Source organism: Lutra lutra, chromosome 7 (genome assembly GCF_902655055.1).
Source record: "Lutra lutra chromosome 7, mLutLut1.2, whole genome shotgun sequence".
Classification (NCBI taxonomy): Eukaryota; Metazoa; Chordata; class Mammalia; order Carnivora; family Mustelidae; genus Lutra; species Lutra lutra.
The window spans coordinates 6,396,223-6,536,164 of record NC_062284.1 but is presented as its reverse complement, the minus strand read 5'-3'; the positions used below and the strand labels follow the sequence as shown (position 1 = coordinate 6,536,164).

Sequence of the window (139,942 nt, the reverse complement as noted above, 5' to 3'; positions counted from 1 at the left end):
GACAAGGTTACAGTACTGAACAAAGCAAAACCTGCATGGAGCTTGCATTATGTTGGTGTGGGGGGAGGGGAGAGCAGAAGGAGAATGGGGAAGATGGAATGAATAAAGAAGGAGCAGAGCAGTATGGAGATGTAGCTAGGAGCCAGATCAGTTAGGTCCTGTAGCTATGATAAGAACGTGTGCCTTCACCTTGAGAAAGGGAAAGCTGTTACAAGATTTTGAACAGAAAAGTGACAGGACCTGGATTTGTTTTTGACTCACCCTGGCTGCCCTGTGGATAATAAGGTGAGAAAAGGAAACAGAAAAATTAGTTGGGAAAATATTGCAATAGCCCAAGTGAGAAATGATGGTGGCTTGGACTGGGCTGGGAGTGTGGAGGTGGTAGAAGACAGTCAGAAGCTGGATGTATTTTAACAGTAGAGCTCATGGGATCTGCCAACACACTGGATGCTGAATGTGAAAGGAGGGCAGAAAAGAAGCATAATTCACGGGCATAGATGGCTGCCACATTCAGGGTATTATGTCCAACTCCAAAAATAGCCAATGGGAGAAGAGGTTATCTCTTGTATTTCTCCCTTAAGGGCTAGGAAACCTTCCCAGAAACCACCCAGCAGAATTCTCCTCATGTCTCCTGGCCAGAAAGATGTCACATACCTGTGGCTAAACTAATCACTGCTAAGGGGACTTAAAGGGTCTCGGATGAGTGGTTCTCAAAATGTAATCCTGGAATCCTTTAAATAAGATCAAAACTATTTTCATAATAATACCAGGACTCCGTTTGCCTTGTTCATGCTCATTCTCTCAGGAGTGTACAATGGAGTTTTCCAGAAACTGCATCATAGTTGAGGATGCCATTGCTCTGACAGTGCATGGAATGTATACTGTGTATTCTTGTGTTTTCTAGAATTTTCTAAGGAAAGTAAGCATATGGCATAAATTTATGCATTTTCTTTTCTTTTTTTTTTTTAAGATTTTATTTATTTATTTGACAGAGAGATCACAAGCAGGCAGAGAGGCAGGCAGAGAGAGAGGAGGAAGCAGGCTCCCCGCTGAGCAGAGAGCCCGATGCGGGGCTCGATCCCAGGACTCTGAGATCATGACCTGAGCCGAAGGCAGCGGCTTAACCCACTGAGCCACCCAGGCGCCCCAAATTTATGCATTTTCTGAGGTTAACTTGGTCTGTTCTCAGTACTTCCAGTGTGTTTTTATTAGCTACATTCAGTTATACTTGCTATAATTTTTAACTTCATTATCATCCAACAAACGATCATTCTGAAATCCCAAAGCTTTCCTTGCACCTACAGAGAAACAGAAGAAGTAAAATTTGTTGTCTTTTCTTGAAATACTATTTGTTAAATATTCAAAAACTTCTGTAAATTTAAAATTTTTCTCTATAGCTCTTATTTTAGAACAGTTTTATTTTATTCTGAAATAAAAGATATTTTACTTATAATATATGTGTTCTTACTTTCAAGAATGGATTTTTTAAACAAATATTTATTTATTTATTTATTTTTATTTTATTTATTTATTTATTTTTAATTTTTTATAAACATATAATATATATATATTTTTAAAGATTTTATTTGACAGAGAGAGAGAGATCACAAATAGGCAGAGAGAGAGAGAGGGAAGCAGGCTCCCTGCTGAGCAGAGAGCCCCATGTGGGGCTTGATCCCAGGACCCTGAGATCATGACCTGAGCTGAAGGCAGAGGCTTTAACCCACTGAGCCACCCAGGCACCCCACATATAATATATTTTTATCCCCAGGGGTACAGGTCTGTGAATCGCCAGGTTTACACACTTCACAGCACTCACCGTAGCACATACCCTCCCTAATGTCCATAATCCACCCCCCTCTCACAACCCCCCTCCCCCCAGCAACCCTCAGTTTGTTTTGTGAGATTAAGAGTCACTTATGGTTTGTCTCCCTCCCAATCCCATCTTGTTTCCTTTACTCTTCTCCTACCCCCTTAACCCCCCATGTTGCATCTCCTCTCCCTCATATCAGGGAGATCATATGATAGTTGTCTTTCTCCGATTGACTTATTTTGCTAAGCATGATACCCTCTAGTTCCATCCACGTCGTCGCAAATGGCAAGATTTCATTTCTTTTGATGGCTGCATAGTATTCCATTGTGTATATATACCACATCTTCTTTATCCATCAAGAATGGATCTTTAGCTTAAAAGAGGAATACTTAGAAGACTCGTTTTCTCAACCCACTAGAGCACTACCGAAAGCTAGAGATCCTGACAAAGAGGAAAGTGACATGTCCGAGCATTTGCAGACTCGTAGATAGGAGAAATCAACTCCAAAGAAAGTGGGAGAAACTGTAAATAAGAAGCAAAACTATGGGGGTGCCTGGGTGGCTCAGTGGGTGAAAGCCTCTGCCTTTGGCTCAGGTCATGATCCCAGGGTCCTGGGATCGAGCCCCGCATTGGGCTCTCTGCTCATCAGGGAGGCTGCTTCTTCCTCTCTCTCTGTCTCTGCCTGCCTCTCTGCCTGCTTGTGATCTCTGTCAAATAAATAAATAAATAAATAAATAAATAAAATCTTTAAAAAAAAAAAAAGCAAAACTATGATGAAAGCAATCTCCCCCCAACTTGACAGAAATTATCTACTGTCCTTATTGCGCCTTATACAACAGAACATTTCTGAATAGCTTTATGGTGCCCACGGCCAGGACTAGGGAAGGCACATGAGGCACCCAGGGTGCAAATTCTCAGGAGGCACCCACTCTCCAGGCCCTGCAGGGAACATCCCCTTAAGTCCTATACCCTAGGCACTTGCTTACCTCACCCTTGCCCCAGCCCCAGTGGGCTGTTTAAGTTGTGGTACCATTTTAAGACCAGAGTCAAAAGAAAAAAACTGTAAATTTTAAAATTTTAAATGTAGACATTATGAGCTCTTAAAAAGTCAAACATTTGTTATAGCTCTTCAAACCAGAAAAGAGCTACGAGGAGCATCTTACAGAGTAGGTCATCAAACTGCATTAACAGAAAGATTCATTAAGCCTTATCCAGCTGACGCCGCTGGAGCCAGCCACTGAATGAGAAGTCAGTAAAAGAAACAACACTTCCCCGACGCAAGATTTAGCGGCAACGTGAAGACCGAGTTGATTGCTCGTTGGCGGATGCATGAATGTCTAGGTGTGGCTGGAGGGCTGTTTCGCTCATAGCTGGCCAGGATCAGCACTAACTAGTCGTTGACGATCTTTGATGTGAACGCTTGGCCATAAACGCACGCGGTACAGAAGTATTCGAAGTGTTGAAGAACTTTTTTGAACCTTACGGCTTGTCCTGGAACCACCATGTTGGCCTTTGCGTGGATGATACAAAAGCAGGTGTGGATGAAACCACTAAGATCTTAGCGCCCAGACAGGAGCAAACCGTACCTGCAGCCGCCATGGGCTTTGCTGCCGTGCACTGCCCATTAAGAGGAAAGATGACAGCGCCAGTTTCACTTTACGATGGGCTTGATGAAGCAATAAGACCTACTGATTTGGTAAATCTTAAGACTTATGTGTGTCTTTTTTTTTTTTTTAGCATGACTTCTTAATGTCCTACACAATGAAATGAAAAGCACACATAAAGCATAAAAACCTCAAGTATGTCTGATGCACCAAAGAACACGGTTATCTAGAGAAAAAGCACTGGGGTGGTTCTTTCTGTTGCAGACTGAGCTAGACATTTTTTTTTTTTCAGAGAACATTATTTTCACTTGAAAGAACAACTGGCAAATGATAGTTGTTTAGACCTGGGTGTTTGGCAAAAATGTTTCTCGAAAATGAACAAAGGGAGCCTGTCATTTCAAGGAAAACAATGGGCAGTGTCTGTGGTCAATCATTAAATCCAAGCTTTCAGACAAAAATTAGGGATTTGGGGAAACATGAACTTGGCAGCTTCCCAATAAAGACTTTTTGGTGGCGATGGTGATCAATGTGATTTTTTTTTTTTTTGATGTTGTAGAACAAAATGTGTCACCATCTAGAAGATACGCATACACAGTGAGCTACGTTTTCCAAATGATCATGGGTGGGTTGAAGGTCCAACAAAAGAGCAACACACACCAACAGATTTTATTGTAACGGGGCATGAAATGTTTATTGATCTCATTTCAGATATCTCATTGTACCTAACCTTTAAAAAAATTACCTCTTGTGGGGTTTTGGTGTAATATCACAGAAAAATATCCCCAGTTATCTGAAAGAGCTATTAAAATACTCATTTAAAAGAAGTTTTCCCCTAGCTTCATTGAGGTAGGATTTCCAAATAAAAATTATATAATTTAGGTTGTATAACATGATATTTTGATATAGGTATACACTGGGGAATGATTACCAAAATCAAGCTAATTACCATATCCATCAGCTCACACAGCTCTTCTGTGTGTGCGGGCGTCCATGTGGTAAGAACTCTTGAGACCGACTCTCTTCGCAAGTTTTAGCTCTACAGTGCATAAATACTCTCTTTTACAACTAGATACTCCCACAGAATATTCTTGTGTTAAAAAATACTCATTTCTGGGACGCCTGGGTGGCTCAGTTGGTTAAGCGGCTGCCTTCGGCTCAGGTCATGATCCCAGCGTCCTGGGATCGAGTCCCGCATCGGGCTCCTTGCTCAGCGGGGAGCCTGCTTCTCCCTCTGCCTCTGCCTGCCACTGTCTGCCTGTGCTCGTGCTCGCTCTCTCTCTAACAAATAAATAAATAAAAAATCTTTAAAAAAAAATACTCATTTCTCAGAAAGACAATTATCATATGATCTCCCTATATGAGGAAGTTGAGGGGGGGTTCTGGGGGGTAGGAAAAGAATAATGAATAAATGAAACAAGATGGGATCAGGAGGGAGGAAAACCATAAGAGACTCTTAATCTCACAGAACAAACTGAGGTTTGCTGGGGGGAGGCGGGGGAGGGAGAGGGTGGTGGGGTTATGGACATTGGGGAAAGTATGTGCTGTGAAGTGTGTAAACCTGGCGATTCACAGACCTGCACCCCTGGGGCTAATAATACATTATATGTTAATAAAATATAAAAAATTATTAAAAAATACTCATTTCTCATAAAAAATGTGATTTGTGCTAACATGTGCTGTGTCTACTGTTGTTATTTTTTGAGGAATTAATTAAAAAATTTTTAATTGTCAAGATTCATTTCCGATATGGTAATATTGATCCATATGACACATAAGCAAAAGCTCTTTAGGGAGCCTCCATTTTTAAATGTCCTGAAAAGAAAACTTAAGAATGGATTGCTTAAGTCCGATCAGGATTCACCCTTTGGGATTTAAGGCAGGGGGTGCAGCTGCCCCCAAAATCCATGGTTGTGTCCATGGGAAAGGGACCTGAAAACCTTCAAGGTTCTGTGAGGAAGGTGGGTGGGTTTGGCGGGTGACCAAGCGGTCTGCTCCAGTGGCTGCTAAGTGAATCCTGACCTGGACCAGGGGCTCCTGGGACAACTCTGGCCAGCAGCGGCTTCGTGGAGCCCAGTACATGCTGTGGCCGACCGTTGGAGTGAGAGACAGGGAACCTTTCTCCTGAAGGACAAGGAGGCTTTGTGAGGCGTGTGGCTTCTGCTCTGCAGTGCTCCACGACCTCTTCTGCAAATGGGCAGCCCACTGGATGTTGAGGCCCTTCTCTGTGCAGAGCAACTATTTTGGCTCTCCTCATGACACCCTGCCATCCCATTTTCCACCCTATTTGCAAAGTGAAAAGCCACAGCCAACAATTTTGTCCTCCTGACTCAGCACACAACTGTATCACTCACCTACTCAAAACTGAAAAATCCAAAGTGTGTCACCTAAAGCCCAAACTTTTAACACGTGCTTAAAGATGGCCACGCTGTGGCCCCAGCCTGTCTTTCCAGACTTCTGGAATAAGCTTAACTTGGTGGTTAAGAGTGAGACCTTGGGAGCCTGGCTGTCAGTTTTCAAGACCCAGTCCCATTGACCACTTACCAACCAGTGAGTGTTTAACAACTAGCCCTCGGGGTGGACTTGACACCCTGATTTGTAGCATCTGTCAATTTCCATGGTATTACTACTTCTACTCTGACCAACTTCAGGCTACCCATGTGACATCACTAAATCTAGAGCTGGCAAGAGATGCTCCTAATTTGCCCTCAAGCCTGTCTAGCTATGGCATTGTTGTAAGGATCAAATTGTGCAGTATAATGATTCTAAAATACTAGCATGCCTCCAAGTCATCTGGAGAGTTCGTGGAAACACACGTAGCTGGGCCCCACTCCCAGAGTTTTGGACGCAGTGTCTGGACAGGGCTTTCGGATTTGCATTTCTAGTAACTTCCCAGGTGATGACATTTGGAGAACCACTAGTATAGTGACTGTAACAGACTGAGCTCTGTGGGTCTCATGGAGATGTCTCATACATGTCAGGCTTCAGGTGCAGGATACAGCCCCATGTTCCCCGCACCATGGCCACACAGCCTCTCCCTTCCCCTAACCCCACGCAATGCCTTCATGTCTCTGTCCTTTGCTTCCCCTTCTCCCTGCACCTAAATGGCTCTCTCTCCACACCACCCATCCTTCCCATTGAAATCTGAATTTCTTAGTCACTGCCTCTAAACTCAAGCCCTCCTTGAATCTTCTATGGAGGAATAACTGTTCCTAGAGTCTTCTCTCTTTTTCCACTCTTCAGGGTTTGCCTCCTATGGGAATGATTGCCTCAACGAGCTCATCTCTCCCACTCAATTTCAAGTTCCTGGTGTGCAGAATACTGTCATATCCATCCTCGTCACCCTAGCCCCACACCTCATATGTAGAAGGAACTCCCATCAGTGGGAATTATTTTTGAACTTGTTTTCCTGTACACAGGCTTCTCCCCAGCAAAGGAAATGTTCTGTTCAGGGATGTATGACCCGTCCCCAAGCTGCAGGCTTCTTTGTGTTTGCCAGGTTTGCACCAAGGGTGCTCCCAGGTACCTTCTGCTATTAAATTAAGATACATATGTAGAAAACATAGTAATCGAATAGAAATACTATGAAGTCTAGGGAAAACAAAAAGTTCTGTAAGAAAATATATGACTACACCACATGGCTCAGCTATGAAGAATATTTCCATAGTCATGGCCATGCTGTATACAGACTCGTCCAAAATTTTGATGTAACTCTATTGGGACGATGAAGGGAACAAAAGGTGTGCCCAGACTGGAAGGTGGTGGTGAAAGGAAATGAAATCCTCATTTCCAACACAAGAAGTCAATAGATGATGCTTAAAAATTTTAAGCCAAGAAGTACATGCATATTATTTAGGTATATGAAGACAAATTCCAAAGGAAAAATATAAAAGACTTCAAGTGGTTGCCTCAGGAGAGCAAAAAAAAAAAAAAAAAAAAAGGAGAAGGACAGATTCTAATTGGGCAAAAGAATAATAAGCCTCAAGAATAATGCATCTTTAAACTGCATTAATAGACAAACACATGCACACATCTGCAAACAAAAACAAAACTAAATGTTTTATCAAAGAACAAGGAGGAACAAATAGCAAAGCTACAGTAATCAGAACACTGTGCTGCTGTCATAAAGACAGACATATAGACCAATGGAATTGAATTAAGAGCCCAGACACAAACCCTTGAAGAGATGGTCAAATGAGTTTCAACTAGGGTGTTAAGATCATTCAATGGAAAAAGGTTAGTCTCTTTAAAAAATGGTATTGGGAAAACTGGATATCCATGTGCAAAAGAATGAAGACAGACCCCATGCCATATCAAAATGCATCAGAAACCTAAAACTATAAAACATGTAGAAGAAACATAGGAGAAAAAGTGTCATGACGCTGGATTTGGCAAGGATTTCCTGGATATGACACCAAAGGCATGGGTGACAAAAGTGAAAATAGACAAATTAGTTGACATCAAAATGTAGAATGTCTGTGTTCCCAAGGGCACCATAAACAGAGCAAAAGATGACCTAGGTAACAGGAGAAAATATTTGTAAATCATGTACTGATCAGGGGTTAATAATCCAAAATATAGGGGCACCTGGGCGGCTCAGTTGGTTAAGCATCTGCCTTCGGCTCAGGTCATGATCCCGGGGCCTGGGATCAAGCCCCACGTCAGGCTTCCTGCTCAATGAGGAGGCTGCTTCTCCCTCTGCCTCCTCCCCACCCCCTGCTTGTGCTCATGCTCTCTCTTTCTCAAATTAATAAAATCTTTAAAAAAAAATAATCCAGCATATAAAAAGAACTCTTAAAATTCAACTACCAAAACCAAATAACCCAATAGTTAAAAATGGGTGAAGAATTAAAGTACACATCTCTATAGCATGGAGGACAAGGGGAGATGGAGAGGAGAAGGGAGTTGAGGGAAATTGGAAGGGGAGGTAAACCATGAGAGACTATGGACTCTGAAAAACGATCTGAGAATTTTGAAGGGGTGGGGGGTGGGAGGTTGGGGGCACCAGGTGGTGGGTATTGTAGAGGGCACGGATTGCATGGAGCACTGGGTGTGGTGCAAAAATAATGAATACTGTTATGCTGAAAAAATAAAAAAATTAAAAAAAAAGTACACATCTCTTCAAAGAAGATATTCAAATGGCAGACAAGCATAAGAAAAGATGCTTAACCTCACTGATCATTAGGAAAATGCAAATCTAAACCACAAGGAGATGTGAGATCTCAAAGAGATATCTGCACACCCATGTCCATTAGCAGCATTATTCCCAATAGTCAAGAGGTAGAAGCAGCTCAGTGTCCTTCAGTGAATGAGCAGAGAAGCAAATGCGGTAGGTACGTACTATGGAATATTACTCAGCCTTCAAAAGGAAGGAAATCCTGTTATGTACTACCACATGGATGAATCCTGTTCAGTAAAATAAGCCAGTCACAAAAAGACAAATACTGTAGTCCTTCACTTCTATGAGGTATGTAGAGACTCGAACTCATGGAAACAGAAAGCAGAATGGTGGTTACCAGGGGGTGTGGGAGAGGGGGACAGGGAATGGTTGTCTAATGAAGTATACAGTTTCAATTTTGCAACATAAAAAATGTCTGGAAACTGGTTGCATGACAACATAAATATAATTAACATGACTGAACTGTGTTCTGAGAAAATTTCAACCACTTAAGGTTGATTTTATTTTTTGCATTTTTTGCCCCAATTATTTATTTAGAAGATTTTATTTATTTGTTTGTGAGAGAGACAGAGCACAACCAGGACAGAGGGAGAGGGAGTGGGAGAAGCAGACTCCCCTGCTGAGCAGGGAGCCAAATGTGGGGCTTGATCCCAGGACTCTGGGATCATGACCTGAGCTGAAGGCAGACGCTTAACTGACTGAGTCATCCAGGGGCCCACCATTTTTTTTTTTAAAGATTTTTATTTATTTATTTGACAGAGATCACAAGTAGGCAGAGAGGCAGGCAGAAAGAGAGGAGGAAGCAGGCCCCCTGCCGAGCAGAGAGCCTGATGCGGAACTCGATCCCAGGACCCTGAGATCATGACCTGAGCCGAAGGCAGAGGCTTAACCCACTGAGCCACCCAGGCACCCCCCATTTTCCTTTTAAAAAGAAGGCAATGAACAGGCTCTCCTAAGCCACTGCCAGCACCCCTGCCTGCCGCAGCCTGTCATCCCCAACCCAAGAAATCATGGCAGCATGCTGACAGGGGAAAACACAGAGCCAAACAACTCATGTGCCCTCCGTACCCTGTTCCCTGATCCAAGCGAGTATATTTTGTACCCAAAAGGTGATCTTAGAACCAAACACCGAAGGAGTGTCAGTCTAGCCTGGAGTAGAAATTTAAAGATCGGTAGTATCTCTAACATTTTAACCGGAAAGGCAACAGGAGGGGGCATGTTTTGTCCAGGGAGGCAAATCTATCAAGGGCCACAGTGTGCTGCAGGGGTTTCTGGACTATTCTAGAGATTCTGGACTATTCTAGAGAACCACAAATAGCCCCCCCCCCGCTTCCAGAACGGTGAGGCTCTGGCCCAGGCCAGGAAGAAAATCAAGCAGAACTGAGCTTGGAGAATGGCCCTGGGGCCTGAGTACCCTGCCTGTTCGGCTGGGTTTGCACCCTGAGAACAAGCAGGCTCATGTTCCCAGAAGCACTGATCAGGTGGGGAGGACAGGGAAGGAAGGCCAAATGGCTTCAGGTGTGGCGTGAATTTGGACCCGAAGGATGGTCCATTCTACTAGGAGAATAACCCAGACGGCAAACAAACAGGGCGGGGTGGAGTGAGACCAAGTTATGGGGACAGCTCAGCGGTCACAGAACTCCACCGGAGCCAAGAGAGCTGCCTCCTCTCTGCACCTCCAGAAACCAAAACTTTCCACTAGGGACAGCGATTGGAGACAGCACGACGTGGCCGTCCCAAGACAAAGCCAGAAAGTCCCCGTAAGGAACATGACCTGCAGTCTTAACCCCAAGGAGGAGCCTCATGTTTGGACATTAACCAGCATGAAGATGTAGCCAGGCCTCAGGGTGTCCTTGGAGGACAAAGAGAGGACCCCCCCCCAGGTCCCCAAACTGCAGCACTCCCAGGGGCCCCCAGACCACCAGATTCACCCACTCTTCCCACAGGGTTCTGTTGCCCTCTATCTGCATCCCACACATGGGGCTGCACAGGCCTGAGCTCATCACTGCCTTTACCAAACCTGGTTTCCTCCGAGCCTAGTAGAAGGGTCAGTCGTGCTATGGCTAATGGACACATGAATGAAAAAGACAGGATGTACCACTGTTCTCAGACCAAGAGTCAATAGCTCTTAGCTCCTCGTCAAGCTTTTTTTCTGGGGCCTTCTTCCATATCTCCTAAATCAGGACCTTTATTTATTATTTTTAAAATATTTTATTTATTTATTTGACAGACAGAGATCACAAGGAGGCAGAGAGGCAGGCAGGGAGAGAGGAGGAAGCAGGCTCCCCGCTGAGCAGAGAGCCCGATGTGGGGCTCGATCCCAGGACCCTGAGATCATGACCTGAGCTGAAGGCAGCGGCTTAACCCACTGAGCCACTCCGGCACCCTCCATGTTGATTTCTAACAGAGATGCCAAGGTAATTCAACGAGGAAAATTAATCTTTTCAACAAATGGGGCTAGAAAGCTGAATATCAGTAAGAAAAAAATAAATAAATAACCTTAACTCTTAACTCATACCACACATACAAACCAGGCCTCAATATAAACATTAAAATGATAGAATTTCTAGAGGAAAACAGGAGAACCAGTTTTGTGACCTTGATAAGCAGAGATTTCTTAGGTGGGACACAAAGGACAGTACATATAAAGAGGGAACAATTGGAAAACTGGGCCTTCTCAAAATTAAAGATTTCAGCTCTTTGAATTTCACTGTTAAAGAAACGAAAGGGAAAGCCACAGACCGGGAGGAGAATGTTTGCAATAATTACATTAAACAAAGGACTCATATCCAGAATATATAAAAGCTCAGAAAGAAATTGAGCAATCCCCCTACACACATGGTGGGCAAAAGATGTGAACAGCCTTCTCAAAAAGAGGATACACAGGGACGCCTGGGTGGCTCAGTTGGTTAAGCAACTGCCTTCGGCTCAGGTCATGATCCCAGCGTCCTGGGATCGAGTCCCGCATCAGGCTCCTTGCTTGGCGGGGAGCCTGCTTCTCCCTCTGCCTCTGCCTGCCATTCTGTCTGCCTGTGCTTGCTCTCTCTCCCTCTCTCTCTCTGACAAATAAATAAATAAAATCTTAAAAAAAAAAAAAAGAGGATACACAGATGGCCAATAAACCCACCCAAAAATGCTCAGGTGGTAGTCATTAATGCAAAATTAAAGCCACACTGAGGTACCTCCTAGATTCACTTAAATAACTCAAGTTTAGAAGACTGACAATGCACACATTCTAAAATCAGAATGACAGATGGAAAGCCTGGGTGGTGCAGTCAGCTGGGCGTCTGGCTCTTGGTCCTGGCTCAGGTCATGATCTCAGGGTCATGAGATCGAGCCCCATAGCAGGCTCTGTGGGGCTCTGTGCTCAGCACAGAATCTTCTGGAGACTCTCTCTGCCCTTCCCTGCACACACCCCCACCAGAGCGTATGCTTTCTCTCTCTCTCTCTCTCAAATAAATAAATCTTTAAAATAAAATAAAATACAATATAATTGGAATGACAGAGACCAGCAACCCATCTGTGCAAAGATGGTGTGCAAATCTGAGAAACAGTCCACATTTTTAAATGACAAGACACCTTTGGCAGGAATTGTAAAAGAACATTCAAAGGCTTAATTTGGTTTTTAACACTTAAAAGTCAAGAAAATGAAGATGGAAGATTTCTGTAAGTCTACAACCATACATTTGACTAAACACACTGGACACTGTCATGTGGCTCATATTTAGATATTTCTAAAAATCAAACCGCTTGTTATATCTTCTGATCTTTCACTAATATTACAGTATCCTCTTTGTGTATCAACTATCATGAACTTTTTAACTTTTCCTTTGGGGGAAAAAAAGGAACATTTTTCTAAGAACATTTCTTTATATGTAAATATCTTTTCAATTACTCTGTGTGTGTGTGTGTGTGTGTGTACATTTATATACATACAACACAGATTTGAACTATGTGCTTCCACTTACACACGGACTTTTTTCAATAAATACAGTACAGTATTATAAGTATATTTTCTCTTATGATTTTTCTTAATAATGTTTACTTTCTCTAGCTTACTTTAAGAATATAGTATGTAATATACTCATACAAAATAAGTGTTAATCGACTGTTTGTGCTATGGATAAAGCTTTCAGTCAAGAGTGGGCTATTAGTGGGGCACCCGGGTGGCTTAGTGGGTTAAAGTCTCTGCTTTCGGCTCAGGTCATGATCTCAGGGTCCTGGGATCGAGTCCTGAATCAGGCTCTCTGCTCAGCGGGGAGCCTGCTTCCTCCTCTCTCTCTGCCTGCCTCTCTGCCTATGTGTAATCTCTGTCTGTCAAACAAATAAATAAAATCTTAAAAAAAAAAAAAAAAGAGCGGGCTATTAGTAAAGTTTCTGGAGAATCAAAATTATATGCAGGTTTTCAACCACACAGAGGGGATGGTGGTCAGCGCCCCTAACCCCAGCATTGTTCAAGAGTCCACTGTCTATATAAATCTATTATATATCATATCTTTCAATTAAAGTGGAATTGCATATTTCTATTTTTTATATATGCACATTATAAATGTATTATATATAATAAATAAAAGACTGACAGAATCAAGTGTTGGTGAGGATGTGAAGCAACTGGAACTCTCATACATTGCTCTTGGAAAGTCAAAACAGGTCAACCACTTTGGAAAAGTATTCCAGAATTTCTTATTAAATGGAACATACACATATAATTCAACAATTCCACTCCTTGATATTTATCCAAGAGAAAAATAAAATGTATTGTATATGCATACAAAGTTATTCATAACAGCTTTCCTCAAGTAGCCTGAATCTAGGGACAATTAAATTCTCATCAGTAGCTGAAATGAAGAAATAAATATCATATATCTATACATTGAACTACACCTCAGTGATATAAAAACATGAACTACGGATACAAACAACATGAAGGAAGATTAAAATCAGGCTGAGCAAAAGAAATCAGGCAAAGACAATTAGACACGACAGCAATCGTTTCCTAGGGCTGCTGTAACAAGTAATCCCAACCTTGGTTAAAACAACAGAACTTTAGGGGCACCTGGGTGGCTGAGTCATTAGACATCTGCCTTGGGCTCAGGTCATGATCCTAGGAGTCCCAGGATCAAGCTTGGAGTAGAGCCCTGCATTGGGCTCCCTGCTTAGCGGGAAGCCTGTTTCTCCCTCTCCCACTCCCCCTGCTTGTGTTCTCAATCTCTCTCTGTAAAATAAATAAATAAAATATTTAAACAAGAACAACAACAACAGAAATTTATTCTCTCAGAGTTTTGGGTACTAGAATTCCAAAGTCAAGGTGTCCCCAGCAGGGTTGCCTTCTGCAGGCTCCAGGGGAGGATCCATTCCTTGCCTCTTTCAGCTTCTGGTAACTGCTACTATTTCTTGGCTTAGGGTCACCTCACTCCAATCTCTGAGCCCATTTTACACCCCATTTTCCCTCTGTGTGTGTGGTGTTGGGTCTCCCTCTATTTCTCTCTTATAAGGACACTTGTGATGGCATTTAGGGCTCACGTAGATAATCCAGAATTATCTCCTCATCTCAAAGTCCTCAACTGAACCCCATCGGCAGAGACACTTTTTCCAAATAAGGTAACATTTACAGGTCACAGGGATTAGGACGTCCTATCTTTGGGGCACCATTCAGTCTACCACATGAAATGATTCCATTTATATGAAATTCTAAAAGGAATAAAAATAATCCATGGTAACAAAAAGAAATGGTTGTCTGGAGCCAAGGGGAGTGATGAATTGACGGCAGAGGGGCCTGAAGGAACATTCTAGTGTGAAGGAAATACTACACGCCATGATGGAGATGGTTGTGACATGGCTGTGTACATTTATCAAGACTCATCACACTTGAGTCATCAATGGTTACATTTCGTGATACATGAATTTGCCTTAGCAAAATGAATTTTATAAAAGAAAGCAGAAAAGGGTAGACTTGGGGGACCAATCTTGGCTAGTCACATTTGGCAAGCTTGGGGTGCCTTTGAAACCAACAGACCAGGTGCCTGGAAGGCTGGTGACCCGGAACCCCAGTGGGTTTCCCATTGGGGAAATAGCACTCTGGAAGTCAGGGAAAGGACCTACATCATCCTGCTGCCTTCCCTTTGACTACTCAGATACCTGATAGCCAGGCACTGAGCTGGGGATGCCCTGCGGTGAAGTCCTGTCCACAGTGAGATCAAGGTGTTGGGACAGACACCCATAACTAACTCCAGCACAGGCAGGTATGACAAAAATCAGTAGCCACAGAATCACCAAAGAAGATGAATTTTGATCCTAGATCAAGATAAAACTCTGTGCACAGGGTAACTTGTGAGCTTGGTCCTAACAAGGGACAGGATTTTGACATATAGAAATATTAATGCCAGTGTCTTCCTGCTCGTGTCCCCTGAGTGTACTCTGGGTCCTCTGTGCCACCCTCCCCACCCTGCATGCCAGGCTCACTCACGATGACCTCTCCAGACATTCTGTTCTGCCTCCTATCTTTTGCCCAAGCTGGGTAATGTGCCAGTCATGCCAACCCCCTCTCTGGATTCTTCATCAACAGATCCCCAGCAACAGGACGTGGCCTTCGAGAAGGCATCCCGGGAAGGCCCCTGCTGTGGAGAACAAACCTGCTTGTCCCTTCTCTTGACTGTTCTATCCCTAGGTTCCAGGTTCAGGCCTTCACATTCCAAGGGCTCTACCTCTTTGACCTGACTCCTTGGTCACTTGCTGTACCTGCTCAAACTCTGGTTTCTCACGGAGCCTTTACTTGATTTCCCATGGTCCCTGACCTACATAGCAGAGGGTCTCCATGGATGGTGAGCTCTTCTCCTATGACCTGGCTTTTGATACCTACCTTCACGCCCTCATCCCTGACCCTTTCTAGGCCTCCATCCCTCAACTCCTAGAATGGACTTGGACCAAGGCCTCAGGGCCTCTCTGGACCCCAAAATAAGCAAGTTCAAGTGTCTCAGACCCCATTCTCAGCTCAATCTCCAGATTTGATCCTGTGTGCTTACCTAAAGAAAGCAGCTTAGAACCTCTCAGCCTATATTGTCCCCATCTCCCAATAAGCCAGGAAGCGTCTCCCCTATCCTTCCTGCTTTGCTAAGCGAGGAAGGGCAGGCTTCCCTGAGCCAGGTCCAAGCCACAAGTGGAAAATCTGAACCCAGTGGGCTCCAGGCATGCCTCCCTACATCCTTGCTCTCACCACATGAGATGCTCCATTCTCTGCTTGTACCATCTTTATGGAGTGAGCAGGGGTCCCACAATAGGAAGTGTGTAGCCTGTGGGGCCACGACCAACTCCAGTGATGCCTCCACGAGCTCTGTGGCCTCTAAGGGCAGATCCCAGGAGACAAAGAGTGAAGCCATGGGGCCTTCTGGGAAGCTCACAAGAGGAGACTTCACCCAGGCAAGCACCATGAACCCACACCTTGGATCAGAGACTTGGACCCAGAACATGTCTAAAGTGGGAGCTTTGCATCCTGAATACCCTGGTGAGGAACAGATGTAGGGACGAAGCTGCCCTCCTCTCTTTCTAGAAGAGTAGGCCTAGACCTTGGGCAAAGTGGACACCAAATGGGGTTCCACCCAATGTCCAAGACCTCCATCGACATTTGACAGATTGTTCTGGCAATGGGTACCCAGTCGGGACCCCCAGTGCATCATTACCCCCCCCCACCTGCCCTGGGAAGCATCCCAACCCCTAAGGAGGGTATCCCAGGGACTAAAATAGCCCAGTGGAACCCAAACCTTTATCACTGAGAGACTGGCTGGGCATAGTAATATTGCTGCTCACAATAGACCAGCCTTTCATCCTCCTGACACATAGGATTATACGCCCCCTCCCACTTCAGTTGGATGGGGTCACATGGCAAGTTCTAGCCAGTGAAATGTAACCAGAAGCAACATGTGTCAACACTGGGTTAGAGCACTCAGTTGCTAATACGTGATGCTCCAGAGCTCTCTCTCCCCTCTGCCATGGCAACCAGCTCCAGACGCTGGCTGCTCCGCCGGCTTGCCCTGGAGGGATGACAAAGATGACCAGGTGGTGGATATGAGCGTGGGTGAGAATTGCAGCTTTGTTATTTCAAATAACAAATAATGGGGGTTGGGGGTGAGGTGAGTGTTGTTACTGCAACATAACCCAGCCCATACTAACTGACACAGGGGTCAAAGGCCAACTGCACTGCTCACAATCAATATCCCTCACTCCCAGTGACCCACACAGCCTTGATTCCCAATCACCCACTTTGAACTTTGGGTCCAGGCCACCAGCTCAGCCCTAACACAATCCAAGGGTAAGGATGCCAGAGTTGTCCACCCTGAAGATTCTGAAGCGATCTTTTATCAGCAACCAAGATGTGAGTGCTTCAGGATCTGGTGGATTCCAGTGCAGGGTTAGGGTGGGGGTTGGGCGGCTGCAGGTGGCAAAGCTCCAGGCCTCAGCCAAACGCCAGAAGCTGAACCATGACGTGCGAACGTGACGTCTGGTGTGAGACTCTGAAGCTCCAACCTTGACCAAACAGACTTTTCCTACTCCCTGACTTCTTTTTGGCCAAAGAGCGCTCCCACCTGGGGTCCCACCCTGATGACTTCACTGGGCACCACCTTCAGCCTCACATCCCAGTGAGGCCTCGTGGTACTTCTGTTCTCCCATCCGTTTCAGAGTCTGATGACTAAGACCATCTCCCATGGGAGATGCAGCTTCTAGCCTCATGGCTTTGCTTCTTACCCTTGCTGGCTCAAGCCTCAGGCCTTGGCTTGGCCTGTCACGCCTTTCTCTCTCATCATTTAAATAGCTCCAACCCACCATCCCTGGGAAGGCCTCCTGACTGAGAGAGGCTGCCTGGTCAGGACTGGGGCCTCACCCTACCCACCCCTGATTCATATTCCTGATTATGCCCCTGACTCTGTGTCTTTACTATCTTATAAAATCCAATTTTACCCTTGCCATCTAGCGGATGAGGTAGGGGATAAAAGAATGTTTATGAACCTCGGCAATGAGCTAGTTGTTCTTTACTCGCTCCTTCATTCAAGCAGGATGGTGAGAGGTTAGAGGCAGAGGCTCTGAAATGTCACTCTCTGGCATCTAGTCTGCTCTACCATTCACTAGCTGTGTGATTTAGGGCATGGTGCTTGACCTCTCTGGGCCTGTTTCTTCTCTTTTTCTTTTTTCTTTTCTTTTCTTACTTTCTTTCCTTCCCTTTTCCTTTTCCCTTTCCTTTCCCTTTTCTTTCATAAAACAGGAATATTTCTGGCTACTAAATGAGTAGACAGAAAGTGCTCAGAACAATGTCTAACACAGAGCGCTCCATGCACGTGAGTTGCCGTGACTCACTTATACAGTATCTAAATGAGGCAGACACAGGAGATACAGAGGAGAACAAAATAGACCTATTAGTTCATTCCACAAATATTGACCGAGAAGCCGCACACGCCCCACACTGTGGCCGGAGCCGGGGATGTGTGTCTCCACCCTCGCGAGGCTCACAGTCCAGTAAGAGAGGCTAGCAGACACCACGCAAGGCAACAACGGATCAAAGCACACGCCAGCAAGCCGTGGTCTGGGCTAATAAGGGAGGGCCCGAGGGAGGCAGAGAAGCCGGGGTGGTCAACAAGGGGCTCCCTGATACTGAAAGTACAATCCAGAGAGGAGATGGGGCCAGGATGTAAGGGAGCCCCGTGAGGGTGAGGGGGTGATGTGGGAGAGGCAGGCCCAGGTCATTCAGGCTTTCCTGGCCATGGCGCCCGGACCCACCAGAAGCCACAGGACGGTTATGGGCAGAGAAGCAGCAGGATCCCAGGATCCTTCCTCTTTCTCTGGGGGAATACTGCAGTTCCTCTTGTACAGCGGAGGGGCCTGAAGCTCGTGGACACGTCGTTGGTAGATGATGCAGCTAGAACTAGAGAAGGTCGCCTAAGCAACCCCCACCCCGCCCAGGGAACGGGTCAATTCACCCCTTCAACCCTGTCGCATACGGCAGGGGCCAACTGCACAAGGAACACCTTGCTACCTCCCAAAGCCCTTCGCTTGCTCCTGGGGTCGTGGTGCCTGTCTTGCTCTAGACTCCCACCACACCCGGGGCTCTGCCATATACAACTGGGTGTCTCGTGCTGGTTTTCATGCCAGTGGCTTCTGGAAATGAACTGCCTCCCCGCACTTCTTCCCCGCCACTTTTTCCATCCCCCACAACCACGCCAATAACCTCAAGTCAACGTGTTTCTCCCTGGGACACACAGTTAAACACACAACCACAGAGGTGTGCCTCGAGCCCAGAATGGAGGGGCCCAAGTTGCCAGGGATGACAAGTCCCCCGAGAATCCAGCTTGAAGCTCCCCTGAGAGACACCCCTCCCCAAAATAGGCAGAGAGGGTCAGGAACACCCATGCAAACAGCTGATCCACAAAACCCCCACTGTGCCCACGACTTTCCCCACCTCGGCCTTTTCTATTTTTATCAGGGGAGTGAGAGGGGGTTGCCAGGTGGGGCCATGCTGCTGTTTATGTCTGAAATTTGAAAAGATGCACAGTGTACTCCGGAGAAGGTGTTTGCAGTTAAAGGAATTTCGGAGGAGAATTTCAAACCCAGCAGGGTGAATAGGTGCCTTGTGTTCTGGCTTTTGACTCTGGAAAAGCCACGTTTCCAACCAAGGCGTGCAGAGGGGCCAGGGGTGGGGAGAGAAACACACGGGTGTGAGATGTGGGCAGACGGAGGGACTCGGCTCACCTGGGCACAGGGAACAACTGATTTTCAAGCTGAAGGTCTTGGGGGAAGCCCTTCTACCCTCTCCAGGGAAATTTCTGTTTATTTGCCCCCCTAATTAATTCATAGCCTTTCCTGGCCCTCTTACCCTTCCCTGGTTAACCCCACTCAGAATCTATCCTCTACCTCGTCTTCATCAGTGAGTTCTACTCGGTATTGATTCATATATTCCTATTTGTTTGTCAAGGCTCAAAATCGCTCTAATTTGTCAATTTCCTGTTTCCTGGTTAAATCATAAGTGTCCCTTTGGTAGCTGTATAGCTGCTTTTTCTTTTCTTTTTTCTTTCTTTCTTTTTTTTTTTTTTTTTGGACACACACACAGCTTAAGACCTGATCGAATGCTTAACTCTGGAGGCACAACACTGGGACTCAGTGGCCCTAATTCACCAACATGTGGAAAATGGGAGGACAGAGATAACAATAAAATGACACCTCCCCCCTGACACACATACAAGCCGAATGAAGTTCATCCTCTTTTCTCTTCTTCATCCTTCAAAGATTAAGCTGGCTCTGACAGAGCTCTGCAGAGAACTTCTAACCCAAACTAGACAGAGCCCTTACAAAGCCAGGGATCCCCAGAAAGTGTGGGGGTGCTTTTGGGGGACTGGACTTCTGACTTGATCTGAAACCAAAGGTGGGCCCAGTGCATGAGACCTGGGCAGTGTGCATAAGAGGATCAGAGCTGTTTGTCTCATTTATTTGTGCGTAGGGATAAATGCCAAAAAGCAGTAACCTTGTTTGTGGCCCCAGCTGCAAAAAAAAAAAAAAAAAAAAAAGCAATGGTTTTTAAAATTCATTAGCCATAAAGTCCTAACAGGCACAGGATGAAATTGACATGGAGCTAGACCCTAGCTCTGCCTACGGTTCACAAAAATTCATCGCTTGACCCTTGTCTGTATTTCTGTTTCTCTAGAACCCCCTTATAGGCACCACTTTCCCTGGAGTGTGTCGGGGCTCTGGCATTCCCTCTCTACATGTCTGGGGCTGTGTCTGTTTTTCTCGGTATCCTTGCCTTTCTATCCAACAATCTCTCGTCCTCCATCTTTTCTGCGCTCCTCTCTCCCTTAATTGGTTACAGTATGCAATTAAAGTCTATTTTAGTATTTATTGGGTAGAATTCAATGTTCCCTACTTTTCCATGTGTGGACTCTCCTCGGGCTGAGCTTTTTCCCAAGTCCCAGGCTCACAATTCTCTCAGCCTGCTGGCCACTTCCCCTGAACGTCCCTCCAACTCTGAACACAGTACTCTCTACCCTAGCACTTGCTGTCTTTCTCCCCAAACCAACTCCTCTTCCTGACCTCCCTGTTGCCGTCACATGGACTCCCCATCTCCCAGGCAAGGCGGGTTCAAAAGTTGGAGGCTTTTCTTGCTTCTCTCTCTCTCCTCCAAGATCCAGCGTCTGATTTTTCCTTTCAAACGTCCCTCCTTGTGCATTCCCACTGCTCTCCCCATCGCATGATCCCACCACTCAGAGATGCTTTTTGCTGATCCTTCAACATTTTGATACACACCATATATCAATGCTTACGTTAGTCATCATCTGATCTGATGTAAAAATCCAGAAATTTGGCTTCTCAAGGAAAACAACAAAAGTACCCGCACTTCCCCCATTGCCAATACTAATACCAATGCTAATACTAATACCAATGCTAATACTAATACTATGTGATCCAGCAACAACGAGCTGAATTCCTGAATGGTGACCTTTAGTTGGAGCAAGGTAGTGACTGTCCCTTTGGATGAGGCATATGCTCTCCAGGTTGCTTCCAGCTTGAACAAAAGAAGCCAGAGACAACGGTGTATTCATAGGATAATAACATTTCTTTCTTTCTTTCTTTTTTCTTTTTTTGATAATAACATTTCTATCAAGTTTAAGGATAGACAAAACTGATCTGTCAGTAAAGTCAGAAAAGTGGTCTCCCTGGGGTGCGCCATCTAGAAGGGGCACCAGGGAAACTTCTAGGGAGCTGGAAATTTCTGCATCTTGATTGTATTGTGAGTATAATGGTGTTGGTATATGCTAAAAATTCCTTGAGTTGTACACTTAAGATGCACTTTATTCTATGTAAATTACATATCAAAAGAAAGGAAGGGAAGGAGGAAAAAAAAAGTAGGTACAATGCCTACCTTAGTACCCGGCACATAGTAGGTGCTCAATAAACAGTTACTATTAAAAGTTTTTTGTTTTAAGTCTGAGAGCTCTGAAGCCAGGTGGCCTGGCTGAGATGCCTGGTTCTTTTCAGCAACTACATGAACTAAGGCAGCTTGCCAAGCCTCCCTGCCCTCAGTTTCTTCATCAGTGAGATGGACGGAGTTCATGAGACTTCGCAAGGTTATTGTGAGGTTTAAAGATTTTTTATTTATTTATTTGACAGAGAGAGATCACAAGTAGGCAGAGAGGCAGGCAGAGAGAGAGAGGAGGAAGCAGGCTCCCTGCTGAGCAGAGAGCCCGATGCGGGACTCAACCCCAGGACCCTGAGATCATGACCTGAGCCGAAGGCAGCGGCTTAACCCACTGAGCCACCCAGGCGCCCCTCATTGTGAGGTTTAATGAAGCACCCCGCACAGGGCCTGGCACATAGTAAGAGCTCAATATGTGTTGCTCTACAGTAAAGGGAAGGGTTACCACTTGTACGAAGATGTCATGTAAGTGAATATACCAGTCAATCCAGAACATAAATACTGCATGTTCCCATGTATACGAAGCACCTAGAGTAGTTACATTCATAGAGGCAGAGTTGAGTGGTGGCTGCCAGAGGCTCAGGGGACAGGGGGCCAGGGAGTTAACGTTTCATGGGTACGGAATTTCAGTCTGGGGAGATGAGAAAGCTCTGGAGACCAAGGGTGGTGATGTTTGTACAACACTGTGAATGTGCTTAATGCCACTGAACTGGACGCTTCAAATGGTGAAAATGATCAATTCTGTAATGTATGTTTTACCACAATAACAAAGAAAGAGAAGGAGAGGAAGGAAGGAAGGAAGGAAGGAAGGAAGGAAGGAAGGAAGGAAGGGAGGGAAGGAGGGAGGAAGAAAGGGAAGGGAAGAAGGAAGTGAAGGGAGAGGAAAGAAGGGAAGGGGAGAAGGAAGGAAGGAAGGCAGGCGAGGCTGTGCTAGCCCATGAAGGAAATGACATTTCATTTTTTTGAACTTAAGATTTTGAGACTAGACCGAGCACCCTCCAGCATTTTGATAATTCTTGTTTTTTAATGACTATTTCAAAACTGAATGCCAACAAGTCAATGTCCTAAGAATAAAAGATTACCTAATTAAATACTGCTTTTACCTCCCTTACACATTCTGTGTGTTCTCCCCTTAAAGGAATACACATTAAGAAACCAAACAGATCAATAGCAACTGCTAAAATGTCAAGATAACCCTTCCCCAGGGCTTTAGTATCAAATAAGGGCCAAGTGTTATGGGGAGAAGCCATGCCTGTGTTTTAACAGACAATCTTCGAGCTACGGAGATGCTCTCTGTACCTCTCACATTTCATCTTCAGTGTGTGCAGGCTACCATAGTTGCACATCCGGAAAGTACGCGTTTTGTATCCCTGCTGGAATGCACAAAACATCTGGGACAAAAATTTTCAGACTGACCCAATGTTTATCACTGAATGAAAATAAAAGCATCAAGCCCAATGTGACAAGGGCTGGGCAGTCAGTTCCTAAAATATTCCAATGGCAGGAATAAGGGAAAGAGCAGAGAAAAGCCATGTCAGGTGTGGGAGGCAGTCCCTTAGGATTCAGGGTTGGGGACAGAGAAAGTGGGCAAGTTCCCAGGGGCCTTGGGGGCTGAAGCTGCCAGGGGAAGGATCCTTCTACTCTTTTCTTACCCCAGACCTGCTTGGAAAGTACTGTTTTAGATGATGATGGTGGTGATGATGATGACGGTGACGATCCTTTACAGTAATATGGTCACACACACCCCCGCCCCCATGTCATTCCCTGCGTCTTCTCAATGATAAAAACACTAGTGAGTCATGAGTAAAATGCTTGCCATAATTTCCTCTGTTATAAATGGCAGGGGTTTTACTGAAAATAGAAACTGCTATAAATTCAGGTGGGGGGGAAGAGGGAAAAATCAAACTGAATCTACAAGAAATGAGAGTTTCCTTAAACATGCCCTTCAATTTCTATGTCTTAAGTGACACAGCACTTTCCCGTCACTGTACGTCATTATTCCACACAGACCTGTGGGGATTCGTGTTTCATTAACTTACCCCATGTTCTTAATTATTAGAACATTTCCCTCTGAGTTTGTCACTTGCATGGCATCAAAGTAATAAAACAGCACTTTTCAAATGTTCCACTAATTCTCAGAAGACCACTCCCCCTCTCGGTTCGGCAATAAGAATACTTTTCCATATCATACTTCTATGGCCCTTTGCTTCCAGGAAGGATCGCAACCTTTCTACACACATGACATACAGTATTTATTATTGGCGCGCTCCGAGGAAGTGAGTTTTCCAGCTTCCTTTATGAACCCAGAGAGCAGCCCATACTTGCTCGGGAACATCAGATTGTAGAGGGGAGGAAAGGGAAGAAAATTCATCATCTTGAGCCAGATCACTCACTAGGCACTGACTGACATCTCTTATTCTAATTCTACAGTTCCATACAATCCCGTTCCACAGATGAGAAAACCGAGACCCAGAGAGGTTAAGAAACTTGCCCACCTTTCTTGCGCCAGAACCGGGATTCATCTCCAAGGCTCCTGAAGACACAGGGGACCTCCTCTTCCACTCAGTTTTGTTGCTTGAGAGAGACAGGAAGCCCTTTCATGAAAATGATCTGATGCTTTTTGACTGTCCACAAGTTTCAAGATCAACCAGAAGTGTGACATAGCCCAGCAACGCAACAATCTTTGACTGTACCAAGAAGAATGGGATGCTGAAGGCTGTCCTGCAGAAACTGGGACAGATGTGTCGTCCCAGAGAGCAGGATAGGCTGCTTGCTTGTACAGGGGTATCCAAAGGATGCCTCAGAGGAAATCTGCAAATTGGGACTCAGCAAGTGTCGTACATGGTGCCCCACTAAGGGACAGAAACATGCACTTGTGGTGCTACAGTTAGGTGAACTGGGGGACTGGCCATCCTCTAAGAGCCATTTGAATGGCACTTGGAAGCCAACCTCCAAGATGCTTCCCAGCAATCCCCATCCCCTGGTCCCATGTGACCAAGAGAATATGGCAGACGTGACAGTGTGTGCCTTCCAAAGCTAGGACATCAGAGCACTGCAGCTCCCACTCAGCCCCCTGTATCACTTGCTGTGGCAGAAGCCAGCTGCCATCCATGTCATGAGGTGACTCCCCTGGCAGGCGAGATGAACAGGAGCTGAGGCCACTGGCCAGCAGCCATCTTAGACCTGGATTGTCTAAGCCCCAGTCAAGCCTTCAGCTGACACCTGACTGCAACCCCATGAGATAACCTAAGGCAGAATGACTGGCCATGCTTCTCCCAAATTCCTGACCCACAAAACCCATGGACGATATTAGCCACCAAGGCTTGGGGCAATGCATGACGCAGCCATTGTCATTGGAATATGGAGCCATGACATCCTGTCCTGCTCCAGAACTCAGCCCCAGGATAAGTGAAGACACGAAAGTGGGACATTGGTCAGCTTTGCAGAAAGTCCTCTGCCAAGAATGATAGAGTGAAGTCCCACACTTGGATTAGAAGACATTGGGCCCTTTCAATACTTGTGGAAAGGAGATCTGAGTTGGCTACAGACTCAGACTGAGCCCTGATGAGGCTGCAGAAAAGCACATAAAGGAAGGCTGCATTAACAGAAGCATAGTACCTCATTGAAGGAGGTGAGCTCCTGCCCTGGGCTGAGTACCCTAATAGGACTGTGTTTAGGTCTGAATCACTCTACACGGGACAAAGGCAGTCCAGACACGCTAGGGGAAGATTGGTGGGAGCAGGTAGCTTCCACTGATGGAGAAAGATGAGGAAGGACATAGCGAAGTGGGGATTCCCGGTTCCTAAAGGAGAAAAGGGGGAGGGCGAGAGCAAGGCAACCCCCGATCTTAAATGCAAAAACATCTGCCATGTGGAAGGAGGTCTGGGGGACAAGGCCAGGAGGTAGAAATGGGCCTGTTCTGTTCACTGCTGAATCCATAGTATGGGAACCAGTAGGCATTTCTATGACATCTGAGAGCTGCCTAAGTATTAGAACCACGTGAAAATGGGAGGCAGACTCAGAAGGGAGTCAAATCCACGGGCGTGTTCACACAGAGCGTATATCCCAGTTAGGGAGGACGTGGTCTTCAATGTTCCCTAAGACCCTTTCCCAGCTCGGAGACCCTTATTCTGTGATTTCGTGACTGGATGAGTGGCACCTGCTGAATGAGGCCAACACAGGGGTTCTTAAACTTCCGAAGGCATATGATAATAAAGGGGATCTTATTAAAACACAGCTTCTGAGTCAGAAGGTCTGCAGCAGCCCTGAGACTTTGCACTGTGAGTGAGCGCCTAGCTGACGCTGCTAGTCTTATAGACCACACTGGGAGCAGCAAGAGGTTAAAGGTCGCCCGTGACAGCAGATAGGGTCAGGCAGCCTGGAAAAGGCATTAAGTATTTGAGCAGAGGAGGGATGACCAGCATCAGAAGTTACTGCACAAGGAAGAGCCCTGAACAGGGGAGGGTCCCTATGCCACCAAGGGCTATCGGACACTAACATCCTTTGATCTCCTGAATGTGGTCTTTACATTGTCCACTTCCTAATCATCCTGGGTTTTCTGCAGCCTGAAGGTGCAGTAGTGTGAAGTCATGCCAACCTGCACTCATTCACTACCTGGGTGGCCTGTGAGTCTCAGTTTCTTAGTGTGTAAAATGGGAACAATGTTCTACCTGCAAGGTTGTTGTATTGAACAGTGTCTGGCGTGTAAAAATGCCCATTATATGTTTCTTAGCCTCATTACAAAACTAGATGATCAATAAGCATTTGTTCCCTTCACTACAAAGATTAATTACCTAATATTCGTCCTGGAATTGAATTGCCCTTCGCTAACCCCATATGTCCTGGGATGTAAGTCAGATATGACCCTGTCTTACAGATGAGGGTGTGATGTGTTCTCACCTAGAGCATCAAGCAAATACTGGCATGAGTACCATGACTCCTGTTGGAATTCTAAGGATTCCTTTTTTCTAGAAGAGTCATTTCCCCCGATCCAGGCACTGGGGCCAGTAACTAGTAAGATTTCATCCCACTTCCTTGTCTGAGGGACAAAATGCTGTTTCCCCCTGAGGGGCTCTGGTCACCATCATGTCAGAAGTGCCCAAGGTGCTCCGTAACTTGGAGACCTGACCAGGAGAAACCAACAGACTCAGGTAGAACAACAGTGAAGCCAAGAACTGCCCACCAGTGGAACACCTCAGCCACAGCTCCTGGGCACCAGTGGGTGGAGTGGGAACCATGCCCTCCCCCGGCTTCACTGCCCAGTGCAGAGAACAGGCAGGAGAACGTCCTGGGCCAGGGCCAGTCCTGCCCCCTAGCAGAGATGGCCAGCAAAACACCCACACAATTCCAGAGTTGTCACCCCTGGGAAACGGAGCCACTTCCATGCCTTTTAATCAAGAAAAAGCTTAGTCTATTATCTCTGTAATGGGCAGCCCACAGAGACCCGGCTTCTCGCTCTTTCTCATTCAGCCCATGCCCAGTGAGGACGTCAAGCCGCTTCTACCACACTGACCCGGGCCACTAAATCTTAGCATCAAGCCCGGCCAGCTTCCTCCATAAGGACCCTGAAGACCACCAACCAGCCCGAGTCCCCCCAAAACTGCTGTAGCTAAGCCAGCAGCCTGTGTAGCAGAGCGATCATGACTTTGGGCTTGAATTCCGACCCTGCCTTAAATAGGTAACTCCCTCACTCTCTGAGCCTCCGTTTTCACATCTTTGGGGTGTGGGGAGAATCCTAATATTTACCTCATTGGGCTTTTGGGGAAATTAAGTGAGATATTAATGTATGTTAAGCAACCAGCTCACAGAAGGTGTTCAAACGCTGTTGGTTCTCTTATTCTTTCAACTGGGAAAAATATTATTAAGGAGGGTGGTCTCTGGAGCTCCAGAAGTCCTGGAGAATTCCTGCTTCGTTCGAGATATGTCCTTGGCCTCTCCGGGACTTTGAAGACCCTCAGCCTTTTGCCCTGAGGCTGGCTCCCCGTCCCCAGCACGCCTCCCCGCGGCCCCTTAAAACCTCCTCTCTTCCCGTCTTCCCTGCCATCCCGGCGCACCCCATCCCCAAAAACTTTCAGCCAGTTCCTCCCGAGGGTCCTTCCAAACCGTGGCCCGGGAGCAGGGGGCGCGCCGTGCCCTCTCACTTCCCGCCCGGCGTCGGCCGCACACCCCGAGCGGGGCGCCGGGGAGCCCCGTCCGGCCACCGCAGGCGCGGGTACCGGTGCGGACGCGGATGCCCGCGCGGATGCAAGCGCGGGTCACGGCGCGGGTGCCGGCCCAGCCCTCCGGGGCCCCTCGGACTGCGGAGCCGCCGACCGCATTGCAGCCCTTCCCGTGCCGCTGCCTCCCGCGGGCCCAGGGGCTGCCGGCTCCTCTCGAGCCCTGCGCCCCGGGCGGCTTCCCCCGCGGCGCGCCGGTCCGGAGCCGGGGTCCAGCGCGCTCCAGACGCCTCCGCCCTCCCCTCCCCCGCCGGCCGCCCCTCGGGTCCCCCGGGGGTGGGGTTTCCCTCCGCGTCCCCCCCTCCCCCGCCCGCCCCTATGTATGTGTCACCACGCGCCATGCCCGCCCGCCCGCCCGCCCGCCCACCTACCTCCCCTCCGCTCGAGAGGGGCTCGCAGAGCTGAGGACGCGCCCGCGCCGCTCCAGGTCTCTCCCTCCGCGCGCTCGCCGGCCGGCATCTGACGCGGGCGCCAGGGGCTCCGGGCACCTTGCAGTGGCCCTTGCCTCGGCCAGCAGGGACTCCGCAACACAGCCGCTGCCGCCGCGGCCGCCGCCTGAGGGGACCTGCGGACAGGACGCCCGCGGCAGGAGGGGTGCGCGGCGCGCGCGCAGAGCGTCTCCCCCGCGGCGCCGCCAGCCCCGGGCCTCCCGGCCCCGCGAGCCCCCCGGCCGCCTCGCCGGCTGTGTGGCACTGAAGTTCTTGCGAAGGGCGTCCAACTCTTCAAGGTAACTGTCCCCTTCCCTCCGGGGAGAGGCTCTCCCGGGGTCCCCCGGCCGCCGGCCGCTCCGCGCACAGGGGCTGCGCCGCCTCAGTGTCCCCTGCGGGGGGAGGCGTGCGCTGCGGCTTCCCGACCGCCGCGTCCGCCCGCGGAGTTGAGCAAACTTTCGGGCTGTTGCGGACGCAGCGTGCATGGGGCGAAGGAACACGTGACGAGGGGCTGTTGTCTGCTGGTCCCCCGAAATTAAGGAACAGAGAACAGGGGGGCTTTTACTCCGGACTCCCGTGTGTTTGCAAGTCCTAGGGTCTGAAGCGCGCTTCGGTGGACAGACGAGCGGCTTTGGAGTCGGGGGAAATGTGGGTTCAGATCCCCTGGGCTACCCTTGAGCTGGAGGAGTTGCTTCATGGTTCCGAGCCTTGGCCTGGGCTGTCGGTGGGAAGGAGGAGGCCCTTGGGCAGGGTGGCTGGGCATGGGCAGTGTATCGGGTACAGGGCAGGTGCCCAAGCAGGGGCTGAGAGAACCCGCTAGTCCCACTTCCTTGGCCACTTGGCTTACTCCAGGAGCGCAGGGATGGGGGAAAGCTGGGGAAAGGGGGGAACTGGCAGAACCCAGGACAGGGCCACTGAGCTGCCAGCGAGGGAGACGAACTCAGACCGGGCCACTAGGCAGGAGCATCTCTCAAGGAAGAGGAGGGGAAATGAGGACACATGACCAGGGACAGCTTTGCCGTCTCTGGGTTCCTCTGCAGTGGAAGCCCACGATAGTGGAGTCTTTCAAACCCCAGGTTTGGGTGGTTGGTTGTCCGCGTTTACCGAATCTGCATTCTAAGCCAGAGCAAACTGTGGGGTGAGGGTGGGAGGGGCTTGTCTCCTGTTGGAAGACTCCAACCCAAACTTTTCCATCATTCCACTCCTTGCAGTCGTGAGCAGGGTTCTGATAGGATTCTTGTAGGGTCTCACCGCTAAGGAGCCCCAGGTCCCAGCATTTTGCTTGGTGTGTACATTCCAATTCTGTCGGGAGTGGGCTGCCAGGAGGAAAGGAAGGAGGATGCAAAGCTGAATGGGTTAGTGTGGTGTTTCAGGTCCCGGACACTGCAGTGAGTGGGTATCTGTCAGTTTGGGGGAACCCTGGACCTTGGAAAGATATTCAAAAGAAAGTGAATCCAGAAAGGTGTGATGACTTTCTAGAGGTCACACCTGACTTAGGGGAAGGGCAGGGCTAGAATCAGGATTTTCTGAGGCTCTAGTCGGTTGCTTGTCCTGATTTAAGAATCCAGAAGTCTGGGCTCCGGTCCTGGTTCCTTCCTTGCCTCTGGGTTGCCAAGGGGAAGTTCGTCTGTACCCCTGGGCAGAGCGGGTTGGGGGGGCTTGGAAGATCTGTGTAGGAGCGCTGGACTGTCCATCACTGAACCTGGAAGAGACTGCCCAAGAATAGAAGGGCAATCAGGGAGAAAACCTGAAGGAGGAGGTGCCTCTACACCCAGAAGCAAGGGTCCCTCCAATTTCAAAAGTTTCGGAAGAAGGAATTATGAAAAGGAAGAAAATATCTCTCAGGGAAATGCTGGAATTTTTTGGGTTACATCAAGTTGGGTTTAAATGAGATGCATGTATGTGCAATTTCTAGCGTGTCCCTGGGTCCCTCCATTCATTCTCCAGTAACTACTGAGCGCCACCTAGTAACTCTGCACCCAGTGCTGGCCATTGCTGGTCCTCCATAAAACAGTTGCTGTGGTTAAGCAATCAAGTACTCCAGAACTGATATCATTTATTATTATTATCACTAATTTTAATTCTAAGTAGATATTTTTCTTTTCCTAGAATTTTCTATGAAAATCATACTTAAATTGGGAGTCTTTATAATTTGAAAGCCTTTTTTTCAATATAGGAGTAAAAAGGGGCGCCTGGGTGGCTCTGTCGTTAAGCATCTGCCTTCAGCTCAGGTCATGATCTCAGGGTCCTGGGATCGAGCCCTGCATCTGGCTCCCTGCTCGGCGGAAAGCCTGCTTCTCCCTCACCCACTCCCCCTGCTTTAGTTCCCTCTCTCACTGTCTCTCTCTCTCTCTGTCAAATAAAAGCGAATAAATTTTTTAAAAGTTATGGGAGTAAAGAATCCATGAGGGGGAGATGATAGAAGTATTATTACGTATCTTCAGGGAGTCTCTGTGAGCTTGAGTGGTGGAACTGTGTGCTGTTGGAACCACTGACTCCAGGCCCCTTCTCACACCCACACACAGGCTTTGCCCCTGCTCCCCATCTCCCACACACCCACATGCCAGGCAGCCTCACCCCTGCATGCCGAGTGGGGGGTCCTCCATCCCCACATGCCCAGAACAGATGTCCAACTCCCCAGTTGGAGAGGGAGCTCCAAGAGAGCCCTGACTCCTGGGATGGTAGGGGAGAGCCGCGGGGGTCGGGGGGAGCCTGCCCAGCAGGGCAGACCTGGGTTCGAATCCCAACTCAGCCACTTACTGGTGGCATGATTTTGAAGAGGGCCTTGTCTCGCTCTCAGCAGGCACCAGAAACCTTAATTCCTCTCCTCTAGCGGCTTTTAGGCCCCCTTGGGGTCACAAACTGTAAGTTCAGGAGAGTATTAGTTGAGAATATTCTGTAGTAGTAGAAGACTGTGTGTCCCAACTTTTCATGTGGATCTTTTTCATGCTGGCTCCTAGAACCCAGTCCCTTCCAAGCCCCTTCTTGTTGGGCCCGAGAAGGGCCTCAGGTGAGACAGGTGAGGCCCATGGGCCCCTGCTCGGAGCCTCGCTCTTACTCTGTCTCTGCTCCAGCAGACACATCTAGCACTGAGTATCTCCATCCGCAGGTTGTAAAACCGATTTAGGGGGGTGTAATGACATAGGAAAGAGTAATTTCATAGTGTCTCCCATGTAATAAAGGTAAATACTGTTTCCAGAAACTTCTATTTCTGTTTTATATTTGGCAATCCTAAATAAGTGTCGATGTGATTATAATACATAGATATATACACAATATATACAAATTTGATGTTTATAGGATGAATTTCCTACTGCGGGCTGCAGTCAAAAAAGTTTGAAAGACACTGATCCTGATAATGTTTTTGTCTCTGAGAAATTCCTGCCTCGTGGTTCCAGCTGGCAGGCGCTGGGACCTCCTTGCTGCCCCTATGCTAACACCTGGACTGGACCTATAAAGGTCTCTGTAGAAGCCAGGGGTGGAGCGGGGTGGGGGGAGTAGTGAAAGGCAAGTTCAAGGAAGAGGACCCAGACACAGACAGAGAGGAAGCAATGAGGCCTGATTGCGAGTGGAGCAGGAGGGGTGACAGGGCCAATGGGGGCCCCCCCCGGGAAAGGGAGTCTATGGGTGGATACATCTTTTTTTAAAGATTTTATTTATTTATTTTTAAAGAGCGAGAGAGCGTGTGCGCGTGTGTGTGAGTGAGCAGGGGAGAAGCCGAGGGAGAGGGACAAGCAAACTCTGCTGGGCGTGGAGCCTCACTCAGGACTTGATTCCAGGACCCCGAGATCATGACCTGAGCTGAAATCAAGAGTCAAACGTCCAACCCACTGAGCCACCCAGGCACCCCTATGGGAGGGGGAACATCTTAAAATAGGAGCCCTCCTCTTCTGCTGTCACCAGGTGGGCCTCTTGGCCATGCTGGGGGCCTTGATGGGAGCATCAGTCCTGCCCTCCTTCCTCGAGAAAGCTCTGTTCTATGGAGTGAAAGGGGGCTGTGGCATCTCCCCCGGCTGCTTTTCTTCCCCCAGACCAGATAGGACACCCCCATCCCTGAGAGGAGGCCTGCGCCCCTGGGCGTGGTTGGAAATGGAGTCAACATTGCAGGGGAGGAGCAGCTGTTGGGGGGGTGGTGCAGGGCAGGGGCAGGGTTAGAGAGTGGGAGTGAGGCAGAGGGAGGACCAGAGATGGGGAATTTGGAGGGAGAACGGGAAAACGGTTCCTTTTTTCAAAAGTTGAATCCAGGGCAAGAGCGGAAACCATGGAGTTTACTTTTAAAAAACTCAGAGCCTCCTTGTAAGCGGCTGTGTGTGTGTGTGTGTGTGTGTGTGTGTGTGTGCGTGTGCGCGCGCGCGCGCGCGCGCACACACACACGCTAGGAGGGAGGGCCCTGCGGGCTGGCCTGGGCTGGTGAGAGGCGACTTTTCTCCCTCTCAATGGCCTTACAGTGTATCCTAAAGAAGCTTTTTGTTAAGCTCATGAATAGGTGGGTTTGGGGTGTGCGATGCTAGCCATCACGATCTGGATATTTGGTTACCTTTGAGGTTACGTGTTTTCCCTTCTAAGACACACACCCAAAAAAGTAGCCTCCTCTCCTGCATCAGGTCGCTTTTGGGGATGGGAGGGCTTGTTCGTCTCTGTGTGATGGATTTAGCTTGAGGAGCAAGGGTCCAAAGAAGAAACTGAGAACCCGGACAGAGGTGTAATGTCCAGCCTGGCGGACAACCCCTCCTCAGCCCCCAGACTCTGGGCCTCTGAGCTGGAACATCGTGGTTCCCAGATCATGGATGTCCAGGACCTTTGGGGCCTGTGATGACCCTCCTGTAAGACATCACAAGGGGAATGGAGGCCCAGAAGGGGGAAAGTGCTTGCCCCAGGCTAGCCCACAGCAGACCAGTGAGGATCTGGATGGAAACCTAGGCCTTCAGGCCCTCACCCTGAAATATACCATATCCATGGAAAGCATTCATTTATTCTTCCTGCTGTACCACTTGCTACATGTTACAGGCACTGCACTAGGTGTGGGTAAACAATTAGCTCTTCCTGCCCTCCGGCTGCTCTTGGTCTATTGAGGAGGACGGGCTATAATCAACTTGACCCTGACCCCACACTCCTATAAAGCAGTGGCTCTCAACTGGGGAGTTCTTTTGCTCTCCGGAGACCATTTGGCCTTATGTGGGGAGATTTTTTTGTTGTCGCCATGGGGAGGGGGTGACAGTACTAGTGTCTAGTGGGTAGAGACCAGGGATGCTGTAACCATCTGAAAATGCCCAGGACCGCATATTCCTCCTACCAGTAGAGAATGATCCAGCCCAAAATGTCAATAATGCCAAGATAGAGAAGTCCTGCTCCAGACCTCCATTTAGCTATGGCTCCAAAGAATGCTCTGTGCACCAGCAAGAAGATTGGGGATGGGAGGGCAAGATGGGAGGGTTTGGCAGGTGGTGAAGAGCAGGCAACAAAAGAAAACAAGAAGCCAGGCCCCCGTGGTAAAGCAGAAAGAACGTGGACTTTGGCAGCCCCGTCGTAGGTTGAAATCCCAGCTGTGTGCCCTTGGGCAAGTCACTTACCCTCTCTGAGCCTCACTTTCCACATCTGTGAAATGAGGCTTCTCTGATGGTTGAGGGGGTTCAAGACAAAGCGAATAAGGGACCTGGCACCAAGTAGACCTACAATAAAATAGCAACTGCTCTTATTGTCTTGGAGGCTTTTCGAGGTCCCACTCTGGAAAATCACATCAGCAGGTGTGGACGTGGGATAGCGAGACCAAAGAAGATTGCTGTTCAGGGCACGATTGCCACAGTAGTGCGTTCTGGTTGGGGGGTGGCATGTGGGTCAGCACCTCCCCACACCCCACACAGCTCCCAGCAAGGGGGAGGGGGTGTGCTCCAAGGAGGACGCATTCTACAGTCTGGGCAGTGGGAGAAGCTGGGCTTGCAGCAACTTGAACTGGGCACTGCCTGGCTGCATGACGTGGGTATATCGCTTTGCCTCCCTGAGACTCGGTTTTCTTCTCTGTAAAATGGGCATCCTAAGGCCTGTCTTCACAGAGCAAGATCCAGGGAGAAGTTACTTCTGGGAAGGTGCCTTGTGGGGATGGGGGGAGCACCTATGAGGCCTAAGCAGGCATCTTTCGTATCTGGTGTGTGCTACACCTAACCCAGGGCCTGGCACACGTAGGCAGGCCGAATGAATGAATGAACAGACCTTCACACTCTAAGTTCCTTTCAATGCTTGACAAGAAGAGCGCCAATACTCAGATGGGCGGTCCTCCACTTGGCCACGCCTCCATCCCAAGCCAGCCGGATGAAGCCCGGCCCTGTAGTTCTCCGTGGGCTCAGGTCACAGCGCTGACAGCAGCGCCCTCTAGAGGGTACTGCAGTCATAGCATCTGAGTTGTGCTAACCGGGAGGAGGGAGCCCCCCTGGGAACTGGAGGTGTGGGTGAGACACCAGAAGGGAGAAAGCCCAAGCTGCCAAGAAGAGGACCCAGTCCGGATCAGGAACGTGGATACTTATCTCAGTGCAGGGCCCATCCATTTTCCCACCTGAACAGCAAGGCCTTTGCTTGACCACACGGAGTTGAACTTAGAATATATTAAGGCCTCCTTGAAAGTCACTAGCCATAGGGGTGGATTCGAGAATTGCCACGCTTCCCTGAGCATCTGCTTTTCAGAGTCATGAAGCATTAAATCAGAAAGGGACGCAGGGGACTGAATCACCCGCCTCCTTCATTATACAGATGAGGCACCTGAGCCCCAGAGAGGGGTTCAGGCTGTTCTCAGCAGAGCCATAGATCCCATCAGGGATGTTGGGGCGCCTCCCTGCACATCACATGTCACATTCAAGCCAGTAAAAGGAGGCGCCTGATCACAGAAACACTGTGCCATCATCCCATAAGAACCCAACTGTGGACAGACCTCCTCCTGGGGCCACCCACTGTCTACTCTAGGGCACCTTCTGACTCTGTGCCTCTAGGGTCTTTGCTGGTTCCCAGGATGCTTGGAGGAAGAAAGCCCTTATAAGAGAAATGTCCAGGGCAATGCGGAGCCCAGCCTCCCCTCTCCTTCAGAACCCCTGGGCTTTCTTATCCCAGCCTCCCCCCTTGGTCATAGGGAGGGGGTTTTCCCCAACCAAACCTGGACCTTGGCCTGACCTTCCCCTTCACGGGCTCCCTTCTTCCCCATCCCCCGAACCACCCTCACTCTGACCTCTTATCAAGCTGGCTCAGGGGAACACCTGGATTTTAGGATGACTCGGGAATGTAATGGACGTTTGTCAGCTTGACAAGACACTGGAAAAGGGACCCAGACGCCATCATCAGAAGTAGACTCTGTCCCTAGAATTGAAAGCATTGGAGGAGCTTTGGGAAAACAAGTATGCCTAAATCCTAATGCACCTGCAGAGATTCTGTTTGGGGGGCAGGGTAGGAATTTGTGCTTTTCAAACACACTCAAGGTGATCCCAATGCAGCCCAGCTTCTGAACTCCTAGTGTAAAGCCCCAAACAGTTCTCTGGGTGCCTTCAGTTCTAAGCCACTTTCTGTGGGACCCCTGTTGGGGTCACGTGCCCTCCCCTCCCTGCAGGCAGAACTACAGCCTCTGCCCTCGGTTTGCCCTTTAGGAGAATGAGGAGGTCACAGCCTGCTTCTCTGTCTCCTCCCTCCTGCCTGAGACAGGGGCCCTGCTTCCTTAGCATAGTTGTCCTTAACCCTGGATCAAAGTACATTTGTCCCTGAAGGATGAAGGCAGACCAGGGTTCCCAGAAGTGGGTTCCCCAGAACATTTGTTTCAGGGATGGTCAAAGGACATTTCATGTAAGGGGCCTCATCCCCGAGGGTCAAACAGAACAGAATGCACCCCTGTTCTGCAGGAATTCTCCAGATGCTGATGGACGTTGGAAATCTCCGAGAGTTTCTTACACTGAATTTTCCAGGGAGCTTTTCTTTTCTAGAGCGGATGGAGGGTCTGTAGAGATGCTGATCTAAGCAATCAGCCAGCTCTGATCCTGCGGCAGGAATGAGGCAGCTGCACCAGGGCCCAAGGGGCAGCCCGGGGACAGGGGAGCGCTTCAAAACCTAAATCGCAAACAGGGTCACTGATCCAGCAGGCCCTCTCCACCCCCATAGCCAGGATGGCCCCTCCCTCCCCTTTCCTGCCTGCCACCTTCTCTTTAAAGGTTGACCATGCAGGATGCTTGTTTTAGATCCATTGTTTCAGGACTGAAAAGCATGGGAGGGAGATGGCGCACTCGGTGTGGTCCACTGGGGGATGGGGATGGGAGCCCCCCTCCCCACCTTGGACCAGAGGCCTAACCCGGTGTGCTCTACTGGCCGTGCGGCTGCAGGGGGCGCCAGGGTCCGGACTATTTCTATGAATGACCCCTGCTCCTGGAGCTGAGCAAGGAAGAGCGGTGTCTGCATGCTTGCCTCTGTCCCCTGTCCTCGTCATTACACCCACGAGTGTCATCCGCACCCCACCTGCCCACAGTTCCTCCAGGGGGTGCTTCTTCGCCCTTCTCTGGGCCGTTAATTCCCCTTAAAGTAGCCTCATTCTGTGATTCTCCCTTCCTAAGCCCAGCCTGCAGGGGCTTCCGCTGATCTTGTTTTGTGAATGTTTTTAGCAGAGAGGGTCCCCCTGGTGTGGGGGGATCTGATTGCATAAGTTGTCTCCACACCCTGTCCTGAGAGAGGAGAGTGCTGTAGGGCTGGCTTGGAGGTGGAATGAGCTTTATTAACCATGGGAAGACCTAGCACAAGCTTAGACCCTCACTTCCTACTGCGTCCCCTGCCCACCTGATCCCTCCCATCCACGCTTCCACCTAGGAGCCCCAGCTGCTATCTCAATGCCTTAGGGGCTCCAGGGGTCCCCACAGGGGTCAGCAAAACTCACATATGCCAAATAAGGCTCCCACAACGTTCTGTGGCTGGAAAACTGTAACTCGTCCAGCTCCCGCCTTCGTAACTGCAAGTACAGCATAGGTGACAGACGCTTAGAAGCTTATGGAAATCTTTCAAGTTCTTGCACATCACTTCTCAGCCCTCTGGGCATGGCAGAGGCTCTCAGACCTTTTACCCTTGGAAGACAACCCAGTTCTCCTCCTTGGCCCACAGGCCTTCAGGAGCCGGTTTCCCCTCCCTCCTCGGCATCTCAATTCACCTTCCCCTCACCCACCACCCTCCAGCATCTTCCACTTGATTCCCACCTGAGGACCTTTGCCCTCCTGGTCTCTTCTGCCTGAAGCTCTTCCCGCTTGGCTTTGCAAAGTTGGCTCATTCAGGTCCAAATGTCACCTCCTCCAGGAAGCCTTTCTTGACCACCCAATTTAAAGAAGATAGACATGCCCACGCCCATGTCCCAGCAGTCCTGTGTTGCACTCTTTGTTGCTTGCCGCTGTCTAAAGAGTGCTGGTTGGTTGGTTTCCTTGGTGGTTGTCTGACTCCCCCTGCCCTACCTAGCCCCCACCAAATCAAAATTGCATGGGACAGGTGCCCATCACACAGATGATCTGTCTTGATCTTCTTCTATCTCCAACACCTAGAAAATACTCAACACATGGCAGGTACTCAGTAAAAGTGCTAACCTGACAAATGACTTTAAGCCAGTACTTTTCGAACTGTCTCCAGGGAGTCTGTGGCTGTTGTCTGTGATGCCCCACAGAAGCCATAGAGGTAAGTAGAGAGGGACAGTGATTTTAGGAGTCCCCCCAAGTCAGATTCTATCAGAACAACTGCACTTTTGTGTCTTTTGAAAGCCACTGATATGGGGCTTTCTACTCTTGTCAGAGATCAGAAAACTGGGCCCTAGAAAGGAATACATCTGCTAGAATGAGCAAAAAAAAAAAAAAGAGGGGGAAAGCATGAGAAAGGCAAACCAAGAAACAAACTCTTTTTTTTTTTTAAAGATTTTATTTATTTATTTGACAGAGAGACAGTGAGAAAGAGCATAAGAGAGGAGAAGTTCAGAGGGAGAAGCAGACTCCCAATGGAGCAGGGAACCCAATGTGGGGCTCGATCCCAGGACTCTAGGATCATGACCTGAGCTGAAGGCAGTTGCCTAACCAACTGAGCCACCCAGGCACCCAAGAAACAAACTCTTAACTGTAGAGAACAGACTGCTGGCGAGCAGGGGAGAGGTGGGAGCAGGGATGGGGACATCGGGGTTGGGATGAAGGAGGGCATTTGTCGTGATGAGCACCAAGGGTCGTATGGAAGACTTGAATCACTATATTGTGCACCTGAGACTAATATAAGACTATGTTCACCATCCTGGAATTAAAATAAAATTTAAAAAAAGAACATGTGTGGCCTAAGGGTCTGGCAGGAGATGTTGTCAGAGCTGGAACTAGGACCCAACTCCCACTGAACTGGGCCATTGTCTAAAAACAGCCCCCCCCTTTCCCGGCCCCCTCAGCAGCCCCATCTCACCCTGGCCATGGCTCGGGGACTCTGCAGTGTCAGAACAGCCACCACCTGAGCCAGCTCGGGCTCTGCCACCAAGGGGACCCAGCTGAGGAGAGACATGGCCGCTCTCCATACGCCAGTACCCTCTTCGCAGTTTCCCTTAGTAGTTCATGATGACTCGAGCATCAAGGGGGAGCAGCTGCTTTTAGGAATTAATTTGTATTTTTAGGTTCTACCACCTTTGGAGCCTCAAGTTCTATCATTGGGCTACCCAGCATGGACAGTGAGCCTTCTGTCATCTTGTTTCCTTTACCTTGTTCAAGCTGTGGGGTCCTGGCACTCCCTATGGCCTGGAGGAAGGGGGTCAGACACTGGGGTTAGGACAGAGAACAAGAGGGGGTTTCCCAGCCTTCATGACTCTGCAGACCTCAGCAGGCAACCCTTCTCCGCCTTCCCCATCCACACTGAACAGCATCTCCCCTCCAGCTTGCCTGTGTGCCTGTCGTCTCAGATTCTCCCGTTGGGGACCTCCCTGGAGCCTGGGACCCTATTCTGTCTCTCTTTTGTGATGGAGGGGCCAGCCCACAGTCGGTCAATGTTTTATTCCCAGCCCCCTTCCTGATGTCACTGTAGCGTTCAGACTCACAAAAGGATCCATCAGGCCATTGTCCCACAGGAGGGGGAGTCAGGTGGATGGGCTCCAATTCTCTAGCCGTATAACCTTGTCTGAGTTGATTAGTCTTGCATGCCTCAGTTTCCATATCTGTAAATCAGGTATAACGTCTCTGACCTCATGAGTTTGTGGATACCCTCAGGTGTTGAAGTTAAAATAACATCGCTAAACCAAGCTACCTGGCACGGAGCAAATGCCCTCCAAGCAGTAACTACTGTTAATCATGAATATTCCCGGGTATTCCTGGGATCTGAGAACCTGACCTTTTGCAGAGATGGGTTGGGTGGTCACGTGACTACCTCTGCTTGCCCAGCCTGCCATTCCTCACTGCTTTCCTGAGCACTGAGGCTCTTAAGGCAGCCCTGCAAGCTTGGAGCCCAGAGCGAAGCGGGGAACCCAACAAGAGCCTTATGCTTTGTGCCACCTGGAAGCTAGCCATGGAACAGGGCAGGTCCCCTGGCAGGCCTGACAGCAGGTGGCTCAGCAAGACCTGTTGTACCAAGCGCCCCCCCAACACTGTGTAATCCCAGGGGGTTCCATTCCGTTCCCTTCCATGTGTAGACTGCCCCCTGCGGCGGTACAGGGCACAGCTGATTGCGGCTTTACCCATCAGCCCTCATTCCCTCAGCCACCCCTTGGGTCTGCACCACAGCTACAAAGGATGGACCAGCAAGAAATTCCTCTTCAGATGTTCTAACTGCTACCAACTTAGCTGTGCTTTCAGGAGGCGGCCTGGGGAGGGGGAGCTGGTGCTGGACTCGGAGCTTCCTCCACACACCTGTTCCATGTCCTGTTCCATGCCCTGTCCTCCCCTTCTGGGACTGGGGAGCCAGGAAGTTTAACTGTCCCAAGAGAACTTTCCATGGTTCTGAGCTAGCAAAGGCAGCTGAACTGCCTGAGTTGTGTCTCTGTTGAAATGTCAGCGTTTCTTGGTCCTACCTGGACTCTAGGAGAAAAGATGCTCTGAGTCCAGACGGGACCAGAAACCTCAAAGAAAAGTTCACTTCTGGGTTTTCGTTATCAAAAGACAGTTTCCAGACCAGGATCTGGGCTGTTTCTTCCTTCTCCTGGCTCCCTAGAAAAACAGAGAGCCACTGTCATCAATCAGTGAGAGTGGAAGGGGAGATGGAAGGGCCTGATGAGGCATGAGGGTCAAGGAGCCAAACCAAGGAAGTCACAAAGATTGGGTTCAAAGGGCAGATGAGAAAGATCTAGAAAAATCCATCAAGAACAATCCCAGGGCACCTGGCTAGCTCAGTTGGTAGAGTCTGCGGCCCTTAATCTCAGGTTGTGAGTTTGAGCCCCACATTGGGTGTAGAGATTACTTAAAAATAAAATCCAAACAAAACAAAACAAAACAGGGGGGGCGCCTGGGTGGCTCAGTCCGTTAAGTGTCTGCCTTCGGCTCAGGTCATGATCCCAGGGTCCCGGGATCAAGCCCCGCATCAGGGTACCTGCTCGTCGGGAAGCTTGCTTCTCCCTCTCCCACTGCTTGTGTCCCCTCTCTCGCTGTGTCTCTCTGTGTCAAACAAGTAAAATCTTAAAAAAAAAAAAAAAAAACAATCCCAAAGCAGGATACGTCTCCACTAAGAAAAAAAAAAGGCAGGAGAGATTTAGACTAGACATGAGAAATAAAGGAATCTCTAAAGAAATCTCAGTCATCCTGAGGTTGACGACCAAGTAAGGTAGGGCAGTCTCCTTTTTTATAAGTGGTTTTAGTTGTAGTCGTAATAGAATAGAAAGTTACCTATTGTATTGGTTTCCCCAGGGCTGCCGTAACAAAGCACCGCGAAGGGGGAGCTTAAAATGACAGAAATGTATCACCTCACAGTTCTGGAGTCTAGAAGTCCAAAATCAAGGTCTCTTCAGGGCCACGCTCCCTCTGAAACCTGTAGGAGAGAACCCATCCTTGCCTCTTCCTGGCTACTGGTAATGGCCTTCAGTTTGTGGTGTTCCTGGGCCAAGAGCTGTCTCACTCTGATCTCTGCCTCTGAATAATGTTTTCCGTGCATGCCTGGGTCTTCACACCTGTTCACACTTCTTATGAAGACACCAGTCATACTGGAATAAGGGTCCATCCCAATGACCTCACCTTGACTTGATCACATCTGCAAAGACCCTGTTTCCAGATAAGGTCATATTCACAGGTCCTGGGGGTTAGGGCTTCAGCATATCTTTTTTGGGGGGTGGGGAACTCAGTTCAACCAATGACACCCTTCATTGACTTGTTGCCATATTTTGGACTCATGCTTTGTCTCTGAGACGTACAGGGAGTTTATCAAGTTAGATAAATGATGTGTTCTCTGATGGGTCAGTGCTTTTATGCTAACCAGAGACTGGGCATGTTGAGTAGAAAGGATATAAACGTTTTCTCATGACCCAAAGCAGCAAGAAGTTTGAAGTAGGTCTAATATCCCCATTCTGTATATGGTGAAACAGAGGCATGGCTGGTAAGTGATAGGGCCAGGGCTCAAACTCAAACAGAGGCATGGTTGGTAAGTGATAGGGCCAGGGCTCAAATCGTCTGATTCCGAAGTTCATGGTTTCTTGGCCAGTTCATGCCCAAAGAGAAGGTGAATTTCTCAGATTGGACCCAGACATGTAATGTAAGAAAGAGAAGCAAAGGGGCTTATCTTTCAGTCTGGGGCCCATCCATGGGTGTGAGTCTACAGATCTGCTCATTCTGGCATTCCATACCTATGAACCTCATGGGGGTTCCTTGGCTCACAGTCTCCAGGACCACCTTTAGGAGAGAGTCATGAACTGGGAAGACCTTGGGCCCAGAGTCTGTTGAACACTTAACTGCGACAGAAGAAAATTCTGACTGTCAGTGCATTCCCAAGAATTTTATAGTACACAGAGAACTTTCTCCTCTCCTCTACCCCAGCCCCAGGCCCTCCCCCTCCCCCACCACACCCTTCCTCCACTGGCTAGCACCTTGGTCACTGGGGAGTTCATTGTCCTGAATGTAGATTTTTTTTTAAAGGATATAAAATTTCATTTTATTTTTGGAAACACTTTTTCTTTGAAACACGTTTTACCATCACAGAAAGTTGAGGGACTATAAACACTAGACATGGAAAAATAAAAATCTACTGTAAACCTAACACCCAGAGATAACCAGAGTTAAATTTATGTACATCCTTCGGGTCTTTCCCCCCATGAATAGATACACCCAAAAATGGAATGGAGTTGCATTGCACGTAACATTTTGCCGTTTGCTTTTTGTGTGAACGTGTTTCCAAGTCAGGACGCAGTTTTCCATAATTAGAATATCCCACATGCCAGGCTCTCTATGGGACACAGCAGGGAAAACACAAGGAGGAGAGAAGTCTGCCCTGTCCTCGAGGAGAGCCCACAGTCCAGGTAGGAGAAAGTAGGAAGCAGAGAGCCCCAGGGCCTCATCCTAGCACAGCTGCTGTCTGCGTAGCTGTGGGTGAATTTTCCCATCCAGGAAGATGGGCCCAGCTGCTCCCACCAAGCTCAGATAGGTCTGGGGTCTGAGGCTGAGTTACGGTGCAGGGGTAGTTACCGAGAGAGAGCACCCTTCAGCAAGAAAGTCTGCAGGCACTCTCCCACCCAATGTATCTGTGCCCCAGCAAGCCCGAGACGAGAGACACAAATTTGCTGCTCCCAGAATCAGCCTTGGGTCCCTTGTTCCTCTCATGGTGTGAGCATCTTGAAGAGCCAAGCCTGTTTCTAGTTTTAATGTAAGTATAGCTCCAAAAACATGGCCCTTCTAACAGGCCCACTAATTCGTCTGCTGCTCAGATAAATAACCCAAAATTGGAAAAAGGACCATTGTGTTTGATTCATTTAGGGGGAGTGTGAGGGGCCCCAACATGGCGCCTTCTTGGGAATTTTCAAGGGAAATGTTGATCATATCTGGTTTCTGCCTTGTGTGGTTTTAGATCCCAACCCCGGGAAGATGCAAGCATTCCTGGATGCCAAAGGCAGTGTGGTGCCCGGCAGGGTCCTGAGTGCGGGAAGGCCTCCTTGACCATAGAGAGCACTCCAGAAAAAAAAAAAAGGGGGACCTGTCTAAATGGAATAGTGCATAAAGATCTCTACATACTGGCACAGATAGGGATATTGATTTTCCTCCTCAAAGGGAAAGGCTGTAGTCAAATTCGTAGAGACAGAAAGTGGAATGGTGGTTGCCAGGAGCTGGGGGAGAGGAAAACGGGAGTTGTCTTCCAAGGGGTACAAAGTTTCAGCTTGGCAGACGGTGATGATGGCGGCAGAGTCATGTGACATATGAACGTACCTCATGTTACAGAACTGTAAGAAATATGAACTTAAAAATAGTGAAGATGGTAAACTTTGTGGAGCGCCTGGGTGGCTCAGTAGGTAAAGCATCTGACTCTTGATCTCAGCTCAGGTCTCCATCTCTGGGTCATGAGTTCAAGCCCCCCATGGTGCTCCACGTTGGGAGCTACTAAAAAAAAAAAAAAAAAGATGGTAACTTTTGTGTTAGGCGTATTTTACCCCGATTCTTTTTAAAATAATTTAAAACAACAACCACGCAAAAGGAAAGGTGGGTTTCTTGTGAGGACCATGTCCTTGGAGAAACACTGGCAGGGAGGAGCCCGGAGGCCTGGAGGCAGAGGATGGCGGGAGTCCTTCGAAGGTGCTTTCTGGAAGGCGGCTGTGCTGGCATCCTGTTGGGAGACTATTAGGCCCCATAATCCTGACAGCTGTGCAGGGCAGAGTGGCACAGCCAGAGAAGGCTGGCTGAGCACTGGGTACATGCTGGAGACAGCTGGAAGGGGAGGAGACAGGGGGAGCAGCATAAGGTCATGCCCGGGCTCATGACTCTTGGCCAACTCTTCTGGAGCAAGCTGAGAGTCAGAGGGGGTCTGTGAGGGGCTCAGAGAGCAAGCTCTTCAGGGTTTTCAGCCTTGTTCTACAGCCCCAAGGTGGCTGGGTGCTCTGATCCAACTCTAAAGCTTAGCCCCATCCATGGGAAAACTCCTTTTGTAGGAGGAACTCGGCAAATGTCTGTGAACGAAAGCCATGCTTTAAGGCTGGGTCTGTACATGGTCAAAGGCCTTTGAACAATGAGAACGGACTCCTGACAGGCTCCGCCCTCTGCACCAAACCCCATTGCTAGCATATATGTGCGAAGCAGAGAACAGGTTAGGAGTCAGGGGGACCTGGGTTTGAATCCTGACCCTGCCACTCCCTGGCTGTGGGATTTGAGGGAAGTCATTGACTTGCTCTAAGCCTCTGTCTCCAGGACCCCCTCTCCGGATGATTGTGAGCATTGAATGAGACAACACCTTTGTTCAGACTGCTGTCGGGCACCATGCTGGCTTGGGGTCAGCTTTCAATACAGGGTCATTTTTAGAGGATGTAGTTGTCGGTGCTCAGGTACACAGGAGACCCAAGGAAGGACGAGCCCAGTGCCCACAGTGGGCACCATCTCCTTGCGGAGACAGACGAATGCTGCAGGCCACGTGTGATCCTGCTCTCATGGAGGAGGGTGAACTTGGTCACAGTGGGGTCCTGGTGATACTTCCCAGAGGTGGGGGCCAGCGACAGCTAGAGAAGCTTCGGTTTCCTTCTGAAACACACCTCAGATCAGGACATTCCTGAACACACACACCTCCCCCCACCCTCCCCAGAGCCTCCCCATCACCTGCAGAAGGTGTAAGTGACTCACTAGCCTAATTACAGGGGTTCTTCAGAATCTGGCCCCCTGGCCCCACCTTGTTTGTAACTTCATTTAATCCTACACCAGTTGGATGTACTCCTTTCTTCATACCTTTGCTCATGTGATCCTTCCCTCCTCGAAGGCCCTTTCCCTCTCCCTTTGGGTCCCTGTCTGTCTATTAAGGCTCAGCTCAAATGTTACCTTTTCCTCAGAGCACTCCCAGGCCTCCCAAACGGAGTGATTTCTGCATCTTCTCAGCTCCCAGAATTCTCTCAACCAGAGAGACCTTTCCTCTTGGATTGTAGGATTTATTCATACATCTTATCTCCCATCCCACACAGTGAGCCCTGGGGGCGGATACGCATGGGTCCATCCCTCCATCCTCCTCAGCACCCACTACAGAGTTTGACAGAGGAAAGGAGGGAAGGAGGAAAGCCAAAAATGGCTGGAACTTTTCCAGAGGAAAGGCAAATAATTATTCCTTCCACATGAGAGCTGAAAAAGAATCCTCTGCTTTTCAGAGCTCATGCTATAAGAAAGGGAAAGGAGTATGCGTGAAGGATGGCCATGAGGTGAAGGTGTGACTCTTGATCTCAGAGCTGTGAGTTCGAGTGCTGTGTTGGGTGCAGACATTACTTTAAAAATCTTAAAGAAAAAGAAAAAAGTGAATGAGGTTTTTTTTTCTCCAGTAATCCATTTTCTCACTTACTCTTGACTAGACCCCGGGACTAAATTTACAGAACCCGAGCGTCTGCCCCAGGGAGACAGTGGCCCCCTGTTTCCCATCAGCCACAAGCCAGGCACCTGGCCATCTGCCTGCCCAGGGACTCAGCTGTCACCCCAAACACCTGATGGCCCTTTCTGACAAGCAGACCTTTCCACCAGGACTATCGGCTTCCAGACACCTCTACCAAAGATCATTTTGTAAACCTGGGCTCCATTCTCAGCTGGGGAGGCCACCGAGGCGTCACACTGGACCCTCTAGCCCCTTCCCAAACCCCGGCAGGAAGGCGTTCTCCGTTCTGCCAGGTTGGCGGTGAGCACCGAGTGGAGGGAACTCAGCTCTTGGCCCAGGATCCCTGCCCCAGAAAAGGAGCTTGTGCCTGATGGAAAGTTTGGGCTGAAGGACACTCCCTTCCAAAATCCCAGGTTCGATATTTACACATCGTCTGAAATTAATGCAGAGAAAACCTCTAAGTGCCCAGCTGGAAGGGAAGTCTGAGAGCAGGAAGGGGTGGGTCCCAAGTCCTAGGGTTTTTTCCACAGAGAGAACGGGGCAAAGCTAAAAGTCCCTGAGTGTCCGGGAACCATTAATCGTACCATGTACGCCTCCACTTTAAGCTGGTTTTACTGGGAATTTGCAATGGCGAGTGGAGAGAGGAGGGCATAATGGGGAAAGGTTGGTGGTGTTGAGCTGAATTTTTCCCTCCAGTGCTGCCCCCCTCCCTTTGGGGCCATGATGGCTGCAGGCACCCAGCCTTTAGGAAGCAAGACCGATGGCCAACCTTTCTTCTCAGCTCCCAGACTCAGCCTCCCCCCCAGCCTCTTGTAAATGCAGCCTTCATCAGATGCCAGCATGGCTCCAAGTTCTGTTTTGTCCTTGGATCTTTGGAGTCCCTTCCCCCTCCATACATGGCCCTTCTGCCCTACTCCTGGTCCTCTCCTAGCAGGAGAAGAACATGAATAAGTGTTTCCATGGGCAATGTATGAATATTTCCATGGATTACAGGAATGCTCCCAGCTCCCCTGACAGCCCCTGCTCCCAGTTACCCTTTCTCTGAGGGCTTCTCATGGTCTCCAAGGCTGAGGAGGCAGGAATATCTTGAAATCAGGTGACATCCAACAGTTATGATCAGCCTTAAGCTCACCACTCCTTGCATTCCCAAACTTAATCCAGAAGGGACATTGCCCATGTATTAAGAACCGTCCATCCACATAGTTGATGAACATTTTTTATTTACCTGCTGTGTGCCAGGCGCTGTTCTAGGCACTGGAAACAGGCCAGTGAGCAAAAGAGAGGAAAGTCTCTGCCCTCACGGGGCGTATATTCTGGGAGGGGGAACAGATCATCAACACACAGGAAAGGACGATAATTTCCAATAATAATATAAATAAACAATATCAGGGAGGCACCAGGTGAGGGTGAAGGAACAGGGTGGTCAGGGAAAGGACCTTTGGACTGAGCCTGGAATGTTGCAAGATGGCCAGCTAGGGAGAGATACACAAGTGTATCTTGTGTATACCAGATACCAAAAGGCTCTTAGAAGGAAACAAGTTGGGGCACCTGGGTGGCTCAGTGGGTTGAGCCTCTGCCTTCAGCTCGGGTCGTGGTCTCAGGGTCCTGGGATCAAGCCCCGAATCGGGCTCTCTGTTCAGCAGCGAGCCTGCTCCCCACCCCCCACCCCGCTCTGCCTACTTGTGATCTCTTGTGATCTATCTCTGTTAAAAAAAAAAAAAAAGGAAACAAGTTTTTGTGCTTAAGGGGCAGCTAGAATATGGCTGGAAATGGAAGTAGGAGACGTGGTGTAAGCAGGAACGGGGGCAGATCAAGTAGGGCCTTGCAGGCCATGGGAGAGGTGGGCTGGCTTTCACTCCAAGAACCCTGTGCTCTCGTGAAATACACAGGCCAAGCTTCACCTTTGCTTCAGCTCTCCCTTCTGATTGAAGCTTTCAGTGGGATAGAAGCTCCCTTTCTCCCCACTCCTCCTGCCAGCTCCCCCAACAGGATCAGACTACCTAGGGGACATAGAAACTTCTGTTTTGTGATTTGGAAGGAACAAGAAGAAGTTTAGAACATGGTTCCCTGCCTCTCCTCTTAACTGGAAAGAAGCCATTTCCAGAAGCCTCACCCAGGGATTTTCTGGCCAGAGATGGCAAAAAATTTGCCCAGCTTCACCCAAATAACAAGTTGTGGGTCAAAGGTATGAATTCAGGTTGTATTTTTAAGGTTTTCATCTTCTCCCATACTGCATTTTTTCCCGGAAAACTGGAGCAGAGACCACTTCAGGGAATTGCCCAGAGCCTGCGTTCACAGTGGACCCCAGAGAGCAAAGGAAGAACAGCCTATCTCTCGTCACAACGGATCCAAGTCAAGCAGTTATCAGCTAAAAGTCCCTAGCAAGGACATTTATCAGTGGGTGAAGGAAATCAAGGCAGAAAGGCCAGAGAGGAAAAAAGTGGTTGTCTTCTACAGTATTGTATGTCCTCCATGCCCTGACCAGGGTCTGCTCCTTCCAGTTCTCTGCTCTGCTCAGCCCCCACCTCCATAGGCAGGGCCTTCCCCTTCCCACCACGCAGGCCTTCAGCAAACCCAGGCCTGCTTTTTTTTTTTTTTTTTCTTTTCTTTTTTTAAACTGTGGAACCCATAAAACCTAGACCCTGGCTGGGACGCTGGGATGGTGAGGTTGGCCACAGACTGGCATTGGCAGAAACAGCTCCTTGGGCTGATTTCTGAAGCTGAGTTCAGAAAGGGCTTTCTTCACTTAGCTTCCCCCTCCCTGCAATCAGGAGCATGAGAAGCAGCAAGGAGCTGGCCAGCGCTTCCAGCGGCCAAAGGTGAGGGTGGGACATTAGAAAGGTCCAGAAGACCCAGCTCAGGGGAGGGCTCTACTGGCCCTTCTGCGGAGCTCGCTAATGGGAATCCAGACACTCCTGAGCAAGTGAATTCATGTTTTTGTAGGTACCGGCTGAGACAGGAGCCATTCAATCAGGTGTGGCTTGCTTAGAGCTTTTTAAAAACCCACCCTGAAAATCCCTGGAAGGAAGTTAGCAAGGACTACCATAACCCTGCTGAGCAGAAGTGGACTTGTGTAGCGGCCATCGCTTTCCCTCAGGCACCTGCCCTGACAGATTTGGGGGAGGAGCCGCTATGCTGGGCTACAGGAGCTAGTTCTCCTTGGGTTTCTGGGAGCACCAGCAAAGCCAGGACTCAGGATACCTGCAGGGCTCCTCCCTACCAATGGAAGGTCCAGGAGTGGGAACTCTCTCAGTTGGGAACTCACACCCACCCCCAGAGTGGACCCCGCATTAGTGATTGTCAAGAGTTCCAGATGCTTCAGTGACAACAGAACAAATAACAAAAGAGGAATAAGGAAATCAAAGATGTGGAAAAAGACACAGAGAATAAGGAATAGGAGGAAGAGGGAGAGAGGAGAAAATACAAAAAGAATCTTCGCATTCACAAAAAAAATACCTTCACAAGGGGCGAAGCCTGTGCTGTGATTCCAGCTTACAGATGGAAAAACTGAGGGCTTCCATGAGTTCCCCAGTGAGTTAGAACAGAGCTAGGACTGGAATCAGCTGCCTGGCTTTCCCTTTCCATACCATCCCACCATTAATTAGCAGCTGCACTTGGGGTCACTCTGGCTAGATGTGTACTTGGTATGGGATCGCTGTCCTATTCTCTATGCTGGTCTTGAAATCCCAATCTTAGGTGCATATGTCAACACCATGCCACACGAGGTAGGACGGGTCTTGTCTGTGAACGACAAGAAAAGAGGCACTATTGTGAGATTAACCCACAGATAAGTGATCTGCTGGGGGCCAGGGGCTGGGGGAATGGATGGCTTCGGTCCTTTTAAATCTCTCCCCAGGACTGAAGTCACGGACACAGAGCCACTTAGTTACTGACTAATCCTACTGGTCAACCAGTCTACCAAATTCAGGCATCCACTGGTTCACCAGTAAGTAGGAATCGAATACCATTTTTTGTTGTCCCCAGCGTTGCATGAGTTAATGTGGAGGGAATTCTTTTTTTTTTTAACATAAGCTTTGACTTTCAGCCTTAAGGAGGTCACAGTGTACATGGTGAGGCAGAGCTAGCATACGTAGGAGAAAACCTAGGTGCTAACTTGGCTGTAGCAGCAGTCCTAGTCCGGGGAGGCGAACCAGCCTGGTTCTTTGTTTAGCGTTAGATGCCTCCAGTAGTGTGCTGGTAAGCCCACTCCCAAAAAGGCAGGGAAAGCCAAAAGCTGTCATTTGTGGTGTTCCCTCATTTTCCGTGCTAGAGATAGTCCCATGACCAATTTCAATCTCCCAGTGTGCCATCGTTGAACACCAAGTTGGAAAGAGATATGGGAAGTTATCTCTGCCCAGCCAATGCGGCCTAGCCTTGGCGTCCCGCTGGTTCTCCCTGGGACCCCAGGAAGGGAAGTCCCTACTTGTCTCATCCCTGGGCTGCACACGGGTTGTGACCTTCCCAAAGCCACAGGCTGTACCAGCGTGCTGACATGAAGGAACACGGCCAAGTACATCACCAGCGATGTAGCTGAGATTTATTGATTGCAAAACGGGAGTGTTCTATCCCACAACTGTGGGCTCAACCAATGTGAGCCTCCAGCGTCCCTTCTCCTCCGACAGAGGCCTGGGGTACTCGGGCCTCCCTTTGTTCATTCATTCATTCAGCAGATATTTCCTGCATGACCTCTCTCTGTGCTGGGCACTCTGCGGAGGGCTGTGGAGACTTTGAGGCACAAGACAGACTCGTAGAGCTGACAACAGGGGACGATGATGACCGGGTCCCTAGAACTGGGTCCTTGTCCTGGCTCCACCTCCAACTTACTGTGTGGCCTTGAGCAAGTCACTTAACCTCTCTGGGTCTTAGTTTCGTCACCTGTAAACTGAAGGAGTTGAACTTGCCATTCGCTGATGTCTCTTCCAGCTCTGGCTTTCTGTAGCTCCAGGAAGGGAGGCGAGGTCTGGAGGGCACAGGAGGAAGATTTGAAGGAACGGGCAGGTCTGTGGGAGAACAGAAGACGGGAAAGCAGAGGGAACCCCTGGAGATCTGGCATGAGTCCCTTGAAAGAGGAGTGGACATGTTCAGTGTGGTCCCTGAGGGAGGAGTTCAGGGGTGGAAATTATAATGGGGGCGGGTCATTGGACCCCAGCTTCAGCCACGACATGAGCCACCTTGTGAAGGAGTGGGCCTCTCCTATTCAGTTAGAGACAAAAAGACCACCTGTCTTGGCCATGTGGACAGGATCCCTGGCAGGGAGGTCATGGCTATAAACCCCAGCCACTGGCCCCTCTTCCGGTCAGCTCACCCAGTCCTGCCACCAAGAGACATCAGGGGGAGAGTGGTGTTGATGGCTGCCTGCTGAGCGCCACACCTCCAAGCCAGGGACACAGTTTCCGCCCCAGATAGGAGAGCCGGACTGGTATATTATCTCACTTGGTCTTGAAACAGCCATGGGGTTGGGTCCTGGGGTATTAAAGTAGTAGGTGGCCAAGCCAGGACTGGGCCTAGAAGTCTCCATTCTAGAGAGGGGGGTCTCAGGTCTGGGGGTCTCCATTGGATGTCCTGGAAGAGGGCTTCAAGGCAAGGGGGTGAGCTGCCCATCCGGTCTCTTAATTTGGTGGAGTAAAGGCTTAGGCCCTGGCTGGGTTGGCAACCATGAGGCAGAGTCTAGCTGATGAGAAGGTGGAGGTTTGCCCTATCTCCAGCTATGGGGCACGCACACGTGAGTGTGTGCACGTACACACACACACACACACCCCTTCAGCTCAGTTCAAAAACACTACTAAGCTTACTTCCCCCTGTCAGGTCTCCTAGTTCTTCTCTCCTGAGAAAGCCAGTTCCTTGGTGACCCACCCAGCCACACACAGAACCCCCTCAGCCCCCACCCTCCCATCATGCTCCCCCAAACTCCTCGTTTCACTTCAATCCAGACACCCCAATCCCCTTCCTCTGCCCCAGCCCCGTCCCCTCACCACCACCTCGCTGTGCTTCCCGTGGAGAAAGGCCTCCCTGTTGACAGGCTGGCAGAGTCCATCTCCTTCCATAAAAGACTCAGTGAGTCCTGGAGACACTTGGAAGCTGGACAGAATGGTATTTCTCCCTATTTTCTTTACAGCTGAGAAAACACAAACACAAGAGCATATTTATTGCAATGTTTCTATCCCAAAGTTTGTCTTAAAAAAAGAAGAAGAAATAAAATTAGTTTCTCTGTCCAGTCCACCTCTACCCCAAGCCCCTGCCCTTTCCATTCCTGGTGGAGGCCAGGGAGAAAAACAGAGCGGGCCCCAGCCCCACAGAGAGGCACTGCCTCTGGGACAATGGCGGGCTTGTTCATGGAGTTTGGGAAGAAACACGCCTCCAAAAACATACACAGAAATTCCCAGTGGAGGGTGTTCTGAGGGAAGAACAGGCGGGCCCTGTGTCTGGACACCATATCCCGGAGGCTCTCGGTAGAGAGGAGCTTGCAAGTCTAGCTCCCTCCCCAGACAGGAGGGGACACCTTACCCTTCTAGCCTCTGGGGGACAATTTCCCACAACTGGTCACACTGGGCCTGAAAAGGAGTGCCACATGTGAGTGGCCCTACACTGAGCCAGGACCTGGAACCCCAGAGAAGGAAGGCAGCATCGAAGGAGAAACATCTCTGAGGAGAAGCAAGGGACTGCTTGTTAGGTCTCTGGGATTTTCCAGGTGTCCTATGGTGAGAGGGAAACATGCCTCACGCACTCATCTCTGTCCCCTGAGCGGGGGCCTACACAGTCTTTCCATCTCTCAGGTGACAAACGTATGTGGCATGAATGACAGTGATGGAAAGAAAGGTCACTCAAAACAACTGGCTGGGTCAACCCAGAGTCCTGAGCCCTACCTGCCCCTCCCCCAAGCATTCCTGGGAGGGGAGCCCAGGAGCTGCCCTCCCCCCAGCTGATGGTGACTGAGCCAACAGTGACACCTACTGGGCCATCAGACTCTGACACAGTGGGGAACCCAGGGGTGCTGTCCCAGCCTCCCCAAAGCTCCATGCTTGTCTTTGTTCCAGGTCCTCCATCCCTTCCACCTCCCTCCCCCCACCCCACAAGGAGCATCTGTGACGCAGATACTTCTTAAACCAAGATGAAATGCTCCCAGACTGGAGAGGAGGGGAGGACAGGTGCCAGTGCTGGTCCCACCAACAGAGCAACTCAGGAAACATCATGAGGCACCTGTCATGGGGTGCCAGCCACGGGGTCTGCCACGGGACTGCACACTCTCTAGCTGGTGGTGCTCCGTCTTGGCCACACATTAGAACCTTCTAAGGAGCTTTTAAAATGCCTCAAGACCAGGCTGAAGCCCATGTGATTTCCATATACAGCCAAGGTTGACGACCACTGTTCTGGTTGATCTCTTGTAAGTTTAATGGGGTCTTTTTGGGGTCTACCTGCACTGACCCACTTGGAGTCAGGGGCCCAGCTATGCAGGAGAGGCCTTTATTTTGTGGTTGTCATGTATTTGTATACTTGGCATGACAGTTTTACTGCAGATAACAATAAGGAAGGCTTTTCTGATTCCCAGGAAGTCATTGTTTGAGCCAGTAGGAGGGATCTGGGGGTCCTGGGCTCTCACTGCTCTCCTCCATGATTAATCTGCCCATCCCAAAGCTTCCTCAAGGGCTCCCTGTTTGGGAGTCCTTCCCCTGGCTTGACCCAGGCCCCTGTGAATTGTGTTCCAAAGCTCGGGCTTTCTTTATCCTAAAAACACACAAGATTCCCAAATTAGAAGTTGGGGGCAGGCCTGTATTCCATCAAGGAGGTTGGCTAACTGATTTCATTTCTCTGGGCCTGGGGGATTATAACAGACTTCGCCAAAGAGACAGAATCAATTGGATGTGTGCATCTATAGAGAAAGGAATTGATGTAAGGAATTGGCTCACATGATTCTGGAGGTACCAGGTAAGCCGGAGGCCCAATAAAGCCAGGGTATAGTTCCAGCCTGAGTCTGAAGACTCGAGACCCAGGGAGAACCAATGTTTCAGTGAAAATCTGAAGGCAGTTTGAAGATCATCTGGCAGGAGGAATGGGCTCTCTCCTGGGAGCGGTTCAGTGTTTGTTTGTTTGTTTGTTTAAAAATTCACGCCTTCCACTGATTAGACGAGGCCCACCCACATTATCAAGGCAACCTGCTTTACTTAGTCTACCAACTTAAATGTTCACCTCATCCAAAAACACCCTCACAGATGCACCCAAAATGATGTCTGAACAAATATCTGAGCAGCCCAGGGTCCAGTCAAGTCGACATGACAACAACCATCACAGGGATCCTTCTGACACAGCCTTTACAGGTCAGAAGGTGGGAAATGCCCTAGAAGAGACAGGAGGAGGTTTCCAGCGTCGCACGTGTCATCAAACGGAGACATCCGTGGGGGCTTTACGAAGAGAGGATTCTTGGAGGAGATACCCCTCGAACCACACGCAGCCACCTTATCTTGATGGGATGTCAGATCTCTACCCGTGGAATTGTCACCTTGTGTCCTGTGCCACGTGACCCCCAATCTCACCATATCTGAACCTCCAACTAACCCCTCCGCCTCCCTTCTTCCAGGTGAACTATGACCACTTTACTCCTGGTGTTTGTGACTCTGAGAGTCATCACAGCCGTCAGCTCCCTAGAAGCTTCAGGTAAGGACACCCCCGCGTGTGCCTCGCGCATCCAGCCAGCCGCAGAAGACTGGATTCCGGTACTGGGTCGCGAACTGAGTGCTGCTGCTCCCAGGGATATAATCGCCCCCTTCCGGGCCTTTTCCCGGCCCTGACTGCCCCTTCCCTATGGAAGGCAAGCCTAGCTGCGCGGAGAGCGCGCCCGTGCGCCTGAACGCACGCACGCACGCACGCACGCACGCGCATGCGCCCAGGAGCCCTGGCGCTGGTCGCTCCGGGCCGTCCTCGCAGATGGGCAACCGAGAGGGAGAGCTCTTGACGGGTGTCCATCTTCCCATCTCTTCTCTGTGGCTCTTACCCTAAACCACCACACGCTGAGCTTGGGGTTGGGGCGGGATTATAAATAAGCCAAAAGAGGAAAAGCTGCCAAGGGAGGATCCTCTAGAACATCAAAGAAGAGAAAATTCCTTGAGAAGCAAAAAGAAGTCCCCAACACATCACGCAGGTCTTTGTTTTTCTCGGCAAGCCGTCCTCGGGAAGACCCCGCGGGGTCTTTCGCATATGGCAGGCACGAGGTGGGTTTCTGATCATGGAGCCCTCAACCAAGTGAACAAATTGTCCACTGACTGCAGGACAGGTTTGCCCCAAAGTGAGCTGTATCTCCCTTAGACCTAGGCAAGAGAGGCCCCTGCTCTGGGCCATGCACTTTAGGGCTTCCCTCCGGCCCTCCTCCAGCCCCAGTGCTCCTTAAAGGATGAGGGGTCTGTAGGGACATGTCCATCCCGATCTAGGCTCTCTCCCTTTAGACCACACTCTGGATACCCAGCATGCCCCAAATTCCCTACCCAAGTGGACCCAAGCCACTTCCAGGACCCATCCTCCAAGAGGGAGTACCATGCTCTTGGTGAGAGCCGTCCCAGGCCTGAGGGAGAGGTCAAGGGGTGGCTGTTTGTGTGCGGTGTGGACAGAGCTGGGGTGTGAGGGCTGGGATAAGCGCAGACCCCTCACGGTGCAGAGAACTGGCAAAGAAGGCGGCCTCCTGATTGGCCACCAGAGCCCAGTGCAAAACGCTGGGGAATCCAAGAATTCTAAATTAGAATCTGGCTTTTCATTTTGAAAGGTATCATTGTCAAATAAGAAGATAGAGCATATTTTATTTAACAATCTGTGGACTTGATTTATAACTTTTAAATATTTATACATAGGATATATGGGTCTCCATCTGTACTCTCGCTCGGGGACCCACAAATATCCAGCCCCTGGCTGTAACCTGGGTGGTTTGCCCACACAGGCAAACCAGTTCATAGGGTCACATGAGAGCTTTAAAAACTGCAGCGTTAGGGCGCCTGGGTGGCTCAGTGGGTTAAAAACTGCAGCGTTGGGCCCTGCAGTCACTTTTAGCTCTCCCCAGAGAACCGGAGAACAGCCAGCTCTAAAACCATGCTGTGTTGTGGGGTGAGGGCTGAGCAATCAGAGGGAGATTTTTGTGGAGGGACCTAATAGTGGCTGCCCAGAACCTCAAAGCTTAGGGCTGGGCCCCCCCAAACTTTCCTGCCCCCCGTCCTTGCCCTGTTACGTATTTACCACCCACAAATATCTGAGACATTTTTATTTTCAACCTGTGGGCTCTCCTGGGAAAAAAAAAAAGGGTCCCATAAGTCTATGACCTGCCGTGAAAGGTGCTATTTTTGCAAAAGCTGTTTCTTTCCCATTCCAGGAAGATCTTTTACTTCTAAGTGGATTTGGTAAACATGTGACATCTTCCCTGCCAATACTCTCCGTGATTTTTTGCCACTCCCAACCCCCACCCCTCTCTGACTTTTTGCGGACGTACATGAATGTCTACTCTTCTCCGACGCTTCTCCAGCTGGCCCCCCCATGCCTGAGTCCCCAACAGCAGGAGAAAATGCCTTGTCCTTCCGCAAAGACAGGATGGAGTCCAAAGCAGACCTCAAGTGTCTATGTCATTTTGCATCTGAGCTTTAAACATCATGTGGATTTTTTTTTTCTTCCTCATCACAATTTTTCCTGCCCGGAAGTGATTTTCCCCCAAATCTTTAAGCTGTCATTTCAGGAAGATCAGGGTCCTGTTTCTCTTATGGCTTGATATCCCCTGGGGTACCCCAGGTTGAGAAACAGAGAAGGGGAATCTCAGCTCTAAAGTTTCCTTTGCCCTCCCTGCAGCCCTTTTCCAGTCCCATAGTTCCTGTCTTGAGGTGAGGAGACCGGGGTTCTTGAGGAAGGTTGCTCTGAAAAAGGTGTTGCAAAGCTTCCCAGAATTCCAGATGGTACAGGAGTGTCCCACACACACACGCCGTAAATACAGACGCACTCACGGGGTTTTGTCATTTCCAGAACTGACCATGAAGCTGGGTGGTCCTCTCCAGTCACTAACAGCTCTGTCCCTGCCCCACAGACCCTGACAACTCGCTGAGTGTCAGCATCCCCGAACCATCCCCTCTGCGGGTCCTCCTGGGGAACTCCCTCACCATCCCCTGCTACTTCATCGACCCCATGCATCCTGTGACCACCGCCCCCTCCACTGCCCCCCTCGCCCCGAGAATTAAGTGGAGCCGCATTTCCAAGGAGAAGGAGGTGGTCCTGTTGGTAGCCACGGAAGGGCAGGTGCGGGTCAACAGTGCCTACCAAGACAAGGTCTCGCTGCCCAACTACCCGGCCATCCCCAGCGACGCCACCTTGGAAATCCAGAACCTTCGCTCCAATGACTCTGGGATCTACCGCTGTGAGGTTATGCACGGCATTGAGGACAGCGAGGCTACCGTAGAGGTCGTGGTGAAAGGTGAGAACGTCCCAGGGACACTGCTTCACCTGGGTAAAGAACCAGAATGGTATGCTCACGGGAGTGGATGCAGGCAGGCTGGTTTTCAAACCCCACCTCCTACCCCGCCAGCTTCCACCCACCTGAGTCAAGTCACTTAGCTTCAGTTGTGTCTCTGTAACACAGAGATGGGACTGTCATTCTCTCTGGACTTTGAGGGACTTAAAAACATCTTGACCATCATCACATGTAAGTGAAAGTTTGTGCTTTGCTACAATCCCATGATTCCATGATCAACCCCATTTTACAGATAAGCAAACTGAGGTTAGGTGATCTGCCTGACGTTTCCCTGGAAGCGAGCCAGAGTGGTCTCTTGACTTTTCATCCAGATGTCTTTTCCCTCCCCCACCTCCCACCCCAGACCCATTCTCAGCTCCAGAAGCCAGAGAAAGGGATGAAGCCTCCCTGGTTCCCTTTCTTTCCTTGGCCCAAGGTTAGTTTGGTTAGTTTGAGGATAGGGTTACTTTGGTTAGTTTGAGGATAGGGTTACTTTAGTTAGTTTGAGGATAGGGTTCCCACTAGGATGCCCCTGGGCTGAGGATACTTGGAGCTCTAAGTGTCTCTTTCCCTGAAGAAAATATGGGGCCTGGGAGTGCCACGAAAAAAGTAAAAGAAGGCAAATTTTAGTTCAATTCAAGAACTTTCTGATTATCAGATATTCAAAACAGGTACTCTGTAAGGTAGTGAGGTCCCCGTCACTAGAGGTATTTTAGCAAAGGCAGAAGGACCACATGTGACTGTGGGGAGATCAGCGCATCAGCTAGATGCCCAGACCAGTCCCCTTGACCATAGCCATAAATCTTCAAGGACTTTGATGACAGGAGGCTGTGCCTGACTTGCTCTCCCACCTGCGCGTGTCTTGCAGGCATTGTGTTCCATTACAGAGCCATCTCCACGCGCTACACGCTGGACTTCGACAGGGCGCAGCGGGCCTGCCTGCAGAACAGTGCCATCATCGCCACCCCCGAGCAGCTGCAGGCCGCCTATGAGGACGGCTTCCACCAGTGTGACGCCGGCTGGCTGGCCGACCAGACTGTCAGGTATGCTGCCAGGGCCACATGCAGAGTCGGGCAGCCCGGGCCTGCGGCCGCCGTGATGCCGTGACCAGCCTGGGCTGGAGCTGGAGCAATGCCTTGGCCTACTCTAACCATGCTTATGTCGTTGTTCGGAAGCAAATATTTGATTTGGGACCGCCCAGTTGAGCTATGAGGTAAGATACAATCATGGGTCAGCTATGCTGCGTGCAAAAAATTCACCACGTGCTTTTCCACAAAGCTCCAGTGCTCCCAGGCAAATACTTTTAGTGGCTGCAAGGAATTTTAAAAGAATATAGAACTTGCACAGAAAGCTGTGCCTTGGTTTTTTTTTTTTAAAAGGGGCTTATTGTATTCATTTGAAAATGTAGCGTGAGCCATAAAGCAACTGTGCCCCTCGTCCCAGACCATCTCAGATAGGAGCCCCTGGGGTGGTCATGACACATTCTGGAATGTCCGGTGACAATGTCTGGCTCTGCTGATGGAAGACTCCTGACCTGTCTAGATCCTTGTCAGTGTGCCCTGTGGCAGAATCAAGAGCTGCTAGCAACTTCACCCTAAATGAGCAAATTACCCGTCATTACCCTTCCTACCCCTGTTCCCCTTTGCCATGATCTCTGCAGTTTCTCGAGGCTTTGGTGTTTTTTGTTTTTTTGTAAAATCCTTCCCTTTTTTCTTGTTGTTTTTAACAAGGCAAGACATAAATTAAGCTTTCTGGTGCTTTTTTCCGTGCGGGCGGCTGCTGAGGGATGCGTAGCCCAGCCGCACAGACAGAGCTCTGCCCTCGAGGGATCTCAAGCCATGAGAGCCTGTTGAGGCAGGATGAGACATGCATTCAGGGTGGACCAGAGCTCTGAACGGAAGAGCCAGAACCACAAAGCCTCCAGAAGAAAACAAAGGAAAATATCTTCACAATCTTGAGTTGATCTTTCAGATCTTAGGACACAAAGGCTATGAGCAGGAAGACAAGACAAGACAGCAGCCTAGCATAATGCAAGAGCCTGCACCGTGGCCCCAGAAAGAGCTGGGCTCAAAACACAGCTCTGACACTTACAAGCTGTGTGACCTTGGGCGAATTGTTTATCGTCTCGGGGCCCAGTTTCTTCCAGGTTAAAATGGAGTGTTTCTAACACTTGCCTCGTTAGGTGGATGTGAGACTCAAATGACGCAAAGTAGAGGTTGGCAAATGGTGGCCAATGGGTCAAATCCAACCCACCTTTGTTTTTGTACATAAAGTCGTGTGGGAACTCTGTGACTGCTTCATACTACCGTGCCAGAGTTGAGGGGTCAAGATGAGACTCTGCGGGCCACAAGACCTACAATATTTACTCTCTGGCCTTTCTATAGAAAAGGTTTGCAGGCCCTGGATGTTCGGTTCCAATATGTATTTGGCAAAGGGGGCTGCCTGTAATCACCACTAACTGTGAAAACATGTATCTCATTGAAGCTTGGGGAACAAAGCCAAAAAGACAAACAGTCCCCATATCCAGGGCAGATGCTGGCAAACACACCAGTGAGTCCCTGTTTCCTCCCACATGGGAGGAGGATACCAGGGCCCAGGCCACGTATGCCTTCTGTCCCCTGAGTGTCACACAACATCCACTCTGGGTTCCTGGCAGGTACCCCATCCACACTCCAAGGGAAGGCTGCTATGGGGACAAGGATGAGTTTCCAGGTGTGAGAACCTATGGCATCCGCGACACCAATGAGACCTATGATGTCTACTGCTTCGCTGAGGAGATGGAGGGTGAGGCCCTGTCCCCTTCCCAAGACACCTGTCTGTCCCCTTCTCCCCAGTGATACTAGGAACCATGTGGGCCTCCTCTGCGGCAGAGCACAGACCAAGGGCAGCACACACCAGACCCCTCTCTGCCTTGCCCAGAGAGGGTGGGGGGCCTGTGGGGGGAAGGAACGGGCCCCCAGATCCCCTCACTCCCCACTTTGGAAAGAGCCTCAGCAGGCGGTGGATACCTACCAACCATCTGGTCCCACTACTGGGCCCAAGAACGTTTGTCTCTGTCTCTCTGCTGGGCTGGGCTGGGACTGCCCCTCCCAGCCAGGACCCCTGCTGCTCTGACCAGCCCATCACTGTCCCAAGGGTCACTGTACCAGTAAAGCCCAGCCCAGCCTTGTCATCCTCGCAAAGGACACCCCAGGCCACTCCAGGGTGGGTCCATCAGAAATGTAGTTCCCCGGAGAGCCGGCTGTCCTTCAACCCTCTCTAGTTTCCCTGCTGCCAGCCCCCAGCGTCATCCAGGCTTTCCTGGTGGGCTGGTTCTGGAGAGCCTCAGTGGTGGCAGAAAGGAAGCTGGGGTCTTTCTCTGCTTTGTGAAGGGTGCTCATTTTGATCACAAGCAGAGCTTCCTGAGTGACCCAGGCATGTGGAAGACTCTCTCTTCTGCCATCTGCACACATCACCCCTTTTGACACTCCAGGCTCTGCCGCCTCTGCCCCCAGCCCACCCAAGTTTGCAGCTTCCCCCAGGCTGGAGATAAGACCTGACAACCTGGCTCATTCTGAGGCTGGGACAGTCCCTGCTTTCTCACCCCTGGGCTCCCTTGCTCTCGCCCCTGTGCTCAGGGCCTATTAAGGAGCAAATATTTGTGTTCCCATTCTTGGCTCACCAAAGGCGCAGCCAATCAGAGCTGCCACTAAGTGGGGACAACCAGCGCCTTCCCAGGAAACAGATGCCCACCCCCAACCCCTACCTCCACACAACATGCTTAGGTTTGTGAAAATAGTAAAAAGAGCTCATGAGGCCCTTATGGACGCTTTGGGGCCTAGAGACCCCCATCTGTGAACCACCGCTAGGAAGATCAAAGCCTAATACCTGTTCTTCCCATCACAACTTGAATTTTTTTTAAAGGATTGCTTGCATGGACAATGCTTAACTCTTAGGAAAGATGCCCTGGGAGGGGGTACGTTGCACAGCAGAGCGTGAGCAAGGATGCTTTAGAGCAGGAGTTTGGAGCCTAGGAGTCACATGGATTCCCTGGGGATGCAGGGCAGGAGAGGGGACAGAGGTCCTCACCCTGCCCACCCCGTCCCTCACAGGTGAGGTCTTCTATGCGACGTCTCCGGACAAGTTCACCTTCCAGGAGGCGGCCGACGAGTGCCGGCGTCTGGGCGCACGGCTGGCCACCACGGGCCAGCTCTACCTGGCCTGGCAGGGCGGCATGGATGTGTGCAGTGCCGGCTGGCTGGCCGATCGCAGCGTGCGCTACCCCATCTCCAAGGCCCGGCCCAACTGCGGGGGCAACCTCCTGGGTGTGCGGACCGTCTACCTGCACACCAACCAGACGGGCTACCCTGACCCCTTGTCCCGCTACGACGCCATCTGCTACACAGGTGGGGCTCAGAGGGATGCCAGGAAGAGGGGGGCGTTGTGCCATGGGAATGGGGGCCCAGTGGAGGGGAGCTGGGAATGGGGGTTGTTTTCTACCCCTTCAAGGGGCCACAGGTGCCTAAACCCCATGTCTCAATACCCCTGTTGTCACTAGCTCCTAGAACACCTAAGGGAGAGGCACCATAGGCGACAGGATCCCGCCCTGTCTCGTCAGCTCAGAAGAGGATTAGAAGAGCGAGCTTAGAATCTGTGTTTGCTCAGGTTGGAGTCATAGCTCTGCCACGGGCGACTGTGCAGCCAGGGAAAGCCTCAATGTTCCCATCTGTCCGAGGGGTGGGTGGCGGGCATGAAACCATGCCCCCCCCCCCAGAGGCGGGCACCGTTATCCACCCTCTGGAATCCAGTGTGCAGAAGGACCACAGGGTCATTGAAAAGAGTGGGCAGGTGGGGACAGAGTTGACCTACAATTTACTTTGAAAATTTAGACTAAACCTTTTAAAAATAAGGTTTTTATCTCATGTTACACAGTCTGGATTAGGGATACATGCTAAATTCTTAGAGGAAAAAAAAAAAAAACATGGATACTATGGAGCTGTGTCCCTGTTATGACAAATTGGGACAGCACGGTGGCCTAGCTCCTTCCTGTTTGGCTTTCATGGCCTGACTTTACCCAAAGAGAGGCATTTATGCCAAAGGAACAAAGATTCCCCCCAAAGCCTCTCTTAACCTTTCAATATCCTAACCAGCCTTTTGGAAGTGGTAGCACACTTGTGGGTCTCCTCTTTCTTAAAATGATTGACTGGCTTGTCCTTGCCAGTCACTCTTTGGCTCATGACCAAGGCAGGCAGTGATCTTAGGTCCTTTTCACCCACGTCATGGGCTCCCACATCTTTGGCAAGCTTTCTCAGTTCTGCTTCTTAACTGATTTACCTTGTCCTGCTGGCCAGTTACAGCATCGGGTACCCAGAAGATAGGTGAGGAGGCAGCAGGCGTTGATCAGGAAGGGAGGTTTAGCCGGACTGGTCATATAAGCAGTGAGCCGCTCGGTCAGTGTCTCGTGGCATGATCCCACGGAGACGGAAAGCTTTCCTTCCCTGGTGGGGAAGGAGGTGGATCTGCCGCTCATCTCCCTCAAGCCAGCCCTAGGTTGAGCCACTAAAGCCTGTCTCTCTCCCCACCCCAGGTGAAGACTTTGTGGACATCCCAGAAAACTTCTTCGGGGTGGGCGGCGAGGAGGACATCACCATCCAGACCGTGACCTGGCCTGATGTGGAGTTGCCGCTGCCTGGAAATGTCACCGAGGGTGAAGCCCGAGGCAACGTGATCCTCACTGTGAGACCTGTCTTCGGTGTCTCTCCCACTGTCCCGGAGCCCGAGGAGCCCTTCACGTTCACCCCGGAGCCCGAGGAGCCCTTCACATTTGCCACTGTTGGAGGGGCCACTGCCTTCCCTGAGGCTGAGAACAGGACTGGAGAGATCACCGGGCCCTGGGGTGTTCCCGCTACGCCCGGCCCAGCCTTCACTGCCTTCACCAGTGAGGACCATGTTGTGCAGGTGACCGCAGCCCCAGGCACAGCTGAGGTGTCTGGGCGGCCGCGATTGCCTGGGGGTAAGTGCCCGCCCCTCAGGGGGCTGCATGGGGGCTGGTGGGGGAGGTGGAAAGAACTTGGAGTACTTAAGGATCTGTACCTTCAACTTTGCCTGAGACCTGGGCCAAGCCTTCCTCCCCTCAGACTTGGTTCTCCTCGCTTGTAAAACAAGGAGGGGGGCCAGAGAGTGACCCCCATGCTCTTTTGCCACAAAGCATTTCCTTCAAATGAAATCGTAGGTGGAAATGGGAGTATGTGTCAAGCAGATAAGGATGCCACATGGGTCTAGGGAGGAGTGGAGCCAAGAACTGGGGCCCTTTAGTCCAGGGCACCCCCTTGCCCCATCAGGCACCGCCACGGAACAGAGCTGCTTGAAAATCGGTGTACGAGGTGACCCCGGGGCTCCTCACAGAGCTGACCTTCAGGGACAGGGGTCAGCAAACCAAGCTCTGACGATCATACCAGCTTGCCACCTGTTTCTATGTGGTCCACACACCAAGAATGGCTTTACAGTTTTAAATAGTTGGGGGGCAAAGTCAGAGTGAGAATAACCTTTTGTGTCATATAATGAAAATGACATAAAATTCAAGATTCAATGTCCGCAAATAGAGCTGGACTGGAACAAAGCCACAGCTACTCATCAGCGTGCTCTCTGTGGCCCTTTTCGGGCTGTCACCAAAGAGTTGAGTAGTTGTGACAGAAACTAGCGAGCCCACGAAGACTAAACTGTGTCCTGTCTGACCCCTTCCAGAAAATGCTTGCCAGCCCCTCTTCTAGGAAAGGTGTGTTCCAGGGGCTTAATAAAGGTCTGGAGGCTTGGGATGTTATAGAGCTCAGCTGCTCCCCAAACTCCAATCCAAGAACAGGAAGGACATTCTGGGATGGCTTTTGTAAGGGCCTTGGTGGTGTCCCCTTCTGGGGGAAAAGCAGATGGACACTGCCACCCACCATCACACCCAGGATGCCACCAAGTGGGATTTCAGCCTGACATGCCCCAATGAGTACAATCTGTTGGGAAGGAGAAATTATTTCAGAGTTTCAGGGTAACTCCCAAATGGCTGGGTCCCAGGGTTAGGCCAGGACTGGAAAGAGTCCCATTGGCTCTGTGTGGGAAGGTGCCAAGGGACAGATGAGCATCAGCCACAGGACAGAGCAAGGAACGTGGGACAGTATCAGACTAAGGATTGGAAGGTGTGACATAGGCTGATCAATCACCTTGGGAAGGATCAGAAACAGAGACTAATGTACACAGCCGAACACAGTGGGAGAGGCAGGGTAAGTGGGTAGCTCAAGGACAAGGCTCTGCCCCTTTGAGAACCTGGTAAAAGCCACGAGGCCACTCCCAGAACGCTCGCGGCACACACCCACAAAAACACTGGCTGGCATCTTCAGGCAGGCACCCGCCTCCTGGGGCCTGGGCCGGGTGCAAAAAATGCCAGGGGTTGTCCAATATATCCTTAGCCTTCTCTGTATTTTCCAAATGTTCTGTAACGAGTGCTTATTCTTTTCATAATGAAAAAAAAAAATGCGTTTGTTTTAAAGAGTAACGGGACAAAGAGGAGGGTTGGGGACACCCAGGGCGGAAGAGTCCTCCAAGGCCCTCTCAGGGAGATGGATTTCAGGAGTGGCTTGAACAAGCCGAGGGAATCAACTTGGTTGAGAATAGGATCAGAGGTAGGAAGGGAAGGAGAGGATGAAGGGGAATCATTCCTGAAGGAGCTGGGGCTCCCTCCCTGCCCTCAAAGCCAAAGAACCAGGCTCCCTGGGCACTGTCACTGTGGTGTCACTGTCACTGTCCAGTGCCTGCCCTGAGCCTACCTGGTCTCTCCTTCTCTTCCTCCCCGCCCCCACTCCAAGCAGGGGTTGTGTTCCACTACCGCCCAGGATCTGCCCGCTACTCACTGACCTTTGAGGAGGCTCAGCAGGCCTGCCTGCGCACTGGGGCTGTCATCGCCTCCCCGGAGCAGCTCCAGGCCGCCTACGAAGCAGGCTACGAGCAGTGTGATGCCGGCTGGCTGCAGGACCAGACCGTCAGGTGAAGGACCAGCCCTGCCCCCGGGGCCAAAGCCAACCATTAGCGGTCGGGCTCGGGGAGCAGCACCTGTCCAGCACCCGTCCAGCACCCGTCCAGCACCCAGCAGAATGGGCACCTGCTACACTGTGCCTTAATTAATTAATTAATGATTCCATGGCTCCTCCCCTAATTTCTCCCCCAGAACCAAGGCGTATTCTGAGCAGGTGGGGAAGGGCCCAAGGTGACATTAAGTCCTTGGTCATTTACCCCCAGGAGACAGGGAGAATCTCTCCTCAAGGCCCCCCACCCCAGGCGCCTCCAGCTTGACTCAGTGCCCTTCCATGTGACGGGCTCTCTTCTGAAGCCAGGAACCCCCAGGGGCCCCAGACCCTTCCGCCAGCCACACAGGGAGCTTGCTGCAACAAGAGCTCCATCCGGTTTCGATCCCACCAGATGACTGAAGATGCGCCCAAGTCCCCAAGAGACCTGCCAGCCTCTCCCTGGGCCCTGCGTCCCCCAGCCTCTAGAACAGGCCTCCATGCACCCCTCCTGTGCTCCTTTGCAGATACCCCATTGTGAGCCCACGGACTCCGTGTGTAGGTGACAAAGACAGCAGCCCCGGGGTCAGGACCTACGGTGTGCGGCCAGCATCAGAAACCTATGATGTCTACTGCTACGTGGACAGGCTCGAAGGTACAGCCCGTGTTCTTGAATTTTGGGCCCTGGGCAGAGGGCTATTGGGGAGACACAAAGAACCACCCAGTTCTGTTCCTTTTCCAGCCTCTCTCTCAGGTCAAGCTCATTCTCTCCCTCCCTCATGGTTCATGCGGGTTCCCCCAGCACTGCAGGCGAAACTGATTAAAAAGCATTGAGTTCTGCTGATCAATGAGTCTTTAATTATTACAAATAAGTGTTAGGTATGCCATCTGTCTCATTGAGAGTCCCAATGCCCAGGAACAAATCAAAGGTTCTGAGAAGTCCTGCAGTAGAAAACCTTTTAAACTCTGCTTAACCAAGCAGTACAAACAAAAAGATCTTTTCTTTTGTTTCATTTCATTTCTTTTAATTACAATGATCATCACCAAATTGCTATTCCAATGAACCCAATTTTAGAAATGCTGGTGTCCTGGAAAGAGTTCAGCATACCCACTCACTTGTTCTGGGGCCCTGGGGCAAGTTACTTAACCTCTCTGGGCCTTAGTTCCCTCATCTATAAAATAGGAGCTGATTGTGCTGATATCACCCTTGGTGAGTATTAAATGAGATATGTGTGATAAGGGCCTGGTACAAGTGGGTATTCAGTAAACATGAATTCCTTCCCTCAAATCAGACAGGCACCTGGGTACAATTCTGGGTGTGGGGACCCAAACCCCAAGAGTGGCTCCAGGACCCACCCCAGGGTCCTGGATCCTCTGATCCTATTCTCAATTCTCAATCCTATTCTCAAGGATCAGATCCTCGGGTGCTCCGTGCTTGAGTCCTGTGGTGGAGGGGAGCACAGGGGGTCAGAAGGAGGGTGCCCAAGAGTGACTGGACAAACTAGACAAGACGGAAGATGCTTCCATGCAGAGGGACCGTCTGGTCTCAGTTCCGTTGCCCTGCCCCCCAACTCCCCCACCCCACAGTAAGCAGAGCTGCTCTGGCTGTGGGCATGAGGGTCACACCTCCCACCTGCTTCTGCCCCCAGGGGAGGTGTTCTTCATCACACGCCTGGAGCAGTTCACCTTCCAGGAAGCGCTGGCATTCTGTGAATCTCACAACGCCACCCTGGCCTCCACGGGCCAGCTCTACGCCGCCTGGAGCCGAGGCCTGGACAAGTGCTACGCCGGCTGGCTGTCGGATGGCAGCCTCCGTTACCCCATCGTCACTCCGAGGCCTTCCTGCGGCGGAGACAAGCCAGGCGTGAGAACTGTCTACCTCTACCCCAACCAGACAGGCCTCCCTGACCCGCAATCCCGGCACCACGCCTTCTGCTTCAGAGGTATGCTTTCCTGCCTCTCCTCCAGCCTCCTTTCTCCCTGGCACATGACTCCTCTGGGTTCACCCCTTCTGGCCCTTGTCCACCATCCCTGTCCCTCCAAGCAAGGAGGAGAAAGCCCCTCTGGGGCAGGGAAGCTCTGGAGCTAGCATGACCTTAGGTGTTGACCCCAAGGAAAGGTCCCTAGAGAGCAGCAGAGCGAGGTGAGTGAGAACTGGGGCTCTAAAGTTAGGCAGACCTGAATTTTAATTACAGCTCTGCTGCTTAGTGGCTGTGTAACCCGGGGCAAGTCACTTGATCTGTTCCTCTGCTTAGCCTATAAAATAGTGATATAATAATTCCTCCTTCAAAGAGGTGTGCAGATAAACTGGAAGAGGGCATACAGAACACTTGGCATTGTGCTTGGGACATAGTAAATTCTCAGTAAATGTTACCTTTTCTTTTCTTTTTTTTTTTTTTAAGATTTTATTTATTTATTTGACAGAGAGAGATCACAAGTAGACGGAGAGGCAGGCAGAGAGAGAGAGAGAGAGAGGGAAGCAGGCCTCCTGCTGAGCAGAGAGCCCGATGTGGGACTCGATCCCAGGACCCTGAGATCATGACCTGAGCCGAAGGCAGCGGCTTAACCCACTGAGCCACCCAGGCGCCCCAATGTTACCTTTTCTATAGATAACAGACACATACATATAGATGTGCTGTTTTAATTTGTATACCCTCGCCCAGTTTTCTCCTGCTTGTAAATATGTTTGTGATAAGTTGAGTCAAAGTATTCTTTTACTCTTCACTAAGCACCAGAAATTCATGGTTCTAATTGGCCCACGCTGAGGACCCGCTGCCGGCGTCAGTCAGTCCTCATCACCTGTGGGAGTTCTGGGAGTGATGTCATCCAGCAGCCCAGGGGGTGTGGCTAGGGCGTGGCCAAGCCCTGCAGGACTCTGCCTGGATGAGATCTGCCGCCCCCTCCCCCCGCCCCCCCCCCCCCCCCCCCGTTTTGGATCTACTATGGTGGAGATTATAGTCACTGCTTGGGCCACGTTTTATATCTGATGCATCAAAACTGAGTGTCTTTGTAACTTCCTATGAATGTATCATTATTTAAAACAAAGGTAACAAAAAAATAAAAGCTGAGCTTTCCCCAGCTTCTCAGACTTCCAGAGCCATCTTTGAAAACCCAGTTCAAAGGACACTCAGCCCCACTACGCAGCCTCAAGCAAGCCAGACCCTTCCTGGAAGATGTGTGGGGCTCTTGTGCCGGTACCCCTCCCCGCTCTGGGCAACGGAAGCCAAACCAGTTAGCCTCCCAGTTCGTTCTTAGACCTGCACCCCCACGGCCCCGACCCTCTGTGAACCCGGTCTCTTCTGTAACTTCGAAGAGGTTTGACCTCCTTCCCAACTGAGCCCACCACCGGTTTTCCTTAAACCGAAACAGTTACGCGCCCCCTTCCCCCCGAAAACATCTATAAATCCCACCTTCTGCCTCCAGTGCCAGGATGACTTCATGGATTTTAAATAGCAGCCTCCTATTTTTGACCCAGACATACTTGGAACCTAATTTCTGTCCCCGAGAAAGGCAGCATCGTGCCTGGGAGCAGAGTCTGGCACCAGATACTTGCCTTCGAAGACGGGATCTGCCCCTTATAAGCTAGTGGCCCTGGCAAGTCATTTAACTCAGGGCCTTAGTTTTCCCACCTGGACATGAGATCATAGTATCTATCTCATAAGGCTGTTGTGGCATAAAATGATTTTATATACATAACACCTTTAAACAGTGCCTTACATGTACAATACATTCTGCAGACGGCATGCCCCAGACCGCCCTGAAATAGTGTGTGTGTGATGCTGTGTGCGGATCAGTATTGTGTAAGTGATGCAGTCAGCTCTTACTGAGGAAGACGAGAGCCGTCTTACTGGGCTTGAGGTGGGCTGCGGGCGAAGGTCGAGGGCCAACAACGTTTTTGCACCAACCTGGCCCCCCCTCAAAAATCCCCTAGTTCCCCTGGGTTGGGCCCCTGGCAGGAAGGAAGACTCACCACCTGCCTCTCTTTAGGTGTCTCAGCAGCGCCCTCTCCAGGAGAAGAAGAGGGCGGCACACCCACTCCCTCTGTCGTGGAGGACTGGATCGCTACCCGAGTGGGGCCTGGTGTGGCTGCTGTCCCTGTGGGCGAGGAGACGACTGCCATCCCAGACTTCACCATTGAGCCGGAAAACCAGACGGAATGGGAACCGGCCTACAGCCCAGCGGGCACTTCCCCACCGCCAGGTCTGTGAGGGGAGGGCTCTGGCGTGGATCCTGAAGTCTCCTGTGCCTGTCTCCCTAGGCTGTGGCCCAGCCCGCGGTGGTTCTTTCCCTGGAGCCTGTGCTGTTTTCCCAGCCCTGACACTGGCTGGCGGCGTATCCAGCCGTGGGCAACATCAGCCATCTCAACTGGCCTCTGGGACAACCGCCAAGGGAAAGAAGGGGCAGACTTTTTCACAAAACACACCCCCCCCGCCTCCCACCCCACAACTCGCTGTTCCCTGCTTTTTATTCTCCCATCTGTACCACGATGCCTATCACTGAGCTGATCAGAGGGCTCTTAGTCTGTCTTCCTGCATTCACATCTTTATCCTCTAACCTTTTAAAAACTCTCTTGTAGGAAGATCTCCAATAGTGGGGAAGGACCTACAAGGGGTCTTTGGAAGTGTGACTCTGACGTGTCACCCTGCCTTGATCCTCCTTCTGTGTCACTCTTTTGGGCCAGGTATCCCCAGCCACCACTTCTTGAGCCCCATCTGTCCTGATCAAATTGGATGGAACTTGATGGGATGAAAGCTTTGGTCCCCTAATCATGTTGGAAAAAGTGTTTTATGGCTGTAAGTTTAGGGACATGCTGGCTTACAGAAAGATTGACAGCCCCCCACCCCTGCAGACCTTCTCAGTGCCTTTGATATGCTAATATGTGCTGTAAGACAGAGGGGGTGATGTATTCAAAGTGTCCCAAATGAATCTGACCAAAGGCTTCTTCCCACCCCAGCCCCCGTGGAGTATTCATTTATGGCCCAGTTTCTGTAAGCCTGAATTAAACAAAGCCCAGTAATACGTGTGCACTTAGTAGAGTCAGCTTGTCCAGGGAAATGTTCATTTGAAGAAATGAGTATATCAGAGCTTTGCACTGGTCCATGTAGTCACTCATTCAATGCACTGTTCCCAAGCCATTCAGCCAGGCCAGACACCCCTCTGGGTGCTGGAAATGCAAAAGCCTGTCCTCCCTCCATGCTGGAAGGTGAGGGTATGTTAGTGGAGCAGGTGGGATTCTGGCCCAGTGACCTCACCCAGCAGCCACACCTGCCTGTGCCTTTTCCTCACCCTTCACCGGGACCGGAATAACGGAGTCCTGTTTGGCCAGAGTGTGTAGCTTGGCACAGGATCCTGGCACCAACTAGTGGGAGTTTTCAAGGGAGGGGACTCCAATGGGCCCCTAGAAACATTTTCCATACTTCAGTTCCCTACCACCTCGGCCATATCAGGAACCATCTGTACTGTTGTTAACTCCGTCTTTTTCTTTAAACTGACTTGCCTTTCAAAAGAAACCTAAATTTATTTAAAAGAGGAACGTTTTATCATGACTGTAAGTGGTTACTCCAGAATGTTTCTGGTATATATATATATATATATTTATAGCCCTCTTGCAAGCCTCCACTACTGTCCTGAACCCCACACCCACCTCCAGGATTCTCCTGTAAGCCAGAGTAGGCTGTGAGCCTGCCCAGTGGGACTAGCATGTGCTTGGCTCAGGTTCTCTGTCTAAGAAATAATCCCAAAAGAACGTGCAAGCTCCAGTCCCAGCTAGGCATTTTGTTGGGTCTTTTTTTGTTTTTTGGGGTTTTTTTTTAATTTATGTATTTATTTGAGAGAGAGAAAGCGTGTGTGTGCAGGCAAGTGCGGGGAGGCACTGAGGGAGAGAGAGAATCTTTTTTTTTTTTTTTTAAGATTTTATTTATTTATTTGACAGAGAGATCACAAGCAGGCAGAGAGGCAGGCAGAGAGAGAGGAGGAAGCAGGCTCCCTGCTGAGCAGAGAGCCCGATGAGGGGCTCGATCCCAGGACTCTGAGATCATGACCTGAGCCGAAGGCAGCGGCTTAACCCACTGAGCCACCCAGGCGCCCCTGAGAGAGAGAATCTTAAGCACACTCCGTGCTGAGCACAGGACCCGACTCGGGGCTCCAGCTCATGACCCTGAGATCATGACCTGAGCCAAAACCAAGAGCCTAAACCAAGAGCCAGACGCTCAATTGACTGAGCCATCCAGGTGCTCCAGCCAGCTGGGTTATTTTTAAATGCAAAAGGTGGAAACAAGAGGGAAGGAAAATAATGCAACCATTTTTATTTAGAATGATGAGACTTTTTCCGCTGCAGTAGCAGTCTCAGAATTGAAAAAGTTGATGCATTTTTGCGAACAGTACTACCTGGCCTCCCCTGCCTCAGAGGGATGGGATTGGATGAGTGATTCTCAAACTCGAGGGGGCGTCAGCATTGTGAGGGTTCCAGGGTCAGGGGGCAGTGGGGAAGGGGCTTATTGAAAGACGACATGCCTGGGCGGCTTAGTTGGTTAAGTGTCTGACTCGTGGTTTCCACACAGAGTCCTGGGATCGAGCCCTGTGTTGGGCTCCCCACTGCTTGTCTCCCTCTCTGCCCCTCCCCCCCCCGCTCACGTTCTATCCCTTTTTCTAAAATAAACAAATAAATATTCAAAAAAATAAAAGTTGGGGGAAAAAAAGATGACTTGCTACCCCCACCCTAGAGTCCCCAGAGGGACTGGGGGGTGGGGGAGCTCTGAGAGTCTGCTTTTCTGTCAGGCTCCCAGAGAATGCTTGTATTGGTGGTAATGCTAAGGCTGCCAGTCTAGGGATCACACTTTGCAAATCATGGGTTTAGCTAAATGGGGTGATGGTATGGAGGTACTGGAGAGGTGACCTCTGTTACTTTCCATGGGAGCCAGACCCCTACTTGCATGGGCTGTGTGGATGGCGCCTTCTGGAGTCTCAAAGGGCACAGTTTCCTTTCCTGTGCAAGGTTCCATTAGAAGACATCTGAGCACACCAGTGAAGAAAAGTTTTACTGTGGAAGGAATGGGTGAAGCTCCAATAGAGCAGAGTTACTAAATCCACACCTCATCTTCTTCCTTTCCTCCAGGGATCCCTCCAACATGGCCTCCCACCAGCACAGCAACAGAGGAGAGCACAGAAGCCCCTTCTGGAACGGAAGTGCCCTCAGCCTCAGTGGAGCCATCCCCCTCAGAGGAGCCATCCCCCTCAGAGAAACCATCCCCGTCAGAGGAGCCGTCCCCCTCAGAAGAGCCATCCCCCTCAGAGGAACCTTCGCTCCCCTGGGAGGAGCTGTCCACACTTTCACCCCCAGTGCCCAGTGGGACTGAGCTGCCAGGCTCTGGGGAAGTATCCGGGGTACCTGAAGTCAGTGGTGACTTCACAGGCAGTGGAGAAGTTTCAGGACATCTGGACTCTAGTGCGCAACCCTCAGGAGAAAGTGCAAGCGGACTGCCCTCTGAAGATCTTGACGCCAGTGGGCTCACCTCTACTGTGGGCTCAGGCCTGCTTATGGGAAGTGGACTGGCTTCAGGGGATGAAGATAAAATTCCATGGTCCAGCATTCCTAAAGTTGGAGGTGAGGGCCTAGAGACCTCTGCCTCTGGAGTAGGGGAACTCAGCGGGCTACCTTCTGGAGAAGGTCCAGAAGCTTCTGCCTCTGGAGTAGGGGACATCAGCCGGATACCTTCTGGAGAAGGTCCAGAAGTCTCTGCCTCTGGAGTAGAGGACCTCAGCAGGCTGCCTTCTGGAGAAGGTCCAGAAGTCTCTGTCTCTGGAGTAGAGGACCTCAGTGGATTACCTTCTGGAGAAGGTCCAGAAGTCTCTGCCTCTGGAGTAGAGGACCTCAGCAGGCTGCCTTCTGGAGAAGGTCCAGAAGTCTCTGTCTCTGGAGTAGAGGACCTCAGTGGATTACCTTCTGGAGAAGGTCCAGAAGTCTTTGTCTCTGGAGTAGAGGACCTCAGTGGATTACCTTCTGGAGAAGGTCCAGAAGTCTCTGCCTCTGGAGTAGAGGACATCAGCCGGCTACCTTCTGGAGAAGGTCCAGAAGTCTCTGTCTCTGGAGTAGAGGACCTCAGAGGATTACCTTCTGGAGAAGGTCCAGAAGTCTCTGCCTCTGGAGTAGAGGACCTTAGTGGATTACCTTCTGGAGAAGGTCTAGAAGTCTTAGTTTCTGGAGTAGAGGACCTCGGTGGACTTCCTTCTGGAGAAGGTCCAGAAGTCTCAGCCTCTGGAGTAGAGGACCTCAGCCGGCTACCTTCTGGAGAAGGTCCAGAAGTCTCAGCCTCTGGAGTAGAGGACCTCAGTGGACTTCCTTCTGGAGAAGGTCCAGAAGTCTCAGCCTCTGGAGTAGAGGACCTCGGTGGACTTCCTTCTGGAGAAGGTCCAGAAGTCTCAGCCTCTGGAGTAGAGGACCTCAGCCGGCTACCTTCTGGAGAAGGTCCAGAAGTCTCAGCCTCTGGAGTAGAGGACTTCAGTGGATTACCTTCTGGAGAAGGTCCAGAAGTATCAGCCTCTGGAGTAGGGGATCTCAGTGGACTTCCTTCTGGAGGAGAAGGAATAGAGACCTTTACCTCTGGTGTAGGGGACCTCAGCAGGTTGCCTTCTGGAGAAGCTTCTGCCTCCGGAGTAGGGGACCTCAGCGGGATACCTTCTGGAGAAGTTCCAGAAGCCTCTGCTTCTGGAGTAGGGGACCTCAGTGGACTTCCTTCTGGAAGAGAAGGTCTAGAGACTTCTGCCTCTGGTGTAGGGGACCTCAGCGGGCTGTCTTCTGGAGAAGGCCCAGAAGCATCTGCCTCTGGAATAGGGGACCTCAGTGGACTTCCTTCTGGAAGAGAAGGTCTAGAGACCTCTGCTTCTGGAGTAGAGGATCTCAGTGGATTGCCTTTAGAAGGGGAGGGTCTAGAGACCTCTGTTTCTGGCACTGAGGATCTCAGCGGGTTACCCTCTGGAAAAGAAGACTCAATTGGTTCAGCTTCTGGAGCCTTGGACTTTGGCAGAATACCTTCTGGAACTGTGGGAAGTGGGCAAGCTCCAGAAGCAAGTGGCCTTCCTTCAGGGTTTAGTGGTGAATATTCAGGGATGGACCTTGGAAGTGGCCCATCCTCTGGTCTACCTGACTTTAGTGGACTTCCCTCTGGATTCCCAACTGTCTCCCTAGTGGATACTACCTTGGTGGAAGTGGTCACAGCTACCAGTGCAAGTGAACTGGAAGGGAGGGGAACTATTGGCATCAGCGGTGCTGGAGAAACGTCAGGACTGCCCTTCAGTGAGCTGGACATTAGTGGGGCAGTTAGTGGCCTCCCTTCAGGAGCTGAACTCAGTGGCCAAGCATCTGGGTCTCCTGATATCAGTGGGGAAACATCTGGATTCTTTGGTGTCAGTGGACAGCCATCAGGGTTTCCTGACATCAGTGGGGGAATATCTGGGCTTTTTGAGGTCAGTGGACAGCCATCAGGGTTTTCTGGGGAAACATCTGGAGTGACCGAGCTTAGTGGACTGCCCTCCAGACAACCGGATGTCAGTGGAGAAGCCTCTGGAGTTCTTTCTGGCAGTGGCCCACCATTTGGCATAACCGACATCAGTGGAGAAGAATCCGGGATCCCTGATATCAGTGGGCAGCCATCAGGGTTGCCAGAGTTCAGTGTGACAACTTCTGAAGTCCCTGGCCTGGTTCCCGGGACCACGAGTGGCAGTGGCGAGTCTTCTGGAATTACATTTGTGGACACCAGTTTGGTTGAAGTGACCCCAACTATGTTTAAAGAAGAAGAAGGTTTAGGGTCTGTGGAAGTCAGTGGACTCCCTTCAGGGGAGGCAGATGTCTCGGGCATATCTGGGATCATGGATGTCAGTGGCCAATCTTCTGGAGCAATTGACTCTAGCGGGTTGACATCCCAGCCTCCAGAATTCAGTGGCCTACCAAGTGGAGTAGCGGAAGTCAGTGGAGAATCCTCTGGAGCAGAGACTGGGAGCAGCCCGCCCTCGGGAGCCTATGACAGCAGTGGACTCCCATCGGGGCTCCCCACTGTGTCTCTTGTAGACAGAACTTTGGTGGAATCCATCACCCAGGCTCCGACAGCCCAGGAAGCAGTAGAAGGGCCTTCGGGCATTTTGGAACTCAGCGGGGCCCATTCTGGAGCCCCAGATGTGTCTGGAGACCACTCGGGGGTTTTGGACCTAAGCGGGCTGCAGTCCGGGCTGCTGGAGCCCAGTGGAGAGCCGTCGAGTACTCCGTATTTTAGCGGGGACCTTTCTGGCACCGTGGATGTAAGTGGAGATTCCTCTGCATCCACAAGCACCAGTGGGGAGGCCTCGGGGCTTCCAGAAGTTACTTTAATCACTTCAGAGTTCGTGGAGGGTGTCACCGAACCAACTGTTTCCCAGGAACTTGCCCAAAGACCCCCTGTGACACATACCCCGCTGTTTGAGTCCAGTGGAGAAGCCTCTGCGTCTGGGGAAGTTAGTGGAGCTACACCAATGTTCCCCGGGGCTGGGCTAGAAGCGTCATCAGTCCCGGAATCCAGCAGGGAGACGTCTGTCTTTCCTGAGGCTGGGGTGGGGATGTCTGCCGCCCCTGAGGCCAGCGGAGGAGTTTCCGGGGTGCCTGAGGTAGGTGAAGCCACCTCCGCCTTCCCTGAAGCGGATGTGGAGGGGGCCTCAGGCCTGGGAGTGAGCAGCAGTGCCTCTGCCTTTCCTGAAGACCCCAGGGAGGGCTCGGCCACCCCTGAAGTACAAGAGGAGACGACCAGCACCTATGCTGTGGGCACAGAGTCGTCAGGCTGGCCTTCGGCCACTCCAATGACATCTGGAGACAGGACTGAAGTCAACGGAGACCTGTCCGGTCCCACGTCGGGGCTGGATGTTGTCATGAGCCCCAGCGTCCCAGAGTCCGAGTGGATCCAGCAGACCCAGCGCCCTGCAGAGGCACCTCTAGAAATTGAGTCCTCAAGCCCCTTGCACTCAGGAGAAGAGACCCAAACTGCCGAAACAGCCACCTTCCCCACGGATGTTTCCATCCCCACTTCTACACGAGGGACAGATGAATCAGCACCAACCATTCCAGGTATAGTTGGGATTTTTTTTTTTCTCCTTTCAGTGTGTTCAGGGAGTTCAGACTGTAGTGTAGTGAGAGGCAGCGTCAACTCACGCTCCTCTACAGGCCAGCTGTGTAGCCTCAGGCAAGTTTCTTAATCTCTCTGAGCCTTATCTGGAAGATGGGAAGAGTACCAGGGACCAGCAATCAGGATATAAATATATATCGAACAGGCACTTAGCATCTAAGTTCCCACCCAGCCACACTTAGTGATTCATGCTTGCTCAGGTTGCAGTGGAGTTACATCCCAAGAGCAATTATACGTGAGTCCAACTGTCTGTGCTTGGCACAGGTAGAGAGAAGGGGGACTCTTCAGATAGGGCTAGAAATTCTACTCACGCCCCTTTCCCATGGAGTTCATGTGAGAGGAGAGAATGAATTTGATGACATCTATGCCCAGATATTAACCTCACGTAAGGTTAAGACCTGCATGATGTAAAGACCCGAAGCGTCGTGCTGGCTGTCCTGACTTTGGTCCCCACCCTCACCCCAGCACAGGTGGCTTCTCCGTACCACGGTCTCACTTTGACACAACCCAGGCACCGGGCACAGGAGGCTGATATTTTCCTTTGCTTTTTGCCTGGGGCTCCCTTGTCCCTCCTTCTGGGCCGAGAGACCTCTCCCAGTCAGAGAGCCCCCAACCCGAGATGCTGGGGCCAGGTCCCCAGAGTCCCCAGAAACATGCTGACCCAGAGCCAGCCTCATGGGCTTCAGGGACTTTGTGCCCCAACCTCAGAATCTCAGAGGCGAGGCTGCACCTCCGGCAGGCAGCTGCAGTCTCGCTGCTCAGTGTCTCCCAGGGAGCTGCGGCCCCATCAGGTCCTGTGCTGAGGGGCCCTGTGGGAACTGCCAGGAGATGGAGGGACCCATCTCCCGCCCATGCCCCCCCACCCTGGCCACATTGGCAAGCATTGCAACATAGCTAAGCCCCTCATCAGCCGTGGGGGGGACAGGCAGGGGAAGAAGGGGGACCCCTTTATTCCCCAGAAGGGGCCGCAGGCAGGAGGAGGTGACCAAGGCCCGCCGAGGCTCAGGCTTCCCAGATCAGGAAGGAGAGGGGCACAGTGACAGCGTAGGGTAGACGCCGCAGGGTAAACATGGCACGTCTCTCTAGAGAGTCAGTCTACGTGGCACTTTTGGGAAAAAAAGTTCAAGTAATTAAACCGGGAAATAGTTCCTTTTTTTGTTAAGCCAATGATTGTTTTATGAGTCAAATGCCAAATATGCTTGAATTTTGAAGACAAAATCCATGACTCTCAGGAAGTGTGGAGCTAGGACGTCAGTGGGGTCGAGCCAGTCATGCCTCCTGGGCCCCGGGACGGAAGCTCCGAGGGGGCTGCCTTGCACTGTCAGAGCCTTCCTCTGCAGGAAAGCCCCTGCTCGCCCCTCCATGCTCAGACCTGGTTGGGGTTTGGGTCCCCTTCTTGACTTGAAGGAAATGACGGGCACTGCCTACCACCCCCAGCTGCTGGGGAACTTGACCTAGCTGCGCCTGGCCCCTCGGCCCCCGGCCCCCACTGCCCTGGGGCCTCTGTCATTCTTCATGGGTCAAGCAGCCTGCGGGGCAGGTGAGGAGCCTGGGGCAGGGGTCCTCTGATTGGAGGTGGCGCCCCAGAAGGAGACGATGAGGATCTGCCTGTGTTCCCTGAACACATCGAGGCCTGTGGCCATGAGGACGTTTCCTCTTGTCCCATCAGCACCCTTAAGGGAACAGATGCCCGGTACCTCCAAGCCCCTATTCTCAGGGTAGGTGTCTGCACTGCCACCGTGCCCTTACCCCCGCCTCTGCTCCAGAGTCTTTCCTAGAAGAGCTTCATTCTTCTGACACAGGCAGAATCAGAGCCATGAATCCTGGGGGAAAGCAGATCCCACGAGACAACCAGGGCCGGGCAGCTATCTCCTAATAGTCATTCCATCATATGCAAAGAAAGATTTTGTGTTTGCATATATTTATGTATATGCAAATTAATACCTCATAATCTATTGCTCCCATCACGTAAATATGCTGTATACTTGGCCCTTACACTGGAAAAAGTCCATGTAAGCAGGTCCTAGGGTGACTACGGATTCACTCTTTCCTTCACTGGGGTCGATCTCTGGCCGCTTGGTGGAGCCATGAGTAAGAGCACTGTGGGCTTCTATGGCCAGAGGGTGGGCTCTCCTCGGGCAGTCAGCCTTACCACCTAGGGGATAGTGTCACGGGGCCACGGTGACCCCTGGGACTCCAGCCGCATCCCTCCATCATCCACCCTGATGGGAGGGCAGAGCCCGTCCTCCCTCTGGATATGGCTGGTGGAGAGCAGCAGGGGCGCCTGACCTGGGTGACATGTTCATGGACACAGCCTAAGTCAGAGAGGAACAGACTCAGGGCCCGGCAGGACTTCCGGGACAGCTGCCAGGAGTGGAACCCCCTTGCCCTGGTGTTTGTACCTTCTGACACCTCTCTCCCTTTTAGCAAGTCCTTTCTCTGACCATGTGTACCCCCACAGGGCTTTCTGCCCCGATGATTCCTTCCCAGACAGCTCTGTGGGTAGCTTGACAGTTATCCCCATCTGAAACGACAGCTCCTCCGAGGGAGTCAAATCCAGAACTGGGGTCTTCACTCGTTTCACACGTTCCGCTAAGTAAGAAGCCCTCTCTCGAACACAAGAATCAGCCGCTAGTCTTCACTTGGGAGATGAACTTCAGAGCCGCTAGAATGGAGAGAGGTTTAGAAGTGGGGCTTGGCCAGCCCTCGCGACCTCATTTGTAATAGGCTCAAAGTAGTGGTTCTCAGCTTTAAGAACCTCCTGATGCCTGGGGTCCCACTCCCCCCGATTCTGATTGAAACGGTCCTGTGGCCTTGGCATTGGGGTTTTTAAGACTGCCCCGGTGACTCCAGCGTGCAGCCAGGGCTGAGGATTAAGAACACCTGTATGCAGCGTCTGGGCCCCCCCAAGAGGCATCTATAAAGATTGCTTCCCCTTCCCCGTCTCTCACGCCACTGGTTAGGAAAAACTTTATCATCTCTAAAGAGCAGGTGGTAAGGATGCTTCCAGAAGGCCTGCAGATATCGTCCCGCCTCTGCAGGTGACCCACCGTGGTCTTGAGCTAGAACCCGCAAACACAGGCTACTGTCTTTCAATAGTTCGGTGTTCTCCAGACCCCAGAAGCAGCAAAAATGTCGCATTATTCCTGTGGCAGTATTTGAATACTTGGGGTAACCTTCCACCTAGTAAATGAGGCTGGAGGCCGTTATGTAGCCCTTAAGAGAAAATACGTGACAATTTGTCATCGTCTTGCTAAGTCAGCATTCCATAAGCAAGTTCTTGATAAATGAGTCATCTGCACTCTTGACGTCGAAATGAACATGTTTAGTGAATACTCAGATTTCCTGGCGATTGAAGAAGTAGGGCTACCTCCCCCATTCTGATCCACTTAAAAAGCAGCAACCTCCCCTCCCCCCCAACCTCTGTTGCTGACATTTGTTGAGATTTCTGGCCCCAGCAGAACTGGTCTGAAGAGGGCTTCTGGCATTGGTGGTAGTTTAAAAGATCTTTTAAAAATTTTTGTTAACTACCGCAGTAGATTCTGTTTTGCTAAGGTTGAGACATTCTGTTCTAATCAGATCTCAACATCCAATTTTCCAGCAATCACTGGTGCTGGGTGGATTTCTCTAAATTCCTGGGTTAGGAGGGCATGACCTCAGAATTCAGGCAGCCTCTTTTCCGTCTTACTGACATTCTTCATTTTGTAGGCTTGAGGCTCTGATCTATGATCTGACATTGTCTCTTCCCCTGGAGAAGGGAGGTTGGAATTTCAGTGAAATCTTAGCCTCAGAGGGAAGGGGGATGTTGTCAAAGCAAGTGAAAATACAGGGTTACAAGCGCAAATACAAATCACACCTTCATGACACGACATAACCGAAAAACCAATGGGCAGATTTGAATAGGGACTAGTCGACCCTTGAACAGCACGGGGTATTAGGGGTGCCAGTCCCCCACAGAATTGAAAATCTGCATATGAATTCTGACTCCCCAAATACTTAACTACTAATAGTCTCCTTTGACCGGAAGCCTTAGTAATAGCAGAAAGTCAGTTAATACTTAGTTTGTATGTTATACGTAGTATTTACTGTATTTTTATAATAAAGTAAGTTGACAAGAAAATGTCATTCAGAAAATCATAAAAGGGGGGCTCTTGGCTGGCTCAGTAGGTAGAACGGGTGACTTTTGATCTCGGGGTCATGAGTTCAAGCCCCGTGTTGGGCATAGAGCTTACTTAATTAAAAAAAAAAAAATAGAAAAAAAAATCATAAGAAAGAGAAAACACGTTTCAGTACTGTGTCGTAAAAAATCTGCGTATAAGCAGACCACACACAAACCCATGTTAGTTCAAAGGTCAACTGCGATTGAATTGAAGATGCATGATATTAAACTTACATTCAGGATCAAACTTTAAAAATATAAAAGACTTGATAGTATAATTATAGCATATTGGTTAACGTAATTATGTTTATTTAAAAGCAAATTGGAACTGACAAATATGTTCTTATAAACCTTCTGTCAATTGTGATACACAAGAAAGCAAGTGTATTTACTCAGTTCTGGCCATCTGATTGATTCTAGGTGTTTGCAGGTTGTAGGACATCCACTGAGTTAAGAAATTGTCTCTGTGCTTCTTCTTCTTCTTCTTTTTTTTTTTTTTTTGTTTTTAATTTATGACAGAGAGAGATAGCGAGAGAGAGGGAATATAAGCAGAGGGGAGCTGGAGAGGGAGAAGCAGGCTCCCCACCGAGCAGGGAGCTCAATATGGGCCTTGATCCCAGGATGATGGGATCATGACCTGAGCTGAAGGCAGAAGCTCAACAACTGAGCCACCCAGGCGCCCCATCTCTGTGCTTCTTGTGGGGATTTTCTTTCATGTTTGTCCAGGAAAGTTATGTCCAGGGTCAACACATACAGCTGCACAGGTTGTGCACTGAACAACTTGAATACCATTCATATATTCTTTATGATTGGCAACCCCTTCAGTTGGGTATCCTTTGAGTAAGAGTACCAGCTGTCTTCATTCAGCCTTTTCCTGTGAGCCAAATAAACTCTCTTGTTTGGAGGTCCTTATTTCTGACATAAGCAAAAGCCAGTCAAGGCCTATTCAGGGTGGAGGCCTGAGCTCCCCAATTCAGATGCCAAAGTGATTATTTGGAAGTATCTTATTCCCCTCACCTATACCGGGGGCTCTCAGTTATTGTCTCCCCTAAGTTAGGGCCTGGTGCAGGAAAAAATCATCCCTTTTGGTTATAGTAGTGGGAAGAGGACTCAGAGTTCTGACCCTCCCCAGGGTCCCTGGTGAAACAATGGGGAGCTCTTGGCCTGCTGCAGCAGGAATGATAGTGAGATACTGAGATCCAAGACTTCAGTGACCCTCTCCCTTCACAGAGGACAGAGGCCCAACTTGCAGCCTGCGTGTCTGATTCTTGCCTCCGTCTCTTCCGGTCTGTCTGCCCAGCTTACCGGCATAGGCAGGCTACGTCCTTTGCTTCCTTACCTGTACTCTAGGGCATATGACATCTGCGCCCTGGGGCTGTTGGAAGGGTAAAGCATGTCGGAGCCGTACCGTCTGGCTCAGAGAAGATTCATGAGAGAGATCGGTTCCTTCTCTTTCCTCTCTTCCTTCATGCAGACTGCCCGTTGCCCAAAGCCCTTTCAGTCCCCCCTCCTGCTGGCAGCCTGTCTGGGTCCCCCACCCTCTTTGTGCTCAGCCCAGCTCACCTTCTCTCATGGTTCCAGAAGACAAGCAACATCCCATTTGCCCTTCACAGAAAGAGGTATGGGCACTGCAAGGCCGGAGGGAGAGGAGATGAGGCCCGGCAGACGTGAGCAGCTCACGAGAAAGCCCCACACAGAACGCTGGGCCCCCTTCCTGCAGCAGAAGGCCTCTCTCTACCTCCCTGCGGGCACCCCCAGCCTCTGTGGTCTTCAGCATTCTGGCCCTCCTTCCCTTCTCATCTGTGAACCCTGGGCCCTGCACAAAACAGCTTCTGAACCCGGGGACAGGTTCCCTGAGTTTTGGGGACCGTCTCTCCCCTGCAACCTTCTCAGATCGGGTGCCAAAGCCAGGAGGAAAACAACAAGGTCCCCAGCCCTAGTCTCTGGGTCACCAGGGGGCAAGTTATGTGAAATAAGCTTCTGGGACAAGGGAGGCCACCTGGCCCCACCTCCCCGGGGCCTCCGCCTCCCCTGCCCCTCCCCCACAGTGGGGTTGCCATCCAGCTCTTCCGCCCACAGGCCACTCCTGTCCCTGCTCTCTACAACTGCTTTAGCGCCTCCGTTTGCTTAAGCCCCCCTCGCCCGGTGCTTTCCACACCCCGTAATGACGCTAATGGACACAAGAGAACAGGGGCTCCTGTTGAGTAGCCCCCAGCTTCCGCCCGGCCCACCGGCCTGACCTATTGCTGCTACTGCTGCTGCTGGGAATCCAAGTGCATGCTGGGAATCCAAGTGCATGCTGGGACTCCCGTCAGTTCCTCCATGCATTTTGGTTTTGCTTGGAACAGTTCCAACCTTGGAACTGCTGGTGTCTAATCCGTGGTGCACGCTCCCTGAGATGAAGCTACGAACTCCGTGGGAACAGAAAGATGCCTGAGGACCCGAGATTTTCAGGCCACCTGCTGCCCAAACCTAACCGGTTCAGAAGACATGTACTGCACACCAGCTAGCGAAAAGGATCCACAGGAACGTGCTTTTGCCTTCGTAAGAGGGGATGGACTTTAAGGTCTAATCTGCTGCCCTGAGAGGCGGGAACTAATCCTGGAAGGTGTTTAGGATGCTGATCACGTGGACACCACCTATAGACATGTCGGGTCCTGAAGGTTGTGTGAACACAGCTGCGTACACCAAGGCTTAGCCTTATATCATGATGCCCCAATGGCCAGTGGCACCCACTCATTGCAGAATCTTACTGATCTGGGGAAAAGAGCTTCACAATACCTTCTGTCGTGTTCCCAGAGGAAGGTACCCAGAGAAAACCAGCAGGAGCCTTTGTAGTAGAAACACGAAGACAGTAAGAGACTCCCAGGTTTCTGGCTTCTCAAAAAGAGGCAGAAAGACCGGATTATGGGGATTCACTTCTCACCTTGGCTGATGGATGAAAAATGGAGGCCAGTGGCTTACCAATTCCAGTCCCACAAAGAAGTTGGATCAGAAAAAACACCTTGGGCCAGAAGAACAGAAGGGAGGAAGAGTCTGCCTGGAAAGAAGAGGTTGATGGGGACGTGCTCTACCCCAGGGTGGTGGCTGGCCACTTAGTAAGTGGCTCAGCAGCTTCAAATCTTAGTTTCCCACTGGCCAGAAAGGAACCTGTCTGAAAACTGGGACTCACTGGAGATGTCCACGTTCTAGGGCCCTAAGCTGGAAGGAACATGGGAAAATGCTCGGCTGGTTTCTCTTCCTTCCGCCAGAAGAATGATGCCAGCTTCACCTTTATAAAATAGAATCTGATTTACTGAAGACGGAGGTGTCTGCGACTCCCAAAGATGGAACGAGTCTCGGGCAGATGGCCCCTCTCGCCATTTTCTCATGGTTCTGTACTCTCCAGACCACCTCTGGTTTGCCTTGCCCTCTTGCCTCAGTTCCTAACTACAGAGGAAGATCGGAAAAGAAAAGCTCTAACAAGCTCCAGACACTTGGCTTCCGGTGTCCTTGCTCACCAGCGTCACGTTGCGAGCCAGCTCAGACACAAAGTCTCTCGAAATACTCACAAGAGAAGGCATCTCGGAGGAGCTGCGTGCTCAGTCTTCCAGTGGGCGTTCGCCTTCAGAAGCCCCAGATCTCTCCACCTGCAGGGAAACCTGGCTCCAGGGCTCCAGGGTTGCCTAGTCAGGAATCACACACATCCAAGAAAACCCTGGTTGGATCTTTGGCTCAGCGCTCCAATATGGCGGCAGCAGCAGCAGCAGCAACAGCTCTTAGGAAGTCCAGCCACCCTTCCCAGGGCTCTGGAGAGCAGCAGGGCTGGCCACCCCTAGGGCACCTGCGATGCTTGCCAAGCTGGAGCTGCCGGCCGGAGTCCTAATGGTGGCCCTTGGTTTCTTGCAGACATTGATGAATGCCTCTCAAGTCCTTGTCTGAATGGAGCCACCTGCGTGGACGCCATGGACTCTTTCACATGCTTATGCCTTCCCAGCTACCGAGGGGACCTGTGTGAGATTGGTACGGCCGTCTCGGCTTCAGCTAATGTTACTAACTGCCGCACCCCTCCTCCTCTATCACCCTTCCTTCTAACCACAGGCTCTCGGCCCTGGCTGAGGCCGGCACGCTCCCCCCAGACAGCCATTTCGGGGGCCCCCACTGAGAAGTCTGCCTCACTCACTCCCACTCTTCTTGTGAAGAAGAAGCACTTCTTGAAGCCCTCCTCTGGGGCATTGGCTGATCTGACCATAGGAGAGACATGCCAGCCTGTGCTCTGGAAGGTGGGGTCCTGGGGGATCGTTAAAACACTGACCTTCTTCAGGGCTTCCAGACCACTGATAGCACCTTGAGGTCGGTGCGTGCCTCAGACCAAAGAGGACAGAGCTGATCCCGTGCACTCGTCTGGAAGGAAGCTATGGGTCATAAGCATGTGTCGGCCTGCTGTATTGCCCGTGGGACTTCTGTGGCCCCTCCATGGCCGGGGGAGCCACCAGGCCACACTGGCCATGCTACCTCTTTCTTCTCTGGCAAGCGTTCTGTTTTGTCTGCCTGAGAGCTCTGTGTCACCAGCATGACATGCATGGGCAGGGGCTGCTGCATGTCAGTTTCTTCCCATCACCAGTGACAGCTACTGTGTCAGTGCCACTCCTGGCCCGTGCTTCCTTTTCCCTGCCCTTGTGCAAGTCAAAAGGCTGGCCAGAGAGAACAGAGCCTTGCTGCAAGGGATGGGGGCTGAGTTTCCCCTCTTGGGCCTTGCCAGCCCCTTCACTTCTGCACCTGGGCCAGGCTCGGCCAAGGAAGCCGTGTGCCAGGAACTTCTCTGAGCCTCGCCACTCCCCACCACCCCGCACTCCCTCACTCTGGTGCTTCTAGTCTCCCCCTGCCATGCTCCTACGCCTCAGAGTCACCCCAACTCAGGGGGAGATGGCGCTTGTGATTACTAGTAGCAATAACTCACACAGACCTAGAAGCATGTAGGGGTTCCAGACCATTTTCTATGATCGCTCAAGTTGGATATCCCAGGAACTGCCAGAAAGCAAAAGAAACTCCTGGGAAGTGTCCCTTTGGTCCTAAGCAGTCTGGGGAGGTAGTTTGGGATTGCATTTTCCTTCCAGGCACTGCCAAGGTTACAGACTGTTGGAGGAACTTAAGGTTTCTGGAAGAAAAGGCCTGAACCCCCTTCCTTCCCTGCAGCCTCCCACCCTCCTCCTCCACCCCGAGACACGAAGAAATTAGGCATGGGGTCTTGGCTGCGGGGAAGAATGGAAGGCTATAGGATTCTCTTCCCAGGATGCCAAAATGTTTGCCACAGGGGAGGAGTGTCTGGCACATCTGCTCTTGGACGCCTTCCTAGGGAAGGAGGTGCTCTGCCCAGCGTGGAGGCAGGGCCCCCACCGGGCTTTGTGCTCTGGCGGGCGGCAGAGATGGTGCCGGTGTCGTCGCCCAACTAAGCAAAGCGAGGCTCCATCTCTTCTCCCATTTCAGTCCGCCGGGTGCTTCGCGGCTTGGCTCTGGGCCCGCTGCGCCTTCCCGCCTTGCTGGAATTCCGTTTGTGCTTTCCCAGAGCCTCCATCCTGCATGCCCTGGGCCCTCCCAGAGCTGTTCCCGCCCTCCCCCCCCCCCCCGCCACCCCACCCCTGCCCAGGTTTCCCTGCTCAGCCCAGCTCGTTGCCCCGACGGCCCTGGAGTGCCGTGTCTCGCCTGCTCAGGTGCCTAGCTCCCTTGGACACTTTGCCACCTTCTTTCCAGACCTTTGCCTTGCTCCTTGGAGGAGGCATGGGCTGCAGGGGACCAGTGGCCTCCTTCTCAGCCCTCCTGCTGCTCGGCCTCTTCTCCTCGGGCTGCTGGCTTCCATGCATTCTCTGTCTCGGCCTCCCGGAGTGTCTCTCTGCCTAGAATCTACCCCTTCACCTAAGCCTCCTCCCCCTCTGGTTCTGGTCCTCCCATCTTGGGTCAGCCAGACTGTGGGTCGCACCCAGTAAGGGAGGCTCCATACAGCCTGAGGGGTTCCCAGCCCTGCCCTCGGGCCCCCAGGCCCAAGGAGCACCCCTTCCCCTGGGAGGCCCCAGGGGAAGGAGGAGGAGAGGGTCTGGGAATTCCCTCTGTCCCATGGGGTACCGACTGATGGTTAACAGCTAGCTCCTGAGGAAGAAGGAGGAGCCCTGAGGGGTAGCATCTGCCGATCTCTGAGGAATTTACAGCTTCTGACGTGGTGTCACTGAAGGCAGAGATGGGAAGACATAGTCATATGACTCTCCCAAGCCTGAGGGAGACTCTGTCTGTCCCTCCGGCCTGCTCCAAGAGCTCCAAACTAGTCCTTCTCCTAAACTCAGAACCCATTACCCATTTAGGTTTGTGAGGAGAGAAGCTCCCCCCTCTTCTCACCTGTCACCAAGAAATTAAATTAACAGGCAAGGCACCTGGGTCGTGGACCCCCAGTTGGCTTCCTCGTCCTCCAAGAGGCCAGTATCCTGTGCCCAGCCAGGGCCAGCTCAGATCAGCAGATGGAGAGCCCGAGTTTTCTCTAGACCCAGACTGGACTTATTTCTGCTCCTCTTTGCCACCCAAAGTGCCGTTTCATGCCCCCAGCAATGCCTGCTGCTGGTCCCTTCACACGTTCCCCACAACTCCCTCCCTCCCCACTTTAACCTCGACACCTCCCAACTTCCACCCTGCGGAGCAGGGATCCCGACAGGAGAAAAGCTTGGGGGGCCGACATCAGGGAAAGATGGTGGGAACATATCCAGAGGCTCTGGGGCTCCAGGGCTGGGCCTTCCTGGCTCCCAACTCGAGCCTCATCTCGTCTCGATGGGCCTCGCCCTCAGGGACGGACCTGGAAGGCGGGGTGAATGGAGGCAGCTGGCATACGACTGGACTGGCCGCACCAGACACCCCTAGGCGGCCCCGGGGCCTCTCCCTTCAAGCCCCTGACCTGTGTTGCAGACCAGGAGCTGTGTGAGGAGGGCTGGACCAAGTTCCAGGGTCACTGTTACCGCTACTTCCCGGACCGCGAGAGCTGGGTGGATGCCGAGAGCCGGTGTCGGGCCCAACAGTCACACCTGAGCAGCATCGTCACCCCCGAGGAGCAGGAGTTTGTCAACAGTGAGTGCGGGGTGGGGAGAGGGGGCCTCCGGGCCTGCAGGGCTGGGGGGCGGGGAGGGAAGGAAGGGGGTTTCCGCCCCCCGGGGCTGCGCCCTGAAGCCGCAGACTAACCTTAGGGAGTTGGTATTGCCAGTCGTGCCAGCTTGGGGGCTGGTCCGAAGCACATTCCCAATGTGCATATGCTGAGACCCGTGTCAGGGCCCTAGAAGCAGGTGGCCTGGTCCTAGGAGCCCACCCGCCTCCTGCCACTCCCCCATCCCCCTCTGGCTCTGTGCGCACAAGTTCTCAGACATCCTCAGGGTGTCCAGCGCCGTGCCCAACCCTCACGCTTCTCTCTAGACAACGCCCAAGACTACCAGTGGATCGGCCTGAATGACAGGACCATCGAAGGGGACTTCCGCTGGTCAGACGGACACTCCTTGGTGAGATCTGCCAGGGACACTGGGGAGAGTTGGCAGCCCCGAGGAGGGGAATAGAGGCACCCACTGAACCGCTGTTGGGCTGGGAGCCCTGCGGGCCGGGACTGCATCTCAGTCCTCTCTGACAGGGTGGGTCGGGGAACACTAGCATTAAGGAGGGGTGAGGCAGACGATGACGGAACGCAGGCACACCAGCAGAAGGGGGACACGGAGGCTTTTAAGGGCTTCCTTGCCCACAGAGGATTCAGTCGACTCAAGGAGGCAGGCCCACAGAAAGTGACTAGATGCCAAGGGACAGTACACAAAGTAATGCTGCAGCTCAGCAGAGGAAGTCAGGGAAGGCTTCCTGGAAGAGGTGGATGGGAACAGAGTTGGAGGGTGAGAGAAGCGGACTCCACCCGAGGGCCAGGCCTGAGGGAGAAGCCTAGGGAGATAGTCTGGACCTGGGAGCCACGTCTTCCCCGCCCAGTCCTACCCAAGCGAGGCAGCCTGTGAGGCCCGCCCCTGCTGGCCCGATGGAGGAGGAGTGGCATGGGCTCATCAGGGACAGAGAAGAAGGCAGGGGTCAGACGGAGCTCCGGCCTCAGCCTCACCCCTGCCAAACCCCCACCCCCCCAGCAATTTGAGAACTGGCGCCCCAACCAGCCAGACAACTTCTTCGTCAGCGGAGAGGACTGCGTGGTGATGATCTGGCACGAGAAGGGGGAGTGGAACGACGTGCCCTGCAATTACCACCTGCCCTTCACGTGTAAAAAGGGCACAGGTGAGCGGCCACCCTGGAGCGGCCCAGCCTGGCTGAGGTCAGGCCCTGGGGCTCCTGCTGTGGGATCTGGGGCACATGTCCTGGCCTCCTGGGTGCTGCTGTCCCCTTAACCGCCCAGCAGGCAGACGCGCTGGTCCGGGCGTGGGGGGCTCTCCCTGTGCCAGCGTCCCGGAGCCAGTGGCAAGAGCAGGCCCACTCCTAGGGAGGGCGAGGGTCCCAGGCTGGAGGACAGACCGGCTCCCACACACACAGCCCCCTGGGCACTTGTACAGAAAGTCACACGCGAGGACTGCCCTGGGTGGGCAGCCCAGCGCTCTTCGGGGTCCCCAGAGCTGTCAGTGGTCAGGTCCCGATCCTCTGTTCAGAGTCTGCGGACACGGTGGTACTGGTCGAACATGGCTCTCCGGTTCCTGTGCCCTGCCCAGGCCTCCTATCTGTCCCGCTATTTTCATGAAGAAGTCACAGGACGTCTGCCTGGCTCTTGCCCCTTTTCCCACTCTTTTCCCTCCCTGTTGTCCTTCCCTCGTCCCCTCGAGACCCTCCTTCTATTCCTGCCCCTGCTGCCCTAAATCACAGAGGGGCCCAGATGCTTAGCACGGTGTGAAAACGGCCCTTTGCCAGCAGCCACGGCTCAGGGCCATGTGTCCCTTCCTTGGGCTCTGGGCTGTCTCCTCACAGCCAGAGGGGGCTGCACCGGCTCATCATGGGCATGGGCCATCACGGGAGACCCTCTGAGAGCCCTTTCTCAAGGGTGTTTGCCCCTCAGTGGCCTGCGGCGATCCCCCCGTGGTGGAACACGCCAGGACCTTCGGGCAGAAGAAGGACCGGTATGAGATCAATTCGCTGGTGCGGTACCAGTGCACCGAGGGCTTTGTCCAGCGCCACGTGCCCACCATCCGCTGCCAGCCCAGCGGGCACTGGGAGGAGCCTCGGGTCACCTGCACAGACCGTGAGCACCACCCCCACCCCCGACCCTGGCTGGCTGGGCACAGTGTTAGATCCCGGCACCGGGTCCCCCTGCTCTCTCCCGGGGGGGCCTGAGCACCAGCTGTCGGCACTGTCCGGGGCCTCACTCCCTCACACTCACTCCCTCTGCCCCTGGGGAGGGCTCGCTCTCCAAGGAAAAAGCAGGTGGCCTGCTTTCCTTTTCAACACCGGCTCAAAGGCCCTTCGCCCAAGTTGGTGCCAAGAAAAAATCAAAACCAGAAACCGGGCGAAGCCTCACGTTGCCTTCTTGAGCCCGTGGTTCCCGCGGGGAAGGGGAAGAGAAGAGGAGGGACCCGTGGGGAGAGGCTGGGCTGCCCCAGCTCCCTGTTGAGCAAGCGGTCAAGATTTCTGGTCTCCCTTCCACCCCAGCCTCCACATACAAGCGCAGACTACAGAAGCGGAGCCCACGGGCCCCACGGAGGAGCCGCCCCAGCACAGCCCACTGAGGGGAGCCTCCAGGACGCGCCCAGGATGCTGAGCCCAGGAGCCTCGCCAGACTGACGTCCCACCCGAATGGTGTCCCCTTCTTGTCGCTTTCCGTCATATAAGGAATTCCATTAAAGAAGGAGAAAAACAAATCCCACATTGTGTATGCAACCGCCCCCCCACCCCCCCAATTGCCAAAACTGCATCTGATTCCCCCCCCCCAATGCCAAAGCCAAGCAAACGTATTGTAACCCGTGGACTGAGTTTAGAGACATTTCTTCAATCTCCCGTTGTGCCTTTCCAGGGACCAGTGCAGGGACAGGGGGAGAAGGGGAAGGGTTAAGTTAAATAAAGAAGATTATTTTTTGTTTCCTGACTTTATCCAAGAGCAGTGCAATCGTCCGTTCTTCCACCTCCAGGGAGAGCTAGGGGGGAGGGGGGAAGGGGAAGGAGGAGCTGGGACCGGATGGCAGCTGAATGTATTGGAGGAAGGAGAGCTGCACCCTCTGTGTGGGGGAAGAAGCCTGGGGGAGAGGGGGCGGCCTCCGCTGAAGGTGAGGGGGCAGGAGAGAGCCGTGGAGGGATCTTCCGCTGCGTGGGGGTCGGGTTCCCTCCCAGGGTCCCTCTTCCAGCATCCTCTCACCCGGGTCTCCCACCCGAGCAGGTGTACATCTCTCTCGGCAGGGCTGGGTGGGGAGGTCACTTCCTTCCCAGCGGGAGCGCCGCCCCACCCCTCCCCTCCCCCCACCCCCCACCCCCGGGACGGTGCAGGCACCAGAGTTCCGTGCACCTATTTATATTTTTGAAAACTAAAGATTATGATAATTATAATAATAAAGACATTGGAAGAGATCTCTTTCTTCTCTTTTCCCTTTTTTTAAATTTCAAGAGAAGGCAACCAGGGTCTGAGGTCGACCGAAGGGGCCCTTAGGAATGGGGGCAGTTGGGATGTGTTTCCAGCAAAGGATCCCAAATTGGGTGACTGTTGTCTGTTCACGAAGCCTGGAACAGTCACACCTGTTGCACTCTGTTACTGTGAGGGCACCTGTGCCTTTGATGGGCCGTGTGTGTGTGTGTGTGTGTGTGTGTGTGGGTGGGTGGGTGTGGGTGTGGGTGTGCGTGCACACGCATGTACTGTCAAACGCCCACCCAAATGGGACATCTGGTTACTTTGCATAGTTTGGTTCTTTGATCGCACACTGCTCCCCTAGGAGATGCTTGGTGGAGCGAGTCACGAGCAGAGGCCCATCAGGATTGAGAAGAGGGAGCAGAAGCAGCCGCAGACAGTCTGGGAACGGGGCATCTTGCCTGCACATATCTGTGCTTAGCTAGTTGGCTGGCCACTAGCCAAAAGGTCTGGGCGTCCTGCCCTCATGGAGGCCATAGGATATCAACAAAATCGATTACAATGGCTTATGGATTCCCTCAGGAGACCTTGAGTGGAGGCAGGGGACGGTCCCCCCACGAGCCTGCTCCTTAGGAGGCCAGATGGGGGCCCCCTGCTTGGCTCAGTTGTTCAGTGAGCCCCTGCGTCGGTGTTTGGGAAGGAGTCCGGGCGCTGGTTAGTGCGTGCTGCTGTGAGTTTGCTGGTATCTTCTTGGGCGTGTGTTCGTGTGGTCGAGTATTTGTAGGTGAACATACGCACGTGTCCAGATTACCCATGAGTCTGGAAACAACGAGTGGACAAAAGTAAATGATGGTCACATAGAAGGGGCTCAGTAATTGTGTAAGTGATTAGATGATCAGTTGGGAGTACAACAACATCTGTGGTTTTCAAACCTGGATCAGAATCAAGAGCGTCTGTGATAACACAGTTTCTCCCACGGCCGGTCTGGGGTGGGGTCCAGAAACTGGCATTTCTAATAATTCCCCAGGGGTGCTGCCTGGCCATGCTTTGAGAAGCACAGGCGCACATGCGGAACAGACTCCATAACCTAGTGAGAGTGGCAGACGGGTGCCTGGGCACAGGCAGGCCTGCTTTCCTGAAGATGGGGTGGGGGCCGGGGGAAGAGGGTGAGACACAGAGAGGACTGGTCTCCAAGATCCTATTGGGGCAGGTGGCGGGGAGCACAGCCTCCTCTGTGTCCTGAGAGGTGCATCCTTCTCTTCTGGGCCCCCACTGGCATGCAGCCCAGGCGTGCAGACAGTGGAAAAGCAGGCTGGAGCTCCAGCAGCTGGGCCAGTGCCCAGGGCACGGAGCCACAGGGCAGGCAAACCAGAACCACGGGGCCGGAAGGTGCAGCCCACAGAGCTCCCCGAAATAGTGCTGCCCCCCCACTCTCCCTGGAAAAGGAGCTGGGTGCACACCAGGACTGAATGAGGCAGAGAGCTGGACACAGGGACAGGGGTCACAGCAGCATTTACTGTCCAAAGAGAGCGCACGCCCCTGAGGACAACTCCCTGAGCAGGGGGAAAGGAGAACAAAATACAGACTTTTTGGAGAGAGAAATTTCTCCCTTTCCTGGGACTTCACGTAGAAGCCTGGGGACCTGCTTCCAGTGCTAGTTCCTCAGCCATGCTGACTTGGGCCAGCAGCTCTTCAGAGGGGGAGGAAGAGGCAGGAGACCACGATGCCCAGCTCCAGGGCCCCCTGGACACCCTTGCCCTCCCCCAGGCTAAGGTGCGGGGAGCGCAGCAGCCACCACGTGTCATCGTACGCTCAGGGCAGCGCTCAGTGACGCTCAAGAGCCCTTGTGAGCCCACGAACCTCCACCGGCCTGGAGGAGAGGGGCAGAGGGCTTCCCAGAAGCGGGGAGCCTTGGGGTATCCACCAGAACAAAGGGAGGATTTGCAATGTTGGATTTACAAAAAAAAAAAAAAGTAATTAAAAAAAATTTAACTTGCGAAGTATAAAAACAATACAAAAATTGCCCCAACCCCCTAGAGAAAATCACCCACTCAATAAATACAGCGTGAGACGGGAGGGGGCAGAGCAGGGCAACCCCTCCAGGGACTAGCGCCGACGGTAGCAATACACGCCGTACTCGCGGCTCTGCGGGTCCGGGAAGCCGAAGCTTCGGACGCCGGGCTCCAGGGGCCCGCAGTTGGGACGTGGGTGAACCACGGGGTAGCGGGCACTGCCATCCGCCAGCCAGCCAGCGTCACAGCGGTCCAGGCCGCGGAACTTCCAGGCGGCAAAGAGCTGGCCCACCTTGGCAATGCGGGCGCCGTCTTCCCGGCACGCCTCCTTTGCCTCTGCCAGGGTCAGCTTCTCAGGGAGCTCCAGGTAGTACACCTGCCCTGTGGGAAAGTGGGGCGTGAGGGCTGGGCGGTAGGGGGGCAGCCTGAGAGGACAGTGGGGCCCGCAGAAACGCCCACCCGTCTGACCTCCTCAGACAGACCTGACAATGATGAACCCAGGGAACCACGAGGCTTCGGGCACTGGCCATGTGTCCTTTGGGGAGGTACCTTCCCAATTCTGACCCCCTCCCTGAGGGTTCCATCCCACCTGCTAGAGCGCCAGGGTCCCTCCCACCATGTCTGTACTCCACCTCTCCCTTCCCTAATTCCACCCTGAGCGGACACCACCCCTAGTTGCTCCAATCAGAGTCTCTCGCTCACCCAATCATTTACTGAGTCCCAGGGGCACCTGCCTGGCTCGGTGGGTGGAGCATGTGACTCTTGATCTTGGGATTGTGGGTTCGAGCCCCATGTTGGGTGCAGAGATGACTTAAAAATAAAATCTTAAAAAAAATCATTTACTGGGTACCTATGTGCCGGACACTTCTCTGAATGCTTGGGATGTGACAACAAACCAATTTCCTTTTTTATTTGTTGATTTTCCCGTGAAATCAACATGAGGACAGACCATGCTCTGTTTGTCTGGGATACCCAGACCCTAGTGTGGCCCCAGCATACAGGAGGCCCTCAAAAAAGATCCGATGACCAAGTAAACCTGTGATGGGCATGAAGCAGCAGCAAAGCCCTAAAACGCAGCCAAACGTGGCTTCCAGCCCTGCAGGACTCCAGACCTCCAGGTAAGGTGCTGGCAGTGCGGGCAGAGGGTTCCCAAGGCTCCCCAGAGGCTGCCCTCCCACCCCCACCCCGGCCCCACGCACTCACCCCTGAGGGCAGGAGCAAAGCAGAACGCGTCATAGCGGTGCCGGCGGTGGTGACGCGGGCCGTAACTGCGCACACCAGGGGCCAGGCCCAGGCCGCCGCAGGGCTCCCGGGCTCGCATGACAGGGTACTGCACCGAGGCGTCCTGCAGCCAGCCCGCATTGCACCAGTCCAGGCCCTCCTCCCAGGCCCGGAACAACTGCTCGAAGGAGGCCACCACCGCGTCCTGCTCCTCACAAGCCCGCTGGGCCTCATGGAAGTTGAGCTGGTAGCGCCCTCGGGGGTGCTGGTAGGGAAAGACCACGCCTGGGGAGGGAGGAAAGAGAGGTCTGAGGGGTGCGCAGGGGCCCGGTGGGCTGGAGACTCCAGTTTCTGCATCCCCACTCCACGTCCAGGTCCGAAGCGGAGTCTATGTCTGCTTCCCGCCGCCCTCCTAGGACTGGGCCGCTACACGGCGGTACTCAGGAAACACAGACTAGCTCATGAAGGTCACAAAGGACTCAGCCAATTAATGTCCCCACGTATAGAATGGACATACCCCCGAATTTGCAGAGCAGCTGCAAGAGCCCCAGTGCCGTGGTCTCAGTGTGTCCCCCTACTTTCTGTGGAAATCCCAAGGCCTAATGGGATGGTCTCTGGAGGCGAGGCCTAGGAGGGACTGAGGCCATGAGGGGAGAGCTCTTGTGAATGAGACCAGTGTTCCTCTATGACACCCCACAGAAGTCGCACACCCCTTCCATCACATGAGGACACAGTGAGCAGGTTGGGAGCTGGCAGGGGACTCTCCCCTGACCACACAGACCTCCCCTCCTTGTCATACCCGACATCAGGGGTGCGGAATCTGACCCCGCTACCCGCTGTCTAGACTAGACCGGGATGCTGATGAGAAAGGTCCCTGACTTGCCTTTTATCCTCATCTCCTCTCAAGGAGGCGGAAGAGGCCCTTGTTTCACACTGGAGGGGACAGAGCTCCGAGGAGATGGGGTGGCTACCCAGGGTGCCACAGCTGGGGCGGGCCGGGTATGGAACCAGAACATGGTCCTCTATGCCTCCCAGCTGCCTCCCTCACAGGTAGGAGAGGTATGGGGACACCCAGCCCGTCCTAGGGACAGAGAGGGTAACTGTCCCTAGAGATTGCCCCCGGGGAGCCCACACACAAGGTCTGGTGTGCGAGCTCTGGATGGTTTGCACAAAACAGAGTTATGACTCTTGCTTTTTTTTTTCATTAGAAGATTTTACAGAAAAATACAGAGATTTCGCATAAAAGTATATGCTTCTCTCGTCAAGTCAGAAAACCTGGCTGTGTGGGGTCTGCTTCCGGGCCTGAGTAGGGAGGGCACTCCTCTGGGACACGACGAGAGCTCAGCCGCGTGGCCCCAGGGCCCACCACTCCTGCCACTCACACGGGGTGGCCTCCTTGGTTTGTGCCACTTGCAACCCCCCACCGGAGCCTCAGCTCCTGTTGCCTTCTGAGTAAGGTGTGAGCCAGGGGAGTGGTGGGTTCTGAAGCCTGACTGCCTGGGGGGTCAAACTCCTATGCTCCCTTTTGTGGGCAGTATGATCTTAGGGAAGTTACCTGGCCTCCCTGTGCCTCTGTTTCTTCATCTGTAAAATGGGGGCAATGACAGCAGTAGCTTCCCCGTGAGGTGGTTTTGAGGACTGTATGGCTGTCTAAGGCCAGAGTTCTAGACAGTTTCTCGGGGCCCTCTCCCCATGGCCCAGGCCCCCACGAAACCCCCTGCCCACCCACGGGGGCCTCACCCCGCAGCTCCAGCTCCACCAGGCCGCTCTCGTCCTCCAGCCCGTCGATGACCTCACAGCGGTAGCGCCCAGAGTCCTCCAGCCGCACGTCCCGGATCTGCAGGGACGCTTCTCGCTCCCCATCCTCCCGCAGGCGCACCCGGCCTCGGTAGTCCCCAAAGGTGCGGTGCCTCAGCCCGATGGCCACGAGCACATCCAGCTCGGGAGCCCCGTTCTCCGACAGCTTCCACCATTTGACGCGCACGGGCCTCGGGGACAGCGGGGCTGGCTCGTAGTGGTAGCGGCAGGGCAGGGTCACGTTGGCCCCCGGGTGTGAGAACAGGGTCTCCTCGGGCGTCTCTACCACCAGCTTCACCCCATTGAAGATGCCTGGGAGAGAGATGGGGTGCCAATGGGGCCTGCTCCAGCCCACCCGTGCCCCTGCGAGGACCGCCCAAGCCTCGGGAGTCACACCTTGCAGGGATGGCCGTGCTCTGCTCCTCCCCGTTCCACGCACTCTGCACTGCGGCTTTGCATCTTCTATCAGGAGGGGACGTCATTTCCCCTCCCCCTTAAATCCCTGCTGGCCGTGCCACTTGCTCTGACCACATGAACGTGACGGAAGTGACTATTTCCCTGTGCCTGCTCTCAGCCTGGGTCCACTCTTCCCCGGAACCTTGCCAACCCCCACGACAATGAACCTGGGTGCACCTGCTGGAGAGGGAGAGCCCACGGGGAGCAGAGACAAGCCCTCACAGCTGGGGCCCTCCTAGACCAACCAGCTCCCAGCTGACCTGTCCTACCGACTGCAGGCACAGTCAACGGAGTGAGCACAGCCGGGACCGAGGATGTGGACGCCAGCCCAGAATGCTGACCCTTGGAATCACGAGCCAAAACAACAACCAAAAAAAGAAACAAAACAAAACAAAACCAAAAAACCACTAAAAATGACTGTTGCCTTAAACTGCTCAGTTTGTTGTGCCTAAGAAGCTACCTGATGTAGCAGGCCCCAGAGCACCTCCTTCTCAGGCGGCTGGCGAGGACGCAGCTCTCCCTAAGAGAGCCACCACGGTGGCCGCGGGAGAGCACAGCCTGCCCTTCACTTTCTGTCCAACTGTTCTCCCTGATGCTCCTCAAACGCCTAGAAGTGCAGGTGAGAGGAGGTCGGGACTTCTGGTGGAGACGATATACATCTAATCCTATACATATGTACCAGCAGGCCTCCTGGGTACGAATAAACACAGAGCAGACACTCCTTGACCCTGGAAAAACACTGTATTCTATGAAGTGGCAGGGAGATTCCCAAGCCCACATGTAGAGCAGGAGGAGAAAAAGAATTTTCTCTATCGTCTCTCAAAGGCGGGAGGGACCCACGGGACATGTTAGTGCCCCCCGGTGGGGGGGATTATTGGTGATTTTGTGCGCACATATTCAGGGACTGAAGGGAAAGCGGTGACAGGATGGATAGAAAGTTTAAGTTTTTAAGTTTCCTTGAATCTCAGTAAAGTTGCGATTGTCTCACAAACTCTGGGGGACGAGGAGGGTGGAAGGCCAAATAGTGACACCCGTGAGAGCCGGGTCCTAATTCCTGGCACCCATGGGAGCTGCCTTCTACGGGAAAGAGAGGAGCCTGGATTACAGATTGCAGTCACACGTGTCTTCTTAGAAGGGGGCCGAGGGAGATGTGACCCCGGAGACTTAGATTGGAGCGACACAGACACAAGTTCGGGTCCATCAGTGGCCACAGGGCACAGGGAAAGGTGAGGAGCACGTGTTCCCCGAGAGCCTGAGGGAGGCTCATGGCACGACTGGCGGGCTGGGTCCCCAGTCTGCCACAGACAAATCTCAGGGCGGGTTCTTAGGATCCGTGTGCCCTGGGAGGCTGGCTCAACCCTGTGAGCTTCGGTTTCCTCATCTAGGAAATGAAATAATCCACAATATCTGCTTTCGGGGCTGCCCATCAGCGTGGGGTGGCGGGTGCCCTCACGGTGCTGGTTGTCAACCTTGCCACTATGCCAGGGTTTTTTGAGGATTGTATGAGGCAGCGTACGGACGGCACCGAGAAGCGTGCCTGGCGCATAGTAGGTACACAGCTGCTAACTAAAAAGTCACCTGCCCAGAGGCGCCTGGGAGGCTCAGTCTGTCGAGCATCTGACTCTTGATTTTGGCTCAGGTCGTGATCTCAGGGTTGTAAGATTGAACCCCGCGTCGGGCTCTGTGCTGAGCAAGGAGCCTGCTGATGATTCTCTCTCCCTCTGCCTCTCCCCCGCCTAAAAAAAGTCACCTGCCCAAAGCTGTTTAGGTACAAAGTGGCAAAATTAAGATTCAGACTCACATCTCTCTAATCTCAAACCCCCTTTTCCCCTGGGGACAACGGGGGAGATCCACTTAAGTTGGATCTCGGAAAACCAGCAGGACTTCGGGAGTGTCCAGAAGCGCACAGATTGTCTTTAAGTGCACTCGGCTCTGACGCGCTCCAAGCCCGAGGGACTAGCAAACAGAGTAACTGGACCGTCCCTGGCCTCGACTTAGAAATGCGCCTGGTCTGCTTCAGGACCCAGAGGGGGAAGGGGCAGCAGGCTCCACGCCCTGTCCCCTGTCCCGCACTGGAGCCTCCTTATCCCAGCAGGAGCCCGGAGAGGTCCTGGTCACCCGGGCGAGGCATAGAGTCAGAACCAGGAGGCCGCCCACCTTCGCGGTGGCTGTTCCAGGAGCTGGGATTGTTGGAGTAGTAGAAGCCATTGTAGAAAGACAGCCCGGAGACACAGGACAGCGGGTACAGCAGGACCAGGAGCAGTGGGCCCATGGCGCGGAGGGTGTCCGGGGCAGGCTGGGAAGAGAAGAGAAACAAGCCAATGAGAGAAGCCCGCTGCTGGGGTCCGGGGACCCCCAGGTCACAGCACCCACTTATTCACTCGCTCAGCTGGTAATTACGGATCATCACACCCTGTCCTCAGAGCTGAGAAGACAGAGGGGAGTGAGCCCAGGTCCCTGCCCTTGGGGGACGGCACTCCCCAGGCCAGATGGGCCAGAAGCAAGCCAGCAGAGCCTAGGGAGGAGTGAGGAGGAAGCATGGAGTCCGCGGAGAAAATTACACAGGACGATAAGACAGGATCCATAGTTTTCAGACGGCACGATTGGATCAGAAAGTTGTGAGCACCGAAGAGCCCAGACTAGACTGAAAATCTCAGGTGAATTCATGTTTAGTGAGGGGAGTCCTGCACTGTCCAGCTTTTGTCTCGGTCCTGAGCCGCTGCTGGGGGGTGACAGGGACCCCACAGATTTCTTATACTGAGTCAAGATCAAAAAAAAAAAAAAAAAAAGCCAACACCACGCTTAGAGCACTTCTGGGGGCCATCCCAGTTTCCGTGGACACGCAAATAAAATAGGCAACTAGGCCTTGGGCTGTAGTTTGTTTGTTGGGTTGTTTTTTAAATATTGCATTAAATATTAGATCTTGATGACCAAGGTTTTTTGGTACACACCGATCCTCCTCCCCAGGTGTATTTTGCACCCAAGGCTAATAGTGCCTCCCTCACCTCCCCCTCATTTTCCCCGCCCCCCTCGCTGCCATTTGCTGAGCCCTTGATTTAAAAGACCGGTAGCCTTGGAGGAACTTAGTGCCTAGACGGGGTAGAGTCACGGGCAGGAGTCTGGATGCTGTGTGGGGAATGCAGAGGTGGGGTAGAGAAAAGGAGCAGGAAAAGAGACTGAAGACACAGGAGTTAGCTAGGTGGAAAGGACGCTGGGGTGTGCCCAGCAGGGGCCCGGCAAATGCAAAGGCCCAGAGGCCAGAGAGAACCCATGGGGGGCTGGGAATGTGCTCTAAGTTCTCCCATTTGTGCTTTCCTCTGCCCGCACTGGTCCCTGTGAAGCTTCTCCGGGGTCCTGGCCTCTGGCTTCCAGCAGGATTTGGCCAACAGGAGGCAGCCACAGCAGAGGGACAGGAGGAAGGAGAAGCTGCCTTGTGACCACAGCCCTGCAGTGGGCTCCTCTCCCCAGCACTTGCTCTCCTGGGGTGTGTAACACGTTTCCTCCCCTTCCCGCAGCCCCTCCCAGGCCTGGGGGCAGGGAACTTGCTTGTGTCTGTGTCTTCCACTCCCTCGTGGGTTGCCCCCCACCCCCTTCTCTAGAAGTCAACCGGTTCTTCCTCATTAAAGTTTTTTTTTTATTGGAACCACCGGGGTGAATTCTGCTTCCAGCCAAAACCCTAGCTGATCCAGGGCAGAGGTGGTGAGAAGGGTCAGCGGGCCCAGCATCTAGATGCCCTTCGGTCTCCAGACCAGGCTTTTCCCTCCCGCCTTGGTCCCAGAGGTCCTATGGTGCCAGGGACGGCCATAAGCAGAGGAGCCACAAGGTCAGAAGTACCCCTCCAGGGCCTGTGCTGAAGGCGGACAGTGGGGCGGCAAGGCCATGGCGCAGTGGGCATCTGGAAGTACGACCATGATTATCATGCGGCAATGTGGAAACAGGCTTAGGGTATAATTTAAATGGACAAAGCAGAACATAAGAACTGCCCCTTTGCTATGATTGCAAGGCTGCGGCCCATGAATGCCTGTTGTATGGAGACCAGAGTGCGGGAGAACAGCAAAAAGAGACCAGAGTGGGGAGGTGGGGGAGAAGGGAGGGGGAAAGAAAAGAATAAGAAATGGGGCATCTGGGTGGCTCAGTCACTTAAGCGTCTGTCTTTGGCTTGGGTCATGGTCTTGGGGTCCTGGGATGGAGCCCCACAGGGGGGTCTGCTTTGTCCTTCTCTCTCTCCCCACTCCCACCCTCCTCTGCCCCAGCTCGTACTGTCTCTTTAAGTAAAATCTTTAAAAAGAAAACGAGGAAAGCATGGAATCTGCAAGGAAGGGTGGTGGAATTGAGCAGGGAACCTTCTTGCTTCCAGGACAGTGAGGAGCCCTTGCTGGAGAAAAAGCAGATTCGGGGAAAGCTGACACGTAGAATCTGCTACTCTTCTAGGCCTCTTGGGGGAGATCTGAGCCCCAAAGCCCCCTCCGTGCCAAGCACGGCTGTAGGACAAGGCCCTTCTGAGCTCTTGCTTCTTGGCAAAGAGAAGCCCCCAGGTGACACAGAGCAGCCCCACCAGGCAGCACAGTCCACAACCTAGTACAGAAGTCCGGGGATGGGAGGATCTGGGTTCAAACTCCATCTCCACTCCTTACACGCTGCGTGATTCTAGGCAGGTTTCCTCGTGTGTGAAATGAACCTCCTAAAACTCACCATGAGCTATGTCTCACCCACATGCTCAACTTCTCTCTACAGTAACCTAGTTCTAGAGAAGCGCGTGACCGGCCAGCACGAAGCTGTGATTTCAGCCTCCCTCTGCAGCGAAGAGGGGCTGTGGGATTCCGTGCTGGTTAACGGCAGTGAGCGAAGTAACACATGCCACACACAGCTCTTGGATTAAAACAAGGATCCCGTTCCCTGGCATTTTTTTCCCTCCACCTGCTGGCGACCAGAGGTCCCACTTTAGTTTCAGAAATGTAAATCATGGGTTGAACAGCAAAGCCAGGTCCAGCAGCCCTGGACTGCCCCCAGTGCACGGTGTCATGAGAGAAACAAAGTCCCAGCATACTGAAGTCCCGCATTTTGAGTCTCTTTGTGAACCCAACTGAGCCTCACTTGGACCGCTCTCGTCGGCCTAAAAATACTGACAACTGAGTTTAATGAGCACTTACTATCTCATTTACTCCTGACCACAAGCCCTGGAGGTGGAACCTTCCAGTATCTCACTGTACTGCTGGGAAGACCAAGGGCACAGAGAGATTAACTCATCGGCCCAAGGTCACCCAGCGAGGACACGGCAGAGTTGGGATCTGAACCCACAACCAGCTCCAAAGTCCAGAATGACCATGTCAAATTCTGAGAGGTGACGTGTGCAGAGCACACACAGCAGGCCCTCCTAGGGGAGTTTCCTTTCCCTTCCTTAAGGTCCCACGTCTGGAACCAGGACGGAAAGGCTGTTGCTACTGAGCTGGAGGTGACAGGCCCTGCCGTGTCCCTGGACACTTGCAGCCTGTGCCAGGGAAGGGGCCGGTTGGGTCCCCGCCTGCCATGTCCCCAGCCTCCTTCTCACAGCAGCTCATCAGGCCCAGACGCCCTCCAGTGAGAATGGGCTTCCCTGGGACGAGCAAATGCAGGTGTTTCTGCCACAAAGTGATACAGATGTGCCTGAAAAAACAGATTTTTGCAATTAAATAATAACAAGGTGAGGGGGGCAAATAAGGCTGGGACAGATTACTCAAAACATATGCAGCTTTGTAACCAGACATTGACAAAACCTAGTAGAGTCCTAATAAAGAACATCGGCACGGTGAATTCTCTCCACTGACCTTGGCACCCAGCGCCCCGTCAATCAGCCTTTGCAGCCTTCACCTCCCGGTCAAGGGCTTCCTCCTCTGAGATGTAGGTTTTCAGGGACCTTGGATTCCGGGAGAAACCAGATTTGCCAAAATTAAGAATCTGAGCCAGGATGGAGCCATCTTCTTTAATCATTTTTTCTTTTTTTTAACTCAAGGGAAATGGCTTTGCAACTTCACCAAGGGATTCCTACACTTATCAGAAAAATTTGCATGAAGCTGCCCTACAGGCACCCCTCCCCCACCCCGGGATCCTTGAGTTGAGATGGTGTGAGTTTGGATCTTGAGAGGCAGGACAGTGGGGTAGGAAGGCATACTGCATTATCCAAGTCTGTTTGGTTCCTGAGTTTTGAACTCGGAACAGCAAAGAGCCTGGGGAGTGACCTTCGTATGCGTGCTTTTCTGCAGGAGTGTCAGCATTTGTCTTAAGGAATCCATAGCTTGCTTAGGTTTGCTCTTTGCTTGTGAGAAATGCTGTTTCAGTGGTCCATTATGTCAGCATGTTGAGAAAGATCACCCTGGACCAACGCCGCTCCATGACACTCTGACCTCAGTCCCCCATCGTTCTCCCCAGTCGCGGATGAGGTCCTTCATCATTCGGAAACATGCACTGAGGCAGGAAAGACTGTAGCACCTTCTGGGGCCTCCAGCGAGCTCCTAGGCACCCCTTCCGTGCCTCCAAAACCCCACCCCCCACACTCCCTTGGTTTTAAAGGGCTTCCATGGCCAGCAGCTCTCTTGACCCTGCCAAGAACGACCCTCCACCCTAGTCAGCCAGAATTTTACTCTCCCCAATTCCTCCACAGGTAAACAGAAGCACAAGGGTATGAAGCAACTGTCCGAAGGTCAGGTGGCCAAGATGGCAGGGGTGGGACTCTACTGGAAGCTCTCCAGCCGGCCCCCATAAGGATCTGTCCTATAGGAGGACCGCCTTCCGCTCGACAGCGCATTTGCACCGATGTCATTGCCTGTGGGTTTCACAGTGTCAGAATTTTTATCCTCCTTATACGTATAGACAAGGAAACGGAGGTTCGGAAATGCTAAGTTGCAGGGCGCCTGGGCGGCTCAGTCGGTTGGGCCACTGACCCTCGGTTTTGGCTCAGGTCGTCATCTTGGGAGTCATGGGATTGAGCCCCAAGTCTGGCTCTGCGCGCTCAGCGGGGAGTCAGCTTGAGATTCTCTTCCTCTGCCCCTCCCCCAACTCACGCACGTGTGCAGGCGCGCTCCCCCCTTCAAAAATTAGTAAATGAAATCGTTCAGAAAAGAAATGCAAGGTTGCATAGCTAAGGTGACGGTCTTCATCAGGAGATGGATGAAGGAGCTGGAACGGGACCCCATTCACTCAGCAAGTACTTGTCCCACATCCGCCCCATGCCAGGCACAGTTTCTGGCCCGCAGGATACAAATCAGAAGTTCCCAGAGCTCCCATTCCAGGGAGGGAAGCAGGCAGCAAATAGGATATGGGACATCCGTGTTGCCAAAGTGTGGCAAGTTGACAGAGGAGGCTGAGCAGGGGAGAGGTGCTGCGGGAGACAGGATGGGTCAGGAAGGCCTCCCTGAGAAGAGGACCAACTGAAGGTGTGAGCTCTGAGAATCCTAGGGAAAAGCATTCCAGGGGAGGAACAGCAAGTGTAAAGAAAGGCCTTTGGCTGGAAGGGCTTGAAGTCCAGTGCAGAGCAAGAGGGAGGGAGGCAGGAAGTTATGTCCCCACCCCGGCAGAGGCACAGGACCAGACACAGCCCGCTGAAGGGAAGGCACTGGAGGGTTTCCAGTGGAGGATGGCCACAAATCTGACATTCTAGAAGAACCATTCTGGCTCTCTTCCTGCCTTAGCTCTAGGACATGTCCTCCTTCTGGCTCCTTCTTTCCAGCTAAAGACAGCCTTAAATTTTGCTTTTTGCTTTTTTAAAGATTTTATTTATTAGAGAAAGTGCATGGTGTGTGTGTGGGGGGGGTCGGGTAGAGAAGGACAAGCAGACCCAATGCTCAGCAGGGAGGCTAATGCGGGGCTCGATCCCAGGATCATGACCTGAGCTGAGAGCAGACGCTTAGCCGAATGAGACACCCAGGTGCCCCAAAAGAGCCCTTGTTCTCCTTCATTACTTTGGTCCCCTCTCCAGTCTGGATACCCACTCTCTGGTTTACTAACACAACCGCAGGGGTGCCTAGCTGGCTCAGTCAGTGCAACGTGTGACTCTTGATCTCGGGTCGTGAGCTCGAGCCCTATGTTGGTCATGGAGCCTACCTTAAAAAAAAATAAACCCACAAACCCTTCCCACAAATGGAGAGGTGTGATCTGGTCGACACCACTCTTTGCTGGATGCTAACCCAGCAGTCATGCAACCTTAGAATGCGGGGAGGGGTCCCAAGAAGAACAGTGAGTTCTGAAGATCAGCCCAGTGTCCAGGGGCTCTGACCCAGATGGAAGCTGGCCCTCCTCTCCCAGCCTCTCTGACACCAGGGCAGCACACAAAGCCTGAGGCGTCCCGTTAGACTTGCCACTTGCTGGCTGGCTGATCTGACTTCTCTGAACAGAAGTTTCCTGGTCTCCAGAGCAGATTAACAGGAAAGCTCAGCAGTTGAAAACAAACGACCATCCTGAATGTTAGGCGAAAGTCAACCACTACCACTCAGGGAAACAATGGACAGTCTGGGCTCCCTTACCCTGGCTACCGTGGGGGTCATGGGAGGCTCCCCAAGTCAGCTGGAGTTTTGCCTGGGCAAAGACACACCTGCACCCTGCTGAGTGACCTTGAGCAAGTTACTCAACCTCTCTGTGCTTCCGTGTCCTCATCTAGAACCTCACTCTAGGACGTGGTGAGGATTATATACAATGAATTGTGTCCAGCCCCAACACACAACAGATGTTCCTCAAACCGTTGCTCGTACGTATTGGTAGAAGAACGTAACGGCAGATTTCGGGTTCTAGAATCAGACTGGCCACCAGGATTCAGTTCTGGTTCCCCCGAATTACTAACAGTGTATTAGAGGGGAAGTCACTAAACTTCACTTTCCTCGTCTGTCAGATGGAGGTCACAACACTTCTAACCAGAAAATATCTCTGGTTAGAAAATTAAGGGAGAGAAAGTCTGCAAAGCTGTCACTCACAAAATAGAGCAGTTATTACTACGTTAAAGGCGCAGTCTCCCCTTATTTCGATGGATCCTTCTCCCCTCTCACTACCTAGGAGAGAAAGCAGTCACCATTGTCTTCTCTACAGTTGGGGAAACTGAGGCCAAGAGCATGGAGGCGAGGGAAGTATTCAAGGCTTTATCTTTAGTAAACAGGCAGCGGTAAGAGAAATTTCAAGTCTCCTGGCCGCCCACCCTTTGCTTTTCCCAGCACCACGTGCCTCGGGACCGTCCCCACGGCAGAATAAGGGGAAGCCCAACTCGGAAGGAAGATGGGGCCCCCCAGGCTCTCCCCATTTGTGCGGCGGAGAGTAGCGTTCCCCCCCTCCAACGGCAGGGGGTAGTATTGCCCTCCAGGTTTCTCCAAGCCCCGGATTCCTGAGGAACAATCAGACTTCGGTGGCCCCTGTTTAGACAAGGCTTCACAGGCGCCTTTGAAACCTGCGGCCCCCGTTAACTGAAAGCCGGAGGTGTTTCCTACCAGCATTCCAGCCGGCTGGCTCACGCAGGGCCGCGGGGGAGAGGCCAGGGCGCCTCTCAATCACCTCCCCCTGCTGCAGAGAGCAGAGGCACCCCGGGGGGTCAGCGCTGGGCACTACGGTCCACGCTGGGTCACACAGGCTGCTGGGGCCACCCAGCGAGTTGGTGACAGCCGGGTCCAAGCGCTCGCGCTGCTTCCTTCCTGGCTGCCCACCGGCCCTAAATGCCTCACGGAGCGACCCCATCTCCCACCCAGGGCGCTACTGGCCGCCCTCCATCCTCATCTCTGGTCTCGCTGCCCTAAGGCAGAAACCCCCGCGAACCGCGGCCTGAAACCGACGCGCATCCCTGGGACAGCCGAGGGGGCGGCAGAGGCCAAGGGGCGCAGGTCTGCCGCCTGCCGCCCCCGCGGGTTGTCCCTAACCCCTCAACCCACCCCCGGCCTCCCGCGGACCCCGGAGCACCCGACACATGCCGGGACAGAGCCCGGCACGCCGCGCACGGTGCGGGAGGCTGCAGGACCCAGACTGCACGAGACCGGCAGGGATCCGGCGGTCCCCAGGGGCTGGACCGGGCAGTGGTCTCGGAGGCATCGGGTTTCGCTGGAGTTGTGTCTCCTCCAGGCGCGCTCTGGGGTTCCGCGCAGGTCTGCCCGTGCCCCCGCGCTGCTCCCCCTGAACTCGCGCCCGGGGCGCGCCCCAGGGCGATCACAGCCCAGCGGTGCCCAGGGCACTCTTCCTGCGCGCTACCCCTACCCTGCCCCGGGAGACGTGGGGGCCCGCAGGAGACCCAAAGCGGGGGTTGGGGGGTGGACACGGCCCGCAGAGGGACGCAGCAGCCCGGCCACCCCCCAGGTACTTACTGTCCCCAGGCGGCTCTTGGACGGGCTGGAGCGCTCCCAGCCCAGGGCTGTCCGGGTCCGAGGAAGCCGGCGGATTTGGGGGATCCCGAACCGCCTGAGAGGAAGCGGCTGCGGACAAACCCCCGCGTTCCCGCCGGGCCAGCCCCTTAAAGGAACACACGCCCCTTTCCCTTCCAAGGGCTGGGCCCAAAGGGAGGAGTTGCTGCCGACTTGGCTCCAATTCTGAGATGCTAGTGGGGCGTAAAGGGAATGTGGAGGAGTTGCTGTCACAGCTTGGAGAGGGTAAGTGGGAGATGGAAGAGGTGCGTTATTGAGGAAGGTCCCCTTAGAACACTCTGGTTTACCAAAAACAGCGGGACTAAGCAGGGGGAGCCCCTCTCCAGCACTCTCCAGCACTCCGCCCCAGCAGGCGGGCAATGGTTGCCCCCCACTTCCAGAAGCAGGAAGGATAAACATTCTGTGTGCTTACCGCCCAGATGAGGCAAGGGGTCCGTGACCTCCCTCCTGCCCATGAGTTTAGCCATCATGAGATCCCCAGGCAGACTGTTAGCTAGTGTCAGGCACAAGGACACTGACCTTGGGAGAAAACCATGGTCTTGGGGGAAGGAAAGGCAAAGTTAGAGGTGCTCCCAGCAGCCAGCAGGGGCAACCAGGATTCTGACTGGTGCTCCAACAGGGGCAGGGCCCTGCCTCAGAGTCCTTACAGCTGTCTGTTCAGCCATCTGGCAGGCACCACCACCTCCTAGGACTTCTGTTTGGAAAGGGTGTTTTGTTCCCACCCTGGTCAACAAGGGTCCTGGGCTGGACAGTTTCCTTCAGCAGAAAAGCCTAGAGTCCTTTGACCCTAGTCGGGAGAAGGGCCACATGTCACAGGGTCACTGAGTCCAGAGTCTTCCTAAACACACTTCAAATGCCTGTGTGCATGTGGGTGCATGTGCGCGTGCCTCTGTGTGTGTGTGTTACACACGAGCCAGGAGCACATGAGAGCACACTGTGGCCAAAGTGAATGCCGGGCATCAGAGAGCCAGTGAAGGTTCCTCCATGAGGAGGAGAGACCCGTCTGACTTCTGAGTGGAGACGGACTGGAGAAGTAAGACTTGAGCACCAATTAGGAAACTCTTGCAAGCTTCTCTGATGGTGGGCGACCCATGCTTGAGGCCTCCAAAGACCCAGACTTTGCATCTGGGGATCTCTTGTCAGCCTCCACAAGGCTATGGAGCTGGTCCTGTTACTTCCATTTTACAGACAAAGGAACTGAGGCCCAGAGAGATTTCAGTAAATTGCCTAAGGCCCCTTGGAATCAAGAGGTGAACTCTGGTTTTCCAACCTAAGTTCCTAATGACTCCACCCTATTTAAGCCAGGAACATAAAATAGACTGGACTCCTGGGAGAGGGGGTTCGAAGGGTCCCAGGGCTGAGAACCACAGGGGAAGGGAGAAGGACCACAGCTGGGCAGGTCAGTTCTGCTGCAGCAATGCAATGTCACTCGCCAGCCAAGGCCAGGGCTGGCCAGCAGGTAATCTCAGTCCTGGCTCTCCAGACTGTGGTCAGGAATGAAAAAGGAAATTTGGGGAGGAGATGGTGAATGTGTGTGTTAGGCTCCCCAGGGGGAGGGTCAGGAGTGAGGGCCCCAGGTTCTCCAGAGGGGAATTTTCAGGCTCCGGCCAACTCACCCAAGATTACATTACAGAGATGAGCAGAAGGGCCTGTGTGGCTTAGGCCATTCCAGAGTGCCCTCAGGGCTCCCAGGCCTGGTGGGGGTCTTGTGAGTACGGCCAACGAGATGGGCCTGCGGCAAACATTCAGTGCCTTGAATGCTTGTGGACAGATAGCCGTGAAGCTGTTTCCCCCTATGTAAGTGGGACTCCTTGGGTTCTAGCAAAACCCCCGGCGCAGTTCATTCCTGGAGATGGGGGGCAGTGGAACCATGCCAGAGCACAGGTGTGGAGGAAAGCAGCTTCTCCCACTGCATTAGTCCCCAGGGGAGGCCGGAACAGGCTTGTGGCTAGGAAAGGCTCCCAAAAGGGAGTCCTGAGGCCAATAACCACCCCCACTCCCCCCCCCCCGAAGACTGACTCCAGACACAATCCATGCAGCCCCCCAGAAAAGCTCTCCGAAACAGGAAGGAGTGGGACAAAAGATTCCCCGGAGGTAGGGAGCCCCAATGGCCAGTTCGCTCGGAGACCACAGCCTGGGCCTTTTATTCTCCCTGCCTGGCTGAGAATCCCTGGCAAGGGCCGCTCTCAGGAAGGAGCCACTTCCAGACTAATTTTCCTCACCAAGTTCCAGCAAAGCCACACCCTCTTTGGCAGCCACATGGCCCATATCTGCCAGGAGGCGCCTATGTGTATCACAGCACGGCTCCTGAAGTTTGTTTCAGAAAATTCACCTTGTGTCCCACGGCCTGGGATACAAGGGTGGTTTCCTATACCCCTTTCCACTAGTCCGTCCCTCCTCTATCTGCCGGTCTCCTTCCCAGATCACCAAGGTGCTGGCCTGCACTGCCCCTCGCTGGCTACTACCTGATGTCTTCAGCATGGGGGGTGGGGGGAACGGCAGAGGCACCCCTGGAGCTTTCCACAGCCCTGCCGCCCTGCCAGCAGCCTCCCACGAACCTGTGTGCTCTGCCAGGAGGCCTCGTGACCAGCCAGAGCCCTGGCTGCTTCCTTGCATCCCACCCCCGGGGCCTCCCCCAGCTCTGAAAGCAGCCCAGGTTCACAGGGTTTCTAGTCATTTCTGCAGCCCACCACTCCGGATGCAGAGAAAATGCCAAAAATCAACAGCCTCAGCAGTGGGGTTGTGGTTGGGGAGGAGAACAAAGGCATTCATGGAGACAGCCTCTGTGCCAGCACCGCCCGCCCCCCCCCGTCCCCCTCCGCCCCCTGCCACCGGCCCCTCTCCAGGCAACAGCTATGGGCCCCCAGGGCTGCATGGGTCAGGGGGCTGGAGAACGGAGGGGACACGACCAGAGGAATCTCCTCCCTTCTCCAGCTGTTAAGCTGGTAGGTGACACCAGCATGCCTGCCTCTGGGAGGACGGAGGGGGGAGGGTGGGAGCAGCAGCCCATGCCGATGCAGCAATGATGAACCACAGCAAGAGTTCCAGGGGGTGACATAAATATATTTCTGAAGCTGCCTGTGTACTCTGGGGTAAAGAACCAGCACAGAGGGTGCCTCCCCGCCCCCAGGCCACCCACCTCCACCCCTATCTCTCCGGAAGCCCACCCACCCCATCCCCTTATGTCTCTTTTTAGGCCAATGGTCAAGAGGTCTCCAGGGAGATAAGGGGGGATGTGTCAGGGGGCTCGGTGGTGGCGGCAGGAGTGGCAGCATTGTGCTGAGGGACAGGAGACCGTTATCTCTAGCCTGGTGTCTCAGGGCCTTCCTCCGGGGGCAGTGGGCACTTGGGGGGCGGGAGCGAGTGTCGGGAAAACACAAGAGACTAGAACCAGGGATCCGGGGAGAGGCAGCCCCACTCCCTACTCTGCCCTTCCCGCTCCATCCCAGACCTACTTCACTCCCACAGGGCCTAAGAGAACGAACGGGACAGCAGCAGGGGCAGGGAGAAGGGGGGGTTGGGGGATTGTGAGGGAGGGGTGGCTGAACCCCACCCCCACCCCAGGTCACGGACAATCAGGAGGTGGGGTGGAGGAGGCAGCAGGCCACCAGAAGGCCAGGAGGACCAGGTACGGGGCGGCTGCCCCAAGGCCCTTGTGGTCACTCCGGCCAGGCCGAGCACTAACAGCCCAGCAGCTCCACACGCATGGTGATACGGTTGTGCCAGGCGACAGGCAGGATGCGCACAAAGCGAGCGAGGAAGGGCATCTCGAACATGTTCTTCTTGTGGGAGTTATTGTCCAAGTTGCCAGGGAAGATCTGGAGGCAGAGGGGGGGCGTTAGGAGGGCCCCAGGGCCCGCCCCGCCCCGCCCCCCCCGCTCTGCCCCGCCCCCCCCCGCTCTGCCCCGCCCCCCCCCCCCCCCCCAGAGCTCCTGGCCAGACTCCAAGGGCACCCCTGGAGGGATGGCAGGACGTGGGCTGGCCAGACACCGACCTTGCTGTCGACAGACCCCTGGTCCTTGTACTCGACCCAGTTCATGCTGTCGTTACTGTAGGCCACCTTGTAGGCTGCCACATACTGGATGTGGCCAAAGTCTCGGGCCCCCTGGGTAATGATGCCGGCCACTTGTCTCTCGGAGCCCAGGTCAATCTACAGGGAAAAATCAACCACGTTGTGTTTGTGTCGACCATGCTCTCCAAGAAGGTAGCAAAAGGCAGACAGGCTGGGGAGGCAGGGTGGGCAGGGCTTCCAGTTTGGGCGAAGCTACTATATTTGGCACGACCTTCTCATTTATACGAGGGACATAAAGCCTGTCACCTACTTTGCCACACTCTGTTAGACACCTCACTGCAGCAAAGCTAGAGTTTAGAACCCGGACCTTGACCAACCCGTAGCCAGTCCCCACCCCTCCCCCGGTCCAAAGAGAACAAGGACAGGAGAGACACTGGCGTGGTTCCCAAGGTATCCAGCATGGCGGTCTGTGGCCTGGCACGAATCTCAAAGGAGTCCAAACGCAGGCAGCTCCTCACAGAACCCAGCTCTACAGGCTAAGGGCAACTGGGGACCGAGAGACACGGGTCCTGCTCCCAGTCCCTGAGCATCCGGGGAGCCTGCCACCTACCCCTGGATAGGCCCCAGGTGTCCCTAGACGCAAACCCTCACCCAACCAGAATGGTTCCCTCACAGAGGACATCAGCAGACACCCCTGTTTTCTGGGACTCTCCTGGTTCCCAATTTCATGAAATCCAAGGGCTGTCCCATGGGGTATTCTCAGACACTGAGTGTCAGGCAAGGAAGTCCTGTGGGGCACCTGCCCGGGTCAGGTGTCCCTCCTCTGTTCTGTCCTACTGTCCACGGGCTCAGCCTGGTGAGCTTGTGACCGCAGGTGGAGATGGCTCTACCGCATGACACACACAGACACACACACAGACACACACACACACACACACAGACAGACACACACACAGACACACACACACACACACACCCATTTCTCCGTTGCCGAATCTGGAGAAGGTGCGGCACAAAGGAGGAGGGAAATAACAACGCTGAATTAAAAATAAGGCTTTTCAGACGCTCCCTCTTGGGGAGCAGAAGCCTGGGCTGGGCAGAGGTCAAAGAGCAGTCACCCCGTGGATCCCACCCCAACCTGTGCCTTGCAGCCCTACAGCCTGACACACCTGAAGCCACTCGGAGGCATCATTGGTCTGAGCAGTCCAGGCATTGAACTTGCCCTGCTTGTCCAGCCGTGCATAGAAGGGGTACCAGCTGAAGGCATTCAGGCCCCAGGTCTTGTAGATGCTGGAGGCTGTTATCTGCTTGTCGGGGATGCTGTTGTCCTTCATGCCCAGGGGCTCCGCGCATCCTGCCAGCAAGGGGGTTTGTCACCGAGATCATGACCCACGGCAGCCTCCCAGAAGCAATAGCACAAGGCGGACTGGGGGGTCAACGGTTGTGCTTTCTCTCTGCCCATCCCACCAACCCCTCACCTGGGCCAGCTGCCCTCAGTTCCCACCCCCACCTTGATGTGCCCTTCCCAGATCCCCCACCGCCTGTCCCCTCTGCACAAGGACAGGCTCTGCCACCACCTCCGTCACGCCTTCAAGGCCTGACTCATTAGACGCCTCCTCCAAGAAGCCTGCCCTGACCACCTCATTTGGGCGGAACTTAGGTCCCTACGGGACTTCTCTCTCACTCCTATGGTCCAGCTGCTATCTATATGAAGGCTGAGGCCTGAGATCTTGGTCAAGGACGTCAGCAACAAGTAACCCATTGATCCAGTGCTCACTTCTGTGGTTTCGATCACCACCAGGAACCTGAAAAGCCGTATCAGTAACCCCATTCTATAGGTACAGAAACAGGCCGAGATAGTAAGCATTGTGCCTGTCTGTCTCTCTCTCTCACACGTACACACAGACACACAGACACACTCCTACTCACCACACCAGGCTGTGACATCATCGCCACCATCCACACCCCCTCCCAGAGCCATGAAGGCCTGCCTGCCGGTAACCCGGGGATGAGGGGACCACACGGCTGCCCACCAGCAGGTGGAAATGACAGCAGTCAGGATCCCCGGGGCTCAGGGCGGATCCCGTCTCCTTGCCCAGCAGCCCCTCTGAGTGGCCCAGGGGGCCTTCACGCTCAATACTGAGTCCTCCCAGTGCTGCCACTCGAGCCCGGGAAGCTGGCCTGGGCTTTGCGCAGGCCTGCCCTGCTCAGCAATGTGCCCAGCTTTTCTGCATAGCCACACCCACCGGCAGGTGGCTGGGACAGTTCGGGAGGGGCGGCAGGAGACCAAGCTCCCAAGACCATGATGGGTATGTCTCACGCCGGGCAGAATCCTCACTCTGCTCTATTGGGGGCACCCGGGGGTGGGGGAAGCGGGCGTGGAGAGCCATGCCTCGAGCTGGGAGCAGGCTGGAGTATACGGTGCCTCACATCACCACCTCCCCAGACACTTGCGCACTCGCCACTAAAGACCTCTGCCTCCAGCTGTGCCCTTGTCTGCTGGATGCCTCCTTGTGATGGTGGCATGCCAGGTCATCCCCATGCTCCTCCCAGAGAGAGAGGCTGCTGGGCCAGGAGGCAGGTGGCTCCCAGGCAGGCTGAGGCCGGGGACAGCTTTGCAGAGGAGGCCATGTTGATATCCTAGGCTCAGGGGGGACCCTTCTGCAGATCCCCGGCTTCCCCGCAGTTATGCCCCCCAACCCCTGGGCCTCCTGACGAAATCAGCCTTCCAGGGAAAATGCCACGGAGGGGGGGGCACTACGCCAAAGGCCAGGACTCTCCCCTCCATTCCTCGCTCTGTGACCCTGGGAAGGACCCCACAGAGGGGTGTTTCTCTTAGATCAACCAAGGATATTGTTAAAATGAAGATTCTGGGGGTGCCTGGGTGGCTCAGTGGGTTGGGCCTCTGCCTTTGGCTCAGGTCATGTCTCAGTCAGGGTCCTGGGATCAAGCCCCGCATCGGGCTCTCTGCTCAGCGGGGAGCCTGCTTCCGTCTCTCTCTGCCTGCCTCTCTGCCTACTTGTGATCTCCCTGTCAAGAAAATTTTAAAAAGGGGAAAAATGAAGATTCTCTCTCCGTGGGTCCAGGATGAGGCTGGAGCCCATGTTTCTACAAGCTCCTGGGTGATGCTCATACTGCTGGGTCCCTGGAGTTCACGCTGAGTTGAGGGCTGTAACCCACCCCCCAAGTCTACCACCCTGATCCAAGCCACCTTACTTTCCCACTCCCCTCCCCCATGAGGGGCCTCTGCCCCCATTCTCCCCACACAGCCTAAGGGATTCCTTCTAGACACATTCCAATCATTTCCTGTTAGCAGTCCCCCACCCCACATGGCTGCCCCTTGTTCTGAGGACAAAGATCTGAATCCTTAAAATGATCCATTCAGCCCAGCTTGCCAGGCTCCATCCACCTCTCCAGCCTCACCGCCCAGCAAGCTGCCCCTCGCTGTCTAGGCTCGAGCCCCACTGGCCTGCCTTCGATCCTTCAACATACCCCAGGGCCTTTGCACTTGCCAGCTCCTCATCAGCCTGGAATGCTCTTTCCAAGTTCTTCATTGTGGCTTGCTCTGTCATCCAAGCCTCCATTCAAAAGCCATCCCAACAGGGGCGTCCTTATGCCCAGATCTCAGTGCCACACATGTGCACACATGCACACACACGTGTCCATACACACATACACCAACAGTCTCACCAGCCCCCTGGAATGCCAACTAGGGAAAGGAGAAGATCCAGATCTCGAGGAATGCAGGCAGGACAGCTTCCACAGCTTGCCGGCCTTGCCCTCTCTTGGCCTAGGAGGGAGCCAGCTGGGACAGCACCGTGACCTATGCAGGCAACTTTAATACAGCCAAAGGCTGCAGAGCCCCCACACCTGTCCTGTATCAACAGCCTAAATTTCCCTTTAGCAAAAGGTAGTCTTTAACCCCCCACTTAAACAATAAGGCTCAAAAAAGCAATGACCCTGGGAGAAGGAATGCAATGACTTAAATTCATACTTTAAAAGGGCGGTTTTCCGCAGCTCCGCCTAGCGAGCCCTGAAGTTCCACCAGCGACCAGCAGGTGGCGCTGTCACCGCAAAGAGAGGGAAATAACCCAGCGTCCGAGAGCCCAGGGCTGAGACAAAGTTGCCCAGCCTAGCCCCTGCAGCCTGAGGGTCCCTGATGACTTTTCCTGGCTCATCAGAAACCGATCTCTTTCTGGTGTCTCCCCACATCCCTCCACACGTGACTCTCTCTGGAAACAGCAGCAGAAAGCACCAGCTCCAGGCCTAGGACTCTTGAAGTCCCCACGTTTCTCTTGAATGATGAGTTATGGGGGGGCAGGGGAGGGAGGGGCCGGGGAGCACTAAATGGGTGGGTGTCCAAAGCCCAGGGATCTAGACCAAGTTTTAATACCAACCAGCTTGTGTGCACTTGACAAATAATTTATCGGGGCCTCCCTCTCTGTATTCATTCACTCATTCATTAAATGTTTATTGAACATCTATAATCCAGACACCGTTCTAGGCACTGGGACTACAGCCATGAAGAAAACAAACTCCCTGACCTCAGGAAGCTGATGTCTGTAAAACAGAACTCCTACTACATGTTCTAGAAGCTCAAGGAACCAATCAGAATAACAGAAAATACTTTGACAACTGGGGGGAGTGTCTTTTTTCTGCCACCACACCAAATGCCGAGAGTTGGCATGCCGCAAACACGGAGACAAGTGCCCCGAGGGCCAGGTGGTCCCTCTGGTGTGCATCTGCTGTGGGAGCCCAGGTCCCCTGGCCTTGCTGCCGTCCTACCCAGCTCCACCTGGCTGAGAAGGAAGTGGGCAGGGAAGCCCATTCCTTAGCAATGCCCCAGCTCCCCCGTACTCACCATTCACCTCACAGCCAAGGAGCTCAAAGCGGAGGGTGCAGCCCCGGTGACAGATGATGGGGACCAGCCTCACATACTGCACCTCCAGAGGGAAGTCAAACAGGTTGACTTTCAGGCCACTGTTGTCCATGTTGCCCACAAATATCTAGGAGGAAAAAAGATTGGAGCATGGGTCAGCGCGGGCAGTCTACCTTCCTGGGGTCACCTCACCTCCCTCGTCTGGCCTGGGAGGCAGAGATGGGGTTTAGAAGAGCCAGCAGAGGGTCAGTTCTTCCTCTGGGCACCCCTCTTCACATCTTTCTTGGTCATCATGGGGGATGGGCATGAACCCCTATCTTGCACACATGCCTACCTATCACCTATAGGGTGCCACTGCAAATTAGGAAAAGACACTCCTCTCCTGAGACACTTTATTATACTAATTTCCCCATAGGCAAAAGTACACAAACCCATGATGTCTACACTGTGAATGGTGCTCACTTAGAAATGACATCCTTAAGCAGTGTACAACCTGCACAGCTGTACATGGTAGCCCTGAAAGCTCAAAATGCCTCCCACCTCCACCACTACAGCCACCCTCAACAGGTCACTGAACCTTTCTGAGTCCATTATCCTCATCTATAAAGTAAGAGCTATCACCTGTAACTACAGAACATGGGCATAATGTAGGTTTCTCAATTTCTGGGAACCAAGAGGCAACTGATGACCCACCACATGGCTAATGGTCCAGCATACCCTCCCCCTCCACTGGGAGCCCTCAAATAGCTCTAGAGCCCCAGAGGATGAGGAACACAGCCCTTCTTTAGAGCCCTCACCTTGTCTCCTGTCCCCTCCGCACCCTGGATAAATTGGAACTTGTGTCCATTGGTGCTGTAGGCCACCTTGAAGGTCTTCAGGTACTCGGCACTGCCTGCGCGGCTGGCGCCCTGGGTTACCACGCCCATCACCCGCATCTTCCGCATCAGGTTCACCTGGACCCCGGGAGGGAGGACAGTACCCTTATCTCCTGGGTTCTTTTAGATCTTCTCCACTCCCCCTGCCCAGAAACAAGGAGGGACTTTCCCATCGGGCCTCTCAGAGCTTTGGGCCCAGTGCTCAAGAACGCACACAAAGAAGGACAAGGACCCCAAAGGCTGCATCCAGGGCAAACAAACCCTCTGCAGCCTGGGGTCTGCTCCCCATCCGACCCCCCAATCCAGTCCCCTGCAATATTGCTCTGCACTGACAGACACTTCACCTGCGGGAACCCACAACCTTGCTACCTGGACCTCGGTTGTGACCCCTCCAATGCAGGCAGACTCTCTCCCATCACTCCACCGCCCCCCCTTCCCCCACCCCCCAAGACATTCTTTCCATACCTGGATCCAGGGGTTCTTGTCATAGTTGCTGGCTGTCCAGGCATTGACGATGCCCGTGCGGTGCAAACGGGCCAGCTCTGGGGCCCAGCGCTGTAGACCCATGAAGCCCAAGTGCACAGAGGAGGCAGAGATCTGCGAGTCGGCAATGGCGCCCGTCTCCATGCCCAGCGGCATGGTGCAGACTGCAGGGGGGAGGGGGAGAGGGGGGAGGTGGCAGTCAAGTGGCCACCCAAGCACATGGGCCCCAGACGACTGGAAAATCACAGTGTGGCCTCTGCTGAGACCCAGGGCAGAGATCAGGAAAGGACTCTCAGGGTCCAAGAAAAGGTGCATGGTAAGGAAGAGGTGGGGAGAGAGAGACCAGGGGAATTGGGACCCAGGGCTGCCCGAAGGTTCCAGGCCAGGCCAGCACCTGTGCCATCACTGGGACGGGCAGCCAGGGACCAGACTGGTGGGAGGGAATTCCAGTGGGACCCACTCTTCTTCAGTGTCCCCAGCCCACCAGGAGGACCAACGTGTCCAGCCCCACCCCTGGCGTCCCCAGAACAGCTTTGGCAAAAGGGACACCCCAGTTGGCAGTGAACAGTACTTGTACTAGACATGAAGGAGTAGGCAGATCCTGGGGCGCCTCAGGGGCTCAGTCAGTTAAGCGTCTGCCTTTAGCTCAGGTCATGATCTCACAGTCCTGGGATGGAGCCCACACCAGTCAGATTCCCTGTTCTACGAGGGTCTGCTTCTCCCTCTCCCTCTGGAGAGGCTGCAATGGTCCCTCCGGGGGCTCCCCCACCTTTGTGGCTGCCTCCTGCCTTCTGCATCCAACCCGTGGCAGACCCCACAGAGCTGAAGGCTGGGTGGGTTAATTCCAACTCTGGCACACCCAGGGTAACCTTGGCTCCCCGCACAGTAATTAGTGGGCACACCTGGCCCCACCCAGGGCTGTCTGCCTTAGGGACCCCCCAACCACAGACACGCACACACACACACAGACATGCACACATTCCTCCACCCAGTGTCTCCAAAAGACACTGGCCTCAGCCCCGAGCCCAAGGGACAGGCCCTCCCTGCCACCTCCTTGGAGGTGCTCTCCCCCAGGCCCCAGCACCCACCCAACTTGCCCACAACCCCCCCTTCTCAGATCAGCCTCAGAGAGCAGCCCCACATCGGCGGGAAGGGGAACCGCCTGCCCATGGCCCAAGATGCTCGGCGGCAGACCCACTGGCCGGAAGAACCCAGACCCCCCGAAGATGCAGACTCAGCCGCCTGCCCGCCCGCCTGTAGCAGGCAAAGACAAGTCCCAGCTTGGGGGGAAGGGACTCCAGCTGAGCCAGGAGGGAGGACAGCGTGGACAGCCACCGCCAGCACTGGAGGCTGGGCACACACCCAGGGCCATTCTGTGGCTGAGTGGATAACCAGGCAGGCCGGGCCGGTCAGCCCCTCTGCACACGCCGGGCCTCTGACCGCCTGACCGTTAGGGGACGGCCCAGCCTGCCCAGGCCTCTCCCTCCTCCCTGAGCTCTGTGATGAGGCCACGGTCAAACTTGGGCCGGGAACCGTCAGACTCCAAGGCCCCCAGCCTTACTTGCTGATCTCCTGGGCCCTAGGATTAAGAATGTATTTGTTTCCCCGTCTTGGGAGAAAACTCTCAGGACTTAATCCTAACACTGTGGGTCTGGTTCGTGGTGACCCAGGCAGCAGCACTCCCAGGACCTCTGGGGCCACCATCACCCTTCAGTCCACTGCAGCGACATCAGGCCTGGCCTGCAGCCTGAGGACAAAAGGCCAAGCAGAAATTAGTCCAGGACAACAGAAGCGCGAACTGAGGCTCTACCTTCCCCTCGATCTACCAGAGGAAACCTTAAGGGAGGGAATGAGGCCAGCATGTGGCCTGGGCTGCTCCGGGCCTCCCCCATCACAGCAGCCTCCCCCAGATACTCACTGGTCTCACAGTGGACACCCGTATAGCCATGATGACACATGCAGACGTACTGAGTGAAGACGTCCCCTCTGTGCGAGTCGTCAACCACCCGGCATTCAGCTTCATTGCGGCAGGGGTTTGGAAAACAAGGACCTAGGGATGGAGAGGCAGGTAAGGCAGGCAGGGGATCAGGAAGGAGCCAGGGATGGAGAAGGGTAGCAGCAGATGCCCCAAAAGGACCCGCTGCACAGACTCCGCCCCCTGCCCGCCTCCCCCTGCCATCCTCTCCCTCTCTCCTCTGCCTGATGGGAAGCTGGGCCAGCCTGGCGCCAAGAAGGGTCAGATGTAGGTGAATCAGTCCCAGGGAGGGAAGCACCCAGCTTTCCAAGTGGCACGGGGAGTTTCCAGGGAAATGCTGGCTGAGCACAGGAGAGGTGCTGGGGACCTCCACCCACTAGGGGACAAAGCAGGGCCAGCAGCAGGGGCTGCAGCTGGGAGCTGGGGGCAAAGCGGGGTGGGGGGGGCGCAGGTACCTTTCTCCGTCTCATTGCAGATCAGGCCCGTGAAGCCTTCGGGGCAGAGGCAGTAGAAGGGGGTGTTGTCCTGGCCCAATATACAGGTCCCACCATTCAGGCACTGGCTAGAGTCACAGAAGTCACCTGCAAAGTCACCAGCTCCGACTCAAGAATAGCAAGTCATTCATTGTAAATACTGGGGGCGGGGGGGGGCCCTACCATGCACATGCTGGGTCGCTAAAACAGGGGAACCAGGTGTGGTCCAGGCCTCAAGAAGCCACTGGAAAGAGGGGGACAGTCACTGGGTGGTGAAGAGGCATCACCAGCTCTGACAGAAGCCTGCATGAAGGGCCACTGGGGGTGGGCTTCTGCCAGGGTTGGAAGTGTCGCAGAGGGGACAGGGGAGCTGGGTCTAAGAGGTGGAGTGCCCAAACAGGGCGGAAAGAATGTTCTAAAGAAGGAGAGGAGTACAGGACCACGGTACACTGTGGAGAAGGATGACAGAGCAGAAAGGGTAGGTAGGGGCCAGACCTGCAGGGACCTTAGGAATGACAAGCTCAGACTTCCCGTCCAACAGACTGGGGGCCCTTAACCTTCCTTCAGCAGCCCACCGTCGTCCACCGAGGGAAAAGGAAAAAAAAGGGCGGGGGACTTCCCAAGAGGGAGGTGGGAGTGAGGAAGCCATTTCCCATTCTGGGAAGGTGAATATGGAGAAAAGGCCATCTGCAGAGCTGTGTAGGCTCCCCTGGGGCAGGGAGGTGTCCTGGGGCCACACCAAGCTCTCTCTGGCTCCAGGGTGGAAATGGGACCGGAGTGGCTGGGGTGAGAGGCTGCCACGGGTCTCCTGATGAGAGAGGAATTTAGGTGAAAAGGTGAGGGGGAAGGCAGATTTGAGAAACACGGCAGAGGGAGGAGGAGGGTTGGAGAGGACCACAGGGCTTCTGGCCCCAGGGCCTGGGTGGCAGATGGGAGCTGTCTGTGCAGCCCACCAGGCCAGCCAGGCGGGTGGGGGCTCTCCTAGCTGACCCTCGCATCCCAGCAGGGCCTACCCGGCCATGTAGGGTAGGACATGAGAAATCGCTTTTCCTCCCCCTAGAATCATGCCATCCCAGGCTGGGGGTGGGGCTCCTGAAATCTCAAAGCTCCAGAGAACGGGGGCCCAGCTCCTGAGAAGGGAACAGAGGGAACAGGAACACCGTTAATGAGCACTGGAGCCCTGAGACTGCCACCTCGGCTGCGCCTGGGAGCTTAAGGCGGCTCCCAATGAGCTATTAGTCATTGGCTTTAAATAGCAGGTTAATCCCCTCCCCTGACCTGGCAGGCCAGGGCACTGCCACAGACAGAGCCTTGGGAATGGCCAGAGTCCTGGGCTCCTGTCCCAACCAAATTCAACTCCTCTTCTCCCCAACAAACCGCACCCCCCCATGCTGCTCCAGGGCAAAGCGGTCCACTGGGTAAAAAAGGAAAGTGAAAGGTGGCCCCTGCCCCCCACAGCCCAGGTCTTAGGCGGACTCACCTGCCCACAGCACCCATGGTACTTCCCCTTTCCGGGAAAAGCCCCATCACCCTCCACGAAACCACCTTGGAGGTTTCAGAGTCCTGCCTTGTGGGTGACTTCCCCAGGAACATTTAGCCAGGGCTCAGGTGGTGGGGACAGAGAGGAGCAGAAAGAGACTTCAAAGACCCAGCTAGGTCTCAGGGTCGCTGGACAGCCACCAGCTCCAAGTACCCAAGTGTGGCCGAGTTTGGAGGGCCCGGGAGGTTCTGGATCCAGGCGTGGGGGTCGGACTGTGGCAGGAAGGCAGGAAGGAGCGCCAGGGCTCCGCTTTGACCCCATCCCTATACCCCCCCCCCCCGTTTTCTTTGAGAAAATGAGGAAGGGGGTGCCCGAAGCGCGCGATCATGGGCACCTCTTCAAAGCCCTGGAGGCGACCAGCTGTGCGGGCCCCACGGTGAAATGGGGGCATCCCCAGGACCAGCCCGCCGAAGGCCCAGCTCTGCGCGGGAGGCCTCCTCGGCGGGGGAGGAGGAGCGAGGAAGATACAGCGGCACGCCAAGGCCGCGGGAGGGAGTCGGAAGCCACCACCAACCCGGGAGGCAGCCCTCTCCAAGTCCCTCCCCTGGTTCTTGGGCCCCCCTCCCGGGCCCCACCCGAAGTCCCGCCCGCCTCCTTCCCCGCCCGCGCTCATCCCACCAGACACCTACGAGCGGAGATGCGAAACTCCAATGAACACACGAGCCGCCGGCTAGCGAGGGAGCAGCCAGGGAAAGTTGGCTGGACAAGACTTAGCAAGACAAGAGCCCTAGAAACTTCAGTTGGAAGACGCGCCAGAGTGGGGCGCAGTTCAGTGGCCTCATTTTACAGATGGGAAAAGAGAGGCCCGACACAGCAGATTCCTTTGTTATGTGTAAGCCCCATCCCTGGGGGCCGTCGGGCTGTCACCCGGTGTCCCCAGTCCCCGCCCCACTCTCAAGCCTCTATCACTGCCCAGAACGCCCGAGCGCGGAGAGCGCCGGAGAGGCCGAGCGCATCCCCGCGTCTGGCCGGGGCGCAGCCGGAGCAGCCGCCCCTCCGCACGGGCCGGGCTCTTTGCCCAAGTTTGTAAACAGGGGTGGTGGAGGGAGGGCGCCGCGGCGAACTTCCCAGCCGCGCGGAGAGGAGGGGCGAGGGCCGGAGGGCGGCGCGATCGACTCACCGGAGGCGGCGAAGAGTCCCGAGGCGCAGAGGAGCGCGCCGCAGAGCGCGGCCAGCAGGCGGGGGCCGGGCATGCCGTGGCGACGCGGGCGCAGGAGCGGGCGCTTCGGCCGTGCACACCGCGGGGCTCTCACCGCAGCTCCTGGACGGGAATAAATCAGGCAGCGCGGCGCCGCCCCCGGCCCGCCTGCTCCGCCCAGGCCCTCGGGAGGCGGACCCGGGGCGGGGCTCCGCGGCCAACCAGGGAAGGGGGGCACCGAGGGGTCCGCGCCCCCGCCTCCCGCCTCCCGCGGCGGCCACGCCCAGCGCCCCGCGGGGAGCGGGGGACCGGGCCCAGCGTAGTGAGTCCTCCGGACCGCGAAGGGCTCCGGAGGAACTGTTTGGTGTTTCGTGGGTTTTTTTTTAAATTTTAGACTTAAGATGCTTTGCCCTTATCCCTAATGAGAAAAATGCAAATTTAAAGTACAATGAGCGCCAGGGTTCACTTAATCAGATTGGCAAGTGTCGAATGATTAGCGCACTGTTCGTGTGAGGCTGAGGGGAGCGGGCCCAAGCATGCATCGTCAGAGGGAGTCTAAATTGGTTCGGCTTCTCCGGAGAGCTGCTTGGTAATAGCCACCAAAGAGACCCAGACCGAGACCGTAAGCCCTAGCCATTGCACTCACAGCATTCCTTCCATCTGAACTCACTATGTAAAATGGCATGTATATAAAGATGTCCTAGCAAATCATAGCAGCATCCTTGGAAAAGATAAAGACTAAAAAGGGAATCAGCAAACTTCTTCTATAAAGGATCAGATAGAAAATATTTTAGGATTAGCCGGCACGCGGCCTCCGGAGCAGCCCTTCGCCTCTGCCCCGGGCGGGAGAGCAGCTACAGACAGTCTCCTAGGAAATGAGCACCGTGGTGGCCTAAGGGGAAGAAAACCAGGGGGCCAGGGCGGGAAGAGACTTGCTGGTCACACTGACTTTTATCTAAATGACTCTTGTTTAGATCCTATCTCTCTCTCTCAAATAAATCTTTGAAGCAAAAAAAAAAAAAAAATAATTTCATTTATAATAGACAATAGCATCAGTAAGAATAAAATACGTGGGAATAAATTTAACTAAAGTGCAAGACTTGTACACTGAACACTACAAGACACCATTGAAAGAAATTAAAGACCTAAATAAATGCAAAGTCATCCTTGTTCCCGGATTGGAAGATTTACCTTGTTAAGACGGCAATAATCCCCAAACTGATATAAGTTCAACACCATCCCTATCAAAATTTCAGCTGTCCTTTTTCAGAAGTTAACGAGCTGACCCTAGAATTAATATGGAAATGGATGGAACCCAGAATATCCAAAGCCATCTTGTAGGAAAGAAAAATGTTGGAAGACTAATATTTTCCAATTTCAAGACATACTACAGAGACGCATTAAGCAAGACCATGTGGTCCTGGCATAAGGATAGACATAAGGATCAATGGAATAGATTAAGAATCTAAAAGTAGATCGATACATCCGCGGTCAGTTGATTTTCAACAAAAGTGCAAGACAATTCAGTGGGGAAAGAGCAGTTTTTTCCTAACAAATTATGCCAGAACAACCGGATAACCACAAAAGAATAAAGTTGGACTTCCAGATCACACTTTACATAAAAATTAACTCAAAATAGATCAAAGACCTAAATTAAGAGCGCCAAATACAAAACAACCAAAGGAAAGAGTAGATTAGTTGAACTGTATCAAAACTTACAATGTTTCTACTTCCAAGGTCACTATCAAAAAGGCAGGAAGTGGGGTGCCTGGGTGGCTCAGTGGGTTAAAGCCTCTGCCTTGGGCTCAGGTCATGATCTCAGGATCCTGGGATGGAGCCCCGAGTCGGGCTCTCTGCTCGGTGGGAAGTCTGCTTCCCCCTGCCTCTCTGCCTGCTTGTGATCTCTCTCTCTCTCTCTGTCAAATAAATAAATGAATAAATAAAATCTTTAAAAAAAGGCAAGACCACCCACAAAATGAGAGGCAATATTTGCAGATCACATGTCTGATAAGGGTCTCATATCCAAATTATCAGAATATTAACTCATAACAAAGGATACCCCAATTTTAAAATGGGCAAAGAATCTGGGTAGATTTTTCTCCAGAGAAGATATACAAACAGCCAGTAAGCGCATGAAAAGATGCTTAACGTTATTAGTCATCAGGAAAATGGAAATCAAAATCAAAACCACATGAGATACCGCTTCACACACCCACTAGGATGATGATATTCAAGAAAACATCATAACAATGTTAGTGAGGCTGTAGAGAAAGTGGAACCTTCACACATTACTGATGGGGTTGTAAAATGGTGCAGACACTGAAAACCAATTTGGTAGCTCCTCAAAAGATTAAGCAGAGCTATCCTATGACCCAGCAATTCTACTCCTAAATATATACCCAAGAAAATTAAAAGCATATGTTCATACAAAAGCTTACACGTGAATGATCATAACAGCTTTAATAGCTGGCAAGCGGAAACCACCCAAATGTCCATCAGCTGATGGGTGGGTAAGCCAAGTAGTCTATCCACCCAGTGGACGATTATTCAGCCGTAAAAATAAATGAAGATTTAATGCTTGCTGCAAAATGACTGAACCTTGAAAACACGATACTTAGTGAAAGAAGCCAGATACACAAGGCCATGATTCCGTGTATATGGAATGTCCAGAATAGACAAGTCTATTATGACAGTAAGTTGATGAGTGGCTGCCAGGGGCTGGGGTGAGGGCAGAATGAGAAGTCATGGTTCATGGGTGTGGGATTTCTTCTGGGAGATGATGAAGACGTCCTGAAATCTAATAGTGATGGTGGTTCCCTAACTTTATAAGCATGTTTAAAACCACCGAACTTCACATTCCAAAAGGATGAATTTTCTGTAGTGTGAATTATATCTCGATAAAAAAGGAATACGACTCTTCAGAAACCTGTCTCAAATCAGTAAGTCACTCAATAAGCATTTAGTGAGCACTGACTGTCGTGAGCATTGGCTGGAAACCCTCGCTGCACATTAGTGTCACTTGGGAAGATTTTTGTAAAAATACAGGTGACCAGGATGCATTCCAAAGCAAATAAATTTCAATCCCTGTAGATTCTAGGAATGAGTATTTTTTTTAAAGCTCCCCAGATGAGGCCAGTGTGAAACTAATAAGAGAACCATTGGCTAAACTCACTGAGAGCAAAGACAAAAGACCTAGGCCTTGGGACCACAAGGGACAAGGAGGGGAGGGATTTTAACAGGTGAAGGCAGGATAGAGAAGGAGGGGATTTTCTTGTATGATCTGACCCTTGTAGAGTTCAGTGGGTTAGTAGTTCCTCGGTCTGAATACTTTTCTTACCCAGCATTACAGCATCCCAGTGTTAGAGATTTGGTTGGATTTTCTAACAAGTGTCATCCCAGGATCACCTGAAACAGGGAGTCCACTTAAGAGCTTTAGATTTTGTTCATTTATATGATAGGAAACCAGGTACGCTTTTACTTTTCAGTTAGTCCTACCCCTACACAATCAGAGAAACGTAACAGAAGTTCCATTACATTGACAAAACTCAAAGCCGATGGGGCTGGGGGGAGGGAAATAAACATTTATACCTAATTGGTAGAACTACCAGTTGATTCAGTGTCTGGATCACAGTCCTACTGTAGCGAGACCTACAGAACTTGACCTTGTATTCTGCTTTGGACAAATTCACTGGAAAGAAATTACCCAAATAAAAAGCCAATGTACAAAGATGCACACGGTACCACTGTTTATGGTTCTGAAAAACTGACTAACGGTCCAAAACACCCAGAGGTAAAGAGCTAAACAAACATGCTAAGACACAGCCCAGTGCAGTGTTAACAAGTGAAAAGGATGAGTAAGTTTGCAGGTGAAAGGGTGTACCTTGGCGGAGCAGAAGGCCTGTCCACAGCTCCTGTCAGTACTCCCCCACAGCACACCTCGGTAAAAAGTTCCTCACACAGACATGTGTTTGCACAGAAACAACACTCGAAAGAGAACAGATCACAGACAGACAAGAAACATGTAATCCCATGATGCCGCTTATACAAGGTCCCCAAAGTAGTCAAATTCATGGAGGGGCACTGGGCTGGCTCTGTCTGAAGAGCATGTGACTCTTGATCTTGGGGTTGCAAATTTGAGCCCCACGTTGGATGGACAGATAATTAAAAATAAAATCTTGAAAAAAAAAATCTAGTCCTATTAGAAAGAAAAAGTGGAATGCTGGTTGCCAGGGGCTGGGAGAAGGATAAGGGGAGCTTCTCTTTAAGGGGGGCACGATTCAGTTCTGCAAGGTGAAAAGTTTTGGAGATGCTGCTCCGCCAGGGCACAAACATAATGAGCCCTGCTGAACTGTATATTTACGATGATTTAGGTGGCAAATTGTATTTGCATTTTTTTACCATGATAAAAAAAATCAATTTTAAAAGAGTGAGAGAGGGGGGCACCTGACTGGCCCAGTCAGTGGAGTGTGTGACTCTGGATCTTGGGGTCATGAGTTTAAGCCCTAGGTTGGGGGATAGAGTTTACTAAATAAGTAAATAATAAATTTTTTTTTATTATTTTATTCCACCAACCCTGAGCCAAGCACCATTCCAGGCCTTATATAGGTAAGAAAACAAGATCATAATATGATGTGACATGTCAAGTAGACCTCAATTAATGTTTTTAAGTTTATTTATTTAGGGGCACCTGGGTGGCTCAGTGGGTTAAGCCTCTGCCTTTGGCTCAGGTCATGATCTCAGGGTCCTGGGATGGAGCCCCGCATCAGCACAGCAGGGAGCCTGTTTCCTCCTCTCTATCTCTCTCTCTCTCTCTCTCTGCCCACCTCTCTGCCTACTTGTGATCTCTCTGTGTCAAATGAATAAATAAAAATTTTTTAAAAAGTTTATTTATTTAAGTAATCTGTATACCCAACGTGGGGCGCAAACTCAACAACCCTGAGATCAAGAGTCACACACTCTCCTGCCTGAACCAGCTAAGCGCCCCGAGTATACCTCAACTTAAAAAAAAAAAAAAAGAAGAGGAAGAGAAGTTATTTCAGGTGCTAGCAAGGGCTCCACAGATGACAGGACAGGACTGTGTGACAAAACACCGAGGGGAGAAAGGAGACCAGTTTAGTCAGGTGACTAGCAAAGCCTTGTCTGAGAAGGTGACATTCCCACTGAGACCCTGAAGGGCGAGAAGCCAGCCTTCCATGGATCTGAGGAGGCGAAAGCTCTGAGAAAGGGACAGAACCGAGAGCTCAGAAACTGACCAACAGCAGCAAAGTCTGCTGAGTTTTGACAAAGGAGCCATGCAGGAAGCCGCCGGCTGTCCGCACTCCACAGAAAGAAGTCAAAGCCAAAACTCACACCTTGTACAAAATTTAACCCCACATGGATCAGAGACCTCACTGCACTTGGTCTTAGCCAAAAGGCGGAGAAGTGATCAGAGACCTAACTGTAAAACACAAAACTCTAAAACTTCTGGAAGAGAACAGAAGCAAATCTGTATGATCTTTGATTTGGGGATGAGTTTTACATACATATGATACCCAAAGCAGGATCCATGAGAGAAACATCGATATAAACTGGGCTTTATCAAAAGAAGACCAGTTGTTCTGTGAAAGATACCAGTGAGAAAATTAACAGACAAGCCACAAACTGACGGAAAATATTTGCAAGTCATTTATCTAATAAAGAAGATGCGGGGCGCCTGGGTGGCTCAGTGGGTTAAGCCTCTGCCTTTGGCTCAGGTCATGATCTCAGGGTCCCGGGATCGAGCCCAGAATCAGGCTCTCTGCTTGGAGGGTTCTGCTTCCCCCTCCCCCTCTGCCTGCCTCTCTGCCTACTTGTGATCTTTCTCTCTGTCAAATAAATAAATAAAATCTTAAAAAAAAGAAAGAAAGAAAGAAATGTGAGGTGCCAACCTGGGATTGCCAACTTATTAAAAAGAAAAAAAAATGTATCCAGAATAAGTAAAGAAATCTTAAAACTCAAAAATAGGGAAACACACAGCCCAATTTTTTAAATAGACGAAAGATCTAAACAGGCAAAAAAACAAAAAAAAAAACAAAAAAAACCTATGGATGGCAAGTAAGCCTATGAGGACGTGCTCAGCGTAATTTTCCATTAAGGAAGTAAAAACTCAAACAACTATTAAATACCACTGCCTACCTACCGGAACGGCTACAATCCAGAAACCCTGACCCTGCCAAACGCCAGCGGCCATGCAGAGCATGGGGAAAGCTCCTTCATCGCTCCTGAGGAACGCACAGCGAGGCGACCACTTTGGAAGACAGGTTGGCAGTTTCTTACAAAGTTAAACACAAACTTGCCATAGGCCCCTGAAGCGATCGCACTCCCAGGTAATTCACCTCAGCCAATTAAAACTTAGGGCAACACAAAAACCTATTTGCTGAAAACCAATGTTTACCGCAGCTTTGCTCATTGTCATCAAAAAACCAGAAGCAACCACGTTGTCTTTCGGTAGGTGAACGGATGAACTGTGGACCCCCATACAATGGGGGACTGTTCGGTGATAAAAGGACTGAGCTCCTGACTCACACGACATGAATAAATCTTAAATGCATTTTGTCAGGTGAGTGAACACAGATCAAAACAGCTACATGTTGAGCGCCTGGGTGGCTCAGTCGGTTAAGCGTCTACCTTCAGCTCAGATCATGATTTCAGGGTCCTGGGATCGAGCCCCGCATTGGGCTCCCCGCTCAGTGGACCCTGCTTCTGCTTCCCCTCTGCCTGCTGCTCCCCCTTGTGCTCTCTCTGCCAAATAATAAGTAAAAAAAAAAAAAAAAAAAAACCCACAAAAAAAAACCAACAACCACACACACGCAAACCCCAGCTACAGGTTGTGTGATTATAGTCACGTGACATTCTGGGAAAAGCAGAACTGTAGGGACAAAAAACCCAGGTGAGTGGTTGACAGGCTGGGGGAAGGGAAGTGGGCAACTGCAGAGGGGAGGCCTGGGGGGGGTTTCAGGTGATGGGATTATCCTGCAGGATCCAGGCATGCTGCATACAGAATCCTAAGTACTGCTAAATGCATAGAACTTGACAGCCCAGAGACTGAGTTTTAACATATGCACGGGGGGGGGGGGGAATCACCCCGAGGGCTGCCTGGGGGGCTCAGTCAGTTAAGCATCTGCTTTTTGGCTCAGGTCAGGGTCCTAGAGTCCTGGGGTGGAGACCACTTTGGGAATCCCTGCTGAGCTTCTCTCTCTCTCTCTCCCTCTGCCTGCTACTCCCCCTGCTTGTGCATGCGCTCTCTCTCTCTCTCTGTCAAATAAATAAATAAAATTGCTTAAAAAATCATCCAGAATGTTGGAAGATTCCAGACTATGATAAAGGAATCAAAATGTATGAAAAACTTCACTGTAAGCAGTAGGGGCGCTGGGGTGCAGCAGGGAGGGGTGTGGTGAGGACCTGACCTCGATAACTTTGGGAAGCAGTGTTTCAGCCAGAAACCGTAAGGCTAAAGACAAAAGGAACTGTATATAACCGCTGAACCCCAGAGGCAGCCCAGTTGTTCCTCATGGGAACATGGGTTAACAATGCTGGAATTGCTTGTGCTGGCATCCTGGGCTGAGACAAGGTAGTGGCTGGTGGAGGGGAGGCCTCGGGATTCTCACTGCGGGAGAGGGAAGTTAGGGGGAAGCAGGGAGGGAGGCTGGAACCAAGCGCACAGTCCTGGGTTTGTCAGAGATGTCAGTACACCTTCCTGCTTAACTTCATTTGGATACAGATGACAGGTGCAGGAAAAACTCCAGATACAAGTATATATATAGACACGCAAGTGTGTGTCTGTGTGCGTACACACAGGTTAGAACGCGTGTCCCTATTTCTTAGCTCTGTCTGCAGACGCGCACTAGAAGCAGCGACAGCCCAGTGCTCAGAACTTGGTCTGTATTACATGTTTCCAGTGAAAGGCATCGGGGCCCCTTGGAGAAATGGCCAATTCTACGGCTAGGGCAGGGAGAACACAAGATGAAACCTGGGGCATCCAGAAAATGCTTTAAAAAACAAAAGGAGGAGGGCATGTGAAACAGGTAAAAAACTAAGCTAAAAGAGTTTCCCAGTCACCAAAACAGGAAAAAGGTAAGCAACAAAGTAAGTAATGAGAGCTATTGGGACTATAACCCACAGTATAAAATAAATATCCATGAGTCCATAACAGTACAAATGAATGAATGAATGAATGAATGAGTGAGTGAATGGAGAAAGGAATACAGAAGAATTGCAAATAATCTACGTAGCTATTCCCTCCTCTAGGAGATAGAATTTACAAGCCCTCCCCTCATTTGAGCAGGGACTGTGCCCACTGGCTTGTTTCCGAAGTACAGGAAGGATGGAAAGATTAGAAACTTTTCAGTGGAACAATGATTCAGAAAAGGGACCTTCTCCTTTCCCCAGGTGACCAATATGAACAGCGTCAGTGACAAGTCCCATGGATTGTATTGTCCCAAATGATAGAACAAGAAGTATGCTTTCCCTCTGTAGTCTTCCTCCCAAGAACACTTCAGAAAATTAGAGAAAAAAAACTGCAGACAAACCCAAGTTGCAGGACATTCTACAAAACCCTAGACCGAGACTCCCAAAACTACCCAGGCAAGTCTGAGAAATTGTCCCCAACCGGAGGAGACAAGAAGATACAATGGCAAGAGTGTGCAGCATTCTGCATGCTGGCCGGGAACGGAAGGACTTTAATGGAAAAACTAGCAAAATCCAAACAAGATAATAGCGGATCATTCACAATAACGTGCCAACGTTAGTGTCTTAGTTGTGACAAATGTGCCCTGGTGGGGGAAGGTGTTGACAATGGGGAAAACTGGGTGAGGGATCAATAGGGACTCTAGAACTGTCTTTACAAATTTTCTATAAACATGGAACTATTCTAAAACTTTAAAAATATTGGAACGGGGGCACGGCTTGAGAAAGGGACAAGCCTTGCTGATCAGCCAGGAGCACAAGGGTCCACATATCAGGACTGACGGAGGGGGAGAGGCATAGAAGCCAGAGAGGGCGCAGGGACAGACCAGAGCCCTAGCAGGATCTTGTCACCTGTGTTTGAATCCCGGTTCTGCCTTATGCCAAGTGAGTGATCTTGGGCAAGTTCTTTGCTTTCAGATTCCTATGTTGAAACCTAATGCCCAACGTGACGGTGGTAGAAGTTGGGACTTTGGGAGCTGCTGGGGTCATGAGAGTGGAGCCCTCAAAAATGGAATTAGCTCTCCCATAAAAGCAGCCAGAGAGTTCCTTTGCCCCTTCCAGCACACTACAGACTCAGCGAGAAGGCACCATCCATGAACCAGAAAGCAGGCCTTTGCTAGACATCGAATCTGCTGGTGCCTTAACCTTGGACTTCCCGGCCTCAGGAACCGTGCCAAGGAAACTTCCATTGCTCATAAGCTACCCAGTCTCTGCTGTTTTGTTACAGCGGCAAGAATGAGCTTAGACATTCTTCAATCTCTCCGAGCCTCCATTTTCTTATCTGCACAATAATGTAGTCTCCAGGCCTGGGCACAATGTGCAGTAATAAGAAAGGAAGCACCCCTAAAATATTCGTGGAAAGAATGACCTGACTATCCCCTTTGGGCAGAACCAGATCCAGGGTGTGGGAGCTGGTGGCCAAGCAGATTATATACCAGAGAAGGAAGGCTCAAGTCAGGGGAATCACAGGGACCGAATAGGGAATATGGTCAACGATACTGTAATGATGGGGACAGATGGGGACTGCACTTGTGGGGAGCACAGCGTAACATAGCAAGAAGTGGGCTGTACCCCTGAAACTGATATAGCATTGGGTGTCAACTATACTCAAATAAAAATATTTTTTTTAAAGAGAGAGAGGGGGACGCCTGGATGGCTCAGTTGGTTAAGCATCTGCCTTCAGCTTGAGGCTTGGTCCCAGGGTCCTGGGATGGAACCCTGCCTCAGGCTCCCTGCTCAGCGGGAGTCTGCTTCTCCCTCTCTCTCTCTGCCTGCTCATGCTCTCTCTGGGTCACTCTCTCTCTCAAATAAATAGATAAAATTGTTAAAAAGAGAGAGAAAGAGGTGCTCCCCAGGGATGGCAGCTAGGTGCACAGTGGGGGACGGACTCTCCTCGTGGGCGCTGGGCTTCCTGTGCTAGAAGGGACTGACGCAAAGGGCACGTGTCAGGAAGACAGAGCAGGAGATGGACCGTGAGGACAGGCAACCTCAAAGGTCTACACCACCTCCAGGATGCTGGTTTGGGATGACCTGTCAACACTGCCCAGCACCCTCCAAGGGCACAGGAGGCAGGGAGGGGCGTGCCCCCCCCCAAGGCTGGCCCAGGCCCCTCCCCCTCTGCTCTCCAGCATTGGTAAACGCAGGCATCTCGTGGGCCTGAACAGAGCCTGGGGCGGCCCCACACTCACATCCTCCAAGTGCACACCCCCTTTCCCAAACCAGATGCTCTGAACACACATCATGATCTGTGAGCAAACATCCCGGCCCAGGGACCAAACAACCCCCTTTTGTTTCCAAGCCAGAGACCAAGGGCCAGGGCCCAGCACTGCCGAATAAATATGCTTTCAGTTGAAAAACGTAAAAGTGTTTTCTCACTGAAACCGAAGGGGTGGGCTGAATTCTGAGGTTCCTTTATGTGATTTTCCATACTTCGGCTGGGGTTTCCGTTGCCTGCTGTCCTCACAAATTTCTCTGGAGACTCCCTCCAACCCTGACCAATTTCCCCTCCTCGGAACCCCTGAAGCTCCCACAGTCAGAACCAGCCCAGATCTGTTCACAGTGGAGCAGCGCCCCAAGGTGTCTCCTCGCCGGGATTGTCTGCTCCTCTGAGACACGCCGAGGGTCATACAGAAAGATCTAGACCTGGCACCTGGATCCAAGCCCCAGCTTCATATCTTACCTGCCTGGTGATCTTCTCCAAACTGCCGCTCCGGCACATTTATTTTCTTCATATAAAGCTCGTCTCCTTCCCTCCTTTCCAGGAGGTCAGTGACACGAGGAACAGTTGCCTCCCAAGCCCTGAGAGGTCTCAGGCGTCTTCATCTGCTGGGGAAAGTGCCCACATCTGGGTTGGGTTTTGGTCTGCAGAGTCAAAAGGATGCGGAAGAAGTGCTTTAGAAAAATCTATTTTTATAGGGCTCTGCTCAGAGCCTTTCTGCGTGGGCCAGCTGGACATCTGGACAACCCATCTCCTGAATGAGACCGGAGCGAGGCTGTTTCCAGAAGAACATCAAGTTCTTCCCTGGGAGTTGTTAAAAAACAAAATTAACCCGAGTAAATTTGAAGATCTAATGGGCTTTATGAAATGATTCGTGAATCGGGCAGCATCCCATCCAGCAAACAGCAAGCAGCTCTGTCATGCTATAGAGAAGGAAAAATGTTTAGAGGCAGAGAAGGGGCAGGGAGAAAGAGAAATTATTAGCAAGGAATGCATTGTTTCAGGCAAGGTTGTCCTCCTCGGAAAGGGCCTATGCTGACCGGAAATTCCGTGTTGGCTGGTTAAAGGTTACATTCCTGGGAGGGTTGAAAGTGCAGTTGGTTAAGTATTAGGCTTGGTTTACTTGTGTGAGGCCTTAACATAAGTGACTCCATTTTGGGCCTGTGGTTTTCTTTCAAACAAAACCAAACCCAAGGAGAGCTGGAGGCAGAGCCCCAGACTGGGCAGGACTGAGGGGCCAATCAGCAAACTGTAGGTCCAAGAGGGTTTATCACTGGCTAATCCTGGCCCCCCACCCCTGCCACCCACACCAGTCTCCCCCAATCTCCTCCCCCAGCTGGAAGGGCCTCTCTTTAAGAATCTGGTAACCTGGGATGCCTGCGTGGCTCAGTTGGTTAAGCAGCTGCCTTCGGCTCAGGTCATGATCCCAGCGTCCTGGGATCGAGTCCCACATCGGGCTCCTTGCTTGGCAGGGACCCTGCTTCTCCCTCTGCCTCTGCCTGCCATTCTGTCTGCCTGTGCTCGCTCTCTCTCCCTCTCTCTCTGAGAAATAAATGAATAAAATCTAAAAAAAAAAAAAAAAAAAAAAGAATCTGGTAACCTTGTCTAAGCACAGATCACTGACCTGTTTGGGAACTGGTTGTCTTCCTTCTCTATTACCCCCCCTTTTGAGCCAGTACCCCTTGTGCTCACTTCCGCAGCACATATACTAAAATTGAGCCAGTACCCCTTGCTTGTCAGACACTCTTTCTGCCATTACTCCCAAGAAAAAGTCAACCCTCTCAATGAATTGAGTAACAGACTTAAAATTTCTGACTTCTTGTTCCAAACCCACTGCTCAGTGGCTCTAGCCTCAAAGCCTCCTGAGTCCCAGCAGATGTCAGATGAAGGTCCACAAAGCTACTGGGTGACCAAGCTGGCCGGCCCAGTCTTTGATGAATTTCAGATATGCCACTGAAGCTGAAAGGAACACAGCTTGGCTGTATGGGGCAACCTCTTCACCAGAAAGGGGAATTTGGACTTTATTTCCTGCCCTAATCCCTGTACCACATACTTAGCGATCAGGCAAGAGTCTCCCTACCTAACCCTTCCTGTATTCACTCATTCATTCAAAAATACTTACTGAGTAAATGCCAAGTTTTGTGGTGTGAGGACCCCCCTCGGAACCCCAGAGTTGTAAAGAATTTTTTTTAAAGATTTTAGTAATTTATTTGACAGAGAGAGAGAGAGAGATCACAAGCAGGCAGAGAGGCAGGCAGAGAGAGAGGGGGAAGCAGGCTTCCCGCTGAGCAGAGAGCCAGACATGGGGCTCGATCCCAGGACCCTGAGATTAGGACCCGAGCTGAAAGCAGAGGCTTAACCCACCGAGCCACCCAGGCGCCCCGTAAAGAATTTTTTAAATTTTAATTTATTTTTCTTAAGTAAATTCTGCGCCCAAGGCGGGATTCAAACTCACAACCTTGAGATTAAATTAGAGTCGCGTCTTCCACTGACGGAGCCCACCACGTGCCCCAAGAATATTTTAAGCTGAAGACATTTGAGGTTCAACAGATGAAGGGAAAAAGCCTCGTGGGAGGCTAAAACCAGAAACTTCTAAGAAATGAGGATTGCTGTAAATTCCTTCTTTGGGGGAGATCGACTCCCAGGAGAGAGTAAACCTAACATAGATTCCCTCTCTGGAGGAGTTTTATGGCCCTGGAGAAGAAAGACCACTAGTACCTTTATAGACAAATATTATCCCAGACATTCTTTTGTTCCCTTTGTTCTCCTAAAGAAACTTCTACTTCCCACAGGAGGCTTTTCTCCCCCTTTCCTTTCCCCCACTAAATTAGACATAGGAACCCCTAAATCTACCCATCCCTTTTTGAGTTACTCATCTATGTTAGGTTTACTCTCTCCTGGCAGTCCTCGCTCCCCAAGTATCCACTAACCTCAGCAGAGGAAGTCCCTGGTATGTGGGTCTTGAGCTCAAAATCCACTCCTTTCCCAGGACAACCGCAGGCCTAACCTTATCTGTCTTTCTAGAAATTAGATTCTAGATTCTATTTGTCTTTCTAGAATCTAGAATGTTGATTGATGCCCTGGCAGCTCTTGCCAAACAATATGGTGGTCAAAGAAGCTTTGGCACAGAGTCCAGACCCTTCAAAGTCTTACCAGCGAGGTGACTTGCAGAAAAGCCTCTTGGTTTCCCCAATAATCCAGCTCATCTTTGCTGAATCAGATACCCCCACATTTCTAAAGGCCAAACATTCGTCCTCAGAGATAGAACCACCTAGTCTTTACGGAGGACGGGACAGTGTTCCTAAGGGCCCTGTAATTAGTACTTTATACCACCCTACCCTCAGCCCCTTGGTCTGCCATAAACAAGAAAAACCCCAGTGAGCCCACACTCCTTACAGGCAGCTCTCAGCTACATACACGAAGACCGGACCAAAAGAAAATGATCCCTCGTAAACGCCCAACTGCATTCTTAGCGAGGGTGGCCCTCCCCCTCTGCCACTGTCTTGGTGGGGATTGGGTAAAGCGAAATCATTCTTCTGGTGATCTCTTGTGTTTGGGAATGTAAAGTTGAGAGATCTCGGAAGGCAGCCAGGCAGTTGGAAATAAAGCTTCTGGGAGCTCGTTGATCCAAACAGATAGATGTGAAAATCATCAGCTCTAAGGTGGCAAGCCAACTTGTGAAAATGGGGGCACCCCCTTGGGGGCACAGGCAGGGACAAGGCAGAATCTCTGTGTTTTCATCTGCCTGGCTCGGGAGAAGATGACCTTCTTCATCTCTGGCCAGCTCCCCCAGATACTTGACGCAGAAGAAGGGGCAGGAGAGAACTAAGAAGTTCTGAGTACCTACCATAAGGCAACATCAGGACAGGAGTGGGCCATGGGTTTCCGAGTCCTCTAAACTGGGACTGAGCCCAGCTCTACTACTTTTGTAGTGGGATGACCGGAACAAGCTAAAAATGGGTGGGACTCCATGAAAAGTGAAAATACCAGGCCCTTTGTCCCCAAATTATGAAGAATTTCAAGATGACAACAGAAGAGCTTTCCACCAAGTGCGGGTCCTTCTCAGCGAGGGGTCTGTGAGACAGGTCTCAAGTCCAGGAAGCCAGCCCTGGAGCAATTCGGAGCAAGTTCCTTTCCTTCCCTCTGATTCTCGGACTTCTCAAAAGTTGTTGGGACCCGCGCAGGGCCACATACCTAGAAGGAGCTAAAATTTGGGTTGTTTCCATATCCTTATCCACAAGACTGTTACTTCCTTGAAGGAAATGGCGATCCTTTCCATCTTTTGTGATCACAGCCCCTGGCATACAGTAGGTGCTCAATAAATGTTACAGAAGCACGATGTTCTCAAGTTCTTGCCGATCCTAGAGCCTGCCTCCCTTTCAAAGACAGCTGACTGGTGTACCAGCTGCTTCTCTCAATGTCCTGTTTCCTTCCTCAGCTCATGGGGACCTAGGGCCTTGACCCCCGAATCCTCACCCCCACACCAGGAGATAGGTCATCCACTTCTCTTGTTTTCTTCCACAAACAAACTCTCAGCCACCTGCTTGGCACTGTACCCTCCAGTAACAATGTTCGAGAAGGTTATTACAGATCCTGCCCCTCACCTATAAAAAAAAAAAAAATCTTATTGGTCAGTCATGAATTTCAGAGGATGGCACAAAACATTACTTTTCCTGTGAGGGCAAGGCTTGGGTAGAGACCCAGGCATCCCTTTTTCTCGCTTCTAACCCTCCTGTCCCCCTTTGCATTCCCTCCACCCTCCCAGCAAACCTATCTTCACTCTGGCTGCTGACCTCGGTGGTCCAGACACCTGGGATCTTCTTCTTGTTCCATCCTAGGAGGGAGGGGGAATGAGGGCTCCAGGGGCCTCGGGCCTCTCAGATTCATCAAGGTGAGAGTCAGCAGGGCAGGAAGACCTTTCTGTCACCTCCCCTAACTTGACCTTGTTTCATTATTATATTTTTTTAAAAGATTTTATTTATTTATTTTACGGACAGAGATCACAAGGAGGCAGAGAGGCAGGCAGAGAGAGAGAGAGGAAGGGAAGCAGGCTCCCTGCCAAGCAGAGATCCCGAGGCAGGGCTCGATCCCAGGACCCTGAGATCATGACCTGAACGGAAAGCAGAGGCTTAAACCCACTGAGCCACCCAGGCGCCCCAACCTTGTTTCATTATTACGCTCCAGGGGAACCTGGCTGGCTCAGGTGGAAAAGCATGTGACTCTTGATCTCAGCAGCCCGAGTCCGAGTCCCACACTGGGTGTAGAGATTACTTAAACATAAAATCTCGGGGCGCCGGGGTGGCTCAGTCAGTTAAGCATCTGCCTTCAGCTCAGGTCATGATCCCAGGGTTCTGGGATCAAGCCCCGCATCGGGCTCCCTGCTTGATAGGAAGTCTGCTTCTCCCTCTCCCACTCCCTCTGCTTGTGTTCCCTCTCTTGCTGTCTCTCTTCTCTGTCAAATAGATAAATAAATAGTATTTTAAAATAAAATCTTAAAAATACAAAATAAAAAGAACCTAATTATGCTACCAAGTTAGGATGGGAGGGAAGCCCCTGAGAGGGAACCACACGGAAAACCAGCCAGACCCCTTGAACCACAAGCCATGGTGGATCCAGACACCGACCCACGATTGCGAAGGGGGCCTGGAAAGTTACAGCTTCTTCCTGGAATTCCCCATCCTCATCCTGAGAATTTAGGATCTGCCAGGCCTGGTGGGGAATGCTGAAGGGGGACCAGAAGGAGCCCTAAGCCCAGCGGGGAAGCAAGCTCGTTCAGGACTAATAAGGCAAACTTGGGGAAGGGCTGCATGACAGGTTCTAGCAAAGACCAAAGTGGCTCTCAGAGACAGGAGAGAAGGCAGACCCCACGCTCCCTGCCTCTCTCTGTAAGGGCCTCTGGTGGCAGCTCCAATGCCATTTCAAAGCCAGAGATACAGGCAGAGCTCTAAGCCCATTTCCTCCCTGAAGGAGCAAACAGATGTCCCCTTGTTGCCTGAAACCCCGGATGAACACGGAGGAGGGGCTGTCCCAAGGCCCTCTCTTTCGGAGTTCGCTCCTGGCACCAGACTCATGAGTCCTTGGGGTGGCAGTCCCCACTGGCTTCCCCCACCTCCCAGAGGACTGTCACCCTTGCTGTCCTGGCCTCCCTGGGGAGAACCGGCACCCCCTTTTTTGCTTGCCCCAAGCACCCTGACCATTGTTCTGAGGCTGCTGTTGAAATTCCAGCCCGCACCACCACCATGAGGCTGCCACCAATAGTCCCCTCACTGGAGCGTGCTCTGTCCCTCCTGCTGCTCAGTTCTCCAGGGTGGCGGGTGGAGCTGCCTTCTGCACACAGCAGGCCCCTCTGCCACTGCCACCGCTGGGGAGAGAGAATTTCCTATTCCCTTCCAGGTCCTTCTAGCCAGACTAAGAATCAAATGGACATGAGATTAACAGGAGAAAATCAAATTTAGTTCCGTACGTTTGGAGAATCCACACAGCCATAGACATTCCGAAGATGGTTGGGCAAAACGAGGTATATACACTGTCATTCTGATCTAAGAAGAGGTTAGCGGTCTGGACAGGTGCAATTCCTAGGAAGCGGGCAAAGTGTAGATGTGGTGTAAACAAGCGTTTGCTGGGTCAGAAACAGTGGGATGCAGTGGACTTGGACCCTGCCAGGTTCCTCCCAACCTGCTGTACCTAGTTCCTATTACGGTATAGTTTCTGTGGTGATAGCCCTCTTCCCAGAACAGCTCCTCTATCTACGTTCTTTTTAGGCAATGAGGGGCAGATTAAGACTTTTTTGTGGAAACTGCCAGGTTTTGATTGCTTTTTTTTTTTTAGATTTTATTTATTTATTTGGCAGACAGAGAACACAAGTAGGCAGAGAGGCAGGCAGAGAGAGAGGGGGAAGCAGGCTCCCTGCTGAGCAGAGAGCCCGATGCAGGGCTCGAACCCAGGACCCTGAGACCGTGACCTGAGCCGAAGGCAGAGGCTTTAACCCACTGAGCCGCCCAGGTGCCCCTTGACTGCTTTTTAACTCAAAACCGTCTTTATGCTTAAGTGACCCATCTTGGGGTGGCCTACCTTGGCCCTCCACACCATCCCCCATATGGCCAGCCCATTGCTAGAGATGCCCTGGGTCATGTCTCCCTGTTGCCAGGCTTAGGGGCCCACTTCCCCCTGGGAGCAAGTGTGGACCGCAGCCAACACAGTGCCCCCACCTCTCCCCAACCCCGCCGCCCCAGTCGGCCCTTCTAGTTCTGCTCTTCCAACCAAGCTCTCTGGGTAGATTCTCCAGCGGTCATGCCTGCCCCTCTCCTGTTTCATCGGGGCTCCCTCCCTT

The 139,942-nt window shown here is 52.3% G+C and overlaps 3 protein-coding genes across 8 annotated transcripts; 1 reads left to right on the top strand and 2 right to left on the bottom strand.

Annotated features, from left to right (window-relative positions):
* Positions 1–28,389: 28,389 nt before the first annotated feature.
* Positions 28,390–90,963, top strand: ACAN (aggrecan). Of its 3 annotated transcripts, none has more exons than XM_047738632.1 (18): positions 28,390–28,487; positions 54,227–54,303; positions 56,699–57,082; positions 57,987–58,161; positions 59,775–59,902; positions 61,210–61,503; positions 62,685–63,110; positions 64,951–65,125; positions 65,670–65,797; positions 66,792–67,085; positions 69,130–69,342; positions 72,257–76,228; positions 84,334–84,447; positions 87,370–87,528; positions 87,868–87,950; positions 88,566–88,710; positions 89,477–89,659; positions 90,067–90,963. In XM_047738632.1, exons 2-18 carry the CDS (start codon positions 54,234–54,236, stop codon positions 90,141–90,143), a joined length of 7,020 nt encoding a protein of 2,339 aa, XP_047594588.1. In that variant the 5' UTR covers positions 28,390–28,487; positions 54,227–54,233; the 3' UTR covers positions 90,144–90,963. The 3 variants fall into 3 exon arrangements, with proteins under 3 accessions (XP_047594588.1, XP_047594589.1, XP_047594591.1); XM_047738633.1 differs by lacking the exons at positions 28,390–28,487; positions 54,227–54,303 and adding an exon at positions 54,566–54,857 and having other exon boundaries at positions 64,948–65,125; positions 72,257–72,979; positions 73,208–76,228; XM_047738635.1 differs by lacking the exons at positions 28,390–28,487; positions 54,227–54,303; positions 56,699–57,082 and adding an exon at positions 54,566–54,857 and having other exon boundaries at positions 58,006–58,161; positions 64,948–65,125; positions 72,257–72,979; positions 73,208–76,228.
* On the bottom strand, positions 90,866–108,809 carry HAPLN3 (hyaluronan and proteoglycan link protein 3). Of its 4 annotated transcripts, none has more exons than XM_047738637.1 (6): positions 106,761–108,807; positions 98,614–98,752; positions 95,944–96,312; positions 94,186–94,488; positions 93,275–93,363; positions 90,866–91,789 (listed from the first exon to the last, which is right to left on the bottom strand). In XM_047738637.1, exons 1-6 carry the CDS (start codon positions 107,214–107,216, stop codon positions 91,778–91,780), a joined length of 1,368 nt encoding a protein of 455 aa, XP_047594593.1. In that variant the 5' UTR covers positions 107,217–108,807; the 3' UTR covers positions 90,866–91,777. The 4 variants fall into 4 exon arrangements, with proteins under 4 accessions (XP_047594593.1, XP_047594594.1, XP_047594595.1 ...); XM_047738638.1 differs by lacking the exon at positions 90,866–91,789 and adding an exon at positions 102,261–102,349 and having other exon boundaries at positions 92,464–93,363; positions 106,761–106,894; XM_047738639.1 differs by lacking the exon at positions 90,866–91,789 and adding an exon at positions 102,005–102,099 and having other exon boundaries at positions 92,464–93,363; positions 106,761–106,858.
* A 1,050-nt stretch (positions 108,810–109,859) lies between these two features.
* On the bottom strand, positions 109,860–133,277 carry MFGE8 (milk fat globule EGF and factor V/VIII domain containing). The gene is made up of 10 exons (XM_047737882.1): positions 133,075–133,277; positions 122,175–122,315; positions 119,497–119,622; positions 118,985–119,116; positions 117,049–117,230; positions 116,506–116,661; positions 115,691–115,835; positions 111,999–112,183; positions 110,812–110,967; positions 109,860–110,635 (listed from the first exon to the last, which is right to left on the bottom strand). The coding sequence occupies exons 1-10, from the start codon at positions 133,124–133,126 to the stop codon at positions 110,498–110,500; spliced, it is 1,413 nt and encodes a 470-aa protein (XP_047593838.1). The 5' UTR covers positions 133,127–133,277; the 3' UTR covers positions 109,860–110,497.
* Between the last annotated feature and the right edge of the window lie 6,665 nt (positions 133,278–139,942).

What these genes read in the sequence shown, in the direction of transcription:
- ACAN (XM_047738632.1), top strand. Translation starts at nt 54,234, where the DNA reads ATGACCACTTTACTCCTGGTGTTTGTGACTCTGAGAGTCATCACAGCC. An exon ending in GCGGCCGCGATTGCCTGGGG is followed by an intron (nt 63,111 to 64,950) that starts GTAAGTGCCCGC and finishes CACTCCAAGCAG; the next exon opens with GGGTTGTGTTCCACTACCGC. An exon ending in GGAGCAGGAGTTTGTCAACA is followed by an intron (nt 87,529 to 87,867) that starts GTGAGTGCGGGG and finishes GCTTCTCTCTAG; the next exon opens with ACAACGCCCAAGACTACCAG.
- HAPLN3 (XM_047738636.1), bottom strand. Translation starts at nt 107,216, where the DNA reads ATGTTTATCCTTCCTGCTTCTGGAAGTGGGGGGCAACCATTGCCCGCC. An exon ending in CCAAGAGCCGCCTGGGGACA is followed by an intron (nt 98,753 to 106,760) that starts GTAAGTACCTGG and finishes TTCTCTTCCCAG; the next exon opens with CCTGCCCCGGACACCCTCCG. An exon ending in GGTGGAGCTGGAGCTGCGGG is followed by an intron (nt 94,489 to 95,943) that starts GTGAGGCCCCCG and finishes CTCCCTCCCCAG; the next exon opens with GCGTGGTCTTTCCCTACCAG.
- MFGE8 (XM_047737882.1), bottom strand. Translation starts at nt 133,126, where the DNA reads ATGAAGAAAATAAATGTGCCGGAGCGGCAGTTTGGAGAAGATCACCAG. An exon ending in TGGAGAAGATCACCAGGCAG is followed by an intron (nt 122,316 to 133,074) that starts GTAAGATATGAA and finishes ATTCCCGTCCAG; the next exon opens with GAGCTGCGGTGAGAGCCCCG. An exon ending in CTGCAATGAGACGGAGAAAG is followed by an intron (nt 119,117 to 119,496) that starts GTACCTGCGCCC and finishes CTCCATCCCTAG; the next exon opens with GTCCTTGTTTTCCAAACCCC.